Below are 125064 nucleotides of genomic sequence, written 5' to 3' on the forward strand. Positions count from 1 at the left end.
TAAAAATTAATTTTTATTTAATAATTTTTTATTACTGTAACATAATTACCTCACGTAGTTTGTGGAATACAAAATCATTTAGAAAACTTGTAGTAATCATTAATTGCATGCAAAAGCTTTCGTTTTAAACTTGGAATTGCAAACTGGAATTTAATGAGCATTTGTGTGTACGCCACTTCATGAATAATTTTTATAAATTGACTACATATAGTTATTATAATTAAAATTTAGATTTAAGTGTACATTTATTTCCTCTAATAGTCTAAAGTATAGGTAATTTTAGTTTGCAAATTTTTAATTATTCAATTTTCTTTTCTATATATGTAAAAATATTAATTTTAATTTTCTTAACTTTTTATTTATTTATTTAATTTTGATATCACATTTAAAAATGCATAATTGTAGCCTCGATATTGACTTACAATATAAATTCCAATTATTTTAATTACGCGACAATTCAATTAAATAAGTTGTTTCAACTTTTTGTTGTAATTTTTTAACATATTTATTAATTTTACTAAGTTTTATTATTTTATATTAAATTATATAACTTAAAATATTTAAAGCTAATGTCATACGTATTTAGAATAGATGGTAAGTTAACAATATAATAAAAACTTATTGATAGATTAACATGTTTTGATGGTGGATTTGAAAGAAGAGTTTGTTTGATTTTAAAATATACATACTTCGTCTAAAGTTAAATTGATTTAAAAATAAATTTTGTTTTACATTATTATGAATTTTGTTGATTACATAGATTTTGTTTTAATCTTTTATATTTGTTTCTATTCTTAACTTTTTTTTAATAATGTTATATTAGAAAACATATGATTGACGAGGGATGAAATATTAATTAACTTAGTTAAGATGTCATTTTATTATAATAGTTCTTGATTGATGTTTTGACTTAGAAAAAAGTTGTCATAAAATTGTTTATTTTCAAATGTGTAAACCAGAATTACAGCTATAATAAAGACTAAAATTATTCATTTTCAAATGTGTGAATACGGAAATTATCCTTATACTAAATTAGAGAAGCTGAAACATGCATGAACTACCAAATGTAGACCTCCAAGTATTCTTACCAAAAAAATTACCTAATGTTCATCACACATTAAATCGGACATAAAAATAAAGCTAATTAATTTACTTTTCATACAAGTTCATGATTTTAATTGGGCCATATACATAATCTCCTCAGGTTCCACCTTCTCATCTTTAAAGATTACTTCATTCCTATGTTCCCAAATACACCATAGAATTGCAATTCATTACCTTTTTCGCTCCAAATTTTGTTTTTGGTTTAAATGATTTAGATGAAACTGCAAAAAATGGGACATGATATTATTATGTTGTGTTGATTGGATGGATACCTACCCATGTCCAGCACGCATTCCACACCGAAGATGCAATGTGACATGATAGAAAGAGGTGCAACATTGTTTCCTCATATTGCGAGCATAACGGGAAGACAATAGTACTTAAAAAGAGTCCTCTTCTAACTAGGTTTGTTTTAGTTGCCACCTTCTCAAGCATTACCCTTCACACTAATGTTTGAGCATTTGGCAAAGCCATAACATCCCATAGAATCCAAAATGAGGGAATAATAGTTTTGCAAATAATTAGATGCATATTTAATTGAAAAGACTCCTTCTTTTCCACCAGGTACTTTTATCTTGGGTATCCATATACAAATTATCCTATTAATGTCATCTACCAATTCTAATTCTTATATTGTCTCTCATACAAATCTAAACATTCTCCACTCCAATATCATCCATCTGCCCTCTTAATAGCTAATTCACTTAATTGTTTTTGTTTAACAGCTTGAAATGGAATACAACCTAGGGAATCTATCCTTAAGACAAATATCTTCTAGCCATTTATCCTCCCAAAAAAGAACATTATTCCTGAATTCAATTTTCCATACAATGTTATTGTCATACCAAATTTCTTGTTCAATTGCTTTTGTCAAGTCTCACCACCACCAGAAATGTTGTTTCACTGGTGTACTTCTATTATGGTCACCCTCTATACCATATTTTGAGAGTAAAATTTCTCTCCACTTACCCTCTTATTCAATCCCTATTATCCACTTCCACTTAGCAAGAAGAGCCTTATTAAACTTACCTATGTTTTTGACACCCAACCCTCATTTGTCCTTACTCTTACGATTTTGCCCCACTTATCCAAGCTATTTTCTTACCCTCCCTCCCCAACTCCATAAGAAATTCCTTTGAACACTTGTTAATAAGTGACATACAGAAACCAACACTTTAAAGAAGGATAAATAATAAAAAGGAATCACACTAAGCACATATTTAATAAGACAAACTTTCCCAACAAACGTTAGGTATCTCCCTTTCCGCTTTGATAGTTTAGACAGTAATTTAGATATGACATGCTCCCAAAAATTGCTTCCCCCTTGGATTTCCCCCAATAGGGAGTCCTAGATACTTGAAGGGAATATCCATTTGGTTACAATTTAAGATGTTTAAGAAGTTATTCAGTTGTAACCTATTAATACCTATAGTCCACACCATTAATTTATGAAAGTTCATCCTCAAACCTGATGCAAGTTTAAAACATCTAGTATGACCTTAAACGACTTTAGCCCCAATCTTTTGTTTGTACCTTTTATAATTATTGCACAATGGTCAAATATTTCTCTAGATTGAACATCTTGGAATGTGGCCAAATATATAATCATTCCTCGTATACCAAAACACACTTTATTCTACTCTTGGTTTTACCATTCGGTTTATACCACATATACCTTATTCCCACCATAGAACCTCAAACAAGTCATTATCTTCTATCCCCCCACCCCGACTGAGTCTTTTTCTCTCACTTGTTGTCCCATCAACATTGAAGTCCTTTATAATTAATACACCATTTAAACATAGGATTTTCTTGTATAATTGTTGTTATTTCCCTCCATATTGCCATTTTTTTCATCTAAGTTACAAGACGAATATAAATTGATCATTACTACCTTCATATTAAGTTTAATGAATTCGCCAAAGACCACCACAAATCAATTCCCCATACTTTCACAATTTTTTTTTATCAGCAATGAATAAATTAAATTAAGAAGGATACTTCAGGGGTATCCTAACCCGTATACATTAACCACATGGTTACTCCTCCTTATGGTTGGAGCTACTCCTCCTTATGGTTGGAGCAGAACAACCATAAAGTGAGTTAAACTACAAAATACACACCCAAAAAGATACCCAGGACTACATTAGAACTTTAGCAACACCTACACCCAAAACGCAAAGCACATTAGGTTTGAGCAAAGAGTATAACTATAACAATTGAATGCGTTCTTATGCCACATCTAGAATTCCACCCTCTCCATTCTTAGAATCTTTATGAATTCATCCTATTTGGTTGTTGTTACCCCAAAGAGAATAATACCTAAAGCCTTTCAAGTATCTCATTTTTCCCCCTCCTCCTAGACCTCTAATGTTTAGACTTATAATTATCATTGATTAATTTTTGTATTCTCCTCCTCCCTCTTCTTCATCTCGTTATCCCTTGTATTCATATACTGTAGTTCTCTAATTACGTCATTCTCGTTCCCTATACATATTACCCTTACATGTTTTTTCATTTTCGTTCACATGTTAATCAAATTTTCTCAATAAATATTTATGTTAGCGTCATATTAAGATCAATGGACGCATATCAAATAAATTCAATATTGATTATTTAACATCAAATTTTATTTGTTAATATTAATTTTAAACTGAAAATAAACGTCAATTTATTCACTTCACTAATTGTTATTATGCAATAATTATTTCTTGGAATTCAAAAAATTATAACAATTAATCATCTAATAAAGCTTAAATTCTTAAAGTGAGTCACTTAAAACTTAGTCTCTATTAACAAGTTATTTTTTTTTTATTAAGAAGAGTTGAATAACAAACTATTAATAAACGTATTTTTATATGGAACAAAAATACGAAATTGATATTTATCAGCTGTCCCTTTCACAAATTTGGTTAAGAATGCAACCAAACAACAACAAAAAGTGATGATAAAAGTATTGGAAATATCTATGTTAAATGAATGAGTTTTGGTATAATTTTTTTATTTTAATTTTTAATAATACTTGTTAATTAATGTTAAATTATTATTATTATTTGAGGTATCAGTCAAGTTTTATAGTAATATCTAATCTAAAAGGTTTTATAAAAAAAATAAAATTGATGATATTTATTTTCTTAATATAAGGATAATGAAAGACAGTGTGAAAAAGAAGGAAGAATGGTTTCCATGTGAGGGTGCAGTGTGATAACTATTGAGGCATCTGAGTCAGCCCAATGGGAAAAAGTAGTGCATAACTCCCTAAAACACTTCAACTCTACCCTAATAAAGTGATTTCGATAAATTATAACTTTAGATTCATATGCAATTTTATTTTAAACATATTGTTAATTATGTCAAATTCTCCTTTATTTGTACTAATTAATATCTATTAGAGAACCCCACTAGTCACTTTTACTTTACAATTTCTTTTGATTACATTTTTTTCTATTTGTAAGACTTAAATATAATATTTTGTTTAAGGAACTAATTTCACTTAAACCAATAAATTAATAATTAAATATATTAAAAATGAATTACACTATTTACACCTAATATTTCATAAACCATACAAATATTCTTTATATTTTAACTATTTGCAATAATATAGATATGCAGTGTAATATTTTCAAACATTTAAAGAAATAATTCAACATATAAGGATATTATAATGTAATGTTTTTTTTTTAATAATTAAGTTAATATAAAATAGTATAAAAGATAAATTTTGTGTAATTTTATTAAACTTCATAATACCTTCTTATATTAATATTAGCTGTGTTTCAAAATTTTCTGTTAACTTTTTCAACTTTTAACATAAGAATATCTTGAGTATAAAATTTGCAGCAGTTCTTTGACAGCTGAAAACATTTTTTCTCAAGAAAAGATTTTCATTAGAATAATACATTTTAATTTTTTATTGATAATTAAAAATGAAGAATATGCTTAGAGATATTAGTTCTCAGTCTCTAAGTTGGATTAGGTTTATCTTGAGTGCAGAAAATAAAATATCATCTTTTTTTTTCACTTTCTATTAATTCAATATTTTTAATTGTTACGGAAACATCGATTTACAATAATCAAATTTTAGTCCATCTAATAATTATTTAAAATATATTTTTAGTTTCTATAAATATTACTAAATTTGATTTTTTTTAATACTAGTTTTAGACTTCATAATTTTTTAAGAAATTAAATTAATACTTGATTTACTAAGGGTATTTTTTGGAGTAAAATTTTATAAAAAATAATTTTAAATTAAGTGAATTGTGTAATGTTGATAAAAATAAACATAAGATTAATAATTAGGTTCACTTTGTTTCCTTTTTACAAAATGTTAAATCATAGGATATTTATTAGAAATTAAAAAAGTTTGTCATCTCTTTTCTTTTCCTCCAAAACGCAACTTTCAAACACATTGTGATATCTTTGAACATATGTCATATATATATCATCATAAAGTTATGATAATGATCATTTTTATTTTTATTTTAAATTTATAAGCATTAAAGTAAAGAGATATTGTTTTGGGTTAAAATATTTTTTTCCACAAAATAATCACATCGGAGAAAAAAAACATATTTTATCTTTAAAAATAAATTATTTAATTAAAACTAATCACAGTAATTTGTCACATAAAAATGATATCATATTGTTAGTGGTACTTATCCATTAGACATCTTATAAAGTGTCATTGATTAAGCAATACACTTATTTATTTATTGGACTTTTATAAAGTGTTGTCGTCATTTAATCAAGTGGTGCTTAAAACAATAATAGACATAAATTTACATAACATTTTTTTTACTTGATAAATATATTCCAAATTAATAAATATTTTTGGTAATTGTTTGTAATTGGTTAATTTTTAAAAAGTATGTATGTCCCATAAAAAATGCTTCGATACATATATATATTCTAATTGATTTCATTACTAAAATGTGTAGATTCTTTTGCTATCTCAATTAACTTTTGGTTTTATATGATTGCTAAAACTACTATATTTTTGGTTTAAACATGAAAAAAATTTAAAACTTTTAAAAATATTTACTATCATAATAAATACATTTACACTAAAAAAACCCGTAAAATAGAAACCAATTTTATAGATAAAAAATAATTAGTTGTTATAGTAACTAAATTAGAAACTAATTTAAAAACTAAAAAAAAATTAGTTTCTAAATTAGTTTCTATTATTGTTAAATAGTTTCTAAATTGATATCTAATTAGCTACCAAGGTTTTAACTACCAATTATTTATATTCTAAATTTGATAGCAAAAACCTTGGTTGCTAATTAGATACCAATTTAGAAACCATTTAACAACAATAAAAGCTAATTTAAAAACCAAAAATTATTTTAGTCACTAAAATGGTCTATAATTTAGTCACTATAGTAACTAATTATTTTTAGTCTTGGTTTCTATTTCATGATTTTCTTGTAGTCTTAAAATACTAATTTAAAAACTATTTTTAAATTTTTTATTAATAATAGAAACAACTTTATATACTAATATTTTTTTAGTTTATAAATTAATATTTAATTTATAGTATTATAATAAATAAATTATTTTTTTATTTTTAAAATTAGTTGCTACTAAATGTTTTTTTTTATACCTTTGCATTTCAATGGAAAGATAACTTGAATGGAATTGTGATTTTTCATAGTTAATCTTGCATATAATGAATAAATGTCTTATAGTGATTAGTTAATTATTGATGCAAGACTAGTAATTTGTTGGGTTCCATGGGTCCAAAGAAGAAAAAGGTCCTTTAGAGTGCATATTCCCCCTACGTATACTTCCAACTTTCCTTTAAGCAATTTCATAAATATGCCATTGGTGTTTGGTGCCCATTAACCTTTTCTTCTTCTTCTTCTTCATCTTCTCAAAAAGCCATTTTTCTTGACACAAAAAGAAAAGTTTCATTAATCAAACTCTCACTCTGTTCATTTCTACAACTTCAAAAGTTTTGGTCAAAGATTCATTACTCCACGTCTACGACATAATCTATCACAACTTAATAGCTTTTCATCCTTTGATTACATCTTTTTCCCTGCACTTTGGCTTCTAGCATTACCAACAATGTCACAAATAAATTTTCAATTATTATTCTATTTCCTTTTTAATATCCCCTTAGTAATCATCTTACTACCTTTTTATGTTAGGTTTTGAATTATGTATTATTGATGATGGGTTGGTTGATTTGTAAAGTCTGTTGAATTTTTGTACATCAGATGTTGAACAGATTAGTCTTGACATTTTTTTACACAGATTGAAACACCTCTTAAGTATCTCAAATTTTGTTTTTTACATTTTTACATTCCTAGAATTTAAATCTAATCTTAAATAACCCAATTACTCTCATAAAATTTTATGGTTCCAAATTTTTTTCAAAATTTCTTGCCCAAAAAATTTATTTTATCACAAAAACATTTTAAATTCTCTATAGAAATAATTATCCTCTTAAATTTTTTTATCCAAAGATCCTACAAATTATATTTAAAAAATATAAATATTCAAAAAAATAACTCAATATGATAACACAAATAACCAAGTTTAATTTCTGCATAATAGATTATTTAATAAAATTCAAAGAGTAGTTTTACGGATGATGAAGTTTCAAATTAAAGATTATTTTATCAGTAAAAATAATAAATAAATATGAAACATTTTAGGATTACTCAAACTCTATTTGGAGAAATTATGATGTCAACATAACCTCCCAAAAAAAGTCCAAAGCATTACATATATCCAAACATGTTTAGACATTTGCGAAACTTGCTTCTACCTCTTGACATAAGATGACAACCAATTATCAATAATTCTAACTAAGCATAAACCAAAAACCAAACTAACAACGAATTTAAAGATAAATCTTATAATTATTAGAAATAATCAAAGTTTCTGAAATATCTAAAAGTCCAAAAAAATTCAAATCACCTAGGTTACAAATATCAAAAGTTGAAATTATTATTGAATCATCTATTATACAACATGAAAATTACAAGATCAATAAAACAAAAGGGAAAATCTAAGATAGTCCTATTTTTTTTTCTTTTTTTCTTTTTCTAGTGTAGTTTAGCAAAGTGATGGAGTCAAGTCTAAGGATTCTTGTGTCTCTCTAGATTCTGAAGTGTTTGTGGTGAGTGAGCAAGGTGTAGATAATGAAGGAGATTCTATGAACACCTTTAAAGATACCTTAACGTTTTAGGTCAATACATGCATGAACAAAGTAGTAGTGATAATATATGAAAACAGTGTAAACCTAATTGTACTAAAGTGCTTTATTTATATTTATAGCTCTTTGGGTAGTAAAACTATAAAAGAAATCTTAAATAATAAGAAGTGCCCCTTTTAATGATTGTATATTTTTGAACCTAAAGTTGTGGGAGTGTGTGCCAAGTGTTGGATTTTTTTTGGATTAGGCAAACTTTTGAATGGTGTAGTGGACTTCAAAATGGCACCTTGACCAAAAAAAACACTATTGGTCAACTTGTCCTTCTAAACTTTGTTCTACATCATATATAGTATTTTTCATTCAAATAACTCTTACACTATCATCCAATCATTAACAAAATTTGTTAATATCATTGTCTCATATTAAACTTACATGTATTTTAACATTTTTTTTTCTTTAGTTTCTAAAAGTATTATGGTTAGTGCACAAAACAAATATATTTTTTTATAAAATTTATGATAAAACACTACTAAAAAATCATTAAATAGAAACCAATTGTAGAGACAAAAAATACTTAGTTACTATATTGACTAAATTAGATACTATTTTATAGATTAAAAAACTATCGATATATAAAATAGTTTCTATTATTGATAAATAGTTTCTAAATTAGTATTTAATTAGTTGTCACTATAAAATCATTAAATAGAAACTAATTTTAGAGAACAAAAATTATTAATTCTTATATTAATTAAATTAAATACTATTTTAGAAACTAAATTGTTTTTTGGTATATAAATTAATTTCTATTATTGATAAATAATTTCTAAATTAGCATCTAATTCGCTACCAAGAATTTAGGTACCAATTATTTACATTCTAAAGTTGGTAGATAAAATTTTAGTAACTAATTATGTACAAATTTAGAAACTAATTTAGATACTATTTTAGAAATTATTTAAATATGTAAATATATTTTTGTATATACAATAATTACTTTAAATTACCATATAATTAAATTGAAGTAATAGGCATTTAAAAATTAAGTATATTTTCTAAAATAGATGGGGAGTACTTTGAAAGAGATATTTTCTACCTAATTCTTGATAAGGAGTGTGAAATGCACCTCCCAAAAATTCAATTGAGAGAAGAGTGAAAACTTCATTGTTCCAATTTATAATATAAGAATAGTTCTCTTATAACTTGAGTTTTAGGCCTACAATAAATAAATATATATATATATATATATATATATATATATATATATATATATAACTATCTTATGTCTCATTAATCATGACAATTAAAGCCCTTTCTATTATTAGAGTTTTCATCACCACAATGATAAGTCCCTTTTTATTTGAGATGTGATTATCATATTGATCTAATCCCCTTTCTACAAAAGGGTTAAGTATAGGGACAGTTGAAACTTAAGTGCTATGTTTGAATATTATAAGAAAGTGAAAAGAGAATAAAGTAGAATGAATGAAAAATATTAGAAAATTTGATGACCTATTAGTTATTAAATATGAAAGAAAATATAAAGAAAGGAAGATAAAAAAAAATACTATCTCTTTCTTGATTTGATTGAGAAGAAACTGAAATAAAAAAAATGTATATTTATAAAATTAAATATATATTTCTAAATAAAATAAATATAACATAGAGAATAGAAAAATATTTTTTAATTTAATATTACTTTATTACTTGAATAAAGTAAAATAAATAAGAAATTACATTATTTTAAGAGAGAAAATAAGAGGAAATGAAGATATAGGGAAGGAGTGAAAGGTAGGGTGTGTAGGAAACAAGAGAGAGGTACAATAACTACTTTTCTTTTATTCTAAAAAAGAAAAAGGGGTGTGAAGAGCATTAAAGGGGTGAGAAAAGAAGGGCCCATTGGAAACTTGACATTTCTATTTATCTTTTGGACTCTAACGTCACAATCACTTGCCTTAAATATCTTTTAAATCTACTATTTACACTCCCCTTTTTATGCTATAAACACTCTTCCTTTTTCATATATTTTAAACCATTTCCTAACATTTAAATTAAAATTAAAAATTAAAAAGTCACTTTCAACATTTCTTAACTCTAAAATAAAATTTAATAAAAAAATTAAATACTTTAACTTTCATCTTCTTTTCTTGAATTTTTAATTAATTATGTAATTAGAAATATCAACAAACCATTCTTATTTACCTCTATTTTTTCCTTCATTTTTTTTCAAAACATTCTTATGCCTTTGCACCACCAACACTCACTAACAAAAGAAAATAAAATTCGTAATACCTTTTAATTTTCATGTTTTTGGGAATATTTTTAAGAAAAAAATGTTTTCTACGAAAAACTATCTGGAATGCAATGATTTTACATCATATAAGCACTTTTTGTCTTCTTATTATAATGTAAAGTTAAAACCAAAATTTCCACAATCTCGATATAATTTTTTTAATCAAATTTTCATTTTCTTAACATTAAAGCAAATGTTTTTAAAATTTAAATTTTTAAAAAAAGATCTGGAGTATTTTTTTTTTTTCATGTTCTGAATAAAAAAACAGTGTAAAAAAAAGTTCTATAAATTACTCCATATATCTAGTTTCTTTTTATATTCCATTGTTTTTGTACAATAAAATTAAATATTATAATCAATATAAGATAAAATTCTACAAAATAAGAAAAGAAAAACTAAATATACGATAACGATTTTCAGAATAATAAAAAGTAAATAGTTGATTTTTTTTAATCTTATATATATTCTATAAAGTGTACCTGTATGGATATTGGGGACTGAGTAATGTTGATCCACGTCGATACAAGGTGTCTTTTTCCCTCTGGGTTGTCCTATTCTTCAAGTCTTGTTTCTCTTCGCGTGCTTCGGTCGGTCGGCGGGGGTACCTGCGATTGCACTCCGACGCTCAAGTCAGCAATGGTGCTTAAGTGAGAATTCTCTGATAGTATGGAAAACGTACCTTTTCCCCCTTATCAGAAGTCCCTTTTGTAGGTTGACCTGGGCCTTGGCCATGTGGGCCAATCAGTTGATGGTTAGAGACATGCTTAGTGGTCTTTGGGTCGTGCCTGGTGGTTTCCTGAAAACCAGGGGAGTGGTCTAGAGAACGTGTTTTTACTTCGTCAATGGTTGTTATAACTGCTCTTTTCTACACGTGTAACCACGTTCTGGATTAAATTAGATTTATTCGACATAAACCATTCGTTCGTCCGGCTAGAGGTCATAGAAGGACGAAGAGTCGTATAAGACACAGGGTTTTGTGATGATTTTACCATGAGTACGCCGCGGTCGTCCGGTGCCGACCGGTACACTTGCCCCCCAGGCTCGAGGTCATCGAAGGACGAAGAGTCGTATGAGACGCAGGGGTTTTTGTGATAATTTTACCATGAGTACCCTATGGTCGTCCGGTGCACAAAATCTATTCTATAATGCCGCTGGAAGCACAAAATTTCCATTCTATTGGACGGAGAATCCCACCTCTCTTGACCATCGGCTTTGGGAATCTTTGTCTCCCATCGACCAAGAAATTTTGATGGTCGTGAATCAACTATCGTGTAGGCTCCCTACGCGGGAACTGATAGCTCTTTATGGGTCGTCTAAGCAGTAGGCGGAACTAAAAGGTGAGCACCTTCTTCTTGCGGTCGTTCGGCTAATAGCGTATCTGTTTCTTATTTTCGTGTTTATGTTGCAGAGATTGTTGTCAGCATAGATCCGGGTTTGAAGAAGTATATGATTCGGATAGCCGTAGTTATATAATCTCGACCGAATGAACGGTTAATTAATAAATAATTTCGATTTCTGACCAAGGTTGGTGAATAACGTTGAAGTTATAATTCGTTATATATTCTGGCCGAACGCACGGTTAATGAATTAATAGATAATTCGGATGCCGGACGATGCATAAATAATTCGGGTTACCTTAAAGTAATATGATAATTCTCATGTCGGACGAGGCATAAATAATTCGGATTACCTTAAAGTAATAAGATAATTCTGATGCCGGACGAGGCATAAATAATTTCGATTTCTGACCGAGGTCGGTGAATAACGTTTAAGTTATAATTCGGATAACTTTCCGACCGAATGAACGGTGAATTAATTGAATTTCTGACCAAGATTGGTGAATAATGTTTAAGTTATAATTCGGATAACTTTCGTTATGTATTCCGACCGAATGAACGGTGAATTATTTGAATTTCTGACCAAGGTTGGTGAATAACGTTTAAGTTATAATTCGGATAACTTTCGTTATGTATTCCGACCGAATGAACGGTGAATTATTTGAATTTCTGACCAAGGTTGGTGAATAACGTTTAAGTTATAATTCGGATAACTTTCGTTATGTATTCCGACCGAATGAACGGTGAATTAATTGAATTTCTGACCAAGGTTGGTGAATAACGTTTAAGTTATAATTCGGATAACTTTCGTTATGTATTCCGACCGAATGAACGGTGAATTAATTGAATTTCTGACCAAGGTTGGTGAATAACGTTTAAGTTATAATTCGGATAACTTTCGTTATGTATTCCGACCGAATGAACGGTGAATTATTTGAATTTCTGACCAAGGTTGGTGAATAACGTTTAAGTTATAATTCGGATAACTTTCGTTATGTATTCCGACCGAAAGAACGGTGAATTAATTGAATTTCTGACCAAGGTTGGTGAATAACGTTTAAGTTATAATTCGGATAACTTTCGTTATGTATTCCGACCGAATGAACGGTGAATTAATTGAATTTCTGACCAAGATTGGTGATTTAAAATGCCTCGTTAAAACCTTCTCGGTAGAAAACCCTCCTTAGGGATAAAACTACCGAGCGAGGAAAGAGTGCACTAAGTTTATTCATCAACTGTAATAGAATTTGAGATGCGTGGCATTCCAAGTTCTCGGTACAGATTTTCCTGACAAATATTCTAAGTAATAAGCTCCTCCTGTTGCTGTGTCGGAGATGCGGAACGGACCTTCCCAATTGCTTGAAAACTTTCCTCCGTCCTTCCGGGCGTCGCTGCGCATGCGCCAAACTAGATCTCCTTTCTGATAACTTCGTGGCTTCACTTTGGAGTTGTACCTTCGTGCTGCTCGTATCTTGCATGCTTCTTCCCTTATCTTGCATTTGTCCCTTAATTCATTGATGAGGTCGAGGCCGACTAGTAGACTTTCCTTTTTTAAGTCTAGGTCTAACGTCTGTCGGCGTAGTGAAGGTTCGCCGATTTCGACCGGAATCATGGCTTCTGTGCCGTACGTCAGGCTATAAGGTGTTTCTTGAGTTGTTGACTGGGGAGTACAACGATAAGCCCACAAAACCTCTAACAATTCTTCAGTCCAATTTCCCTTGGACGGGCCAAGTCTCTTCTTTAACTCATTGAGAATAACTTTGTTGGCGGCTTCCGCCTGACCGTTGGTTTGAGGGTGTTCGACCGAACTCGTTATATGTTTGATGTGAAGTTTCTCATAGAATTCAGCTAGCCCACGGTCGGTGAACTGTCGACCGTTGTCTGTGATAATGATCTGAGGTAGGCCGAACCTGCAGACAATGTTTTTCCACACAAAGCTTTGTACGTTCCGGGCGGTGATGGCTGTTAGTGGTTCAGCTTCAATCCATTTGGTAAAGTAATCTATACCCACCAGTAGGAACTTGCATTGCCCTTTTCCGGGTGTGAAAGGTCCGATAATATCCATTCCCCATTTCACGAACGGCCAAGGGGATAGGATGTAGTGCAAATGCTCTGGTTTTTGGTGCAATAGGGTGCCGAACTCTTGACATTTCACGCACTTTTTAACGTATTCAGTGCAGTCTCCCTGCAAGGTCGGCCAGTAGTATCCTGCTCTTAGAATTTTGGCGGACATAGTCCGCGCTCCTGAATGGGTTCCGCATATCCCTTTGTGTAACTCGGTCATTACATAAGTGACTTGTTCTGGACCAAGGCATTTTAGGAGGGGACGGGAATACCCTCTCCTGTAAAGATCTTCGCCAATCAGTATGTATCGGGCGGCTTGTAACTTCATCGTTTTCTCCAAATGTGGATCGCATACACCATCGGTAAGATATTGTTTTATGGGAGTCATCCAGTTAGGTTGGGTGTCAGTCGCCATGCATTCTTCGGTACCAACACTTGGTTTAGCCAGGGTCACGTGTATGGCCGACCGGTGGACGCCTTTCTTTTTTTGGGTAGCCAATCTCGATAGAGCGTCCGCCCTAGTATTATTTTCCCTCCGTACGTGTTGGAAGGAGATTTCTTTGAACCTGTTTAGAAGATTTTTTACGAAATGAAAATACTGTTAGAGTAATGTTTCTCTTACCTCATACTCCCCTGTAAGTTGTCCGACGACTAGACGGGAGTCGCTTTTACAAGTTATATTTGTTATCTCCAATTCAATCGCCAGATGCAAACCTGCGATTATAGCTTCGTATTCAGCTTGATTATTGGAAGTTTTAAATTCAAATTTCATGGCTTGTTCGACAACAATCTCCCCTGGTCCTTCAAGTACAACTCCTGCTCCGGACGAACGACTGTTAGATGACCCATCTACGTATAGTGTCCATCGGGGATTCCGTTCGGTCGGATAGGGAGTGAGTTCTGCTGTGAAGTCGGCGAGGGCTTGGGACTTGATGGCTCCCCTGGGTTGGTATTCGATGTGGAATTCTGACAGTTCGACTGCCCAACCTATCATTCGTCCGGCGAGGTCAGGTTTGGTGAGAATCTTCATAATGGGATAGTTAGTCCTAACAATGACCTTGTGATTTTGGAAATACATCCGCATCCGTCGTGCGGTAATGACCAAAGCGAAGGCAACTTTTTCGACCATTTGGTACCGGGTTTCTGCGTCATGTAAGACTCGACTTACAAAATATACCGGTCGTTCTTCCGCTTCAATTTCTTGTACCAGAGCGGAACTCACCGCTTCATTGGAGACGGCGAGGTAGACCACAATGGGTTCCCGTGCGTTCGGTTTCTGGATGACCGGTGGAGATGCCAGAAATGCTTTTAACTGTTGGAAATTTTGTTCACATTCATCTGTCCATTCAAATTTACTTGTCTTCTTCAGAAGTTTTATGATGGGTCTCGTTCGTTCGGCAAGCTTAGGTACGAATCGAGACAACGAAGTGAGACGGCCGACTAGTCTCTGGATCTCTTTGAGTCCGTTGGGACTTCGCATTTCGGTGATTGCCTTGCATTTTTCTGGATTAGCTTCTATACCCCGATGTGTGAGCATGAAGCCTAAGAACTTCCCCCCTTCTACGCCGAACGCGCACTTCTCCGGGTTTAAACGCATGCGGTATTGACGCAAGGCTTGAAAAACCTCTTTTAAGTCAGAAACATGTTGTTCGCAAGAGTCTGATTTGACGACGATGTCGTCAACGTATACTTCTACATTCCTACCGATCATGTCGTGGAATACGTGATCCATGAGTCGCTGGTATGTGGCTCCTGCATTCTTGAGGCCGAACGGCATGACTTCATAGAAGAAATTATCAGAATCTGTTCTAAACGCGGTTTTTTCTCGATCACGGTGGTACATTTGTATTTGATTGTAACCTGAATAAGCATCAAGGAAACTTAGGATTTGATGACCGGCTGCACCGTCGACCAGCCGGTCGATAGTAGGTAGAGGATACGAGTCCTTTGGGCACGCTTTGTTAAGGTCTGTGTAGTCTACGCACATTCTCCATTTTCCATTCGTCTTTTTTACCATCACTACATTGGCTAGCCATGTCGTATAGTGGGCCTTTTGAATAAAACCAGCTTGAATTAGCTTGTCGGTTTCTTCTCGTGCGGCTTTGCGCCTTTCTTCACCTAGTTTCCTTTTCTTTTGAGCGATCGGCCTGGCCTCTGTATAAACAGACAATCGATGGGTAATCACATCTGATTTTACTCCTGGCATGTCTGCAGCCGTCCAGGCGAAAAGATCAGCGTTCTTTGTTAATGTTTTACCGATCGTCTCTCGGTCGTCCGGTTTGAGGGATGTTCCCATGTATGTTTTCCGGTCTTTGTCCCGAAGGAATATGGGTTGAAGGTCTTCTCCTGCTTCCATTCGGGGATCATCCAGTCGAGGATCTAGATCGACTAAAGCGACCAAGTGTCTTCTAGATTCCCTTCCTCTGGAGCGTCTTTCTGTTGACCGACCTCTTCGCTCTGTGGTCCGTTCGGCTGACGTGGTATAAAGCCTTCGGGTCGGCTCCACCTTCAGGCTAGCTACATAACACTCTCGTGCTGTCTTCTGGTCTACATGTACGGTTGCTATGTCTCCATTGACCGAGGGGAACTTCATAGCTAAATGAGGAGTTGAGACAATGGCTTTCAATCTGTTGATAGATGGTCGACCGAGCAAAATATTGTACGATGTATTGGCATTAACGAGTAGATATCGTATGTTGATGGTCTTGCTGAGGTAATCATCCCCGAACGTGGTGTACAGATCGATAAATCCTTTCGTATCCACTCTTTCCCCTGAGAAACCAATTATCTGCTCGTTGTACGGTTGTATCTCTGCTTCTGGAATCTTCATCTTCTTAAACGTTTCCCAATATAGGATGTCGACCGAGCTACCCTGATCTACCAAAACTTTTGCAATTGCAAATTTATCTATCTCCACAGTTATTACCATGGGGTCATCTTGAGATGGATCGATTGCTGTGAAGTCTTCGTCAGTGAAAGTGATTGGTGGTATATGCGGTCGGCGTTGTGTGGGAGTCGAATGAACGGATTGAATTGCTCTTAAATGTTTTTTCCTGGCTGAATTAGAGCATCCTCCACCCGCAAAGCCACCTGCAATGTAATTAATTTCTTGAGGGGGCTGACCGAGCGACACCGGTCCAGCGATTGTATTGATGACTGTGCGAACTTTTTGTTTAGTTCGACTTCTACGTTCAGGGCTTTCGCTTTTAGGCCTCGTTCGTCTGATCGGACTTTCGCTTCTTTTTCTTCTGCTTGAACGATAGTGGTTGTCACGGGTTCGGTCGTCTCTTCGTCCCGAACGTTCGCGGGGATCATGATCACGCTGGGGTGACCTGGGTGCCGTGATGGTGGTTTTCACGAACTTGCGCAGATGGCCGGCCTGGACGAGCTCTTCAATTTTATCTTTCAGTGCTTGGCATCCTTCGGTCGTGTGGCCATAGTTACGATGGTATTGGCAACGTTTACTGGTGTCGGCATTGGGAGGGGTTTGTGATGGCCTCAACGTCGGAATCAATTCAATCTGCAGTGCTTCGTCGAGAACCTTACCCCTTGGTACAATCAAGGGAGTGTAGTTATGGAAACGGGGTCCCCTATTGGGGCGATGTCGTTCTCGGTCGGTCGGTATTGTGGGGGGACGAATTTCTTTGCTCTTGTCCGTGTTCTCAGCATAAGTTTTTCGATGATAGTCAATATGTTCTTCTATCTGCATGAACTTTGTTGCTCTTGTTCTTAATTCATCCATATTGCACGGAGGTCGTTTGATAAGGCTTTCAGTGAACCTTCCTGGTAGTATGGCCGAGACCAAATGGTGCATGGCTATTTCTGGATTAAGATTACGAATGTTCATACACACTTTGCTAAATCTGTTCATGAATGTTCTCAATGATTCTCCCCTTTCTTGTTTGACATTTAGAAGAGACATGGAGGATGTCCGATGAGGTCTACTTGTGGCGTATTGCGTGGTGAACTTCAATTCCAAAGCGTCGAAGCTTGCAATGGAATTGGGTGGAAGGTCCGAAAACCATCCAAGGGGGCCTTCCCTGAGAGAGGTGGGGAAGACTTTACACCATACCGTTCGGTCGGTTGTGTAAAGGGTAATTTGAGTTCTAAATATATTCAGATGTTCGTCTGGGTCTGTGGAACCGTCATAAAGGTTTATCGTTAGGCCCCTCCACTTGTCAGGGAGAGGAGTGGCTATGATGTCATCAGTGAACGGATGGCCTTTCGGGTTTGCTACCTCGTTTGGGGTTACTGGCTTTGCACTCTGACGGGTGTGTTGAACGAATGACGTGTGAGGTATAGCCTGGGCTATTGTTCTTGTTCCTGATTGGAACGGTGATGGAGAAGGTGCACGTGAATGCCCTTCGCGTTCAGATTGCTCAAGTCTATCCAACAATCTCTTGTTCTGTTCTTTCAATTGTGCTATCTCCTCTGCGTGTTGTTGACGCTCTTCTTCTCGTCTTTTCCTTTCTTCATCTTGGCGAAGTTGATCGATGACTCCTTTTTGGAGTAATTCCTGCATCTGAATCTGGAGGGTTTGTAGTATGGTCCTATGCTCTTCAGAGATATCATTGTTGTTGTTGTTTGCCGTTGAGCCCATCTTCAAGCGTTGGGATCTTTGGGTCTGGAAATAATGATTACTCGGCCCCACGGTGGGCGCCAATTGTACCTGTATGGATATTGGGGACTGAGTAATGTTGATCCACGTCGATACAAGGTGTCTTCTTCCCTCTGGGTTGTCCTATTCTTCAAGTCTTGTTTCTCTTCGCGTGCTTCGGTCGGTCGGCGGGGGTACCTGCGATTGCACTCCGACGCTCAAGTCAGCAATGGTGCTTAAGTGAGAATTCTCTGATAGTATGGAAAACGTACCTTTTCCCCCTTATCAGAAGTCCCTTTTGTATGTTGACCTGGGCCTTGGCCATGTGGGCCAATCAGTTGATGGTTAGAGACATGCTTAGTGGTCTTTGGGTCGTGCCTGGTGGTTTCCTGAAAACCAGGGGAGTGGTCTAGAGAACGTGTTTTTACTTCGTCAATGGTTGTTATAACTGCTCTTTTCTACACGTGTAACCACGTTCTGGATTAAATTAGATTTATTCGACATAAACCATTCGTTCGTCCGGCTAGAGGTCATAGAAGGACGAAGAGTCGTATAAGACACAGGGTTTTGTGATGATTTTACCATGAGTACGCCGCGGTCGTCCGGTGCCGACCGGTACATAAAGTATATTATTTTATTGCTATGAAAGTACGAAAAAATAAATACAAAAGTACATGTATTTGTACTAGTATACATAAAATGGTAAAAGTTGTATTTTTCTCTCTCTTCTAATATACTTGTTATTATTGAATGAAATTGGGTTTGACTTCAGCTACTCTGTTAACCAATTTGTTTAAGAATTTCCTTTTCGCACTCCACATATTGCTTCATGTACCTCTTAAATTTTAATATATTTTGTTCATAATAGGTAGGTGTAAAGAGGTGAAGAAAGTAATTCTGGGATGCACACTTCAAAATATTCTTAAAAATAAAATAAAAAATCTAAAACATGAAATTCTAAACAATGTTTTAACATTCTGGAACAGAGATTTTTCAAACACAGGTCAACCTTTTACCAATAGTTTACTACAGAATGAATTCTCCTCACTAATAAAAAATGAATGACATGAAATTGGTGTTTACTTAACCAGGATTTTTCACTCCACCAGAAAGTTCTAAATTGAGATTAATCATAATGAAATCATTTTTTGGAACAGTTTAAAACTCATTATAAAATGTTGTTTCCATAACATAGAAGAAGGAAATTGGATTATCATTGATAATGTCTTGTACTAGGTATCTACTTCTTCTTTTAATAGTGTGCTAATACCTCAAAGACCTATTAGAAAGACATCTAAGTTCGCATGGCTAAAAGATTTTATCTAAGAAGGTTATTTATGAATGTTTGGCTATTTGTAAGAATCTTACAAGATTTTTTTGTTTAAATTTTCCGTTAATTTAGGTCAGATGTTCATCAATGATCTTTATAAGATCTCTCATAAAAGGAAAAAGGCAGAAACTACCTCATGCCGAGGCTACCAACTCGTGCGTGGAGATATATGTTATGGGTGGTCCGATAACGACTCGATAGCGGGTGACCTGATAAGGTCAACAAACACTTGCTAGGATAGGCTCGAAATGACTCTAATACCATGTTAAGAAGTGGACTTTAAGCCTAACTCAACCCCATAAAACCGGCTCATAGGATTGAAGTTTGCACCCAATTATATACAATGAAATGTCTTAATCTCTAGTCGATGTGGGATCTCCAACATTGTTCTCTATAATTTTATTCTCAATCCCAACTTTCTTTTTTCTCAAACACTACACTCTAACTATCTATAATTCTCTTTGTCTTAGGGTAAAAAAGAAGGTTACCCTTTTAGTTATCACTCACACCCAAAATGATACATTTAAAACTCTCGGTATCAAGCTTACCTCATTTTGCCTTTGGTATATGTTGTCGAAACTCCAAACTCAAAGTTTGTTCTACTAAATGTTTGACTTTTCTCCAAACTTTTTGAGGAATGATACCTTCACAACAAGTGTTGGAAATTAATTCAATAAGTAGAATGTCCAATTTACAGCTTTAACTTTCAACTATAAAGGCTTGCATAACCATTTCAATAAAGAACATATTCATCCTTTATCTTTTTTATTCTTGCTTAGTGTTATTTTTTTGGTGTGGTGTATATGTTGTAATAAGTTGTTTTTTTATTTACTATTTTCATAAAATAATTTGAAATTGAGAGAGTTAAACTCTACTCCTTTATTCGCAAACACTTGACAAATGTATTCACTTTCTTTTCCACCATGTCTTGTAAGTCTTGAAACACTCAAATACTTTTATTATTCCAAAAAGAAAATATATTAATCATTATGAATATAACCATCATTAAAGCACATTTCCACTATATGATATAGACTTTATTAGTTAATAAATATATTCATGTATGAGTTCCAATAACTCAAAGAAAGAAGCTTATGACTTTGCAACTTGTTTTTCAAAGGAAGCAAAATATCTTCCAATTATTTGAAACTCTTGTGACACTATCACCACCATTATCATTCATGTCTTTATCAACCACCCAACAAACACGAATTTTATCCACACATTACACACACATGTACACATGCAAAACTATTTTATTATTGTTTCTACACACTCAAACTCCAAACTCTTTTATCAAAAGATAATTAAATCTAATTCATATTAGATTGAATTAATATAAAAGCAAGTTTTTATTGTTGTTTCTTTATTCTTGCACAAATCTTTTCTAAAAGTGTCTAAACCCACAATTTTAATATACATGTCTCTTAAAAAAATAGAACAAAATTTGTGTCATATTCAACCCCCTCTTATATAGTTCGCCTATTATTTTATACTACACCTACTAAACTTTATATAGTGTTCCGTTTGTCTAGTTTGGTTTAACAAACTTTTTACCTATTCCAATGCATTATACTCTATAACACGTGGGAGAGTTAGTATTTATTTTTATAGGTTTTAAAAAACAAAATCAATGGATTTAATATAGATAACGATAGATGATATTATATTTATTTTATTATAGTTTCTACATATTCTTGTTTATTATTTTAACCATTACATTATTTGTAATATATATTTTATTATTTTAGTATTATACTTCAAAGATATATATTACTTTTCTATTTTTATAATTTTTTATTAAATTATATATTTTAACCATTATACTATTAACATTATTTATTAAATTATTTTTAACATTATAATGGAAATATTAAGTATTCCGATAATTATAATAGCGAAAGTATGATATCTACTTAAGTGAACATTATTTTTACTTGATTGGAAATATATAATAAATATAATACATATTTTTTTTAAAAAAATTAAAATTAAAAAATACCATTAAAATAATTAATATATGAATAAAAATTATAAATGTTTAAAACTATCTAATTACTAAAATTATAAAAATTCAAAAATATAATCAATAAACTAAAATTTATATAGAATAAAAATTATATCTCTATTATTCTATAGTTATCAATTATATATTTCAATAAATACGACTAGAAAATTATTAAATAAAAACTAATTTTAAATTTAAAAATAATTAATTATTATATTAATTATATTATATATTATTTTATAAAGTAAAAAATTATTAATTCTAAAATAGTTTTTATTGTTAATAAAATTTATAAACTAATTTTTAATTTGGTATCTAATAATAATTAAAAATAACTAGTTAAATATTAATTTAGAAATTAATTTATAATTTTTTTATTAATAATACAAATTACTTTATATATTAATATTATTTTAATCTGTAAAATAATATATAATAACTAATTGTTTTTTATTTTTAAAATTAATTTTTATTTAATAATCTTTTTTAGTGAAATGGTTTTAGTAAATAATTTAATAAATTAATTGAATAGGTTTCATCTATCTTGCATCTTTTCCCAACTTTGACCTAACTTTTTTATCTTTCGATTAACTTCTAAACATCATTGCAATGTAGTGTGGGAAGAATTTGAACTACGCACTTCTATTATTGTTTAGGTTTTGTGGTGCATGGTGTTCTTCATTACTAAATTTTCTTCATTTTATGGTGATTTGTGCTATTAAATATGTTGTATCCTTTTCCTTCATTTTGTCTATTTGATGTAGGTACCAACTACCCTCTCTTTGTTTCTTTTCCATTACTCAATCGATGTTTCATACTTCTTTTTTGTAAAAAGTACATGGATTAGAGAACCCAACATATAATATTAATTAATTTGTTATTGCTCATAAAATATATAAGATTTTGGAGATTCCATTTTTTATAAATTCAAAATGATGTTTGATGATTCTTTAGATATTTTAATTTTTTTATAGTAATTTTTGTAATTTAAATATTTTTTAGTAAAGAATAAATAAATTAAAAGAAGTATTTTAGAATATTCCATGCTTATATAAGTGTCTACAACTTATTTATCTTACCTTCAAGTTCATAATAATTTAAATAATATATTTTAATATAAAGAATTATCCATATCTATCTCTTTATAGATGGAAATTATTTAGCATTATTTTCCATCTCACAATCTTTGTTCACGTGAGTCTTTTTAGTTTTCAAAATGATCAAAAGTATTGTTAATTTTTACATTTTTCTTCTTTATTAACACATTGTATGTTGATTTTACAGAGTAAATCTCTTTCTATATTTATTCATCATTCTTATTCTTATTAAAACATTATTTATGATTGGTAAACGAAATCCTTATTAAAACATGTGTTATTTATATATTATTATCAGTTAAACTTTTATTTAAAATATTATCTTTTTTTGTGAATTTTAATTTTTAATTATATTTTTTCTTTATGCTTTTGTTAGTTTTCAATAATTTTAACTAATCATAAAAATCTATTAAAAAAATATGTTACCATCACTTTTCTCAAAACACGAGTAAATAATGATTTTATACGATGAGAATGATAATATTTGCCACGTGATGTCAGCTAATTTTAACATTTTTATAGTGATTCTAAGTTTTTTTTGACAACGCAATGGTTGTTACTTTTCTCTAACATATTCATTATTTTATTTTAATAGAGGACACAATTTTATTATTTTATTTTCGCCATTAACTCATAAGCACGACTTTATGATTTTTACTTTTATTTTCAATCTTTTACTAAATAAGACATTAATAATGATAAAAAAATAAATCTATTATTATTAATCAATCGTATACTTTTATATTACTTAATTTATTTTAACTACTATATTATTTAAATATTTATTTTACAATTTCAGAATTATATTTCAATACCTTAAATTGGTAACCCTTTTAATAATTTTTCGTATTATATTTTATATCTATTTAAAAATATATAATTTTTTTATTTATTTTAAAGTTGAATAGAAATATTTATTTTATAAAATGCCTTTAGCTCAATTTATATTATTGATTTCTTCACATTTTTCAAAATACACCAAATAACCTTATTCCCAAGAGGATGAAAATAACTTTCCTCACATTATCTTTTATTACAACATCCGATAAATGTTTTGTTTTCACACAAATATATATATATATATATATATATATATATATATATATATATATATATATATAAAGTAATGTGAAATAAACCACGAAAAAAAAGGTGTAAAGTTGGTTTTGAATGTTATGCGATTACGGCGCAGCATCACTAACACGTGGATATTGTCGAAAAAGATACAATAAAAAAATAATAGTTAGAAAGTTTTGGAGTGGCATATTCAAAAATTGGAAAATTTATTTGACGAATTCCTCCTCTACATTCCACTAAATATTAATATTTTAATTATTTTTAATTTAAAAAATTATTTTAACATTTACATTTTGTTTATATTTTTATTAAAAACATTTTTTTATTTTTTTTATTATAAATATTAAGATTTTGTTATAAATGTAAAGTAGAGTAAGAAGTTAAAATATCATTAAAATAATAATATTAAAAGTTGTAAATGTATAAAAAATAATGATTTTTAATATTTGATTATAAGAAAAAGATATTTTTCATTTCCACGGTGCTTGTAAAAACATATAATTAACTGTTTTCACATGATAGATTCTTGGAAACTTCTCTTCATAATTTTCACTTGTTGAACACATGATTCATGCATCACTTTTCCTTTGTTTCTTGCTTCTTCTTTAAACGTTCAAAGCCACATTCAATGCATTATATAAGAATATCCACACCACTCACTTCTACATAACTACAATAACTCACTCTCACTCATTGCATCACCATAACCACCACCATGGTCCAACAGAAGAACCTCGTCGATGAAGTCTCGGGTTGGCTCAGACTCTACGACGACGGTTCGGTAGATCGAACATGGACCGGTCCGCCGGAGGTCAAATTCATGGCCGAACCGGTTCCTCCCCACCACGAATTCATCGACGGAGTTGCTGTTCGAGATACTGTCACGAACAACAATCTCCGTGCACGACTTTACTTGCCGGAGAAAGTCTCTAACGAGGAGAAGCTTCCCATTTTGCTTCACTTTCACGGCGGCGGGTTTTGCATCAGCGAACCGGATTGGTTCATGTACTATCAGTTTTACTCGCGACTTGCTCGGTTGGCTCGAGTCATCGTCGTGTCTTCTTTCCTCCGTCGCGCTCCAGAACATCGTCTTCCTGCTGCAATTGACGACGGCTTTTCTGCTCTTCTCTGGCTCCAGAGTGTAGCCGGAAGAGAAGCAGAAGAGGCGTGGCTTGAAAAACACGGTGATTTTGGTCGGGTTTTTCTGATCGGAGATAGCTCCGGTGCAAATACTGTGCATGAAGTGGCTGCTCGAGCTGGGAAGACTCAACTGAAGCTGGTGAATGTGGCTGGAGGAATCCCGATTCATCCGGGGTTCATGAGGTCGACACGGAGCAGGTCGGAGTTGGAGAAACCGCAATCTCCATTTTTGACATTGGACATGGTGGACAAGTTCATGAGCTTGGCATTGCCGTTGGGTTCTACGAAGGACCACCCCATTACGTGCCCCATGGGCGACGGCGCTCCGCCGCTTGGGGGGCTGAAACTGGCGCCGTTTCTGGTGTGCCTGGCGGAGATGGACTTGATGTTTGACACGCAGATGGAGTACTATGAAGCGATGCGGAAGGCGAAGAAGGATGTGGAGTTGTTTGTTAACAAAGGAGTGAGTCATAGTTTCTATCTCAACAAAATTGGTGTGGATATGGACCCAACTAGTGGTGCTCAAAGGGATGCTCTTATTGCTAGGATCAAACAGTTCATTGAGCACCACTAAATTAGTGATAACATGTTTAAGTTTGTGAGAAACATTGTGTGCAAAACAAAAGCACAAAAAGTTCATGCGAGTTATTTTTAATGAATGAAATAAGTAATAATATATAATGTGTTGTTTCTTTCAACTTTTGAGGGAAATCTCCTTTATTAAACGGTATCTTTGTGTCGGACACATGTATTAAACATCGATATTGGTATGATATTCGTAAAACACGTATTGGTGAAGTGTCGAATTAAAAAAATATTTATTGAATTTTTAATAATTTTAACACGATTCTAATATAATTTTATAAAGGAGAAATATAATATTTTTTAAAAACTCAAACATATTGTATAATTTTTTATTATGATTACAAAATAAGGATCAAATACTTTTGAATCAGTCATGAGAAACATCTTTCTGTTAAAAAAAAATTGAAACACACATAATTCTTTATTGTTAATTTATATAATTCATAATTATATAATATATAGATTTGTGTATCCGTGTCTTACATTTTAAAGATTATATGTATCTCTGTGTCCGTGTCCGTGTCATGTCAGTATTAGTATTAGTGTCTATGCTAGATAGAGTTCTATGACTTTGGTATATCTATTTTTTTTTATAATAGGAGTATAAGTTGTTGTGAAGAAAGACTTTTCTAGTGTGAGATCATGAAAAAGAAAATTAATATATTGAAAACTTACTCTAGTATACAACCTTCGATTGATGATATAAAAAAAGTATTTTCATCATTTATATAAAAACTGAAATTTTAGACAAAGAAATGAGGTGATAGCATGTTGCTAATATATCATTTGTCTAATTTAATTTAATTTATTTATTATTGATAAAAAAACCTCTTACAACTTAAACTTTTTTTATTAAAATAAGAATCTAATTTATGAAATAATTTTAAAATTATGTAATATCATTTCACAATACAATTATTACAACAATATTTTTATTTTCAATATATTTTTTTACCAATAAAAAGAAGAAATATCCACCACACAATCACCACATGCAACACTGTAACTATTCTCTAATATCTACAATAATTGGTAGTAGATATCTTATTACAATTGTAGAAACTATTTTATACAGATTTCCCTTTGCTGAGAAAAGATACATGAATTGTGACATATTGAAACTTATAAGAAAGTCATTAAACACGGAAGAACTTAAATTTGACTTATAACATGTTAAGTGGGAAAGTGAAAATGTAAAATATATTTGTTTACTCATTTTAATGTGTCTAATTCACTTATTTTGATTTGTAGTGCAATAAACAATCTGAAAATTATGAGTGTGGCTACTATGTTATGCAGTGGATGTCGACTATTGTGCGAGTTGAAATTGATAGAGGTTGGGATCAAGTGATACTTCAATACAAAAACACGTGTATAGATGAATTATTAGAATGATACATAGAAGTTTTTCATATATTTGTAGAACTTTTTGTAGAATGTTATATGCACTCTTTTATTGTATGTATACTTTCATATTTAAATTATGATACACATGCATTATTATTATGGAAATTTGATATTTTATACAAAATTAAACTATATATAATAATAAAATATTTTAAAAAAATACATTTGTTTCGCATAATAACGTAAGTTTTTACACGTGTCATTAATGTGATTTTATATCGACGATTCTAAAACCGTTGTTATAAACAACTGATTTACAACGACACCGTAGAAACAACGGTTCCCGAGTTGTTTTTATATGACATTTTTAACTGTTGTTAAAACACTTTTTTTAGAGTGATGAGTGAAACAAGATTTTAATATTAAATGTAAACAATTAAAGTACTGTATATATGACACAACTTCACCATACATACCTACTATCCATAAAACACTAACTCAATCTCATAATTTTTTTTTTTTTGCCATTTTTTGTAATTACGAAATCAAATTACATCATTTTTGCGAAAAATTTGATTATCTCAATTTTTTTGTTATGATATTCTAAAACACTTTGCAGAAAATGCCCTATAAATCAATTTATATTATTGTGTTCTTCACATTTTTCATAGTACATGAAATAACCTTATTCCCAAGAGAATGAAAATAACTTTCCTCACCTTGTTTTTTATTACAACCTCCTTAGAAGAATCCGATAGATGTTTTTTCACACAAATATATATAAAAAAGTAATGTGAAATAAATCGTGAAAAAAAGGTATAAAGTTATTTTGACTTACAATTCTGCTGCGATTGCGATGCAGCAGCACTAACAGGTGGATATAGTTGACAAAGATACAGTAAAGTTTAACATGTTTAAATTTGTGAGAAACATAGTGTGCAAAACAAAAAGATCTTCATGTTTTCGGTATATCTGTTTTTTCGTGATAAAAAAAAGTCTTACAACTTAATTTTTTTTATTAAATTATGAATCTAATTTATGAAATAATTTTAAAATTATATCATTCCATCACAAGGATAAGAATAGATTAATGCTTTTCAGATAGTACAATTATTAAAATAATATTTTTATTTTCAATATATTTTTTTACAATAAAAAGAAAAAATATCCACCACACTTGACACATGCAACAGTGTAACTATTCTCTAATATCTACAATAATTGGTAGTAGATATCTTATTATAGAAACCTAGATTCACATGTTCCAAAAGATACATGAATCGTGACATATTGAAACTTATAAGAAAGTCATGAAACACGGAACAACATAAATTTGATTTACACTATAGTTTTATCAGAATGAGTATCACATGTGAAAACTTAAATAACTTAGGGACCTACAAGGAAAGGAAATAAAGGAATGAAACCAAACAAAAATTAGTATTTGTTTTCTGTGAACGTGGCATCAATGTCACAAGAGGACTCGTGAACAAGTATAAATTCATGTTAATAGTTTGTTTCTTGGGAAAAACATTCAACTCCATATTCAAGCATACACTAAAATTGGAAATTACAAAAGCTCCATTGATTGCAAGGAGAGTGTAATTAAAAAATAAAACAATATTTTAATAAACAGATTAATTATGAATTATTTATCTATCTTAAATTATTGAAAGAGGATAGAATTTTCAAACAAGAAAAATCAGTACTATAATTGTATAGATTAATAGGACCTAGATAGTAATTTTTATTGACTGGAACAATTGTTTCTTACCCTTCGGTTGCTCCTCATTTGTCTTTCTTCTCATATTCACTCTTTGGTGCTCGACCGCTCCTCTTTCCTCTTCTTGTACTCGTTCCTTGGTACTCGATCGCTCCTCTTTCCTTTTCTCGTACTCGCTCTTTTGTGCCTGGTCGAGAGTTAACCTGTAAAAGGTTCTCCGACGATCAAGTATGTACTTTGTATAAGAGTATATGATGTATTTGATAAAAGCGTGCATTACTCCTTTGTAGAGAGTTTATTTACCTTATTTAGTCATGGACCCTCTGTTATGATAGGTCGAATCTATCAAATATCAGTGTTAACTTATTTCTAGGGAGGTTCCTTGATTTCTCGGGACGTTACTCGAATGTGGTGGGACGTGTCCCTGATTCTCAGATAGTCTCTGCAACTGCCTTAACTACTATTTATTATAATTGCTATAAATGTATTCTAACCTAGTTGATCGATCACCGAGGCCTAGTGACATGGCTTGTCCGGTACCGACCAATACAAATAAATAAGATAATTTTTTTATCAACAAGAAAAAGTTAATATAATATGGATATTTCAAGTATAATAACAATAGACGAATATATATATATATATACATATATATATACATATATATATATATACATATATATATACATATATATATATACATATATATACATATATATATTGATGTATGTTATAAGAAATTTCAAATTTATTCACGAATCCAGATCCGTAGGTAAAGTTATCATTGCATACGAATTATTATTTAAGAATTTGTATCCATCGATAAATTTAACATTATATGGCTTGTCCGGTACCGACCAATACAAATAAATAAGATAATTTTTTTATCAATCAGAAAAAGTTAATATAATATGGATATTTCAAGTATAATAACAATAGACGGATATATATATATATATATATATATATATTTTGATGTATGTTATAAGAAATTTCAAATTTATTCACGAATCCAAATCCGTAGGTAAATTTATCATTGCATACGAATTATTATTTAAGAATTTGTATCCATCGATAAATTTAACATTATATATAAATTATTACTCACATATGGTAGGTTTTTGTCCTTGAATTTATATTGCTAGAAAAATTCAGCATTACAAAAAGTACTATTACACATAAATACAAATCCATAGATAAATGCAACATTATCTACATATTATTACCCATGAATTAATAATAAATAATAATATTAACCATGATAATAACATTAATATTATTATTAATATCATAATAATAATAATTATTATTATTATCATTAATATTACTTACGAATATAGATCTATCTACGGATATAAACCCGCAAATAATTTACCTACAAATTTTTATCCATAGATAATATTAATAACAAAAGTAAAGTTAAGAATAATATTATTAATAGTATTACAAAGAGAGAAAAAATTAAAAAAGGTTTGGGTTTGAATGTACAATTCATGTGACGTTAAGGGTTTGCTCGCGTGCGGCGGTGCTTGCTCTGAGGCGTCGTGAAAAGGGACATCGTCCGCGTAGTGGGTGGAGCGCGACAGTGCGACGCTTATTTTGAGGGCATTGTGACATCTACTATGAAGACCACTAAAACCCAGGCCTGGGTTAGAATCTACCATTTGCCTTTGGAATATTGGAGACTAAGGGCGATATTTTCCATCACCATAGGCATTGATACTCCTTTGTCTTTGAATGAACATACCATGAGAAAGAATATGTTGCTAGAGTGTTGATGGATATTGATCTGTTTTCCCATCTTTCGGATCACCTTTTGATTGAATGTTCATTGTAGCAAACATGGAATATGAAGGGCTCCCTCAATTTTTCTCTCACTGTAAGATGATTGAGCATGAGCTTGATCAATGTCGTGTGATTCATGATCAGGGTCATGTTCCTGGACCTCAACATAAGCTTAATACAACTCCTGTCAAACGAAAACAGGGGAAGTTGCAGTTCCTAAACAACATAAACAGTATTGGAAGAAAAATCCTCAGCCGAAGCTCGTGGAAGACTCTATTGGTAATTTGAAAATTGATGCTCCTGGCGGGGCTAATGCAGGATCCCTCTTGGGCCACCTTGCTTCTGATATAACAGATGGAGGGGAGAATGATTTTGCAGATATGCCTCTCCTCTCGAGGATGCCTCAGATCATGATAGGTCCTCACCCAGGCAGGGGTTGTTCACTCCCACTTTTGATATAATTAAGGTTTTAGAACCAGGGATTGTAAGGAATTCACCGACTGTTATGCAAGCCAAGGGCTTAGAGTCACAAATTGTAGTAGATTCAATTACGACTCCTATTGATGGTCATCATGTGGAGGTCTCTACTCCTATGGTTCTACCATCTCCGTTGCGTCACATCTATCCTCGAAAGGCTAAATCACTTGGGGATGCTAAAGCACTAGTTACGACTCCTATTCATTGTCATCATGTGGAGGTTTATGCTATTGTGGTTGTACTATCTCCGTCGCGTCCTACATTTTCTAGGAAGGCTAAATCACTTGAGGAAGCACTACTCCCCGCTAATGATACATTGGTCCTGCAAAATCATTTTTCCTCTCTTGATGGTTTGGAAACTACAAATGTGGGAGGTGATCCTCATACTGGTGCACCAATTATTTCGAATGCCATTGTTGAATTTAATTCTAAACATAGCACTGTTGAAAATTAGGTTGTCTCCAAATTTTGGTGGATCCTAATGAGATGGAGGAACATGCTAGTGATACTAGGGAGGAAATTGTTTGCACTAAAAGAAAATAAGGGAGACCACCTAAAGGGACTAGTTAATCCAAAAAAACTGCTAAGGCACTTCTCTCTACAACGTCGCAATGAAGGTCACTTCATTTTTTTTGGAATGTTGGAGGATTGGGAAACCACAAAACAATGGAGATGTTCATTAGTTTACTTAAACTACATAAACCCCTCCTTGTTTTTTTTACTGAATCTATGATGTTGTACATTGATGCTTTGCAAGTCACTTTAAGTTGAGCTTAAAGTAGTGCCCTACAAGAGAGAAAGGTAAATAAGAAATGCAAAATATTCCATATTCATTTATAATTGGTAGATTAATCTATGTTATGGTGTATACAAGGCCAACCATTGCTCATGTTGTTGTTGTTATTCGTCTCCTTTCTAATCCTAAAAAAGAGCATTAACAAGTTGTAAAGTGAATACTTAGGTAGTTCAAAGGTACTTTTAGAGTTTGTTTATGCTTTATAAGTGGTAAGTCTATCTTGAATGGTTATACAAATGCATATATTGTGGGTGATTTGATTCTAGGAAGTCTACTTTTATATGTTGACTTTTGCGGGGAGAACAGTGTCATGACAATCCAAACTACAAAAATGTATTTCTTTATCTTTTTTTATGAGGTAGATTATATTGTTGTTACAACAACTGTTTTGTGGATGTAGAAAATCCTACAAGAGTTGCAATTATCATAAGAAAAATATGTTTTATATGTGATAGTCAAAGTGCAATCTATCTTAATAAAAACTTAAACTTTCCTTCAATACTAATGTACATTGAGCTCTGGTATTATTGGATACGTGATGGAGCAATTATTATTAGAAAAAATCCACATGAATAATGCTTTAGATATGATGGCAAAGAACTTATCTATAGGAAAATTTATTATTTACTTGGAAAAAGCGAGTTTAGTTGAATATAACCCTAATTAATTGGTGAGGGGGAGATTTATTAGGTGAATCAACTTAATTAAAAATAAGAATTGTTTTTCTTTATGAACTACAACCCATTATGCAAATTAATCATATTTTTGTGAAGAGACAGAAAGAGAAAAACAACGTGTCTTTGAAAGAAAGTCATCAGCAAAGAGAAAAGGAAAATATGAAGTTCGGACACTCCTCTTAAATGGCGTGTCGGTGTTCGATAAGAGTATCAGACACCGACACTCGTATGACACCTGGAGGACACGTATTGTGAAATGTTCAATTCAAAAAGTATTTGTTAGATTTATGACAATTGTAGTACGGTTTTAACACAATTTTAAAAAAGAAAACTACATTAATTTTCTAAAAATTCAAACTTTATTGTATAAATTGTTATTATGATTATAAAAATAAAAAACATTTTTCTGCTCAAAAAAATAATTTGAAACATATTTGTGCACATAAACTTTTATTGTCAATTTATATAATTCATAATTATATAATATATAGATTCCTCCGTGTTCTACATTTTAGAGATTTTATGTATCTTCGTATCCTTGTCCGTGTCTGTGTCGTATCAGTGTTCGTGTCAGTGTCTGTGCTACATAGAAAAATAATATGTAAATGTAGAAAAGCTAGCTTGAAGAAGAGATTTTAAACTAATTATATTCCGTATTTAGTGGATCGTACTATTTTACCTATTAATATTATTATTTTATTTTTTTTCTTGATAAAAAAATGACTATATATATAACTAATTCTTATACAAATAAACAAAATATCTAATTTAATTTTCATAACAAGTGAGTTCCAAATCGTGCTTGTAGTAATCATCTCTTTCCTTTTTTAGTTATATGTACCAATGCTTCCTATAACATCATTAGAAAATCATGCATAAACCAAGAAAACCAGACATATACACTGTGTAACTCTACAATTCTGTTTTTTTTTTTTAGGAAATGTAGTCCTCTATTTCACAATTTTCTTTTTTTAAACAAGAGTTTGTTCAACATACACTATAAAATAATTGTTTCCTTAAAACTTGAATGATTTTGGAGAATAGTGGCAAAATCTATTTATACATATTGCTGAAAAAAGTGGATTTTGAGGGTCACTTGGGACCCTCCATTTTCCCTCCCTTCATCTGGACCCCACTTTTTGTACCCATTTGTTAGAGGTGGAAAGACCCTATATAAACCTCTTTTCTCCATGCTTTCAAAATCACAGGATCTTTTATTTGTGAGCCTTTACTCTTCTTCCCCGGTGGTAAGGTCACCAACCAGGTGTTGTCGTTCCTTCTGAGGTTCCTTTCTTTCTCTTTGTTCTTCTGTTGCAATAATTTCACTTCTTTTTATGCTCTTTTTCAGAGAAAGAACAGGGTTTCTCTCTATGGGTGGTAACAATTTTGTTCAAATGTTGCAGAACAATTGGTTAAATTAATCACATACTAATTTTGTTTAGGTAACATGATTCATGTTGATTCCAAGAGTGTATTTGTTTGGTTTTAAAACTGTTATCTAAATTCTTATAATTCTTAGGATGTTTATAACTTTGTAGTTTTCGAAATGTTATTAAATTTACTGCATAATAAACATCAACATTGTGATATATTCAAGGATTTTACTAGATTTTTCCTTTAGAGATAATAGGGAAATTTGAAACCTTTTATTTGAGGCTTCATATACGAAGACTCAGCTATTTGTATTCAAATTATATTTATTTTTAGACATTAAAAATTACAAAAATCATATATTTTTTATTCTTAACATGAGATTTAAAATGCACTCTTTCTTCTAAATGTAACAATGTACTTAAAAATAATTGAGGAAATTGCATTTAATCTCTCCTAATATTATATGCTAAATAATTTTACAATAAACATCTATATTTCTTATATATATGTAAGAAAATAGCAATTAGACTTTTTTTTTAATTTTTAAAATCTTTCTTTATATTTTAATAAAATAACACTTTTAATTGGTTTCATCCTCTTCATAAAATTTAAGATTTTGAGATTAGATGTATATATACTTAATCATAAAGAGATATTTATGAGTTGCAAAATGGGTTAGCATGATCCGTTTTAGCTGGCTAAAAGTAGGATGGATCATGGATAATCCATCTGATTTATATGAGTTGAAATTAGTACTTTGTTTCGTTATAGGATGAGTTGATAGGTTGATCATTCACTTTTCATTCTTTTTTTAAAGAATTATCTTTTTTTTTATTTCTATTTTGTTTTAAATCTATTTATTTGGTTGTAGTAATTTATTTTTAGACCAATTGTGTAGGTTTATGGGTTGGTGGAAGGAATATTCATTGATTGAATGATTTTTATTTTCATTTTTAAGAAACCAATAACCTTAGTTGGTTTGGGTTTCGTGGTTCTGTATACGGTATACTGTGTGTATACTGTATACGAGTTGAGATACCCCTGAAGTATCTCCTTTATTTTATATTATTTTTTTTGCTGATAAAAAATATGTTGAAATAGAAAATTCTTCATATATATTCTGATTTCCATGGCTTATATATATATGGATATTAATTTTTTTTGGGTATTAATTATCTTTGCTTTTCCAGGTGTAAAGGAATCAAAGAAAAAGGAACTTGAATATTTATAGTCTTCTTCTTGAAGGAAGAATGGTGACTTTTGTTCTTGGGGCAGCTGAAGAGGCCACACGAAATCCTGTGAATAAAGAAGTTGTTGATGCAGAAAATGTAGTTAGTGATGATGATGCAGGGATTCCAGAAAGTAGTGCAATAAAGGGCATAGAAGAAAGAGAATATTGTCTTCCAAGTGAAGCAAGTGAGATACTGAAATCATTGGCAACTGAATGGGAGAATGTAGTTGATGTGAATGCATTGAAAGTAATCCCTCTTAAAGGAGCAATGACAAATGAAGTTTTCCAGATAAAATGGAAGACAACAGAAGGAGAATCCTCAAGAAAGGTTGTGGCAAGAATCTATGGTGTGGGCACTGGTGTTTTCTTTGATAGGGATGTTGAGGTCAAGACATTTGAATTCATGTCAAAGAGTGGACAAGGGCCTCGTTTGCTAGGAAGGTTCGATAATGGTCGCATTGAGGAGTTCATCCATGCAAGGGTATTGTCATCTTTACTTCATGCATTCATTTTCATTCCCCAACTTTTATCATAACCTAAACCAAAACCCTAAACCTAGTATCTCGTAGTGAGTTGCAAGAAACCTAAACTCTAAACCTAGTATCTCTTAGTAAGTTGCAAGAAGTAGACTTTAATTTTAGTTCAATTTTATAAAACTGATTTATAAGATAAGGTAAGGTTTGCAGTCCTTTTATACTATGAAATAACCTCATCTTTAATTGACGTGAGATCTTCAACACCTCTTTCACGTTGAGACTTTTCAACTCGTATGTGGGACAACATATTATGGGTGATTCGATAGCTGGTAGTCTGATAAACTCAACAAACTCTCGCTAGAATAGACCATAATTCCATATTAGAAAGTGAACTTTAAATTTAACTCAATCTTATAAAAATTGATATTACTTAAAACTACACTCACTTTTGATATCATACTTGAAAAGTTTAGTCATTTGTTATATTCATTTTTTTTACTATCCCATTTATGAACATGATCAAGCTGATAGATTAATGTGGTGGATTTAACAGACATTATCAGCATCTGATCTGCGAGATGCATCTACTTCTGCTCTTATAGCAGCCAAAATGAAGGAGTTTCATGATCTTGGCATGCCTGGTCCAAAGACAGTGAACCTTTGGGATAGGTTAAGGTATTTGTTCTTATGAAAAACTAGATTCTTGATCTATTCAAATTGAGATTAACATCCCAGTCAAATTTCATTCATTATGTTATCTAGAAGAACAATTTGTTTGAAACATGAATATATTAATGTTTAGATACACATGTGAATATTAGTTGAATTTGATAATTTCTAAAATAAATTTGTTTTAATGCTTCAGAGATTGGGTTAAAGAAGCCAAACGCTTGAGTTCTCCTGAAGATGTTGAAGCATTTAGTTTGAACACTTTGGACAAGGAAATATCTACCTTGGAAAATGAGTTATCAGGCACAAACCAATGCATAGGATTTTGCCACAACGATTTGCAATATGGTAACATAATGCTTGATGAAGAGTCCTGTTCTGTCACCATTATAGTAAGTTCATCTTTTTATGTTGGTTAGAGGAATCTTTTTGTTCTTGAATCTTCTGATGAGCCAAAACAACCATGTTTATTTAGTTATTATTTTTAGTTTAGACACTCAAATTAAATTCATCTCAACAAATTTCAAAAACTAAAGACATAATTAATCTTAATTCTAAAGATTTATGTAATATTTATTTAAAAAGTCATAAGTAAATGTAAAGTTTTGTATACTAACAAATACTAAATATTTATTTTTATAACAGGATTATGAATATGCAAGTTACAATCCTGTGGCGTATGATATAGCAAATCACTTCAATGAGATGGCGGCCAACTATCACACAGATACACCTCATATTCTTGACTACACTAAATATCCTGGTATGTCCACTACAAGAAAATTATGGAATAGAAAACAATTTTAGAAACAAAAAAAATAATTAGTTGCTATAGTGACTAAATCAGAGATCATTTTAAAAACTATTTTTTATTTATTTTTAAATTAGTTTCTATTATTGTTAAATAGTTTCTAAATTAGTATCTAATTAGCTATCAATGTTTTAACTACCAATTATTTAGATTCTAAATTAGGTAGCAAATTTTTTGATCGTTAATTAGATACTAATTTAAAAATTATTTAATAATAATATAAACTAATTTAGAAATCAAAAAGAATTTTAGTCTCTAATTTAGTTACTATAACAACTAATTATTTTTGGTATATAAAATTGATTTCTATTTCATGATTTTCGTGAATCATCAATTCTGGAATTTCTTCTAACTTTTGTTTTCACCAAACAATTAACACAATTTCGTTCTTTCTTTTGTTAGATTTGGAGGAGCGTCGACGATTTGTACATGCATATTTGAGTTCTTCAGGTGACATTTCAATTGTGTTAAAAGATTTTATTGCATGGTGGACTTAGTTTTATTTAAAATAACTTTTTTATTATTATAAACCATAGTTCCTAGTGATATAAATGTTAACATTTTCTCATCAATACAATTTTCTCTTACCGTTGTATTTAGTTGGTAGTGTAAGGATAGGTAGTAGGCGTATTTTTTGGGATGTTGTTTGAATATGAGGAAATGTGCATTTGTATATATTATTTTGTATGAGGGTGGGACCATCCTTTAAGTGGTTTTGTTTAATTATTTGGTCCTTGTTGATAAAAAAAATGGCGATACAGGTGAGAAACCTAGTGACAGTGAAGTAGAACAATTGCTTGAAGAAGTTGAGAAGTACGCTCTTGCAAATCATCTATCGTGGGGCATTTGGGGAGTAATTTCGGTATATATCTTCACTTTCTCACTTAATTAGCATTGATTTTCTATATTTAAGCTTATGTGCATTATTTACATAAATAAAATGTTTATAATCAAAACCATAACAAAATTCAATGTTTATATATATGAAAATTTTACTCTTACACTCATGTTGAATTTGAAAGGCGTCCTTAAAAGTTGAAGAGACTTTCTTGTACTCATTAAGCCATTGCCTTTTCTTTTTACAAGTATTACTTTTTTAGGGTGTGTTCGGAACACCTTTAAATCACGTTTGATATCAATCCATTGTAAAAGAATGATTAAAATTAACATGGAAAGTGAGATAGAAATGAAACAAAACATGCTCTTAATTTATAGATTTGTGTGAACCTTTAAATAGATCATTCAATAGTAGAATCATTTTGAATCATATTATTGTCTTTTAGTTTCTAAAATTAGTTTCTATTTCATGATTTTCTTGTAATGTAATTTTGGAATTGGATTTATTACACAAATGACCAAATTGTAGTCTGGTTATCGAAATAAATAGTCTAAAATATTGTAAATTAAATTTCTAAAAGGATAGTTCTAAGTATATATAGATTTTTCAAATGTGTGTAATGTATGGTATCTAATTATTCTTTTGAATTCCTTTTCTGCAGGAGCATGTAAATAAAATTGACTTTAACTACAGGGAATATGCAAAACAAAGATTCCAAGAATATTGGTCAAAGAAAATTTCTGCTTTGAGCTCTGATGAGCCTGATGAGCATAATGAGTCTGATGAGCATTCTCATGATAATGGTAATAGTACAAAATCAATATATTGCTTCTAATAAACACTTAATATCATATGCTATCATCATTAAATAAAACAAAATATTTCAGAAATGTTATCACCCTTATACAAGAACCCAAACCTATAGGACTAAAATGAGAAGTTAGATTGTGTAAAAAATTTAGTTAAAGTAGAAAGTACTCTTAAAAGGGTGGAAGGTGATAAATTATCTCAATTCTTAAGAAAAATGCATAACTTAAAAAAGAGTTTGTGAGTCTTTGTAAACATAAAATTTTGATTTTAGTTCTCTTAACTTTCTTTCAGCTTTAGCTCCTATAAATTTGAAAGTCTTAAACATTATCTATACATAATTTCATTTATCTTAATGAATCGTATTTATATGTGGCATTAAATATTTGCTATTCTAAATAGTTATTTGTTTGTAGGGAAACAAGCAGCCACAACCACTCACCATAGACCAGGTAGGAGCATTGGTATCCCTAGGAGATTGAAGAGATTGTTTGGTCTTGGATTTTTCAGATCGAGACACTAGAGCATGGTATGGCAAAATTCATTCCTGGATTCAACTTAATGAGTGAAATGGGAATAGTAGTAAGAAAGTATAGAAATATAATGCCCATGTACTATTTTTGTTTACTTTCTTCATTCTTTGTAACTTTATCTGGGAAAATTCTTAACCTTAATCAGGTTAAAGAAACACTATGTATGTATCAATCTCTGTGATGGTCCTTTTGAAACTATTAAAAAAATTGTGATAGTATTTTTTAAATAATTTAACTTCTCGATGACGGTAGAAGAATCGTCATTCTATCTAATTACCACGTAATTATTAGAAGAACTTTTGTTATATGTATTTCCAACCCTATTATTTTTAGTGTAAAGACTTTGTTACTTTGGTGAATAAAAAAATAACTCTTCTAATTTGTTGATAAAAAATCTTTCTAACATAATAGACAATGCCATTAAAAACTAATCAACAAACACTAACAACAATTGAGATCCATAAAAAAACATGTCAACAAGTTCCAATTATAGAAAAATACAACATGACTACAAGTTTCAATTATAGAAAGAAGTATGAGAAAACACACTGATTGTTCAAACCAACATGAGAAATCAAAACAAATATAACGAAACACACCGTAACACATTAAAGAATTTATGGAAAAAAGACAATGTATCAAAGAAGAAAAAATTTAAAACTCCAATTATGAATTTAAAACACACTAGTTGTGCATGTATTGCAGAATATTGAATCATACAAAATTATATTTCATACAAAAACCGTAAGTTTACTCTTGAACTTGTGAAAAGTAGCACTAGAAACGGGTTTGGTTAGTAAATTAGCTACTTGAAACCGTGAAGAAAGATGAATATGAAGAAGACGTTTTTGTTGGATATGATCATGCACAAAAATGGAGATCAAGTTCAAAGTGCTTGGATTTGGAGTGCATAACAAGATTAGTCGTGAGAAGAACAACACCAATGTTTTATGAGTCTAGCTTTGGTGTAGCCAATTGTAAAGTCCAGTGAACAGGGACTCAATCCAAGTAATCTCAATGAGAGTAGCAGCCACACTCCAGTATTCAACCTTTATATTACTGCGAGAAATGACCTTTTTCTTGATAGACGACTATGATATAAGATTCCGTGCAACATAAATGTAATAACCTGTAGCAGATTTCCGGTCGTCAAAGTTGGAATCCCAATTAGAATTTTTGAAACCAATTATGGAGAAGTCAGAGCATGAACGGACATGAAAACCATGAGTTGAAGTTCCAACTAAGTACTAAAGTATGCGCTTCATTGCTTTTCATTGATGAAGTTAAGGATGATGCACGTACTGACATGATTTATTAACACAAAGAAAGCTCAGGCCAAGTAACAGTGACGTACTGAAGAGCACCAACTGTAAAGCGATAAATAGTAGGATCTTCAACAACAATAGATCCATCAATAGTTAATATAGAAGACAAAAACATGGGTATGGGTTGAGGATTTGAATTGATCATCTTAGCACGTTGTAAAAGATCCTTGATATATTTTGTCTGAGAAAGATAAAGGTTGTCATCACCGAGCCAATTAACTTCAATGCCCAGAAAATAGGGTAACAAACTCAAGTCTTTCAAGGCGAACTTGTCAATCAAATATTTGATAAAAATTTGGACAAGAAACGAAGAACTACTAGTAATCAAGATATCATCAACATAGATAATAATTAAAAGAGTACCAATATTGTTGAACCGAGTAAAACGATAAGAGTCACTCTTAGAAGAATGAAAACCCATATTAAGAAGCACGTGAGTGAGTTTCAAAAACCATGAACATGGGCACTAGTACAAAAAAGCTCATTAACGACGGTTAAAAATGACATATAAAGATGGTTCCTTACCTGTCATTATTGCGGATGTTGTTATAAATCATTTGTTTATAAGAACGGTTCTAGGATCGTAATTATAAAGCCACATTAATGACAATTCTAGAACCGCCGTTATAACAATATATTTTTTGAAAAAATACACTTATAACGATTGTTTCCCACTAGAATCGTCATTAGAAATGTTTTTTAAAGACAGTTCTAATAGGGAACCGTCGTTATAAGTGTAATTTTTTAAATATCAAATTTTCAGAACAATAATACATGTAATATCATAATTTAAATATGAAAGTCTACAAAAAGTTCTATAAATATATGAAAAAGTTTTATGTAATTCTAAAGTGTTATACATGGTTACCTTAAGGTACATCCAAGTGTGTTTCTTTGCATTTGCACTTGCATTTCTCCCCCCCACACAACATGTTATATCCAGAATAAACACTAAAATAATAAGATTTCTTGTTAGAACACACATAACATTATGTAATGTAATGTATGAGTAATAAATTTGTGAATGTAATGTAATCATAATGATTTTATAAATCTCTAATTTATACTAGAAAACATCATGAAAAAATTCAGAATTTTCTGATAAGTGTAAGTGTGAGAACTAAAACCTCAAAATACCTAAATAATGCTAAAAAATAAACAAATTATAATAAATGATGAAATTTTTGAATTTTGGTGGGGCCATCGACTTCTATATCAAAAGTTATGACCGTTTGAAGTTTTGTCACGCTAATTTTTGGAAACTCCAAATCTATCATTCTTCTCTTCAATCCGAGGATTCATCCATCAAATATACACTAAATCAAGTTCCCATAAAAAAAAAATTGGATCAAAAATCAATTTCTACCTATTTGTAATGAATTTTACAATATTGTTTGCCTACCTCAATCATACAAACCAAACACATTGTTTTGTTTTTAGTGATGATACAATACCTTGTGCGTCCATCTTGTTTCTCAAGACCCATTTTTGTGCCTATTACATTACTATTAACTAATCAACACTAACATTCAAATATTTATTAAAATACTAACCTTCTATAGTGGAGGTGCTGGCGATGTGTGGGCGTGCGAAGGTGAAGGATTGACGCGCATTCTTAGCATCAATGCAAATATTATCAATTCAAAACTCTCTAAATAAAAATTGTCGATGGTTTCACTGACCGACGACAAGCGCGTGCGTGTAGTCAAAGGGGGGGGGGGGGGGGGTGTGCGACAACGACAGCGCGTTGTCACAGGATGAGCGACGACGACGATGCAAAGTGACGAGGCACGAACGGTGTGGTGGAGCAACGCCTTTACTGAGCGACCAATGCGGTGGGTGGGAGACGGCGGTGCGACAGGCTGTAATGAATGTGGAGAAGAAAATAGTAGGGTTTGAGTGGAGAGCAGAAAGTGAGTGAGACTGCATCTCACAGTAAGGGAAAATGAAGAATGAGAGGAAGATGAAGTGAGATACGCGCATGCAATGTAGCTAAAGTGCCAGGCCAGCTTATAACGACGGTTCACTAGGAATCGTCTTTGTATCTCCAACAAACACACATATGACGACCCTTCCACCGTAAATTTGAAAAAAAATACAACAATACCACCGCCTCTCTTATTACGACTGTTCTTTCACAACCGTCTTTATAGGGTGTTGTATTTAACGTATTTTGTACTAGTGGGGGCATTAACCCATAAATTGATTTATGAAGTTTGTAGGATTAGAAGAAGGAAACTCAAGAGATATTTGCATATAAACATTGTGTTCCAAATCACCGTGTAGAAAGATGTTTTGTAAATGTCAATTTGTTGGAAGGGTCGTGTGTAGATAAAGCCTTTATAAGAACAATATGTATGGTTGTTGGTTTGACAATGAGACTAAATGTATCTTTGTAATCAAAACCTTTGGATTGATAAAAATCCTTTGGAATCAGCTGGTAAGTGTCATAATTTAGTAATATTTCATATAAAAAGATAGACATTTATAGACTCTAATTGATAAAGTAGTTATAATTTAACCTATATTTTAGGAATTTTAACCTTTTTACATCTTTTTGGATTATAAGATAAATATGAACGATTTATTCTGAATTTTGTGTTATTTTCAGGAATTTAAGATGAGATGAAGCAAAATAATATATTATGAATAAATATGTCACTTAGCCTAAGCCCAATTAGATTAAATAAAAGACGTGAGACATAACCCTAAACATCATTGGGAGGAACCAAAGGAAGAAAACCCTAAAGGAAGCAACCATCAAGGAGAAACACTCTAGATCTTCTTTTCTTGTTCTCTATGCTTGTAGCCACAATGACTGGCTAATTCTTTTCTTTGTAATTAGGAGAAATTTGTTCAAACTGTTAAGTATTGATGTGATATTTATCTATAATATTCAATTATTGATTAATGATTGGTATTATCATTTTATTCTCAAAGCTGGAAACTATTCATGATTTTGATCCTTAGATTTGATTACAAAGTGCTTCTAAGCATTTGACCTATATCATAATGCTTAACTAGAAATAAATTTGAAATGTTAATTTCTTTATAACATCTGTTTGTAATGATAAGGAGTTTTTATAAATATGTGAGAAATCAATATTTAGGAGACTCTCTTAATAATTTTTTATGCGATGAATCAATATGAATGATTTTTATGTGCATCAATGTCAATCAAGATGGAATGTTACATGTTTAAAACTTACACGAGTGAGAAGGATTAACTTCATTCCCAATTTTCTTAGTTGATACTCATTTACTTTGCTTTTATTTAATTTTCATGCAAACTATTGTCAATATCAAATCAAATTATTGTACATATTCTTATACTTAGTGAATGCTACAAATAAGATTTTAAATAATTTTTCCTTGTGGGTTGGATATCCATCCTTAGGGACAAATTATTACTCCTGACTCAGTACACTTGTCGTAAAAGAGTCATCATCAGTCGAGCTTTGTAATGTTGTAAATTCCTTCAACATTTAATTTGTGGTTGAAAACCCATTTGGATCCAACTAAATTTTGCATCAGTAGATAATTGAGTTAGAGTCCAAGTGTTATTGGCAATGAGAGCTTTGTATTCAAATCACATATCTTGGAGTCATCCAGGATGCTCCTGAGCTTGTTTATATATGGTAGGTTCATAAATATCAACCGAAGTAGAGGTATATGAAAAACTTTCAATTTGAAGATACCAACTTTGGCACAAGTAAGCATAGGATGAACATTCTATCAGTTGATGTACTAGGAGCATCTGAATCATCTATATAAAAGGATGAGGAACTAGCAGAGGAATGATCATGCGATATAGTGTTATGGGCTTGGGTTGGGCTAAGTGACATATCTATTCATAATATATATGCTTCATCTTTCCTTAAATTCCTGAAAATAACACAAAATTGGGAATAAATAATTCTATTAATCTCATAACTCCCAAATATTTTATTAAATTCTAGTTTTTCAAATGAGGGTTGAGTCATAGCTTAATCAACAATTAAAATCCATAAATGTTTAACCTTTTGCATGAAATTTCACTAAATATTGACACTTATTAGATTCCTTAATTGAAGTTTAAGTTTCTTCGCACGAGTTTGGAAACATAATAAACGTGTAACTTATTTCATATTTGAAAGACATATTGAAGATCACCCATTTTGGTTAGAATATGTGTGGTCATGGAGGCTAGAAACTAAGCAACAACAAGTTTATAGTGTTTAAAACAACATCGTCTGGTGTAAGAAATTTCATAGGAGTCATATAACTATCTTGAAAATGAAGAAGTTAGAGACCACAAACATGTGCAAGAAGCTATTGTTGTCATGTAAGGTAGTTATCGACATTGGCTTTAGAGACGTCAAAGTGGATAAGGTATGAGATGAGCAAAAGAGTAAATATTGAAACAAAACAGTGGATGACGAAGAAGACATAGTGAGAAAAGAGAAAGAAGAAGAAAATAAACTCTCTTGATACAATGTAAGGGTATCAAAGGGGTGAAAGAAACTCTACAAGTATTGCTAAAAAGTGAATGATACAAAATTGTATTTCACCTATATATGTTGAGATACATAGAGACTCACGCCCTCTTCTTTTTTTATCAACAAGATGGGAATAACTCTCTTCGTGATACAATAACATTTTAAATGAAAACTTAATCATTTTATCATATTATAAAGTAAACAATAACAAATTTATGAACTAACATACTAAATTCGATATTATTTAAGAAATTTTTTAGTTCCTTGCATTCTCTTGGTGTTGAAAAATAATAGGTGTAAACATTTACACATTATATAAACTACTCTAGTTGGACCGAATATTAAGTGTTCCAATGATCTCTACATAATAGTTTTCACGATGTCTCGTCTTTTTCTTAAAACAATGACATTTCCTGCATATTAGATATATCAATTGTCATCACTAGACCACTATCTTTTAAATTTTCTATAAACACATTGCAGGAAAAATCTTTAATTTGATCATGGCTTGAGCAACTTTGTGTTATGATTTGTTGTTTTCATTATTTTTCTTGTGTCATAACATAAAAAATGTATAAAATTAATTTTTTTTTGGATTAACCTTTTATAGCTAATAAATAAGTAGGTTTCTATTCATGAAAATAAGTTAGAATATACATACAAGAAAGGAAAGAAAGGAAATGTAAGAGATTAATGAAAAAATGGTTGATAATGTAATTCTTATATTATTAAATTTGCTTATGATATATAACTTGTTAAAACAATATATTACTAACAATAAAAAAATTATACACTATAAAATTCGGACACGTCTCTTAACTAATGTATCATTAACTAATGTATCATTAACTAATGTATCATGTATTCGACACGAATAAGACACTATCATCAATAAAATGTTTAGTTTAAAACACATTTTTATGATATTTGACAATTCTAATTCTAATAGATTTTCAACATAACTTTAAACAAATATAATTATATTCGTTTTACATTATAGATCATTAAATAGAGGAGGAATTAAGAATCATACCCTGGATTTGAAAGCTTTTGTTTTGGTTTCTCTGTCCACTTGATTCATACCTAACTTTCTAGCATTCATCACTTTCTCTACCATCTTACTTCCCTTAAAATGTGCTCTTCCTTCATTAGTGCTTGCTGCTAGAGTGAATGTTTCTTTATGTGCCCTCAAGTTCCTCTGGCTTCTCTCTAACTGATTCCAGCTACCATTAGCCATGCTTGGTGATGGTGACCTTGATGCTCTAAATGTTCGTGGAGTAGGATCCCGACTTTGAAACCCTGAAACCGTAGAAGATCGAGTTGTGCTTCTTCCTCGTGTCGTGGAACTTGACCTCTGATCTGTCCTTAGATTTGCTGGTGTCTCATTGGAGAGTTCTATGATGTTATTCACAACAGCAACCCTTGATTTCACTGATGGAGAAACTCCTCTTGTTCTTAGCTTTCTTTGTGACTCATTTGTTTCTGTGCTTTTCTTGACATTCAAAGCAAGGAAATCAGCATTGTTGGTTTGCTTTTGGGGAGTGGATTTCGTGTTGTTGAATGCATCATGGTCACTTTTGGCATTGTTTCTCTTGTAGGGAATGGTTGGGGAAGTGTTTGTCTCTTGTTCATTTGTGTTCTTGGTGGTGCTTGGTCTTTGCCTAGAGTGACTTGGGGTCATTGATCTTGTTGAAAGTTTTGGTTTGGTTGAGTTGGTATGAGTTGTTTTTCCATCATTTGATTTGGGTTTTGGTGCTTCCACTTCACTCCATGCAAACTGTGTGGCAAAATTAGAATTTCAGACGAACATAAAAATTAGAATAATTGAACAAAATCGTTTACCAAGAAGAACTTATTATACTCTTTTTAAGATTTGATATATTAACATAAAAGTTGGGGTTTTTAACTGATGGGGTTATTTTTGGGGTTTTTGACTATGTTTGGTGCCATTAAATATCAAAATATCAACAAATTTGCATACATGAGACATTAAATATCAAAATATACTTTTTGGCTAGTGAAAAATCATGTTCGGTGGTAATGTCCTCGGGAGTTAATGACTCAAAATTTGAATAAGTTGATTATCCAAACATGATCCATACACGATTATCCAATTTTTTGTTCCTTAAAACTAACATTCTTAGAAATTATGTATCATATTAATTTTTAACATTACATAACTTACTACTCAATATATAAACAATAAAATTAAAAATATAAAATAAAAATATGACGCGGCAGAAATCGTGTCAAGTTGGCACGACTTCAGTATCACATGGCAGTGGCACGACTTCAGTATGACATGACAGAGTCGTGTCTAATTGGGACGATTTGTGCATATGAAGTCGTGTCGAATTGACACGACTTGTCTAAATTTGTAATTTTTTTTAAACGAATTCCATTTTGATAAAAAGGAAAAAAAATAACTCCATCATGAACAAAATCCCTAAAAGTTGAGTGACTTACTCTTGAGATGGCCTGAGAGATTGGTATCTCCTTCTGAAGGAGAAGTTGAGGACCTGGTTCCATTTCAAGGGATGGAAACAGAGGAGTAGCTGGTGGTGTTTTCAACCTTTTTTGGCACATGCAGTCACAAAGTCATTTTCTTTATTGCAGAATTAATCAAATAATCATATATGTTTATATACATTTTTCTTATTTCAAAAATCAAAATCATCATGCACAACTATATCTATTCACACACCAAACTTACCAATCATAATCATTTTTGTTTGTTTCCAGAAACTCCACTCCATACTCTTTCCTCCCCGACGGAATTCTATACAGTGAAAAATTACCTGAAATTGACAATCTTATATCAGATTATAACTAAAAAAAAATTAATTTTTTCTAAAGTTAAAATAATTTTAGAACTGTGTTCTCGTCGAAATAAAATTAGTTAGAATTCGGTAGACTCTTAGTAGTATTGTTTTAAACTCTAGTGATTCAGTCTTCAAGAAATTAGGAGGACTTCACCTGCTTCTCATTTCTTAAAGTCTGAATCACTGGAGTTTGAAACAAGACTAGTCAAAACTCATTCAGATTTCGACCGACTTCATCTCAATGAGAATAAATTATATCATACAAATCATAATTATAAACTGATATTTTTTAATTTACGGTTATGAAGTTATCATAATAATATTCAAATTACAATAATTATAATTCATGAGTACTTACCATGAGTATCATTGGTAGTGGCACATTCAAACTCTTCAGAATTGACACAATGCAAGAGGCTTGGGATGTGTTCATTCTGACGCTTTCGCAATTCCCTGAAAAGTGTTAGGTCTTCGTCTCGTTCCATGCGCGATTTCATCTTCGTCTTCCTCACACCACTAATCGCCATATTCTTCTCTAATCAATGCTTCTAATTATGATTAACAATGATGTGTTATGTTACCCTTATAACATTCTCTTCCAATTCCTTCGCATTACATTGCTCCACTATCGTGGATTCTCTTTCTTATGTTCCAACGATGCTTAGTGTTGCAAACGACAAAAGTAAATTTAATGATTTGGTGATTATGATTATGATAATGATGATGATTAATTTACCACGAAAAAAAGATATTGGTGCCACGTGGAGCTCTAGCCGGCTAACTATTTCTTTTGTTTGAATTTTTCTAGTGTTTATATGATGGAACACATTAAATTATGATAAATGATCTTATTATAAAATGTTAACCTTTTGTGGAGCATTGGACTGCAAAATGTTCTCCAAATTAATTTATTATTACAACCAATTTTTATTTTTTTTACAAGTTTTATGCATTCGAATATTAGATGTGAACAATATTTAAGTGAATGTCTTAATGTTGTGGGTGTGTAATTAAATGATAGTTAAAGTTCTTAAAAGTGACAATGAAACAATATATATATATATATATATATATATATATATATGACAAATCCACATCAAAGTTGAATATCTAAGATTAAAATTATCTAAATTATGGAATCGGATTCAGAATTGGACATTTATCTATTTTAGGTTGAGATTTCTGCGAGTTTTGATGGGAGCATTGAAAAGTTATGGCTATTGATTCTTGGAATCTTCAACTTAGATTTTTTTTTCCTTTGATCAAGGATTTTAATCCAGGAAAGGAGGAATAAATGTTAAGGTATAAACTAAATAAAGAAATGTTAAAGTATAAACTAAGTTTTTATATGAAAAGACGCAAGCTTTAAATTGAAAAGTCACTTTCAAGACACTCCTATTTCAATAATTAATAAATAATAATATTTTTTTTTATGTATGTGAGATTGGTATTAGTGAAAGTTTAGTATAACATAAAGATATTATAAGTTATAAAAACTTAGACGAAATCATTAAAATTGAGAAAAAAAAAACATTATTAGGTGTAATACCTTGAAGTCTTACAAGATGACATGTGACAAGTACAGACATATGTAAATACTTAACATTCTACGAATTATTATGTAAAAATATTTAAAAGTTCTAAGAGTGACAAAGCGGATCGGGTTGGCCTGCTTAGGCCCACCAAATGTGAGTTGGGTTGGTCCGTCCCGCATACATAATATGGGCTGATTTTCATGACCCGTCCTGCATGCGGGACGACTCGCCTAACTTCTATAAGCACAGTGCTGGTGGACGAAAACGCAATACTGGAGGAATCGCGATGGTGGAGGATGGTCGCAATCACAGAGATGGTGGTGTTTGCGTTGCAGTGGAGGACGAAATCGAGGTGCTGGAGGAATTGCGATGTTGGAGGAATTGCGGTGGTGGTTTGCGATGTTGCGGTGGTGGTTCGCAATGATGGTTCACAGTGGTGGTTCGCGGTGGTGGTTCGCAGTGGTGGCTCACAGTGGTGGTTCACAGTGGTGGAGAATAGCGGCACAAATGTTTAGGGTTCACGGTGGTGGAGCTTCTTTGTTTTTAAGGATTGAAGTTTGAAATGTTGAGAAGAGAAACGCAGGCTAACAACACAGCACAACAGAACAGAACACTGCAACCACATCACTTGCGGGCTGACGGGCCAACCCGCCCCGCCCCATCGTAAGCCCTCACAGGCCACGTGGGCTTAAGTGGGTTCAAGGGTCAAACAAGGAAACTTGCCTCGCATTTTTTCGTGCGGGGCAGCCCACCCTATTTTGCCAACCTTAGTTCTGAGTTGGTGAACAACAATTCAAATAATGATTTTGACACAATGCATGTAATATCAAAGTTTGTATGCTCAATATCATGATGTTAAAAGTGCAAAAATAAAAATAAAAATCTATACAACACTTTAAGTGTAACAATAAAAAAATATTGCATAAAGTCAAACATGATTCTAAAATGTTATTGAATTAAATGATAATGCTTAACATATTTAAATGTTATAAATAGATTTGAAATGTTAATTGTTTTATAACATTTGTTCGTAATAATAAATTTTTTTTATAAATATGCGATAAATCGTTATTTAGGAGACAATCTTAATAATTTTGTATGTGAGAAAATTATTATCGATTTTTATATGTGCATCAATGTCAATTAAGATGAAATGTTATATGTTTTTATTCATTGAAACTACATACGAGTAAAAAAGATTAATCTCACATCTTGAATTTTCTTAATTGAATTATTTTACTCATTTATTTTGTTTTCATTTAATTTTCACACAAGCTTATGTCAATATCTTTCAAATTAAATTATTGTACATATTCTTATACTTAGTGAATGCTTTGATTAGAATTTTAAATAATTGTTCCTTGTGGATTTTCGATATCCGTCCTTAGAGACAAATTATTACTTCTTACTCAATACACTTACCGTAAAATAGTCATCATTGAGTCACTGCTTTGTACTTCAACAGTGAGACTCAGGATGGGGTTGTGTCGCCGAAAAAGAGGAGGTTCGAGATGAAGAAACTATCATCAGACCAACACATACTCTCACAATGAAGTTGGGTCAGTGCTTAAAGTCTTATTCTTCATGATGCTTTCATCTTTCATATTGGTGTTAACCATTTTTTTTTAGCTCATTTCTCTTATAGTGACCACTCTTCTTTCGCAAGAAAATTTTGCAATGAACTTGGATTTATTTAGTACACTAAAAGAATATACTATTAGATGGTTTAACTTCACATTTTACTATTTAAAATTGTTATTATTTTGTAAACTATTATATTTTTTTATTAGAATTTATGAGGACAAATTGTAACTGTAGATTTGGGTTTATCCTAAATTGTTGTGTGAAAAGAAAAAAAAATATCCTAAATGGTTAATCCAGACAAATTGGACATTAATAGGTCACATACTAACAAACTCATTAAGATAAATTATAGATGCTATATGTAGAGAGGAGTTGATTCAAGTTACACGAATATCTCAATATATGTGAAAGACATTAATACTTTATAATTTAGGTTCTATTATACTCTTCAAGCTTTCTATCCACTGCATTTTTTTTATCAACAAATCTATAAATATAACAAATAGAAGGCACTTCCAGGGTAAGTTTTAAAAAAAATTCAAAAAGAAAAAAATTCAAATTTTAACTAAAAATAGCAAGCTGAAACTCATTCTGGGAGTGACAAGTGGCACTCTATATGACTTACACGTGTCCAAAATCCCATTTCTTTAAATACTATCTTTCTTTATATACCCTTTCAGCCTTTCTCTCTCCTATTACTCAACTTCTCCAATCTCTCTTGGTTTCTTCTTCTCTGCGTTTCCTTTATTCTTCATTTCTGGGTTCTTCATTTCAGCCTTCTCCTTCTCCAGGTGACTATTTCTTCATCTCATTTACGATTTCTTTGTTCCACCGCATAAACATGAAAACTTATTTTGTTTTTCTTATCAAAGTTTCGTTCTTTTCATGTTTAGGATGAACTTTTTTCTTCTTTGGGTTTCCTGCACCGATCTTCTCTGGGTTTCCTGCGGTTCTCTCCTATTTCTCCAGGTTATTATTTCTTCTTTTTGGGTTTTTCTTATCAAAGTTTCGTTCTTTTCATGTTTCTACCGTTTATTTTCCTCTTTGTTCTTCACATGCTTGATTCTGTGTTTTCTCATTTACGATTTCTTTGTTCCACAGCATAAAAATGAAATATTTTTTGGTTTTTCTTATCAAAGTTTCGTTTTTTTCATGTTTCTGATGATTTTTCTTCTTCTTTGGGTTTCCTGCGGTTCTCTCCTATTTCTCCAGGTTATTATTTCTTCTTTTTGGGTTTTTCTTATCAAAGTTTCATTATTTTCATATTTCTACCGTTTATTTGCCTCTTTGTTGTTCACATGGTTGATTCTGTGTTTTTTTGTTACTTTTGATAGCATCAAAATGATATTCATCTACATTTCAGTTTCTGCAGCAACCGGTAGTGGAAGTGGAATGGATTTTCAAGCACCAAGGTGAGATCTTTTCCTTCCTCGGTTTGTCTGTCATCATTTTTTTTTTTCATTTTTCACTTTGCTGTTGATTTAATATTTTCTGGAGTTTTTCCATCTACATTTCAGTTTCTGCACCAACCGGTAGTGGAAGTCGAATGGGATTTTCGTTCATATCAACCATGTTCAAGCACCAAGGTGGATTTTGTTAATCTCATTTACGATTTCTTTTTTCCACCGCATAAAAATTAAATCTTTTTTTGTTTTTCTGATCAAATTTCGTTCTTTTCATTTTTCGACCGTTTATTTGTTTCTTTGTTGTTCACATGGTTGATTCTGTGTTTTTTTGTTACTTTTGACAGCATCAAAATGATATTCATCTACATTTCAGTTTCTGCAGCAACCGGTAGTGGAAGTGGAATGGATTTTCAAGCACCAAGGTGAGATCTTTTCCTTCATGTGTTTGTCTGTCCTCATTTTTTTTTCATTTTTCACTTTGATGTTGATTTAATCTTTTCTGGTATTTTTCCATATACATTTCAGTTTCTTCAGCAACTGGTAGTGTAAGTGGAATGGGATTTTCGTTGATATCCATCTTTTTTTCAGCATCAAGGTGAAATCTTTTCCTTCCTTGGTTCTCATTGTTGTTTTCATTGTTTATTTTTTTTGCTGATAAAATCTTTAATGGTGTTTTTTTGTGTTTATTTCATAAATCTCATACATGTGTTTATTTTCTTTTAGGATCTTTATCCTAAGGCCAAAAAAAGCTTCTGTTAAATTTGGTTGTGGATGGAGGAAATTTTGTCAGATACATGTACTGTGTGAAGACCACAAACTGATCTTTGAAAGTGGACTAACCCCAATTCATATGATGGTGTTGTTAGTGCTTCAAAATTCAATATTGTATTCAGAATTTATTTATAGATAGATGTAATTTCCAAATTGTTGTAATGTCGAGTATAGAAAATTAATTCTTTACTTTATTTTGGTTATCAATTTTGTTTTAAATTTTTATTCGCATTAATGTACTCTTCAGACAAACTTTAACCTTAAGATTATTCGCATTATATTATTCTTCAAAATTCAAATTCAAATTCGAAATTCAAATTCAAATCTATAAATACATTTAAAAGTCCAAGATCATTAATTACCTGACTTATTTTGCTGAATCAAATCTTCTTTTTCTGACTTATTTTGCTGCTGCCGCACACTTTTTTTCGAATTCCAAGATTATTATTATTATTATTATTATTATTATTAATCTGCAAATATTTAATTTTTGATATTTTCAAATTGTTTAATTCCAAGATCATTAATTACCTTTTTGATTCATATATTCTTTTTTCTGACTTCCCACTTATTTTCAATTCTCAGATAATCTTCAAATCTATAAATACATTTAAAAGTCCAAGATCATTAATTACCTTTTTGATTCATATCTTCTTCTGAATCATATCTTCTTTTTCTGACTTATTTTGCTGCTGCCGCACACTTTTTTTCGAATTCCAAGATTATTATTATTATTATTATTAATCTATAAATATTTAATTTTTGATATTTTCAAATTTTTTAATTCCAAGATCATTAATTTTTTCTGACTTCCCACCTATTTTCCATTCCCAGATAATCTTCAAATATTTAATTATTCATATTTTTAAATTTTACAATTCCAAAGATCATTAATTACCTCTCTGATTCATATCTTCTTTTTCTGACTTCTCTGCTTCTGCACAGTTATTTCCAATTCCCAGATTATTAATTACCTTTTTATTCATATATTCTTTTTCTGACTTCTCTGCTTGTGCCCCATTTATATATTCATATTTTCAAATTTTACAATTCCAAGATCATTAATTACCTTTCTGATTCAAATATTCTTTTTCTGATTTCTCTGCTTTTGCACACTTATTTTCAATTCCCAGATTATTATTATTAATAATCTTAAAAAATTTTGATTATTCAAATTTTCAAATTTACAATTCCAAAGATCATTAATTACCTCTCTGATTCATATCTTTTTTTTCTGACTTCTCTGCATCTGCAAACTTATTTCCAATTCCCAGATTATTATTATTATTTTTCAAATATTTAATTTTTCATATTTTCAAATTATACAATTCCAAGATCATTAATTATTTTTTTATTTGTATCTTCTTTTTCTGACTTTTCTGCACACTTATAATTCCAAGATTATTATTATTACTAATAAGCTTCAAATATTTAATTTTTCAGATTTTCAAATTTTAAATTTTAAATTTAAAAATTTCAACAACATTATTAATATTAATTACCTTTTTTTTATTCATATCTTCTGCCACACAATATTTGGGATTCCAAGATTATAATTATTATTACATTTGGTTCAAAACTTTTCTAAACTTCTAAGATCTGACACTCCCATTTTCATCCTAAATCCTTAATCTAACATGTTCCCACATAAAAATTAGGGGTACATAATAATAGTCAAATATTTTCATTCCTTGAAGTCATCTTTATCATCAAGGGGAATTGGTTTGTTCCTCCAAAACACAGCAAGAATACTCTCACCGAGCTGCATGAAACCATACTTTCAGTAAACTTAGATCTGATTTTAAACCTTTACCCGCATGCGTTGCATTGATTTTTTTGTTTCTATTACCTTCTTGGCTTAAGTCATTAATGTTGTTCTGTGCTCTTTGTATCCAACCTTTTCTCTTCTTTGATTTCCTTTCCTTTTTCATGAATCTGTCAACCCCACAGCTACTTTCAGAGGTTTGTATCTTCATTTTCCTGTTTTGCTAAGTAAGTATTAAAAAGTTTTCATTTTTTCAAATATCATTTTGCAGAGATCTGATTTGGTTCTTTTGTTTTTATTACCTGATTATGTTAAGCCATTATCTCACTTTTTCTCCTCTTTCAGTTGTTTAGGGTTTCAGTAATCTGTCAACGCCACCGCTACTTTTATAGGTTTGTTTCTTGATTTTCATGTTTTCAAATTGATTCCCCAGTATATCAAGCACCAAGGAAAGATTTTTTCCTTCTTTCGTCCGCATGCAAAAGCAAGAGTCTATGGTTATATGAAATTGGTAAGATTTCTCTGTTAGGGTTTCCACTTTCTGTCTATCTGTGTATTATTTCAGAAATTTCAAAGTAGGGGTTTTTTTTTGTGCTAAACAAGAATCATCTTTTTCAAATCTCCTTTCAAAACGTACCTAAAATTCCATTTCTTTGCAAAGTAGGGTTTTCCGATCATGCTGGCAATTTCAAAAATTGTGTACTTTCAACCTTACTTTTCAAATTCAAACCACAATTTCATTAATCGCAATCCTTGAAGTTTAAATGTTTGCCCTTTTTACATTTTCGATTTTTTATAGGCTTAATCTCTTCTGTATGAAACCTGACATGCTTAACTTTCTTTTTTTCATTCATTGAAATTGTAAATTTGTTTTTTTGATATTTTTGATAATTTCAAAGTAAGGTTTTTTTTGTGCTAAACAAGAATCCTCTTTTTCAAATCTCCTTTGAAAACGTACCTAAAATTCCATTTCTTTGCAAAGTAGGGTTTTCCTATCATGCTGGCAATTTCAAAAATTGTGTACTTTCAACCTTACTTTTAAAATTCAAACCACAATTTCATTAATCGCAATCCTTGAAGTTTAAATGTTTGCCCTTTTTACAGTTTCGATTTTTTATAGGCTTAATCTCTTCTGTATGAAACCTGACATGCTTAACTTTCTTTTTGTCATTCATTGAAATTGTAAATTTGTTTTTTTGATATTTTTGAAAATAATTCCTTACCACCTCCTCAGTATATATATGGGTATGTTTTGTGTTTCACATTGACCATTGCATACTAGATTTTCCTTTTACTCAAAGGTCACCCTTACAATGTCTGTGTCAAGACAAAATACAAATTGTGTGAAAGATGTTAATCCACAAAGTGAAAATTGGATCCTGATAGCAAGGGTTATACGTTTGTGGTTTGTTTCTGATTTCAAGAAAACAAAGTTTCCATTCTCCATGGAAATGGTCATACAAGACAAAGATGTAAAATACTTTATCATTTTCTTCCATATTTTTTTTTTATTACAGTTTAATGTCATTTTTATTAATCATGCTTAATGTTTGTTGTTATCTTTCAGGGTGATAGAATTCATGTTTCCGTTAGAAGAACTCTAATTTATAAATTTCAAAATGATATTTTTGAGGATAAAGTTTATTCCTTCAATTTCTTTAGTGTGTCTACTAATTCAGGATCTTATCGCACTACCTGTCACCAATACAAAATCAATTTTCAGTTTGGAACCAAAGTAAGCTCTATTGGTAATGATCTGGTCTCATGTCCGAAACCTCATTACACACCAATTTCTGTGTTAAAGGCGCCTGGATTTGATACGGACTACTTAGTCGGTTAGTAATATTCTTTTACTTCAACAGATTTGTTTGAACATGTTTTTAAATGAATATGTTTTTACAGATGTTATTGGAATATTAACTGGTGTGGGAACTGAAAGAGAGCTGAATAGATCAGGGTCAACAACTAAGTTAAATGCAATTTCTATTGAAGCTGATGGGTAAGCTAATATTTTGTACCATAACTAATCCAAAATATTTGTTCTTACAATTGTAATTTTAATTTACAACAGCTACCGCATTGAGTGTACTTTATTTGGTAACTATGTTGATGAGCTCAATGCATTTCTGTCATCTGGAGAGCTGGAAAATATTGTCATCAGTGTGCATTTTGCTAAAGTCAAAATTTTCCAGGGTATGTCAAGTGTTGAATTTCTAATTTATTTATATTTTTTATTTTATTATTTTATTTACATTATATTTTAATTTTAATGTAGACAAGGTTTTTATACAAAATTGCTTGGAATGTACGAAAATAATATATAATGATAAGTCCAAAGATGCAACCGAACTCAAGAAAAGGTTAGTTTAATATATTATTTTTCGATAATTAAAATGTATGAACCTTTCTAACTACAACTTTTACATCTGTAGGATGATTGAAAGTTCGGATTCTCCTACACAGGGACTCAGTCAATTGTGTGACTCTGGAAAACAGAATGTTGAGGATGAATTCATCACCTTCATTCATAGAAATACTATTCAAGGCCTGAAAGATTGCAAAGAGGTATTACTAATGTTTTTTAACAGTGTATTGAAATCGATTATTAATATTTGAAGATAATTTTTTTTTCTTTTTACAGGAAAGCACTTTTGTTATCTTAGCTACAATAAAACATATTGTGTCTGATGACGATTGGTGGTACACAGCTTGCTTATGCGGTAAAGCTGTTTACCCTGATTCCAAAATGTTTTTTTGTGAGAAATGTAACAAACATGTTATCAAAGTCCAACAGAGGTAGTGTTTGTACTTGCATGAATTTATTTTTAATAATTTGTTAATGATTAACTATTAATTATTTTCGTTAAATTATAGATATTATAGATATAATTTGTAAACCTTTCTGTATTTTATATTTCAGGTATAAGCTGAAGCTGCGAGTGATTGATGAAACGGATTCTACGACTTTCGTTCTATTTGGCAGGGATGCCACTACACTGATCAATAAATCTTGCGCCGAATTATTTGAAAGTCATGATAAGGTAAATTATCGAACCATGCATTTGTTTATTTATGCATTTAAGAAAAGGTTATTATATTAATTGATATTTTTTTTAATATTTAGAACGGTGATTCTGGTGTACTACCAAAAGACTTTGATCTTTTGATTGACAAAGCTGTTTTGTTTAAAGTTGGTTGTGTTAAAGATCAATCTCTTAGGTTTGATCAATCATTTCGTGTCAAAAAAGTTTGTATTGATGATAGTACTATACAAAGGTTTTGTGAAGGTTGTGTTGAAAATGTGGTATGTTTCCTAATTTGAGTGTATTCTTACTTACATTTTACCCTTAAATTCGTTATTTATACTGTTTTTGTTTAATTTAATTTACTTATCATTTTGTGAAGGAACTTCATTCTCAGAAGAAACGACTGTGTACTATTAAAGATGTCCAACAGGATGAGTCTTCTGTACCACTTTCTCAGGTAATTATCATTTAAAGTATTAAGTTAAAAAAGTGAATAATTTACTCTTACTAATATGTTTTGCTATCATCGCAGGATTTATTTAATAAATTCTCCACTGAAGCTGCTGAATTGCAATCTAAAACTATTGATTTAGGCAGTGATAGTGTGTTAGGTACTGTTACTGAATTTGTTGCTCCACGGGTTACAAGAGATTTTGCTTCACCTGCTCACACACCTGATGATGATATCCCGCTTAGGGTATTAAGGAAAAATATCAAGATCGAAAAGGGAGTACTATAATTTCATACTATTTCTCTAACGTTTTGTAACTTGAATGATCTATTTTCATGTATTGTGGGCTTTCTTTAATTTCTATGTAGAACATGTTATGATGTATCAGTACAATTCTATTTTTAAAACTGTTTATGTAATATTGTTAGTTTCATATGTTGACATTATCTTTGAGGTACGTACTTATTTTATAGTTCATTTTGAAGTTGTTATATTTTTGTTTTTTTTTCAATTTTATGTCTACATTTTAATTTATTTAATGAGTTTGTTTTTGTGTAATTCATATTATTCCATACTTTTTGTAACTCTATTTTGTAACAATGGTTCTTTCATTAAATATCAGAATCATAATGGTAAGTGCCTCAACTTTTACTTTTTCTTTAATTCATAAATTTATATAGAATTATATAATATTTTAATAATTATAATTTGTGTTTTTTTTTGTGAAGGTTATTGAAATATTCTTTTCCTTTCCCAGGGAATTTTTTCCTTTATTACAGGTATTGTTTTCCTTTATTAGAGTTATTCTTTTTTTCGTCAATTCATTTTTTATACATAATATCTTAGTATGTGATAAAAAATAATTCTTTGTGTAATGATATGTTTGTCCTTACGAGAAAGAATTTTTTTAAACAAAAATTCACCTTACACTCAACCTCTAAGAATTCAAACGGATTTAGAGGATAACATTAACTACGTGTCAGAGCAATTAATGCATCAGTTCATTTTTTATTTTTTATTTTTGCATCAACTGTCTCTTCTATATCTTTTACACTTTTTTCAAAGTATTCATTTCATCTTCCAAGACTAATTTATTAAAAATTATGGATAGAAGTAATAATTACAGAAGTTAAAAATATTATATTTTAAATTCAATATGAAATTATATTTTCAATTTTAAATTTTAATTACATGTATGTTATTTAATGTTAGACGTTAGGGTTTAAGTATTTAATTTAATTATATGTATATATATAATATGATATATTAATAATATTTAATATGTTTAATATATTTTATATTATATTTATTTTATACTTATGTATATATTTATTTATGTATATATTTATTTATTTATTATTTATTTATTTATATATAATACAGTTTTATGTTAACTATTTTAATTTATTATTATATAATGCTAATTAATTATTAATTATACGTATCATTAATATTCATTTTATTTATCTATTGAAATAGTTGTATTTTTATTAATTTTTTATTTTGTTAATAACTTATTTAAACTGAAAAAACACTGTTGTATAAGGCAATGTAAAATGGAAACGTCAAAGAATAATTACAGCTAACACCTAACACCTAACCTACTATGCTTTTTAAAGTTTTGTCTTTTCATATTCATTTTTTTTTACTTTAATATTATTTCATTATTAATTATGAATATTTTTTCTTAATTTATTTTACTATCATTATTTGATTTTAATTATTTTTTTAATTATTTAATTTAGTAACTGAAAAGAAATGTTGCTTCAGAGGAAATTTAGCGCAGATTTGGGATTGAAAAGGTATGATTGCTATATATAAGTAACGTAGGGCTTTCTATTACTCAGAAACCTATTGCTATTAGTCTTTTATACTTCTTCCCTACTTCTATTATCTTGATCTTTCTTTTTCTCATTGTCATGGCTGTCATTCCCGAAGAGATCGTAAAACTTAGTGGGAAAGGTTTATTTACAACAGTTAACATTCGTGGGGAGGTATGTTTTTGGTTCTTAAATTCCTTACTTTTCATAGTTTTTTCAGTTCTTTAAGTATTTTTATGGTTTTAAAATGGATAGAATGGACATGTGGATCGTGCATTCGCCATCGAGTTTGAAAATGAACTGGAGGAGGAATGGACCCTCAGCGACAGTCAAGGCAATATTCATATAGTATATTATAACAAAGATATACTTTGTCCCCAAATTGTGTATGGATGGTCCCGTCTGAGTGATTTTTATGGGTTTAAAGGTGACCACAATATATTGTTCCGTTACGTGGGTAATAACTCCTTCCATATAACTGTTTTTATGGGGGAGTTATGTGAAATGATTTTGACAAAATTTCTGAAGGAAGTTGAAGGGAGGTTGCCGCTTAACAGTGGCCCCTTTATACATTTTGGCTTAAAGTTGAGATCGAAACAGGTCTTTGGAGGATATGTGGTAAGTTTACCATCCTTTCTTTTTAAATGGATATTAATATATTCTATTTCTTTTATTAACTAATTATTAACTAATATTTTCGTTATTGTTTAAGGATCTGCCTTCTCCTTTTTCTGAATATATTCGTAGAGGGAAGTTCAAGAAGGTTAATCTACATGGATGGCTAGAAGCTGTTCAATGCACCATTTTCAAGTCCAAGTTTCCTTCCAGAAGCGTTACACTCTGTAACGGGTGGAAACAATTTTGTCGTCTTCATTCTATTCGTGAAGATGACAAAATTATATTTGAATGTAACAAGAAGCCCTCTTCTGATATCAGGGTTCTACTACTGAAGACGTGTCACTACAAAAGACTTAGTGCTTAGGATAATCAGTTATTGTTTTGAACTATATTAGTTTGTTTAAGTTAATTTATTTTTGCAAGTATTGCTTCTTTTTGTTGGGAAGTATCCAGTTTCCACTTTGAGGAAACAAGAACAGTTTATTTTGTTTACTCTTTATTTTTATTTCATTGTGGTTCTGTTTAATTAGCTCATCTTATTTCTTTGTATTTATTGTTTAGTGTTTCTTTCGTTTCAATATGTATATATATATGATTTTAATTTTTCATTTCTTATCTGGCATATTAATAATGCGTTGGCATTTCTAAATATGCTCAATGCTATAAGAATTGCCAGTATATTAAAAAAATCATAAGCTTGTTTTATATTTTTGAATGCATGCATATTAATTGGATTTTCTATACAATGTTTATGTTTATATTTTTTATTATTAATTATTAATTATTATGTTATTAGTTATTGTTGTATTAACTATTTTTTTATCTCGAAACCTTTTGATGTACATTTGTTTGTTTTTCAGTATTATTTTTCTAATTTTAAAATTTTTTATGAATATTATTTCATTTTCAAAATATTTCTTATTTATTTCTGCAGGTGACTTCATAGTTCAATATGAATTTGCCTACAATTCGTTTCTATTGGAAGAAACACACATTTTTTTATTTACAAGGACTTCATTTGATATAATGTAATGAATTATACTTTTACTTGCAATAATTATTTTGCAGTATTTTTTTTGCAGGTTCAACTTAACGAAGGAAGTTGGTCTTTAATACTTTATTTTTTATGTATATATATCTTATGGGAACATAGTATAAGAAATCGTTTTATTTAATTTAAATTAGTTTAAATTGTAATGTATTGTAATTTACAAGTCATTGTAAAATTATGTAATTTTAATGTTAATTTTTTTGTGTATTATATTTAATTAAATTAAATTAAATTAAAACTTCTGAATTTCACTATTTCTATATTTCTATATTTCTATATTTATATATTCCTCACTTTCAGAATTTTTATATTTAACCAGACTTATTATAATGTTAAAGTTCAATAAAAAAAACAGTTAAAAGTTATATAGCATAAAAATATTATTAAGAAAAATTAAAAAATCCGAAGAAAGGAAATATATCTTATTTTAAAATAATAAAAAGTTGTATAAAGTATTATTTAAGAATTCCAGAACTTTCAAGTAATCATTAGTTCCACTGACTACAAATTTCGAAGTTAAATTAAAAAATAAATAAAAAACAAATTAAAATAAATATAATATTAGTTCAGATTCAAAATAAGTTAAGAACAGAATTTTGAGTGTAAATCATTAACAAAATGAATGAAGAAGTTTCTGGGGAAGCACATAAAGTTGGTTCTATTAGTTCAAACTCATTTGTCCCTTATCATCTTCATCTTCTTCGACATTCATAAGCCAACTGATATCTATATTTTACATTTTAGAAACAATCTTTGTCTCAACATCTTCTTTTTGTTCATTATATTAGATATCAGATACTAGATCTGCTCTCCATGGTGTACTATGTTTCTGCTTGGTTCTGGGAGGTACAACTCAAACGCTTTAGAACGGAAAAGGTAATTAAAGCTTTGATTTTTTTCATTCCGACCATAAATATTAATTAAAGGTGCATGCATTTAAGACAAAAAAACTCTTTCTCTTCTTCTTTGATTTCCCAGTATAGAACTTGGTAAAAATAGGCACTGCAGAGGTATCCATGGAATGGAAAAGGTAATTAAAGTTTGGATCTTTTTTCATCCTAACCCTAAATATTGATTAAAGTTTCCATTTTTAAATGTTTTAAGTTCACAGATTTAAGGTATAATAATTATTTTAAGTTCTGTTTTAGTGAAATTAGTAAATACAAAATGAGAATATCTGTTTTAGTCACTTTTTTTTGGCGGTATACATATACTACATGTTTTTGCATGTTGTGTATTATTTCAGATATATCCAATGGAAGAATTCCTTTTTTTTGTTAAACAGAAAAGCTGTTCTAGAATGGTGCAAAAGAAAGTTAGCCAAAGTTCCTTTTTTTTGCTTAATAGGGTTGTGGGATCAGGGTATATTGATGTACTTTATGTTTCTGTTTTTGGAGGTTGCTTCGTTCATCTGTGTTTTAAGAGATGATTGTTCCTAGATAAATGTCCGTCCACATATATTACTATATTTATTATTTACTATATATATTATTATATATACAATCTGATAAATTTATTCCCTGCAGGTTTCCTCTTTCAAAAGTCAACCAACAATTCATTAATGAGAATGCTTAAAGTAGAACGTTGTTCTTTTGCACTGGAATAGGAATTTGTTTTCATATCTTAAAAGTTAAGTTCCCCTTTTTTCACAACAACTTCTACACATGCATTTCTTCATCGAACATTGATACTACCTAAATTTTTAAATTTTTTATTCTTCTTACATTTCGAAGTTTGATTGTTTATTATGCAAAATATAGAAAAATTGTGCAAGTGTTATCCCTTTTGGAAGGTAAATTTTTGGTTTAACATTTTTAAGTATTAAATATAATTATTATATAATTATATAAATAGATATGATTATTATATAAAAATATTACACATTTTTTTTCAATATTTTAATAGTTAATTAATAAATTTATTATGTCAAAGTAATAACATAAAAGGGAGTCCCGTGCGTGACCATATACCGTCAAAATTGGCGCCAAAACAAAGCTACTCTGAACAATATATTTTACATACTTACTGCTGAAAACAGTACATACTTTTATGGCTGAAAATATTTGTTCTTACTACAATACTCCCTGAAGTTCAGTCATTCAACTTTCAATAGTTATGGAGAAACTGAAGGAAAATATTAATAGAAGAAATAGCATTCTTAGCCTTTCTCAAACAAATTCTAATGCATCAGGTATACCAACTACAATGTATATTTATATTTTTAAGTGTCATATATACATACATATAGATATAGATATATATTTCAAAATTATTTTTAGAAAACAATTTCATAGTCTATTATGATCTATATATAATCAACTGTCACGCCAATTTATGGTAAAAATATATAAAAAATAAATGGTATGTTATAGTTCTTAATAGATTTATTGTTTGTTTATGATTTGACCTATTTTTTTAAATGATTTTTATTTTCCAGAGAATCAAAATCCAAACACAACATGCATATCTGAATCCCACAATGGTAAGCATAAGTTTAAGCATATCTGAATCCCGCATTTTTATTTATCATTTTCACTGTAATTTTTTTTTTTTTATTGCTAGCAGCTGATAATGGAAAAGATGCCAGAAGAAAAAGAAAAAATATATTGTATGAATTGCGAAGAGAGAATGTCAAAACAACAGGTAGTCAACATAATTACCTTTTTTTTATCATTAATAATACTAAATGTCAAAATTTATCCATGTATTTTTATTTTTAAACAAGTTAATCCAAATGCAATACACTTAACTCATAATTCTATGAACTTAACTTTACTGTTATCTAATTTTTTTATTATATATTTAAAAATTAGGTTCATAAAAGAAGTTAATAATCACTTATGATGTAAGAGTGAATCAACTCTCAACACAATTTATGGTAAAAATATATAAAAAATAGATTGCATGTTATAGTTTTTAACAGCTTATTATTTTACATGGGTTTTATTCTCCAGAGAATCAAAATCCAAACACAACATGCATATCTGATTCAAACAATGGTAAGTATAACTTTAACAATATTCTTTACTTTCAAAGTACTTTATCCTATTTATATATGATTTTCGTTCTAATTTTTTTTTATTTTAGTTCTCGATGCTGATAATGGAAAATATAACAGAAGAAAAAGAAGAAATATATTATATGAACTGCGCAGCAAAAAAGTTAAAACAACAGGTACTGAAACCTAAATATAATTATTTGTCATCCCTTTACCTTATTTATTAATTATTTTTATATATATTTAGATTTAAATTTAGATTTAAAATATAATTAGCATTATTTGTCATCCCTTTACCTTATTTATCACCAATTATGACTTATTGTTGTAGGTGGAAGTACTCCTAACTCATGTGAAGATCTTGGTTCTCCAACATCAAGAATTATGATAACAAATATCCCAGTTTATGAGAAGTTTACTCCCAACAATCAATTAATGCATTCAGCAACCAAAGTATTGTCATCAATGAGTACTGTTAGTAATATAGAATTGCTTCAAGGTTAGTGAAAACGTATTATAAGTTTTATTCATAACAATTTAAACTAATACTACATCAATAAACATTTCAATTTTTATATATACTGTTTTTGTGGAATCATTTTTTTTTTATTAATCAGATGTTGCCAAATCTGCAAAGGTAGAAGAGGGAAACTTCATTTATGGTCAGCGAGAAAAGGTTAATCCAACAAGAGGTAATAACAGTGACATTTTATTTCATAAACATTTTATATTACTAAAGTCAAATCTTATGCCTAATTTATTTTTTTGTAGGTCAAACTATTGTGAACTCAAGTAAGAAATTTTTGTGTCAAAGTTCTCAAAATACAAGCATAAATGATTCTATCTGTGCAAAACTGACTCCTGACAATGAATTCAACACCATGCATTCAATTCCAAAAGTATTATCATTAATGAGTACAGTTAGTAATGAAGAATTTGGTCTTACGGTGCAACTTCATGGTTAGTTTTAATGGATAATTCAACTGTTTTCATTACAATTATAGTACTAATTTATGTTTTACTATATTTTTTTCTAAATAAACTGAAATCATTAAGTAGTAATAATTATCATATATATATGGTTCAAACACACTCAAATGCTAAAGTTCTTCAAATCATTTTTCTAAGATTAAGTTTAATGTAAAATAATTTATAAGTTCTTATATACTGATGTTAATTGATTTATCTTATTCGATCACTCATTGAAAGTTTTTGTTTTAGGTCAAAGTACTCTTAAATCAATTCAGGATTTTGATTCTCAGACATCTGGAATTACAGGCTCAAATTTCCTTTCTTCTCATCAGCTTACTCCTAAAAATCAGTTAAACATGATGAATTCTACTACCAAAGCAATGTCATCAATGCAAACAATTACTCATGGAGACATTACCCTCACTCAACTTCCTCATGGTTAGTTTACGACCAGTGATTCGTTATATTTGATTAAACTATCTAGCAATGGCACATTATAATTTTATTTCTTTATTTTTTGAAAAAAAAAAATCTTTGATTTTGTGCACATTTGGGTAAAGCTGCAAAATGGTGATCAAGCTAGAGGTAGTAGAAATATAGAATGAATGAAAATTCATTTAATGAAAAACATTTTTTTAACAAAAATCATTTTGTTTTGCAATTAGTGACCCCTAAGAGTCATGTGAACGTGATGGATGCAACTTCTCAATCATTGTCATGTTTACAAACAATTTGTACTACCCCTAAATTTCAAGGTTAGTTCAGGAAACCAATGTAAATGATTTTTCGTTTATCTTTTTTGTCAATTAAATTTCAAAATCATACTCATGTTTTAGTACTAATTATTTGTTGCTTTGGAACATATTTTCTCCAGGTAATTCAGTTGCAGGGAGTTTAGGGTATGTATTTAGTAACACACTAAACTTACATAACAAGTCCGGTACACACAGTGTTGAAATCATTGAATCAGTGACTCAGAGATTGAATTTTGACGAAGATATCCAAAATGAAGAAAATAATGGTACTAAAAATTGTTAATTTATAATTCTTTTTTTTTTTAATTTTGTAACAACCACTTTCTTTTATTATTTTTTGTTTCAGATGACACCAGACAAGTTTTTAGTTCTGAATTATATTCAAAAGCTGAAAATGAAGGTGCATATCTTTAACTATAACTTCTTCATCAAACTAAATCAATTTATATCAGAAAAGTAATAGATCACCTTTCTTAATTTTCTGAAAATAGCTACTGTTGAATTTGGACAACCTACTATTCAATGTGAATACTGCTTGGGCGAGGTTTGGTATGAAGAAAGATCTCAGAAATCTAAGATTTATGTTAAGGTTGATTTTTCTATTTGTTGTCAAAAGGGAAAAGTACAACTCCCTTTCTTACAAAAACCTCCTAAATTGCTGTTAGATTTATTAAATGGGAAAGATAGTCGAAGTCAACACTATCTACAAAATATTAGAAGTTACAATAGTATGTTTTCATTTACTTCAATTGGAGGAATATTCACTCTTCGATAAATGATGGATCTGGCCCTCCTCAATTTATTCTGCATGGACAAAACTATCATAGGATTGGAAGCTTGCTCCCCAATAGTGGATCATCTCCTAAGTTTGCACAACTTTACATATATGACACTCAAAATGAAGTGTCAAATAGATTATCTCACTTTGGGTATGTGTTATTTTTAGTTACTTTACTGACTTACTTTCTATTTACTGGATTAATTCAAAGATTATTTTTAATGATATATTTTTAAAAATTGCATGTAGGTCAAAAGTGAAAAATGTGACGTTTGACAAATCCTTAATTGAAGATCTTACCAAGATGATTGATGACAACAATGTTTTGGCCAAAACTTTTAGAAGAGTAAGAGAATTTCTACATGATGATGTAAATTCAGATTTTGCATTGAGGTTATTTAGATACCGATGCAAAGATCCAAGAGTGTACAATACCCCTACAACAGATGAGATAGCTGCATTAATTGTGGGTGATATGAGCAACATGGAAGTAGGGCGAGATATCATAGTGAAAAAATATTCAGGACAAATGTATAGACTCCATGAAACACATACAGCCTTTATTCCATTACAATATCCATTAATATTCCCCTTTGGAGAGGATGGGTATCAAGAACATATTCCAATACGGAATTCTGGAAGTAATAGCAGAGAACGTAAGAGAAGTCGTATTTCATTAAGGGAATTTATTGCATTTAGAATTCAAGAAAGAAATGTGGAGTTTGGGAATATAGTCCATTCACGTCGATTGTTTCAACAATTTTTGGTTGATGCATATACAATGGTTGAAGCTCAAAGATTGTCTTTTATAAGGCTAAACCAAAAAACAATCCGTTGTGATATTTTGCAAGGCGTACAAGAAGCAATGAATCGAGGAGAAACAAATTCTTCTGCAATTGGAAAGCGGATAGTTTTACCTTCATCTTTTACAGGAGGAATGAGATATATGTTCAACAATTGCCAAGATGCTATGGCCATTTGCAAAACATTTGGATATCCGGATCTATTTATCACTATTACCTGCAACGTAAATTGGTCAGAAATACGTGACTTTGTTACCTCAAAAGGATTAACTGCTGCTGATAGGCCAGACATTGTTTGTAGAGTTTTCAAGATGAAATTAGATCAAATGATGATTGACTTCAAAAAAAATGACTATTTTGGCAAAGTTAATGCAGGTAATCCACATTAACCCATATTTAACAGTTTGTTTGATTTATAATTATGTATTACATTTTGAAGAATTTTTTTCATATTCTTTCAGGTATGTACACTGTGGAATTTCAAAAAAGGGGTTTACCTCATGCCCACATACTACTATGGTTGGATGGAGAGAATAAGTTAAGAAATCCAACAGATATTGATGGAGTCATTTCTGCTGAATTACCCGATGCATTTTTATATCCTAAATTGTCAAAGGCAGTGACAACCTACATGATACATGGCCCTTGCGGGGTAAGTCGAATAAGTTCACCTTGCATGATTAATGGTAGATGTTCAAAATTTTACCCAAAGAAATTTAAACTGTTGACTACTATTGATGAGGATGGATATGCATGTTATAAACGTCAAGATAATGGAACATTCATTCTTAAAAATGGAATTAAGTTGGACAATAGAAATGTTGTGCCATATAGCCCTTTGCTACTACTGAGGTATCAAGCCCATGTTAACACAGAATATTGCAACAAATCAAATTCAATCAAGTATTTGTTTAAATATGTGAACAAGGGTCCAGATAGAGCCAATTTGAAAATTACTACTGCTGATAAAGACTCTACAGAGACCCCAGTTATTGATGAAATTAAACAGTATTATGATTGTAGATACATATCTCCATGTGAAGCTGTGTGGAGAATATTTGCCTTTGATATCCATCATAGATGGCCTCCAGTTCAACGATTAACTTTTCATCTATTGTATGAGCAACCAATTGTTTTTAAAGACAATGAAGACATTGATGAAATATTGAACTTCAATCAACATAAAACAACAATGTTTTTAGCTTGGTTTGAAGCTAATAAAATTTATCCACTGGGAAAAAATTTGACTTACTGTGAATACCCTAGATTTTTTGTTTGGATGGCAGACAGAAGAGAGTGGAAGCCAAGAAAAAATGGTCTTAGTATTGGAAGGTTAACATATATTCCTGCAGGGTCAGGGGAATTATATTATCTGAGGTTATTGTTGAATTATCAAAAGGGTTGTTGTAGCTATGATAATATCAAAACTGTTAATGGTTTCATTCACAAAACATATAAAGAGGCATGCTATGCAATGGGGCTATTGGCAGATGATAAAGAGTTTATTGATGCAATTATAGAGTGCAGTGTCCTTGCTTCAGGAAATCAGTTGAGAAGGCTCTTTGTTACCCTTTTAATGATGAATACTATGTGTAGACCAGATGAAGTGTGGAACAAAACATGGAAGTTGTTATCAGATGATATTTTATACCAAAAAAGAAAGGAGTTTGTCCTACCAGGTATAATTTTATTATTTTATTTGAAATTTATAATTTATAATTTTATAATTGCTATATGACATATAATTTCTTTCCTAGGTCTTAGAATTGAAGATGCTCAAATTCAAAACCTTTGTCTTCTACAAGTAGAAGAGTTATTAATTTCAAATGGTAAGTGTTTGAAAGATTTTCCAAGTCTGCCAGAACCTATTCATTCTGATTCCTTTATTTATCAAAATAGATTCATTATTGATGAATTGAATTATGACAAAATACAAATGTCTGAAATGCATTGTTCTCTTTTTCAAACTCTTACTCCTGAGCAAGTGGAAGTTTATGAGAATATAATGACAGCAGTCCTGTCAGACCTTGGTGGATTTTTTTTCTTATATGGTTATGGGGGAACTGGAAAAACTTTCATGTGGAAAACTTTGTCCACTGGTCTTAGATCAAAAGGGTTTATTGTTTTAAATGTAGCTTCTAGCGGTATAGCTTCTTTGTTACTTCTAGGGGGAAAAACAGCTCATTCTACCTTTTGCATTCCTTTTGTAATAAATGAAGAGTCAACATGCAATATTCCTCAAGGAAGTCTTAGGGCCAAATTGTTGATCAAAACGAAATTAATTATATGGGATGAAGCCCCAATGATTAATAGGTTATGTTTTGAAGCCCTGGATAGAACTTTAAGGGATGTCATGAGAGCTGTAAGTGAAGAAAATGCTCTTAAACCTTTTGGTGGTAAAGTAATTGTATTGGGAGGAGACTTTCGTCAGATATTACCTGTTGTCAAAAATGGATCAAAGTATGACATTGTGAAGGCAACAGTAAATTACTCTGACTTATGGAAACATTGCAAAATCTTAAAACTTACAGAGAATATGAGATTAAAGAGTGATACATCAATTCAAAGTAAAACAAAAATAAAAGAGTTTGCTGATTGGATACTTCACATTGGAGATGGAGATATGGAGTTAAATGAGTTGGGACAAGGAATGATTGAAATACCGGAAGAGAATTTAATTTTAGATGTTGAACAACCTTTACTGCAGTTGGTTGAGTTTGTTTATCCCTCCTACATAAACAATGTGACATCTGATGATTCTTTTGATGATGGTGCAATATTATGTCCAACAAAAGAATGTGTGGATCAAGTGAATGAATTCATTTTATCATTAATACCAGGATCTAAAGTTTGTTATTTAAGTTCAGACAGTCCTTGCGAATGTGAAGAACAAGAAAATGCTCAAGCTGAGTGGTTTACAACTGAATTTTTAAATGAGATCAAATGCTCTGGAATTCCCAATCACTGTGTTAAATTAAAAGTTGGAGTTCCAATAATGCTTCTAAGAAATATTGATCAAGCCAATGGACTTTGCAATGGAACAAGATTACATGTAACTCACTTGGGGAAAAATGTTATTGGTGCCAAAGTTATTACTGGGAAAAATATAGGTGATCAAATATTTATTCCCAGAATGAACTTGACTCCTTCGGAAACAGGTTTGCCATTTATGTTTCAAAGAAGGCAATTTCCAATATCTTTGTGTTTTGCCATGACAATAAATAAAAGTCAAGGTCAAACTCTGAATAAAGTTGGTCTATATCTATCCCGTCCAGTCTTTACACACGGACAATTATATGTTGCTCTTTCAAGAGTAAAATCTAAGAAAGGGTTGAAGATATTGATTTTGGATGATAATGGTATTCCCACAAATTTCACTACTAACGTGGTTTACAAAGAAATATTCGAAAATGTTTGAAGTATTAACTTACAGCGTTACAAATGAGGTATGAAATTTCTTTATTTATTTGAAATATATTTTTATTTATCATATTTTTTTGTAATATATGAACAACAATTTAAGAACTGATATACACTATCTCTTATAGGTTTTGATCAATGCTTTTGTTTGACACAATTATTCATGGTCATCTTGAAAGTATGGTACGTATCTTTTATTTTGACATATCTTTGTCAAGTTTGCTTAATTTAATTAATGTTTTACAGGAATTACTTATAAGAAGTAACAGTTTTGTAAAATTAAAGTTCAGAAATGATGAATCTGTAAAGCACTTGGTGACGTATGTTTACTTAAATTATTAATTACATAATTTATTATTACTATTACAAATTTCGTGTACCTATTTGTGTACTTAATCTTTTATTCAGGCTCTTGAAAGGCAATGTGAAATTCTTGATTTATGGAGTCAAATTCTATTGAGGGTTGCGTACTGGATGATCATATCTCATTCAAGATATTAAGGACAAATATCAACATTGATTCAAAAGGAAGTAATTTTAATGAAGAAATTTGATGTAGTATTAGCACTGCTTGGACAGTTTTGCAGTATATTCGTTACTCTCTGCTTATTATTTAATTTATATTCACACTATATTTTGATGATTTGTAGAATTACTATTGCACATTTCTTTGTATAATGTTTTGGTCTCACCACAGGACACAATGTTTCAGGTACTGTTAATATTAGAGTTAAAACAATTTCTTAAATTTCAATACGTTTATATATTATATATATAAATTTTTATTATTATCTTATTTTAATCAGTATTTTTTTTTATAACTGATATAATTTTTTTTTTATCTAGAATATTTCAGGTGAGTTATTTGTTTCAAGAACCTTTACAGGTATTGTCATCATTTTTGTGTACATTTTAATAGTTTGTTTTATTAGTAATAACTATGTGTTTTATTAATTTTTAGCGTTTTTACTATTTGGACACTTTTAATTTCTTTGTGTAATGTGTTACTGTGCTCAAATTATATCTTAAATCATAACTTATACCTTAAATGATTATATAAGTTACTGTGCTCATATTATATCAACATTATGGTCCACAAGATAAAAGGTAGATCATTTCTTATTTTCAAGCTTTTTGTTTATTGATAAATGGTTGCATTAAATAGGTATCAGACTAATTAAGTCAATAATTTATTTTATTCTTTTTGAGATAGAGTGTGCCCTTTTTATTTTCCTGATACACTTTTTTCGAAATTTATTTGCTTTTTCCTATGCAAAACTTTTTTCGAAATTTAATTGTTTTTTCCTATGCAGAGTTTGTGAAGCAGGTAATCATTTCATCCCAATTTCCAAATTTAAGGATTTCAAAATTTATTTTTTTAAACAATCATTTATTTTATAAATTATTTAAATTTTAACCGTTGGATTTACATGCTTATTATTATTATTATTTATGTCAAATCATTATATGTTGTGAGAATTGATTTTTTTTCTGGGACGAATTCTTTTTATGTTATATTTCTCATCATCAAACTTCTTAAAAATGAACAAATTCATTATTCAAAAATATTTATTAAATCAAACAATTTTTTAAAATCAAAAAAGATATTTAAAGGCTTTATTTATTGATAAATGTGTGCTTTCCATGTATCTGATAACAATCAACTCACAATTTTTCAGATTGTACTTTTTTTAATTTAGTCTGACTTGCTTGATTTTGTATTTTTACAGATACACGTGGCTAATGTAATCTCTCTTACACATTTCTCAAAATATTGATTCCTCTTCCCTATCAGATTTGGTAGATATAGATAATTATTTCAACATTAAACATTAAATATTTCGCTTCCCAACAACCGTACTCATTTCTACCAAATCTTCTATAACATATCCTTAACCCTACTTTTTTTCTGGTGCTCTACTACTTTGTTTCTGGTGGTTTCTCTATTACTCTTTTTCTCTTCTACTGAGTTCTTGGTGTTTTCTCCACTACTCATTTAATGGCGCCCAGTGCTGAAGAAATCATTAGACTTCCAACAAGAGGAGTCTTTTGGTGCATGAACAGCCGTGGTGAAGTATGTATATTTATTTTTTTTCCAAAATTTCTTCTTTTCAACATTGTCTTCATTTCCTGACCTTTTTTTTTTCTTTATTTCATAAAAAATAGCTTGGTTATGTAGATTGGGCTTTCGCCATCGAGTTTCAAAAAGAACTGGGAAAGGAGTGGACACTGGCTGATTCAGAAGGAAACGTCCATATAGTGGAATATAACGAAAATTTATTGTCGCCGGAAATATTGAGTGGATGGTTTAATTTATTTGATTTTTATGGTTTCATAGATGATAACTACATTTTATTCCGTTATGTGGGTCACAACGCCTTCCATATAACTGTTTATATGGATGACGTCCCTCAGAGTAGAGTAGATCGTTATTTGGAAGAAATTGAAGGTAAGGAACCCTTAAGCATTGGTCCCTTTGATCATTTTTCAATAAAGTTGTCTCGATCAAGTATCCAACTCAGTTATTTGGTTAGTATAAAATTGATTTATTTCAAAATGCTCTTTATTTTATTCTACTTTATTTCTATTTTCTTATTATTTCGATATTGTTGTAGGATCTTCCTGCTAAATTTTCACAATATATTTGACAAGGGAGATTCAACAAGGTTACTCTGCATGGTCTACTAATGAATGTGGAATGCAAGATCTTGAAAGGGAAGCCTCCTTTTAGACGGATTAAACTTGGAAAAGGGTGGAAGAATTTTTGTAGTCTTCATTCTTATCGTGAAGGAGACAAGATAATCTTCGAATGTGATACGAGAAATCTTTCTTCTCATATCAGGGTTTTGTTACTTACTTCTATTCACAGTTTAAGTTATCCTGCATAATTTCGGTTATTATTCTCATAGCATAATAGTTACCAAGGACTAAGAAAGCTCATACATATTTATGTTTCTGCTTGGACTTTTTTGGAAAACTGAACAGTTAGGTACTCTTTATGTTTATATTATATTCACTATATGTTTCTGTTTAGTATTGTTCATATTCTATTTGTTCATCTGTTTATTTATAAATTTGTTTCATTATCTGGTATATTTATAATAGGTTGGCATTATTACATATGCTTAACACTATAACAATTGCCAGTATATTAAAGTCAGAAAAATCTTTTATCATATTTTTTATTATATATATTTTGTGTTAATATTAGAGAATGCTTATATTCGTTTTATTCTTTGTATATTGTCTATTATTAATTAGTCATTCAAGTATTAATTGTTGTTTTTTTTTTTATATAGAAACATGATGATGTATATATGTTTATTATTGTTGTATGGTTTTTAAGATCTTTAGTTATTTATATAATAGTATTTCATTATGTTTTAGTTGTATTATATTACATTACATTTTAATTTAATTTAGATCATAAAAGGTGAATTCATAATTTAATATGATTTTGCCTACAATCTGTTTCTTGAAGAAACACACATTTACTGAGAGTTTTTTTGTAATAATTGTACTTGGTATAATCTCCTGAATTCTATTTTTTAATTGTAAACATTTTTTGGAGAGTTTATTCTATTTTTTAATTGCAAAGATTTTTTGGAGAGTTTTTTTGCAGATTAAATTACAGGTTGAAGATAGCATGAGGTTGGTGAAGAGGACTTCAAAATGAGAGGACTTCAAAATGGATACATAGTATTAGATAATTGTTTATATAATAATCTATTTGTTCAAAATATTTTATTGTATTGATATTGTAATGTATTTATTATGGCCAAAATATATTCATGAATTTTTAATTATGTTACATTATTTAAATTCATTAATATACTAAAATTATATAAATTTATACTATTGCAATATATTTAATTTCATTTCATCAGATTAATAATTTATATATATCAAAATAAATTTATTATTTTTAATATTAATATTTAAATATAAAAATTTCGAAAAAGTCACGTGCGTTGCACGGGTCAACCTACTAGTAATAAATAAATAAAAGGAAAAACTTTCAAAGGTGCCAAACCTTATACAATAGTCCAAAATAGTAAAAGAAAACAAGTAAGCTTCTACTAGTACTGATATTTTTAATTATGCAGCAGCAGCTGCATTCAGAATTATGCAGCAACAAGTGCATTCACAAATATGCAGCAAACTGCATTCACATTATGCAGCAAAATACATACACTTTATGCAGCAAACTGCAGGCTACATTGGACTACTGCCAACAGCTCTGTGATACTCTGTGCAGCCAAGAACAGCACTGCAGATTTTCCTTTTTCCTTCCTATTAAACTGCTCACCAACAGGATTAGTCATCTTTTGCCTTGCCCGTGAATTCCAGCTGTGACATACTTCAACACTGCACCAAGTTTCTCCCTGAAATTTCACTTTAAACCTTCACTCCAGCTTTTCAGTATTAGCCAACAGTATTAGTTTCTAACCCTTTTAGATCCAATCAACCAAGGAATCCTTCACCAATTGTGTCACCTTCCAGCCACACATTCACCACGGTAATAACCATATAACTTCTACCTGATATGAGTCTAGGACCCACAAATGAATTATTCATTTCCAACTAGTCTTTATTTCACATACGCAAACTAATTTTCTAGACTCAATTGTTAATCAAGATTAACTTTCACAATTTTTTATCGGTTATTTTTTACATTTTCTGTTATGAATAGAGTTCATTATTAAATAGAAGTTCCTTATGTAATTACTAAAAAAATTATTAAATAGAAATTAATTTTAGAAATAAAAAATAATTAGTTATTATATTGACTAAATTAGATAATATTTTAGAGACTAAAAAAATTATTGATAGCTAAATTATTTTCTATTATTGATAAATAATTGATAAATTGGTATCTAATTAACCACCAATATTTTAGGTGTGTGGAAACAAAAAATATTATTTATGTGTAAATCTTGATTCAATAAAATCTTATTTAAAGGTTCTTAAACTGTTTAAATGTATTAGATCGTCCAATGTTGATATGTAGTTTTTTTTTTTTTTATATTGTAGATAGTCCCAATAAACCATGTAGTCTCTTAGTGTCTACTAAAACTTAAATCATCGAGTAAAATTGTCTAAGTGACTTTCCAATTCAAGAAAGAGAAAATTGTTCACTTGTCTTTTTGTTAGTCTAGCAATATTTTTGTTATGAGAGAAACTAAGTTGTTATATAAGATTATAGTGAATTCTTTAGTGGAAATTATAAATTGAACACTTTAATTGAACCACTTTATTTCTGTATGTGTGATTCTTGTTCTTCCTTTACTGTTTACCTTCTACCCGTTACATCTATTTGTTTCTCTATTATCATTCTCTATTTAATATTAAGGCATTTGGTGCTGGAGATGACCTTGAAGTAAGGGGTATATCATCCACTAGTGATAATAGAGGAGGTAAAAGCAGTTCAGTTTGAGGATGAACATGAATGGATATACATCGTCTATTATATGTTACCATTGTAAGAAGGAATGCCACACCAAAGGGTGCCTCCAAATAGGCAGAAGAAGGGTAACAACTTTGACAGATCATCTAGATTTGGTAAACAGTCTAGTGTTAATAATCGTCTACGTGTATGAAACAACTCCAGTGGAAGATGGAACTGAGAGAGTGCTTGAGGAAGTTAGGTTTGTACTTAACTTACTTGAAGTGCAACCTTATATCCCTTGGTGAGCTTGGGAAGAAGAAATATGCGTTTAAAGGAAAAAAATGGGAATGTTGAAGGTGTTGAGGGGATCCATGGTAGTGATGAAGGGTGTAAGGAAGAATGAGATGTATCCCTCAGAATGTGCTATAATGTTTGGCTCAATATCTACTATTGAGCAAACGATCTTATTTAATATTGAGAAATGACATAGAAGGCTAAGTCATGTACTTGAAAATGCTTAGTTGAGTTGAAGAATCAACAATTGTTTGATGATGACAGAATTGAGCAGTTGAAATTTTGTGAACATTGTGTTCGAGGAAAAATTTGAAAAATTCATTTTAATGTTGGACGACATAGAACGAAGGGAACCGTTGATTGTGTTCATGTTGACCTCTGGGGACCATTAATTATGTTCATGATATCGATCTTGAATTCTTCTCACATTTGTTCAACACCTTCTACAAGGAGAAGGGCACAAGGCATTGGATGTTAGTAGAGACTCCTCAACCGAATAACCTAATTGAGAGGTTCAATAGGATTATTCTAGAAAGTGTGAAATGCAAGTTGTTGAGTGCTAGAGTTTCAAAGGTGTTTTGGATTGAAACTGTTGTTACTACTCCCGATGTAATCAATAAATGTCCCTTAACAACACTAGAGATGAAGACTCTTGAGAAAATCTCGCAAGGACATTTCCCTAACCTTGAAAAGCTAAGAATCTTTGGTTGCGATACATATGCTCACTTTAGGCAAGGAAAATTAGATGCACATGTTGTTAGTTACATGGTTTTGGCTTATCCAGAAGCTGTAAAAGGATATTGTCTATGGTGTTTTGAGCCAGGATTCAAGAAATGTATGATAAGCCAGGACGTCATCTTCAATGAAATTGAAATGGCTTATAAGCTAATATCTTTAAAATGTGAGCATGGGAGTAGCCATAATGGTGAGAATGCTAACAAAAGAAGAAGAGGAAGACAATCAATAGAGTTAAAAAGATACTCAATGACAAAAAAAAATAAAAATGCAAAAACTACTTTTTCCAAGTCTATATAAAGACATACTTTAAAAAACAAGAAGAATAATCATATTTTGCAAGTGTTGAAACTTTGTCAAATTTATCCGAGCTTAAAACTTTGTAAAAACATTGTTTGTGTTCATCATAGAAAACTAGTAAAGAGAACCTAACCATTGTATATGAGAAAAAGACACTACCCTTTTTAGTGAGAAAACCTATGATATGTTTATCACTCAAACATTGTATTTGTCTTAAGCAAAGAGTGTGTAATCTCTCCCGCTTCTCTTTGTGTTTATTTGCATGTTATCTATCTATAACTAACTTAAGAAGAAGGATAAAAACTTTTTTTTTGTGAAAATATTTCATCAGATCATCTTATCTGGATCACACTTATCATTTGATAATACAATATCAGGCGAAATTTGCGAAAAATAGCGAGAAGATTTTTTAAAAACACAATTCAACCATCCCTTCTTGTGTTCATCCTGTTTTTCACAATACCTTGTTGCATACTCCTTAATAGCTGCTAATGAGGTGTTAGAGGATGTCATGAATGAGGAGATGAAGTTACTTCATTAGAATAATACTTGAACTCTTGTTTGTAGACATATGAGTTCTTGATTGGTCAACTGTAAATGGATTCTCATTCATAAAGATGGTAATCTAGAAAAATGGTCAACGAAAATTCAAAGAGAGATTGATGGTTGGAGGCTTTAATCAAAGAGTTATAATGATATGTTCTCTTTTGTAATAAAACACATATTTATTCGAATGTTGTTATCCAGAGTTCTTGAAGATTGAGTAAAATCGTTTCTAAAGATTCTTAATTCGTCTAAAATTACTAGACCATCTAGTGTTTATATGCAACTTCTTTGTATGTGTTAAGGAGTCTCATAAAATTATCTAGTCTCTTAGCGTCTAAAAATACTTGGACCATGTAACAAAAGTATCTAAATGGCTTTCCAACACAATAAATGGGAAGTATTGTTCATGTCTCTCCCTTGTTAGTATAATTGTGTTTCACTTGTGTTAATTATAATCGCATTGTTGTATATATTAGGACCTTTGTATCATCAGATGATGTCAACCTTTGAATAATACTTGAGTGAGAGTTTGCTGTGAGAGAAACTAAGACTTGTAATATCATAATTTAGTCAATTTTTTTGTTGATATAGATTTAGGTTTGTTAACATTTCAATGAAACCACCTTATTTGTGTGTCATTCTTTCTTGTTATTTCTTTACTCATTACCTTCTACCTTAAACATTTGAGAAGTTTCTGTTTTATCATTCTCTATTTGTGTGGTAGGTGCATCTGGAGTAAAATTGTCTCAGCTAATTCCTTACCGTATGAAAATAAAGAATTTTTTCTTTCTTTATTTTTAAATTCTTCATTTTTTTTCATCTTGTATACATATTTGAAAATTACGAAGTCTTTGTTCCTCATTAGTAACGAATGAGGATTTTTCCATTTTTCTTTTTATGCTCTTTTAGGATATTTGAGACCCGACTCTTTTACTGTACCTCTTCTTCTTGTTGCTTCATAAATATGAAGTTATTGGAGTTTTATATATAGTGGTTGAGATTTGTAAAGAAAATCTTATTGTACTAATACGTCCCATTAATTTGAACAATATAAATATGTTTTTCTTTCCATTTCTTTACTACTTTCTCGTTCGTCATGGCTTCATAAACTACAAAGGAAGCAAACTAAGAAGAGGAAAATGAACATGTCAAGCAAGTTATAAAGATTTATTAGCAGAGAAAATTGAAAATTTTTATGCATTGATCCAACTTAAAAAGTGTAGAATATAGTGTAACAATTTACATTAATTAAGTTCTTGTCCCTATATTTATACCCTTCCATCGTACAAAGTTAAACAATCAATTCTCATTCTTACTTACACTAGGGAGTGTCTTCTGCCTTCAAACATTCAACATTATTTTTTTCCCCAGGCAAAAAACTCCTTCCTCATGTACAAACCCTGGCTCTTGGTTTTGTCTTCAATTCCTCTGCCAGCAGCACAAGAATCAAGGATTTTGTCTCAGGATATGAAAGTGGACTGCTAAATCAATCTTTGAATCAACTTATATATGCTTATTTTATTCCTTGTTTTTGTCACTTTTGTATTTTCCTCAATCCCATTGCTCTTTTCATCTTCTCCCTCTTGGATCTCCCAAATATCTTTATTCCACCCAAACCCAGTTGACAAACCCTTGCTGAATCATATTTTTTTTTTATTCTAGATATTTGTTTCCTTTTTCCCTCTCAAGACATACTAAAATAACCAAAATTTGAAAAGAATAAGGATATAACTTATTATAAAATTTAATCAAGAGATAATTTATGGGCATGTTGAAAGGGAAGCAATTTCTATTAATTGAGGTGGTTTGATATTGAATTTCAAAGGAGAAAATAAATGTAGTAAAATAACTAGAGAAGGGAGGGAAAGAGTGTGTAGCTTAAAATAATGGAGAGTACCAAAAAGATGCCTAAAATAATGGATTTGGCCATCTAACACACACATTAATTGATCACTTCTCTTTTCTTGATAACATTTATTACTATTATCATTATTTTACAATATAGTGATAACAAACATGGTGAATGCGTCACAGAAATTAATGGTGGTGTGAGAGAGAAAGAAAAAAAAAAAGAGATAGCAGCTATCTATAGCTACTAGGAAGAGGATTCTTCAACAAAGTGAGTGAATCCACCATGGCCTCTTCAAATTCACCATGTGCAGCATGCAAGTTCTTGCGTCGCAAGTGCCAACCTGAGTGTGCTTTTGCACCATATTTTCCTCCTGACCAACCTCAGAAGTTTGCAAATGTTCATAGAATCTTTGGGGCCAGCAATGTCACCAAGCTTCTCAACGATTTGCACCCTCATCAACGTGAAGATGCTGTGAATTCCCTTGCTTATGAAGCTGAGATGAGACTCCGTGACCCTGTGTATGGCTGTGTTGGAGTGATATCCCTTTTGCAGCACCAACTTCGCCAGCTTCAAATGGATCTCTACTGTGCCAAATCTGAGCTCTCTAGGTACCAAAACCTAAGCATCACCACCAACCACACCCTCATGGCCTCTGAATCCGCCGCAGCCTTCCACCACCACCACCAGAATAACACTGCTAATACCTTTGCCCGAGACCATCACTATCACTTCCACCACCACCAGTTCTTCCCCAGAGACCAACACCAACAAGTAGCAAGAACCTTTGATGGAGGCAACAACTACGATGCAAGCCTCTTGGCCATGAACATATCCGCCAGCTTAGGGCAACTCAACCAGCTTCAGCATCAGAGTGCTGCTGGCGGCGGCGACGACCGCCACACTGCCAACCGCTCCTAGGGTTTCACCAGGTTATATATTTTTAACAGTAATGATATATTGACAACTTGTTCCAGTATACAACTTCTGATTTTATGGTATAAAAAAGAATATTTTTGTCATGAAAACAACTGAAATTTTAGACGAATAAATAGGATTGTACACTGGTGCAAATTGTCAATCTATCCCTTCTTTATTTTTAGTCATAGGTGATTAATTTAGTTTAAACTTTTCATTTAATATTTCATCTATAATATGGTTCATTTGATTGTGGTTTCGTGATTACCATCTTCAATCATCTCCACCTGCATATTTTATCACTCACAATGTATAAATTTGGACTCATAACGCTGTCATATTCTTCAGATTCTATACATATAATGTAAGCAATTCCTCATGTTGGAAATACTATTACTCTAAGTTTGGAAATTTTCATGCTCTCTGTTAATTGTCATTTTCATTGATCTGCTGCATAATTTCAGCACAGAACTGTTCTATAATATTCACATATAGAGAGAAAGAAATCATATTGGTGAGAGATAATGTGTGAGAAAAAGCTCATAACAGATAAAATGTATGATGAAGATGATTAAATTAATATCATAATTTGAATGCATGAGTGTATGATTACAATTACTTTTTATTATTATTGTTATATATTAAGAGTTTTGACAACACTAGATATAGAAAAAAGAATCTTACCACAATCTTCACAATTTTGAGGGGCACTTCTCAAGAACATGATACCTCAGAGCTCAAGTTGCATTTTAATATTTTCTTTACATCTTTGCAGAACTTCTAGGTAGAAACTTAAATATGACGTCAACATAAGTAGCTGACCCTATTTAATTATTATTATTATTTTACTGTTTTTACCAAGGATAAAAATATTTTAACCTCCAGTACATATTTCAATATCTAATTTATCAAAATTAAAAAAACACAGTATATATATATATATATATATATATATATATATATATATATATATATATATATATACACAGAGAGAGAGAGATGTGTTAAAACAAACATTCATTCAATATTCAATAAAAAAACAACTTTTTATTGAGTTTTCCTTCATTGAATAATATATAAACAATAAAATAACATATTATAATTAAGATAATTAACTATTTTTGTACTGTTTCATTTGGGTGATTGTGTATAAGCACTCAGATGCAAATTAAGTAAAGAAAGAACAGTGTCTGAAAGATAATGATTATGATTATTAATTACATAAAAGTTTGTTCTAGTAATGACAATACACTGTAGTGAAATCCACCAAAATTTATGGTAAAAAAACTTGACCTGGTACAACACTTGATAACCACATTGTCCATAACAATGCTTGAATCAATTGCATCTGCATCAATCTTTTGTGTTTCTCACTTTTGTTCTGTCATATTTTGGTTTGGCCACACAAGTTACACGTTACACAGTTAAAGTTGGTATTAGATAGGAGAAAAAGATGATTAGACCTTGCTGTAAAAGAAGAGCATTTATAGCAGTTGCTTGTTCTGAGTAAAACTACTCAACACAATAATGAGTCACACTACTACGTTTAATTGTGAATGTCATTGGCATTTATTAGACAGTGCCAACACTATGGACCTGTGTCTTGCATCTGAACGCCTTTGTTAATTCCATTGGGTATGAAATGAATTCAATGAGGGGTGACTTGACCAATTCTTTTACCTTTTCTCTTCTGCATTATCACACTGCTATGCCCTTGACTATTCCTTGTTCCTTGTTTCTATCAACACAACTTTTTCTTGAAGTTTGGCACTGCACGCTTTTCCACATATGTGCTCACCCTTCCAATGTTCAAACTGTGGAAGAAAAGAATAAAAGAATATGTAATGTGCTCTAGAACCACCTACTACTGCATTTCTTTCATCTTTCTTCTTTATGACTTCCTTAATTACATGCTCTTTGTCCCCTCCAATCCTCTTTCTCTGTCATCTCATCATGGAGAAAACAAAATTAACATCAGATGTGACAAAACGTCAACGTAATCAAGTTGTTTTGCAAATGCATGGACACCATCAATCTTAGGTCTATGATTTTCTCTTGGGTGATTTTTAGTTTAGGGTTTTCAAATCTTTAGAATATAAAACCAGTTTTTAATTTTTAATTTTTGAATTTTGATTCTATTTTTATTTCCAGTTGTCTTCTTTAATGTAGGGTTATGTACCCTAGTTGTTGATAACTTCTATGTCCTTGTCAAATGACTTATAGAAAGTAAAATTTATTTATTTTTTCAAATATTTTACTTATAGAGAATAAAATTCATTAAGTTTCATTTTTTTATTTAACTATAAATGGCAACGCACATATATCTTAGAAACTCAATTTAACATTCACTATTTCTTTTTAAAAAGTAAAAAAACAACCTTTTTTTACATCAATTTTGGCAAACCATAATTAAATAATTGAACTTATTTTCGTTAAGAATTTGTACCAACACCAATTTAATAAAATAAACCTATTATAGAAAAATAATAATGTCAATCTAAATTTTTTCTCTAGACTAAAAACTCAGAAGTTAGACATCTTGCATTTTCAAAGGTTACTTAGAATAATAAACCTTTTTGTTTTGCAAAGAAAGGGAAAATGCTTTCCAAAATCCCTTTAAAATAAAGTTTAACCTAATTTTTACCAAATACATTTTTTGTTTGGAATATAAAATTTTAAAAAATAAACAACTTGCAACACCACAGCTTTGAATTTTACATTTCCTATTGATTTTTTTTTTCTTAACAGTTATATATCCAATCTCTTATTGGAGATACTTCTGATTTACTATTGTTCAGTTAATTATATATATGTAATATTAATCCATATTTAGTTTTTTAAAAATAATTATATATATTATAAGAGAATTATTAAATAACAACTAATTTTAAACACAAAAAATAATGAGTTAATACTAAATTAAATACTATTTTATAAATTAAAAAATTATTAATATTTAAAATAATTTTTATTTTTGTTCAATTAAAATATCAAATTCTTTTGTATTTTTTAATTAAATTTATGTTTTTTTTTCAATTAAATAACATAATCATTTGATTTTACAATTTTGAATACATAAACTTAGACAATATTAAAAATAAACTCTGAATCCCTTATTATCTTTATAAAAAATTAAAATATTTTATTTTTTAAAATTAAATACTAAAACAAAATTTAATCAACCATGTGGACCACGAAATAATATCATTTTTAAAGTAAAAATAATTACGGTACCAAAATTTCGTGTTTAATGTTATTAATGTTGTACTTGAGAATACAAAATCAAAGTATGGGTTCAGCTGCAATCAGTAAGAGCAAGTGAGGGAGCTTTAGTTGCATATAATTTTGCTTTTGCTCTTATGATTATATTCAGTGGTATGTTAGATTTTTTGATATTTTTTTTATTGTGTAAGGATTGGATATCTCTTAAATATTTCTATTATAATCATTTTTTTCTGATAAAAAAAATCAAAGAATTAAGACATCCGAGATGACAGAAAAATCAAATAATAAAAACTCAATATAATGAATTCTTTTATTAAGTACTGAACTAAAAGTACTCTTATGAAAGCAAACAATCACTTCACCTAATAAGTACTGACTTAATTAAAAAATGTGAAATTTTATGGTACTTTGTTAATTATTTCTAATAATAGTTTGAATTCAAAATATAGTACTCAAGTTTTATAAAAAAAATTATGTTTTGAATTCGAATTATAAATTCATCGTTTGGTTAAGTTTGATAAGGTTTCATCTGGGTGGTAACTTGACCGTTTGGTTCAAGTTTCATAAAGTTTTTCGATGTTCGTTTGAACTTGGATTGTGATTTGACCATTTGGTTCAAGTTTAATGAAGTTTTTCGATGTTTGTTTGAATTCGAATAATAGCCTACAATAAGTATCATTATAAACCATGATGTGTAAAAAGGAACTTTATTTCAAAAGAATAAGCCTCATTGAAACCTTACCTGAAAAAAACCCTTCTTAAAGATAAAAAACTGAGGTAAGAAAAAAGAGCACTTTATCACATTCAAAGGGAACCATAAAGTTTGCACATTGTGTCAATCAAAAAGGCGTTTCTCCTGTGGATGTTCGGGAGTGTCCTCCAAAATCGGGTTACGCCTGTTGTACGAAGTGTCCAAGAGCACCTGATCGGATAAGTTCTTCGATTAGATCTTTTACCTTGAAACATTCTTCCGTAGTGTGGCCCATGTTGTGATGATAATTGCATTTCTTGGTCAAGTCAGCTGATGGATGACTAGTTGTTGGAGGCAAAAGTTACACCAACCCGAGGTTGCACTCTTCGTGCAAGATCACAACCCAACTTGTATTAAAGGGAGTATAATATTCAAATGTATCGGTTCGCATTTTTTAGGGATATTGTTCTGAAGTGAAAAGTTTTGAAGTTTTCATTATTTTTCTTCTTCCATCAACATTCTCCTCAATATTGATGTATCAGACAACTTGAGTGTGAAGTTCATCAATGTTGGCGGGAGGATCCGCATTAAGGGTGTCTAAGAACTTCCCCTGAACAAAGTCCTATTAGTAGGGTGTGCATGGCTACAACCGGATGGTCCTCGGGGTTTGAAGTCCTGTTGTATTTTTCCAAGCTCAACCATTTTCATTTTCGGGGTAGTTGAACTCTCATGACCTCGAAGGTAAAGGGATGGAAACCTTCTTGATTGACTTTCATCGTTTCAATGAGAGGAGGATTAGGTAGTACCTTGAATGGTATTTGCTCATGTCCCCAAGTTTCCATCCACGATGATCATCGAGTTGGAGCATAACGAGTCTCCCTCCAGGATGATCTTGGAGTATACGTGTAAGGAGAGGTACGTTCTTGTCGAATAGGTGGTTCATGCGATAATTGTTGGGACTCTGTCGTATACTGGGTATGATTCCTATTAGTCTGAGTTTGGTCGTCATTTCTTGCCACCAATTAATCTTGTAAAGCTTGTATCTCAGCTCGGTTCTGTTCAGCTTGCACCCCGTGTTGCTCTTTCAGAGATGTTATATCCCTTTCAATCTTTGCATTTGTCTGAGAACTTTCTCCATTGCCTTTTGCATGCTTTCTTCGTTCCTTTGGAGGATAGCCTCGAGCTGGGTGGTCATGTTGTTTTGTGAAGAACTCATGTTGATAAGCTACATCTAGTAGTTATGGTGGTCCCAGGGAAAAGTTTTACTAGGGTCCCACGGTGGGCGTCAAATGATCCTACCAAAAATGAGCTCGAAGGGTGACCAGGACTAAATATTCCTCAGGGAATGGGCTTTCTTTTCATGCTTAAGTTAGTAGGAGCACAAAGATAATGATAAGTGCTTAACAATATGAGTGTTAAGAGTACAAAATAAAGTTTAGTGTCCCCTTAGACTCATCACCTATTTATAGATCTTGTTGGACTCAAACCATTACGAAAAACATTAAATATTTATCATGAGATATAAATAGAGATTTTATAATAATAACTTATAACCGCTACTAACTTATAAACGAGTTATGATCTGATTTATGTACTTTAAATATTATATTAAATGAACGGTTATTGGTCTGAATGTATCCGATTATATTGGAAGTATCTAATTTATGTATTTTAAATATTATAATAAATAAACAATTATTGATCAAAATGTATTTGGTTGCAATGGAGGGTATGCAAACCTATAATAGATTCAAGGGACAAGAATATTTTATTTAGAAAGCCAAAAGTGAAAAAGAATATTTTCTAAGAGTTATGCATTTATGAATTTAAATTATAATATTTTTGGAAAAACATAACAAAAATATGGATTCAATTAATTTTTATAAAAATATATCGCCTTACAATTATTTTATACAAAAATTAACTTTGTAGTCCAGATGTTGTTTTTGATTAAAAAAAAAATTATATCATACTTTTACGAGTTTATATACTACCTACATATATACATTTGCTCATATATTATTGTTTTTTTTACCGATGTGATTTTTTATTTAAATACAACATTTCTTATCTTTTTTCTTTCTACCTGAAGAAAAATATTATGTATACTGATAAGTTTCTTCAAGTTATACTCTTGTTATAATAATAAACATTAATTTTAGCAAAATATCCATATTTTGGATTTTAGCAAAATATCCATATTTTGGATTTTAGCAATATACGCACACATAGAATTCTATATATTTGGATGGTTAAAAACATATTCGTTTGCCTAAAAAATATATAACATTTGGAAAATAATCACTTATATTTTTGTATGATTTATTAGAAGAACCTTAAAATTTTTTTTTTTTCCTAAACTGATATATGGACTTTCCCAAAATTGATAATAAAGTTGTTAATGCCAAAAACATTTAGATTATTAATTTAAGATCAAGGTTAGCAGACAAATAGTTTTTATTCTGAATTATCAATCTGATTATTATGTATATAAAATGTATTAAATTAATCTATATGTCTAATTGTGGCTTGTTGAATATATGTTAAACATTAATGTTTTTATATATGCAGTCCATTTTTTAGTTGGTCTCTAATTTTGATTCTTAGTATTCTTAATTTGTTTTCTTTGATTATAGGAATAAAATTAAGAAACGTATACATCTATAAAAACTAAATTAATAAGATAACTAACTAATAAAGATAAAGATGAAAGCATGGAAAGCTGTTGCTTTCTGCACCTGACTTTCTCTTGTAAAGGCTATGTGCCCAGAAGCTGGTTGGACCTTAGAAAATGGGGTATTTCTTCCTGCACCCCAATGTTTATCTTTCTGCACCCCTACATTTTGCTTTCTGCACCCGTAGATTCTTTGCAATACCAGAATTATTATTGATAATTTTGGATGGACTCTTTCTTCCTACACCTCCATACCTTCTTGTGCCACCCCATACTAAATATGAAAATACTATTTTATTTTTTTTCCCACCCCCTTGGATTTGAAATAATAAGCCTATGGATTATGTATTCCGGATTCTGGATTACATAATCCAGAATTCAATTTCATATTAGGAAAAGACTTCCAGATTATCTAATCTGGAAGCTAATAACACATATGAAAAAAAGACTTCCGGATTACATAATCTGGAAGCTAATCTTATGTATAGAAAAGACTTTCGGATTATGTAATCCGGAAGCTAATCACAAAAGACTTCTGGATTACATAATCCAGAAGCTAATTCTGAATCTAGAAAAAGACTTCCAGATTATGTAATCTGGAATATTGAAAAGGGTATTTTTGGAATACGAAAAATTTATAAGGGTGGCACAAGAAGGTATGGAGGTGCAGGAAGAAGCAGCCTTTTGGATGATTGTGGAACAAGGGTTTCATAAGCAAAAGGTGTTTCCGAAACAGGGGTTTCGTATGCTAAGTGTGTTTCTAGAATAGGAAATCTGGAAGGCAAAAAATTATTCAAGAACATCTTTTCTAGAACACATTTTTTTAATTTCCAGAATGGTAAATCCAGAATTCATAAAATGTAGGGATGACAAAGCGGGGCGGGCCGTGCGGGCCGGCCCGCGGCCCGCTGGTAAAAAACGCGGGACGGACTAACCTTTTCAACCCGCTAACCCGCATTAGCCCGTCCCGCAGTAGCCCGCAGCCTGCGCGGGCCAGCAGCGGAGCGGGGCGGGCTGACCCGCTAACACACAAGAAAAAAAAATTGGCACTTAGTAGCAGTTGGGCAACGCAATTAGGTTTTCACAAAATTTCAAAGAAAGAAACACAATACAATCGCGACAATAATGTTTATGTTTAATATTTTTGAATTAATGTTTATGTTTAATGTTTTGGAATTAGGTATTTTTAATGTTTTAGAAGTGGGAGAATAATGATATTTGATATTTATCTTAATGTTTTGATATTTCACTATGTTTGAAAAGGAAGAAAAAACATTTAGGTTTGATAGTAACAAATATATAGGTTTAATTTGACAATTTTTTAAGAACAAAATGTAAATATATATATATATATATATATAATTTTTAAAAAAAGAAAAAAGAACGCGGGCTGGCCCGCAAACCTGCGGGCCAGCTCTTATGCGGGGCGGGTCAAAAATTCTAACCCGCAATAACTTTGCAGGGCGGGCCAACCCGCCTCGCATTTTTGCGGGCCAAGCGCGGGGCGGGCCAATGTGGGGTGGGCTGGCCCGCTTTGCCACGCCTAATAAAATGTATTCCGAAAAGTATGTTATGGAAATATTCCGAAAAGAATAATCTGGAAGTCATTTTTAGAAGGGGTAAAATGATATTTTCAAAGAATGATGGGGTGCAGGAGGTAATTTGTTGGGGTGCAGGTAGAGACACCCTAGAAAATGATGCCAATGAAGAAGAGATAAAAAAAGTCTTTTGTGTCTTGGACCCAGGCTACAGCAGAGGAAGAAATGGAACCTGGTGTGCACACTAAGAAAACAAATTCAATGATGATATGGTTAATTTGTTATTATAAAGATTGCATTGTAATAAAGGGGTATGGATGAACAATTTTTCGATTATTAACATATTTCTGATGAAGAAGGATTAGCAATTGATGTGATCCATTAAGATAGAGAGGTTGTTCCATGGTTTCATATGAAATGCAACTGTATAGGCAAGGCATTATGTTTTCCTTGTGATGACAAGTTTTCTCCTCTCACAAACATCCCAATAAACAATACTTGTTAATGCAGCTAGAAGAGAATGAGGAATCTATTGAACCACACACTGACCCTCTTGATGAACCTGAAAAATTTTGTTTCCCTTTTTCTGTCTGAACCAAATCTATCTTACAATGCCTTAAAAGGGAGCTTCTGGTTTAAGGTTGTGTGAATGGTATGCCAAACACAGGTCCTATTGGATAGTGGTAGCTCTAATAATCTTTTTCAGCCAAGATTAGCTCATTACTTGAAAATTACCAACAGACACCCTTTTCCTAACTTTAAGGTATTGGAAGGAAATGGAAATACTTTGGTTGTTGAATGGAGATAAAAATCAAGGGACATTCCTTGTTGTTGCCTGTTTACTACTACCAGTAACAGATGTTTATTTTGGACTTGGTGCAACATGGTTGTCTACATTATGGCCTCACATTTTAGATTACAATAATTTTACCTTGGAAGTTTTATCTAAGAAATCAATTGATTAATCTATATGAGGAGCAATAAAATCGTCATGGTCAGGTTCAATTTCATCATTTAAGAAGAATGCACTACCCTCACAAGCCATTGCAAAATTGTACTTCTTGCATTTTGAAAATCATGCTTGCTCTAAACTGGCTGTGTTGTTAACACTTATGGACAAGTTTTTGCCGTTCCCTCTAGCACCTGGTTATGAACTTGTTAATCCTTACAAATACCATCACAAACAGAAATAGCAAATTGAGAGGATGGATCAAGATATGCTAGATGAAGGACTTGGTGTTCCTAGCACAAGTCCCATCTCTTATCTTCTCTTCTCTTCTATACTCTTCTTTCCTTTTCTCCCTTTTTATTGGTTAAGAAGGATGAAACTTGGAGGTTTCCTATTATAACTATTTTTTTTATCTACGAAGAATTAAATCAATAAAATGGACTATTAAAGATGCTCCAACCCTTGTAAAAAGGAACTTTAAACAGTTAAGTAACCCTGCAACCTAACATTCTTCCAGCTGCACCATTACTCTAAAAACTAGACTACAAGTGAAACTATAAAAACCTATTGCACAACGCAAAGAGGCCTCCTTAGAAGACCAAAACAGAAACAGACAGATAGAAACAGAGCTTCCAAGGAGGATGAGGATGATGATAGGTATAAAACTGCTTACAGAACTCACCAAGGCATTATGAGTGGTTTGCTATTTCTTTTGGCTTACTAGTGCCCTGCCACTTTTTTCAATATTTGATGCATGATGTGCTAAGAAATTTGTTGAGAAAATGTCTTGTTTTTTTATGATATTTTGGTATATAGTCCAATATAGTTATCTCATTTGCAACATTTGGAATCAGTTTTACAATTATTGCAACAATGAGTTGTAAGCAATACTATCCAAATGCACCTTTGGGTTACAACAGATGGAATACTTAGGTCATACAATTTTTGAACAAGGTGCAAGCTGTGTTAGATTGGCCTACACCACTCAATATCAAACAATTGAGGTATTATCGCAGGTAATTAAAGGCTATGCTTCTAAAGCTTTTCCTTTAACAAATTTAGTTTCTGCTGGCATGATGTTTCTGCCTCAACATTTGCAAATCTGAAAGCTGCCATCACTAAGGCCCTTGTACTATCCCTTCCAGAATTTTCTAAGCCTTCTGTCTTAGAAACCGATGCACGGAGCATTGAAATAGGTGCAGTTTTGAGCCAAAATATGCATCATATTGCGTTTTTCTCTAGGAAGCTCACTTCTAGAATGCAGCAACAATCCACTTATTCTAGGGAATTTTATGCCATTGCATAAGTGATTGCCAAGCTTCAGACATTATTTATTGGGGTCACTAATTTGTCATTACAACATATCAACCAAGATATTTTGCAGTGACTGTCACACCTTCAGACATTATTTATTGGGGTCACTAATTTGCCACTCAATTTCAACCAGTTGGGTAATCCTCAAAATTTTATCGTGATTGTATAGGTTATTGCAATTGTTAGTCTTTAATAAGGAATTCCTAGTAAACACAAGTCATATTGTTAAGAAAGATTCTACTACTGTATTAATAATTGAGTTAGATTAACTCATTCACACATAATCGTCTTATAAACATAATTGGCTTATAAGATAAGGATGGTCTATACTTATATATTCTGCAAATTGACCGTATCTTGGAGTGAGATCTATAAGACCAACATATTCCTCAGTTGATTTCATTGTTAAAGTACAATAGTTCATTCATATCACACCAGCAGTGGTATTACTCCTTTAAGGTAGTATATGCTAGAGACCAAGTTGCTCGGTAAATTATAAGAAAACTATTACTTTGACAATTGCATGCTTAAAAACACCACTTTATAACTTTTCAAAAAAATTTCATTTCAGAATCCACATTTGAGTAAAAGATTATTTTTTTTGTCTACTTTTAACGATTATAATCTGGAGCAATTAACTGTTTGATTGTCAACATATCAAGACGGAATTGAAAACTAATTTTTCATGGAGACCATTTGAAACCTTGTATTCCTTTGCCTATAATTATCCCAGACTCAAATTCAGTAATTTAGCTAGCTGACATACTGCTATCTCGTGTAATATTAAGAGGTAACAATAATATTCAGCAAACACTTAGTAAAATGGTTTGGATGATTCAGTTGTAACAAATGCAATGTAGATAAGGAGTAGGAAAAAGAGTCTTTCGTCAAGAATGTGGATCCAATGTACGTTGCAGGTATGTTATATTATATTTTACAGCAAAATCAATTTTTCTCTGTCCAATACTATATGGTTGTTTTCAAATATTAATGTTAGATTATTTGGATTTAATTATTTGTTAGTTTGTGGCTGAAATCGACAATTATTATTGGCTTAGGCCATCAAAAACAAATTATGCTGAGCAACCTTAAAATAAAGCAATCATTCATAAAATAGCTCATTACCACACATTTCCTCAGAACTTGCCACTATGTGCACTTCAGAACCATCTTTAAGCAACCATGCATAAAATTCCTCATTATTATAATATACTGCTACCTGCCTCATGCTTTAATCTACTACTATATAGCTGCATCACACTTTGTTATAATCTAATTATTCATGTAATGAATTGCAGTTATATTATATTTTACTGCAACGTCAATTTCTTTTTGTCCTTTACAATGTTATTTTCAAATATATACATGCAATGTTAGATGATTTGGGTTTATTTATTGATTAGTTAGCCACCGTAATTGACCATTCTTATTGGCTCACTAGCCTTCAAATACATCATTAAAACAATAGGTTGTTACTGTTATTTACTATCACAACACCGATTCAAAGGCATAAGCTTCACTTCAAATTAGTCAGTTCCATTGATCAACTCCCTTTCCTATTCTTACCATGACAGCAGAAATGGTTACCGGTGCTCTTGTTTCTATTCTCGTCGAGAGAACTATCGACACTTTGGCTTCCCGTTTTGTCCACATATTCGGTGCAAGAAAACACAAAAAGAAGCAACTCAGCCACCTGAAGATGAATCTCCTAGCCATTGATGTTGTGGCTTTTGATGCAGAGCAAAAACAGTTCACAGATCCACGTGTGAGAGATTGGCTTCTCAGGGCCAAAGATGTTGTGTTTGATGCAGAAGATCTCTTGGATGAAATAGATTATGAACTCTCCAAAAGCCAAGTGGAAGCTGAGTCTCAGAGTGCTACTAACAAGGTGTGGAATTCCCTCAAATCTCCTTTTGTCACTTTCTTTGAAAATGAAATTGAATCCAGGATGGAACAAGTCACTGAAGACCTAGAAGATCTTGCAACCCAAAGCAATGTTCTAGGTTTGAAAAAGGCTAGTGTTGTTGGGGTTGCACCAGGATCGAGTAGTAGATTAACATATACATCTTTGCCAAATGAAAGTGTTATTTATGGCAGAGATGAAGACAGAGAATTTGTCTTTAACTGGCTCACATCTGACACTCACAACAAACTTTCTATACTTTCAATTGTTGGCATGGGTGGGTTGGGTAAGACCTCACTCGCCCAACATGTATTCAATGACCCAAGGATTGATGGTAAATTTGATATTAAAGCTTGGGTTAGTATTCCACAGGAATTTGATGTTCTCAATGTATCAAGAGCAATTCTTGACACAATTACTGATTCAAATGATCATAGTATACAACAAGAAGTGGTTCAGAGAGGACTGAAAGAAAAATTGACGGGGAAGAAATTTCTTCTCATTTTGGATGACGTTTGGAACGAAAGACAGTCTAAATGGGAAGATGTGCAGAAACCCCTAATTTTCGGAGGCCAAGGCAGTAGGATTCTTGTCACTACACGTAGTGAGAAGGTTGCTGGTACCATGCGATCAGAAAAGTACCTCCTGCAGGTATTAAGGAAAGATGATTGCTGGGAATTGTTCGCAAAACATGCATTCCAAAGTGCTAATCCTCAACCACATCGAGACTTCATGGAGATTGGTAAGAAGATAGTTGAAAAATGTAATGGGCTTCCTTTAGCCTTGAAAACAATGGGAAGTCTATTACACAATAAATCATCCTTTTGGGAATGGGAAAGCATTATGAGAAGTGAGATATGGGATTTTTCAGAAAATGAAAGTGATATACTCCCTGCTTTAAGACTGAGTTATCTCTACCTTCCTTCTTATCTGAAGAAATGCTTTGCTTTTTGTGCCTTGTTTCCCAAAGGTTATGTGTTTGACAAGGAGTATTTAATTCAACTATGGTTGGCTGAAAATTTTCTAGAAAGCCCTCTACACAAAAGGAGTCCTAAAGAAGTTGGAGAACATTATTTCAATGATCTGTTATCTTGGTCCTTCTTTCAAGAATCTGGAAAAGAAGAGCCAAAGCATTTTATGATGCATGACCTTCTAAATGATTTGGCAAAATTCGTTTGTGAGGACATCTGCATCAGGTTAGGAGTTGATGAACCAAAAGGTATACCCAAGACAAGCCGTCATTTTTCATTTCCAACCATTGGTATTGTCCATTTTGATGGGTTTGGAAGTTTGGTTGATACTCAAAAGTTGCATACATTTATGCGAACTGACATGAGAATGTATAATCCTTTTTGTTTCCCTTGGTATTGTAAGATGTCGATAGATGACTTGTTCTCCAAATTTAAGTTCATACGCTTCTTGTCTCTGTCTCATTGTCGTAACCTTAGAGAGGTGCCTAAATGTGTAGGAAATCTTAAGCATCTCCGTTCATTGGATATCTCTTTTACTAAAATAGAAAAATTACCTGACTCCTTAAGTTTACTCTACAAGTCGCAAATACTGAAGCTGAACTATTGTCCAAGATTGAAGGAGCTTCCCTCATATTTGCATCAACTGGACAATTTGCGATACCTTGAATTTATAAATACTAAAGTCAAAATTGTGCCAGCACATTTGGGAAAGCTCAAGAATCTCCAAGTATTGATGAGTTCGTTTTATGTTGAGAAAAATAAGGAATTCAGTATTCAGAAATTAGGACAACTCAATCTTCATGGAAGTCTAGCAATTCATGAGCTGCAGAATATTGAGAATCCCTCTTATGCATCAGAAGCAGATTTGAAGAACAAACCAGACCTTGTGGAGCTACAGTTAGAATGGAATATTATGGACAGCTCCTCTGTTGATTCAACCAAAGCTGGGGATGTAATTGAGAATCTACAACCTTCAAAATACTTGAAGAAGTTATCAGTAAGGAACTTTGTTGGTAAACAACTTCCAAATTGGGTACTCGATAATTCGTTACTGAATCTGGTGTCCTTATCCTTGATGAATTGTACATGTTGCCAACATTTTCCTCCGCTTGGTCTTTTGCCATTTCTGAAGAAGCTGGAGATTTCAGGGTTTGATGAGATAGTGAGTATTGATGCTGATTTTCATGGGAACAACTCTTGTTCATTTAAATCCCTTGAAACATTAGAGTTCTCCAATATGAGTCAATGGGAAAAGTGGGAATGCCAAGCTCTGACACGTGCTTTTCCATGTCTACGACAACTTTTCATAAGAAAATGCCCGAAGCCGAAAGGAGAGCTGCCAGAGCAAGTTGTTCCTTTGGAAAGACTACAAATTGAAGACTGTCAAGAACTTGAGGCTTCCGCTCCCAGGACTCTATATTTACACCTAAGTGACTGTGGAAAGTTGCAGTTGGACTGTGCTTCACTGAGAAGTCTTACAATGGGTGGGCACAACATGCAAACATCATTGCTGGAAATTGTTGGGAAGTCCAACACTCTTGATCTGTTAGTGATATATTCACTTTTGGAGTCAGTAAGTAATGACTGTGTCTCTTTATGTACCTTTTCACTGGATTTCTTCCAAACACTCACGACCCTTCAACTCAGTGGCTTTGGTAATTTACAAATGATTTCACTGGGTCTCATCCATAATCAGCTGGAGCATCTTTGTATCAGTAGGTGCCATAAATTAGAATCATTGCCTGCAAACATGCATATGCTGCTTCCATCTCTCTGGTATCTATCCATAGAAGACTGTCCAAGACTTGAGTTGTTCCCCAACAGAAGTTTGCCATCAAATCTAAAAGAGCTGAGAATCCGTAAGTGCTCTAGACTTGTGGGCTCACTAAAAGGAGCTTTCGGTGACATTTTTTCTTTGAAAAGGTTGAAGTTTGAAGAAGTGGATGCAGAATGTTTTCCTGATGAAGGTTTGCTTCCACTCTCTCTTACTGATCTATCCATCTATCATTGTCCGAATCTAGAGAAACTGGAGTACAAGGGTGTCTATCAACTCTCATCCCTTCAAACACTGACACTTTTTGACTGCCCTAACCTCCAACGCTTACCACAGGAGGGTCTTCCCAAATCAATTTTAAATCTTATAATAAACCAGTGTCCTTTGCTGAAACAGCGTTGCCAGAAAGAAGGAGGCGAAGACTGGGAAAAAATTGCTCACATTCGACACCTATATATACAGAAGTAAATAATGTGGTTTTGGTGGGCTACAATTTATTATTGTTTTGAATGTGTATCAACTATTATAATGAAATATGCACAGAAATTTATATTTATACACATATATATATATTTTTTTTTCTTTTTTATATAATGATGTATATGCTACAAATATAAATAATAGAAGGACTTAATGCATATCATTCTTCAATTTTGTACATGCATGTCTCAAAAGTTAGTATAATAGCAAGCTAGATCCATCTTACGTTGATATACTACAATAGAGCTGCTGCATCAGTTTGCAATAATCTAATTACATACATGGAATGAGATGCAAAAACAAAGCAATGAAAAGAACAATATGAAATAAACACAATATTATATCATTTGGGTTTATTTATTAACTAGTTTGAAAAAGATGATTATGTTGATTCAGCAGCATTAAAGAAGATCAAATGACTCAGAATATTAACCCTGCACTGAGCCATTGCCACTAGCTGCAATTTTCATTCATCTACTCTGCTCCCTTTCCGAATTCCTACCATGGCTGCAGAGTTGCTTGGTGCTGCTCTTCTCTCTTCTTTCCTTCAGGTTGCATTTCACAGGCTTGTCTGTGTCTAACTGTTCTAACCTTACAAAGGTCCCTGACTCAGTAGGCAATCTTAAGCATCTCCGCTCATTTGAAAGACTGCCCGAGTCAACATGTTCACTCTACAACTTGCAAATACTGAAGCTCAACAATTGTGCACTGTTCAAGGAACTGCTCTCAAATTTACACAAACTCACCAATTTGTGTCGCCTTGAATTTATGGATACTGAAGTGATAGAGGTGCCAGAACATTTGGAAAAATTGAAGAATCTTCAAGTGTTGATGATTTCGTTTGATGTTGGAAGAAGTAAGGAATTCAGCATTCAACAACTAGGACAACTCGATATGCATGGAAAGCTATCAATTGGGGAGCTGCAGAATATTGAGAACCCCTCGGATGCAAAAGCAGTGGATTTGAAAAATAAAACACACCTTGTGGAGCTAAAGTTAGTCCAACTTGGTTTGGTGATCATTCATTATTGAATGTGACTTTTACATGAGTAGTTCTTGTTCGCTTCCATCCTTGGAGACATTAAAATTCTCCCGCATGAAAGGATGGGAGAAATGGGAATGTGAAACTATGAGATGTGCTTTTCCACATCTTCAACATCTTGCTATTCATTATTGTCCCAAGCTGAAAGAGCACCTGCCAGTACAAATTCTTTATTTTGAGACACTAAATATTCGACACTGCAAACAACTTTTGGGGCACCATGGAATGGTGAAAATGAATGGGAAATAGGTCTTTTCCTGATGAAGGTTTTCTTCCAATTTCTCTTACTTCTCTACGGACCTATGATTTTGTAAATAATCATTTGTGGAAGTCTCAAAGGGTTTTCATGTGCTACACTCATCTGGAAATTTACTGTGGACACAATATCTCACTGTTTAATTTTGTTTCCAAAATTGCATGAGAATTGATTTTCAAGAAAAGAAAATGTTCTTTTTATGCTACAAACAGAGCTTAAATATAGCCAAAGTGGTTTTACCTTGTACATTTTTACTTCCGATTGAAGTATGCATATAAGTTTGAGTAATATGAAATTAATTTTATTGCATTGTAGGAGACTATCGTTGAGAAGAATATTGCATCATTTATTCCAAGAATAGGAGACAAAAAATTCTTAAAACTAGTTTGACTCCAAAGTTTGAAGTAGTTTCCATTCTTGATTTTCGCTTGAGTCTGGAACTGTAGTTGACCAAAATCTTGTGTGAATTTAATTATGTAACTCTTTATTTTCAAGATATTAGAGTTATATAAAATGAATAAATATAAAATGCTGGTTCATCAGCCAAAGAAAGGCCACTGACTTTATTTGAAGGTCTTAAGTAATCCATAAGTGCAACTAATAGTTCTATGAAACCCAAAGCTTTGCCAAAAGTTTCAAGTACATTTAATTTGGAGAATCAATTTATTCAAATATATATTATTAAATGAAACTTTCCTGACCATGAAGTATGCTAGGCAACAACAAATATAACAGCAACCACTTTAAAATTAAAAACCTTTTCCCCGTTAACAGCTAACTCCTTCTAAATCAATCTTTTAAAGGACGACCAATTTAGCTCTAAGCAATGTTCTTTATCGTCAAGCGTTGCTCTCCCGTGGATCATTAGAGTTGGTTTTGCCAAGATTTTTGCTAGAACTAGTTGAACCACTCCATGATGATTGGTTTGAGTTGTCTCCACAATCATGTCCAACTGTTTCAGGGGGATAATAAACAGGCTTAGGAGGCATTTCAAGACTTTCAACTTTTTCTTCAAGCATCTCCACAACTCTCTTCATTGAAGGACGGTTATTTGGTTTCAATTGTATACACCAAAGGGCAACTACATACATTTTTTTCACCAAAATCTTATCCTCTTCTGAGGCATCTTCTATGTGAGTCTCTTTTTCATCTTTAATTTGATCATATATCCAAAAGGGGAAGTACTGTTGGCTTGAATGTTCTGCATGAGGATGTGAGTTCCTTCTCCTACTTCCCATTTCCATCAAAAGCATTCCAAAACTATACACATCGGCCTTATTGGATACTCCACCAACATTATTGTAGAATAATTCTGGAGCCATGTAACCTAAAGTTCCTCTAGCCATAGTCAAAGCAACAGACTTATCTTCGACAGGATATAGCTTTGCAAGTCCAAAATCTGAAACCTTTGGAATGAAATCATCATCTAGAAGAATATTATGAGGCTTAATATCAAAATGTAGAATTTGCACATCACAGCCTTGATGAAGATAAGCAATTCCACGAGCTATGCCAAGAGATATTTCATATGTTTTCTCATAACTTAAAGGGATACTTTCCTCTTTGGAGAAGATGTATTTATCCAATGAACCATTTGGCATGTACTCATAAACTAGAGCACGCTTTTGTCGTTCAGCACAATATCCAATGAGACGTACCACATTCACATGATGTATTCGTCCAATGCTAGCCACTTCATTCATAAAATCTTGTCCATCAGCTTTCGATTTTTTCAACATCTTTATTGCTACTTCTGACCCACTTCGAAGTTTTCCTTTGTATACAGATCCGTAACCTCCTTCCCCCAATTTAACTTTGTAACCTCTGCTCATTTTCTTAATTTCTCTGTATCCGTACCTAATAGGATTTAGATTGTTGTGTAGCAAAAAAGTTTCAATGTTTTCATACATTGAGTAATGCCTACGTCGCCACCTATGGATAAATAGTGCAAGCAAAAGTGGCACTCCAAATAGAAATCTTGAAGCCACAAATATTAGAATAGGGGCTAATGAAATGATATTTCCTTCCCATCCCCAATACTTAGGTGAACGTGTTATTGTGTACATTAGTCCTGTGAAGATAAATTTCATTGAATGTGTAAGGAAAATAAACCAAGTTTGGTCTAATAAGTAAGTTTATTCAAATATGAAATCAGTTGACAAGCCATTACCCATTATGAAGTATTGAGCATAGCCTGCAAAATAGCAATATAATAGCATCAAAAGAAAAGAACACTCAATATTCAAAGGATATATACTTTGGATACAGTATAGAAAAACATAAGTGTTTCTTTTTCCACCAAACGTCTATTTCTAAGTATTCTATGTATTTCTAGCGTCATGCAATGCATCCAAATAACTTTTTTGTTTCGGATTTGTCTAGTGTTTGGGGGATGGAGTTCATGGTCCTTTCACAAAGTCCTTTTCAAACAAATATATAATGTTGAAATGAATTTGGAAATATCCTGAATGTAAAATGGCAATATAGTGTGCCTTATGGCTGGGGAATTATTAGCTTTGTTTTTAGGATTGTAAGTTTTTTGTGGGAGCTGGGGAATAGGATCTGTATAAACCATTTCATGCAGAATTGTTGGAGTTTTGAAGAATTTTTCTGAGTTGGATCATAGCCTTGCTGGTTTTGTTTGTTTGGGAGGTTTCTTGTCTCTTTTGTATAAAAGGGTTTGAGAATCCCTCAAATGCTCCCTTTTATTTAATTAAATTTTTGCTGAAAAAAAAATGGATGCATTATGGCAATATAGGAATTCACTGAAAACTCCCATTGAATTCAGTATAGAAAGGTTTGGGTTTCAAAATTTATTAACTTTGATGCACAACTTTCAGGTTATTAAAACAAATAGTACAGAAGATGTATAGCCTACTAATTAATCAAAATGAAAATGATGAACTTTAAGTAGTGAATACAGTAGTAATTGAAAGAACAAATGGGAGAGAGCTCTTACTTGCTATATAGTATAGAATTGCAACTATATATAAGAGAATTTGATCATGATTTCCTTGAAACAGAAAAAGAAAACATGAGCTTATATTGTACTTGACAAAAGAGACAGAAAAATTGCAGGTAGAAGAATGTTTTCTCACCGCAATGGATCTTTTCAAAGTCTTGGCCTAAAACTTGGCAATAGTAATCTTGTTGACATTCAATTTGATTAGTTGTTTGATTGACGAAGCATCCTACACCCTTTCCACATTGGTCTGTGCAAAGAACTGGTACCCAATACAACGAAAACCCATTATGCAGGCACTCATGGATATCAGCATAGGAAACTTTGTTGCAATGGCTATTGTTTGTAAAGGTAGCAGCCTTTAAATGGCACCCAACCTTGATGTCCATCACTGTGAGTTCACCAGAACCAAGAACAGCATAGACATGGCCTCCAGAATCACAAAGCCTGCCATTCACTTCCACGTATCGAGGATCATCACTCACTCGATCACTACAGTTTAGAAACGCTGCATACTGAGGCCAATAAGAAGGCTCATACGGAGGCCAGAAAGTTAGTGGAGCAATGTCAGTGAAGTTCGATGTAGAGATGAAATAGCGAGGAATGGAGCAAGCAATGTCCTCCTCAAGACCTGCATCAGTCAATTGGATGCTGTATGTTTGGTAGTTGATATGCTGAACATGGTATTTCCCTGAAAACAAAGTGAAGACTGTCACATTCTTTACACAATCTAATTCGTACCCTGGGAGGCCGCAACCAGGAGGGTCGCCTTTGAGTCGGAAAGGATAACTTATGTTGCCAATTTTGCCACACGAAGAAGGAGCACACGATGGACGATCCTTGGCAGCGTGAATTTGCCGGAATAGTACAATAATGATAGCAACACGGGCAAGCAGTGATTGTGCAGAGCAGCAGAAAGAAGATAAGAGCACCATTGTTTACCTCTGGTCGTATAAGTGGACAAAATCATAGTTATATAATTCACCAAAATCAACTTACAACGCAGGACCACTTGTTTAAATTTTGATTCAAGACAATTAATGTTGGTTCATGTTCAACTACTAAATACTAACCAACCAAGTATCATAAACTTTCAAAGTCGTTCAACGTGTGCAGACTTTTACACTATGCACCAGTGGTGCAGCACCACACATGATGTGACAACTATCACTCCCACATGGCACAATAACTTCAATCAAGGCAAAAAGGGTGACATCAACAATAACATATTCCTTATTTTCACTACTTCGGGATTAGTTACACAAACTAAACAATGTTGTTGTAATTTTCTAAAAATATACCAAATATGTTGCTAGATTTACCTTGTTATGGGGTTACTGAGGGTGAAACTTCCATGGATTAAAATTTAACTTAGAAGATAATACAACTATTTTCTCTATTGTATCTTTTCTATCTTTTCTTAGCTTTCGTTTTTATTATTATCTCAGTATTCTCTGTAATTATGAATCGGTCTCGTTTTATTATCTTGTTCTTCCATGGACCCCATTCAATCCAAGAGGATAAGGATGCAAGTGATTCATTTGTACTCTTGTACGTAATAACTCACAAGTCTTGGAAAATATAAGAAAGGTTATGAGCTTGACTATTTCATAACCACTCATTCATTCATGCCAATTCATTATTGATAGAGCTGTGGAAAGAGTCAACACCTATTGGTTGTTGACGAGCCTTCAAGGAATAAATGTTCACCAACCTTAACTCAATCCCATCATTCAAAACTTAGCTTATTACTATTATTTCCATTGCACTCCATTATCAGTTTCTTTCATCCACTCCATTTCCTATTCTTATCATGGCAGTATAAAAGCAATCAATTTGGTCAAAGCTAACACACACACTCTATTTTTTGAAAAAAAATATTCTTCTTCAATTTCTCTTTTGTATATCTTTTCATTTTGCAACTTACAATTGAGAGAGCAGTTTATTTATAGGATTAGAAAGCTCTTCTAAAACAGAAAATAATAAAACCTTATTATGGTCTTAAAACCCCACTAACAACATAATAAAATCTTATTATGGCCATAAAACCCCACTAATATAGTTGACCTTTCATCTATCGAAACTCTCATTCTTTTATTTTCCACTAACTTCTAAATTTAAATCCACAAAATAGTATTTAAAGTTTATTCAACAAAACTCCCCCATAAACTTAAATGTTTCTACCATCCATCATTCAAATCATCTTTTTGTATTTGTCAAAAAAGTACTTTCAGTAGCACACTACAACAATTATTACATTAGGCAAAAACATAAGACCGTGGTTTAAAGCATTAAAACCGTGGCCTAAAGTTTAGGCAACAATTTTTTAGCCATGGTCTAGGTGAGTGTGGTCGTTTGTAATAGGTCACAGTTTTTATAAAGACAACAATTTTAAAACTGTTGCCTAAAACCTTGATAACAACCACAATTTTAAAAGCGTTGCTTAAAGTATTGAAAAAAACAACAATACATTTCTTTAATTTTAGAAGAATTACTCATACAAAAGTTCAAGATAGAAAGAATATATATTGAAGGATAATGTGTATTGAAATAGAAGTGACTCAACAAGAAATCTCACATATGTCAATAGATGTGTTCAAACTACATAATCAAAAAATTTGTCTTAAAGTATAATGATAACGATTAAGTCTTCAAAATTAAAACTATAAACTTAGTGAGAAAACATAATGTATTGTTTCTTTACTACATATCAATAAGTTCATTCTTCTTGAAGATTGTCTTCGTAGTCTTCATTGCCTTCAAGTTGCAAAAAATACATAAATATATGCTAATTATATCTAATTCAAACAAAATAAATATAGTAACTACCAAAATATAATTGTATAAATAATCAATAACATCTCTTAATAAATAAAAATATTTAAGGATACTTAAATCCTTATTTATTAAAAAGCTACATGAAGTATTTCACAAAATTCCTATATAAAACTCCAATAAAAATCAATATAATTGAAAGAAACAAATACTCAAAACTAGATACACCAGATTCATAAGTTTGTACAAGACATAAAAATCATTGTAATTTGGTGAAACAATATGTATAGTTGACCTATTCCCCACTACCAAACACTGTGCATGCAAAGCCATCATCATGACCATACATTATCAGTAAAGAATAAATTAAATTGAAGGGAACACTTTAGGAGTGTGACAACCCTTATAAAATAAACAGACCCAACAAAACTATTGGTGGTGTACCTAGCTAAAATACCAATTGTTGTCTTACATTCAAAAACCAGCACAAACAATCAACATAACAAAAAATAAAGCTAAAAAAAACAGTATAGGCTTACTTGCTTCTTTTACAATTAAAACAAAGCATAGAATATCCCAGCTTTGGTTACCACTCGTGAATTCTCAAAATTGTTGCAATAAATTAGCAATAAATTTTTTCTTGATCATTGTCAGGGTTAAAAGAAAGGTTCGTTTGTGTGTGAAACTGTTAGATTTTTTTCGTGGGTGAATACTCATCCGTTTGACCTGAAATTTGTTGTGTTTTGTCTGGAAGTCAGTGGAGATTCTTATGTGAAATTTCAAGAAAAAAAATTTCAGAATATTTCGTGCAAACCAAGGCTATCATCTACCAAAAGTTGGGAAATTTCGCCCTACTTTCTGTAATTTTTATTGTGCGTCCGTATTGCGCTGAAAAAATTCACACAAGTACTTTCATATGTTGTTTGCACCCATGTAAGGAGGCACGTCCATACTCAAATCATAAAAAGAAGGTACGGGGAAGAAGAGCCAATACATTTTGTTTTCGGAAAACCAGTTCTGTTCACTCTCGGTCTGGGACTTACTACGCCTTACTCCTTTAATGTTTTGGTTTGAATTTTTTACCAACCGTTTGTCACTATGTCTATTGAGTTTTTGGCTGAGATTTGAGCGCCAGATTCGTCCCACAATATTGGCAATAAATTTTTTCTTGATCACTGCCAGAGCAGAAAGCAAGGTTCGTTTGTGTGTGAAACTGCTAGATTATTTTCATGGGTCAATACTCATCCGTTTGACCTAAAATTTATCATGTTTTGTCCCGAAATCAGTGGAGATTCTTACGTACAGTTTCAGGAAAAAACTATTTCGGACGAATTTTTCAGAAATTTTCGTGCAAACCAAGGCTATATCCTCTACTAAAACTTGTGAAATTTCGCACTACTTTCTGCAATTTTTATTCGGTGTCCGTATTGTGCTGAAAAAATTCACACAAGTACTTTCATATGTTATTTGCCCATAGGTAAGGAGACATGTCCATAAAAAAATGACAAAAAGGAGATTCAGGGAAGAAAATCCAAGACGTTTTATTTTCGGAAAACTTGTTTTGTTCACTCTCGGTCTGGGACTTACTACGCTTTATTCCTTGGGTGTTTTGGTTTGAAATTTTTACCAACCGTTTGTCACTGTGTCTATTGAGTTTTTCCTGACATTTGAGCCCCAGATTCATCCCACAAGATTGGCAATAATTTTTTCTTGATCACTGTCAGGGTTGAAAGGAAGATTCGTTTGTATGTGAAACTGTTTGATTTTTTTCGTCGGTGAATACTCATCCGTTTGACCTGAAATTTCTTGCATTTTTTCCCGAATTCAATGGAGATTCTTTTGTGGAGTCTCAGGAAAAAACTATTTCGAGAGAACTTTTCATGAATTTTTGCGAAAACCAAGGCTATCCTCTACTAAAAATTGTGAAATTTCAGCCTACTTTCAGGAATTTTTATTCTGCGTCCGTATTGCGCTGAAAAAAAATTCACACAAGTACTTTCATATGTTATTTGCACCTAGGTAAGGAGGCACGTCCATAAATGAATCAAAAAAAGGAGATACGGGGAAGAAAAGCCAGGACGTTTTGTTTTAGGAAAACCAGTTTTGTTCACTCTCGGTTTAGAACTTACTACGCCTTACTCCTTGGGTGTTTTGGTCTGAAACTTTTACCAGACGTTCGTCACTGTGTCTATTAAGTTTTTCTTGAGATTTCCATATTCGTCCCACAAGATTAGCAATAAATATTTTCTTAATCACTGCCAGAGCTGAAAGGAAGGTTCGTTTGTGTGTGAAACTGTTAGATTTTTTTCGTGGGTCAATACTCATCCGTTTGTCCTGAAATTTGTCGCGTTTTGTTTCGAATTCAGTAAAGATTCTTATGTGGAGTCTCAGGAAAAAACTATTTCGAGAGAACTTTTCAGAAATTTTTGCGAAAAGCAAGGCTATCCTCTACTAAAAATTGTGAAATTTCAGCTTACGTTCTGGAATTTTTATTCTGGGTCTGTATTGTGCTGAAAAAATTCACACAAGTACTTTCATATGCTATTTGCACCCAAGTAAGAGGCACGTCCGTAAACGAATCACAAAAAGGAGATAGGGGGATGAAAAGCCAGGACGTTTTGTTTTCAGAAAACCAGTTTTATTCACTCTCGGTCTGGAACTTACTACGCCTTACTCCTTGAGTGTTTTGGTCTGAAATTTTTTGCCAACCGTTCGTCACTGTGTCTATTGAGTTTTGGTTGAGATTTCAGCCCCAGATTCATCCCACAACTATTTCGGGAGAACTTTTCAAAAAATTTCGCGCAAACCAAGCTATCCTCTACCAAAACTTGTGAAATTTCGCCCTACTTTCGGCAATTTTTATTCTGCGTCCGTATTGCGCTGAAAAAAATTCACACACATACTTTCATATGTTGTTTGCACCCAAGTAAGGAGGCACGTCTATAAACGAATTACAAAAAGAAGATACGGGGAAGAAAAGCCAGGACGTTTTGTTTTCGCAAAAGCAGTTTTGTTCACTCTCGTTCTAGGACTTACTACGCCTTACTCCTTGGGTGTTTTGCTATGAATATTTTATTAAACGTTCGTCACTGTGTCTATTGAGATTTGGCTGAGATTTCAGCCCCAGATTCGTCCCACAAGATTGGCAATTAATTTTTTCTTGATCATTGTCAGGGCTAAAAGGAAGGTTCGTTTGTATGTGAAACTGTTAGATATTTTTTTAGGGTGAATACTCATCTGTTTGACCTGAAATTTGTCATGTTTTGTCTCGAAGTCAGTGGAGATTCTTACTTGGAATTTCAGGAAAAAACAATTTTGGGAGAATTTTGTAGAAGTTTTCGCGCAATCCAAGGCTATCCTCTACCAAAACTAGTGAAATTTCGGCCTACTTTATGCAATTTTTATTTTGCATCCATATTGTGCTGAAAAAATTCACACAACTATTTTCATAGGTTGTTTGCACTGAGGTAAGGAGACACGTTTATAAATGAATGAAAAAAGGAGATACGGGGAAGAAAAGCCAGGACATTTTATTTTCGGAAAACCAGTTTTCACTACAAAAAATCGTGTATAAAGTGGCGGTTTTAATATGACAGTTATTAAAAACCGTCACAATTAGCTGTATAATACGACAACTTCGTAGGTGACATAATGTTCCTTCGAAATGTGGCATTTAGAACCGTCATAACCTTCAAAATAAATTTTATCCCACTTCTCGTTCCCTCCGTAACCTTCTTTCCCAAAGTTTTTGTTTTCGTTTTCCCCTCTTTCAGTCTTCGAAAATAAACCAGTTTTACTCTTGGAAATGTACCTCTCAATCTTCACGTTACTCATTCAATGATCCTGTAAACCCTCACTCTGACCCTTCTCAGCCCTATTTCGTAAACCCTCTATCTCAACCTCATCGCAATCGTTCCTCTTCCAGCCCCATTTCGTAAACCCTCACCCTCATTCTCACCACAACCGTTCCCTTCACAGTTTTATTTCGTAAAACCTCACTCACCGTCCCACTTCGTATTCCTCTTCTCTCACCGCAATCATTCCCTTCTCTCTAGATTTAGGGTTTTCAATCGCACCGCAATCGTTCTTCTCGCAATCATTCTCACCGAAAAATTGTTCTCGTAACCCGGTACGTCGTCGGCACATGTTTGATGATATTTTGCTTCTCTATAATTATTTATATTTCTTGTTTCATTATAAAATTAAAATCACTGTGAATTGGGAATTTCGTTTTGTTGTTAACGGGAGCGAGAAATGGAGTAAACAATTAGTTCAAAGTTTTCATGTTTTTGTTGTTCAATTTGAAAATATCTTAACTGTGGTATCATGTTCATCCATCATCACCGACAATAATTGATTTTGGCTGTAAAGTAATCAGTTTAGCGTGGTTCCGTCAATGCTATTGATCTTTATCATGAACCAAACTAATGGTTTCTCACTTTTTCTTAATTTTTTTTATTACTGCATTTATGATTCTATTTGATGGACTTATTTTTAATTTAGTTGGAGTTATCCATTTCAACGAGCACTTATAAAGCATGTTGTTCCTGTCTGGATGAGTTCTTTATAGAATTTTTTAATTGAAATAAGTTATTTGGGGACTTACTTCAAATGCTAGAAATTCATGTTAATGATTAAGGCTTTAGAAAGATTATAAGAAGTGTTAGTTGTTTTCATAATTATTGATGATTAAGTGAATTGCCAAAACTCCATTCTTGCTTACTTTGAATTCTATCAAGTTTCATTATTTTTGGGTCTCCCTATTTCTTCAAACTTTTACATTACAACTAATAATTTTTAATATCTATTATTTTTTTATAACTAAAAACCCCCCGTTACAAACTTTAGAAAGGATGGAAACCACCTTTCTTTCAAGGTTTGTACTCTATAGTTATGCCACTTTCATTTTTCTTATGAATTCGCCCACTACTGTCAAATTAATGATAATTCTTTTTTTTATCAAAAGCTTACTTGCTCTTATTAAATTTGTGGTCCTGGGTGTCTTTTTTGTTATTTTGTTTCTAGTTTTTTTTTCATTTTTTATTTGAGACATAAAAATGATTATATATAGTACTTTCATTTTCTATTTTTGCTTAAGCCTTTTTATCGGGATCGAGTCCTCTATGAAAATTGGGAGCAAAATTGATTGGGATGGAATATTGATAAAATAAATATTCCTCAAGGTGTTCATCCAAATGCTTTGAAGTATTTTGTAGTCTGCAAGTCTGGAAATAAAACTTACTTACATTTTCTACTTGAATTAGCAGTTATTTATACATGGACATAATGAATCTATTTCCCATCCCAAAACACTTATCTCATGAGTCTATTAATATTCTTCTCACCTGGCCAAACAACTTATGCATTTATTTTTCTGTAAAATGAATTGCAGGGCTATAGTTGATCGTAATGAAGGCAAAGACGTCACTTCTACTGTTAAGAACATTCAGGTATATAGTTATTGTATGTATTGCTTCAGTTGTTATCTATCTTGTTATTAAACTGCTACTTAAATGCTCTTGGTTGTATGCCTATACTATATTCTGGGTGATGCTTGAGTGACAAGCTTAAAAATGTTAAAATTTAACTCTATAATCCATTCGTATTGTTTGTGTATGAATATTTGTAATGTTGGACGCATATTTATGCTCCATTTGAAATCCCAAATAAGGTAAAGGTTGCTTGATTTTGCTATGTAAGCATAAACAAATATTTGATTTATTCATTAAAGTATTGTTTAATCTTTTGGGAATATTAATTGAATAGATGAGTTCTTAGCGTGATAGATTGATGAATTAGGATGAGTCAATACTATAAATGCAGGTTGGCCATATGTGTAATGTTGCTTTTAAGTACTATTTTATATGTATTAATGCACTAGCTACCTTGATCTAACCTTTGCACATTGTGTACCACAGGCTTCTCAAGTTCTTCGCATAATAACATTTTATTGTACACAACTTCCAGGTCCAAACTACCACTGCCTTACATCTCTTAACTTGTGTGAATAGCATATATGTGCAACATCTTTTATACATTTATTTTTCATTGATTCTTATAATTTTAGTCTATTTGATTATCATGCAAGGGTCTAATCTTGCCACATTACCTCATCCATATAGTGTATTTGATTATAATATTGTTTTCATTTATATTTTAAAAATTGTCAATTAACTCTAAACATATTTTAACTTATTCCAGGCACAGGATGTTGGAAGTGGTGTTTTATCACCAAACCAGAATATAAGATCAAGTCGAGGCAGTAAGAGAAATTAGGATTGGGAGTTTAGTTGTATTATGTTTAGAACGTGAAACAATTTATATTTTGACAATTTAATTTACTTATTGTTTGGATTAGTTTGACATTATCAACTTTGTTCTCTCAAAGTAATATTTTGATTATTATATTTATCAATTTTAATTATATTATGAAGTACAATATTATTATGAAATTAGTTTATGTTATAATTTAATTATATTATGAAACATAACTGTGTACTGAAGTTTAATTATAATATGAAATTAATCAATATTATGAAATCAAATTATAAAATAGAATTAAATAAATTATTATAAATATTACAAATAAAATTACAACATTTATAACTGACGTCAATTACACGTTTAAAACCGTCACTTTATAAATGCATAATATGGCGTCTGCTACAACGGTTCTCAATTGACCGTCACATTAAACTTTGTGGCGGCAAGAATTCTGGCGGTACGCGGTACCGCCACAGACGTATAATACGGCGGTTAAAAACGTCAGTTTTTGCAAAAATAACCGCCGCATTATACACGTTTTTTGTAGTGTTTGTTCACTCTTTGTCTGGGATTTACTACGCCTTACTCCTTGGTGTTTTGTTATGAAAATTTTACCAGACATTCTCGGCTGTGTCTATTGTGTTTTGGCTGAGATTTGAGCCCCAGATTCGTTCCACAAGATTGGCAATAAATTTTTTATTGATCACTGCCAGGGCTGAAAGGAAGGTTTGTTTGTGTGTCAAACTGTTTGATTTTTTGCGTGGGTCAATACTCATCCGTTTGAACTGAAATTTGTCGCTTTTTTGTCCCGAATTCAGTGGATATTCTTACGTGGAATTTCAGGAAAAAATCATTTCACTAGAATTTTTCAGAAATTTTCGTGTAAACCAAAGCTATACTATACCAAAACTTGTGAAATTTCGCCCTACTTTCTGCAATTTTTATTCTGTGTCCGTATTGCGCTGAAAAAATTAACAAAAGTACTTTAATATGTTGTTTGCACCTATGTAAGGAGGCACGTCCATAAACGAATCATAAAAAGAAGATACGGGGAAGAAAAGCTAAGACGTTTTGTTTTCGGAAAAATAGTTTTGTTCACTCTCGGTCCGGGATTTACTACGCCTTACCCCTTGGGTGTTTTGCTATGAAATTTTTACGATACGTTCTTGACTGTGTCTATTATGTTTTGGCTAAGATTTGAGCCCCAGATTCGTCCAACAAGATTGCCAATAAATTTTTTATTGATCACTGTCCGGGCTGAAAGGAAGGTTCGTTTGTGTGTGAAACTGTTTGATTTTTTTCGTGGGTGAATACTCATTCGTTTGACCTGAAATTTATCGCATTTAGTCCCAAAATCAGTGGAGATTCTTGCGTGGAATATCAGGAGAAAACTATTTCGTGGGTATTTTTTAGAAATTTTGGCGCAAACCAAAGCTATCATCTACCAAAACTTGTGAAATTTCGCCTTACTTTTTGCATTTTTATTCTGTGTCCGTAATGCGCTGAAAAAATTCACAGAAATACTTTCATACGTTGTTTGCACCTAGGTTAGAAGGCACGTCCAGATTCGAATCACAAAAAGGAGATACGGGGAAGAAAAGCCAGGACGTTTTGTTTTCGAAAAACAAGTTTTATTCACTCTTTGTATGGGACTTACTAAGCCTTAATCCTTGGGTGTTTTGCTATGAATATTTTACCAGACGTTCGACACTATGTCTATTGAGTTTTGGCTGAGAGTTGAGCCTTAGATTTGTTCCACAAGATTTGCAATAATTTTTTTATTCATCACTGTCAGGGCTTGAAGGAAAGTTCGTTTGTGTGTGTAACTGTTTGATTTTTTCGTGGGTGAATAGTCATCCGTTTGAACTGAAATTTATCGCGTTTTGTCCCAAATTCGGTGGAGATTCTTACGTCGAATTTTAGGAAAAAACTATTTCGGGAGAATTTTTTAGAAATTTTCGTGCAAACCAAGTCTATCCTCTAACAAAACTTGTGAAATTTCGGTATACTTTCTAAAAAATTTATTCTGCATCCGTATTGAGGTGAAAAAATTCACACAAGTAATTTCATATGTTGTTTGCACTGAGGTGAGGAGGCACGTTCATAAAGGAATGACAAACAGGAGATACGGGGAGGAAAAGCCAGGACGTTTTGTTTTTTGAAAACCAATTTTGTTCACTCTCGATCTCGGACTTGCTATGTCTTACTCCTTGGGTATTTTGGTCTAAAATTTTACATGATGTTCTTCACTGTGTCTATTGTGTTTTGGATGAGATTTGAGCACCAGATTCATCCCACAAGATTGACAATAAATTTTTTATTGATCAGTGCCAAGGTTGAAAGGAATGTTCGTTTGTGTGTCAAATTGTTTGTTTTTTTTCGTGGGTGAATACTCATCCGTTTGACTTGATATTTATCGCTTTTTGTCTCGAATTGAGCTGAGATTCTTACGAGGAATTTTTAGACAAAACTATTTCGGGGATATTTTTAGAAATTTTTGTGTAAACCAAGGCTATCCTCTACCAAAATTTCTGAAATTTCTACCTACTTTCTGAAATTTTTATTCTGTGTCCGTATTGTGTTGAAAAATTTCGCACAATTATTTTCATATGTTGTTTGCACGGAGGTAATGAGGCACGCTCATAAACGAATCACAAAAAGGGGGATACGGGGAAGAAAAGCCAGGACGTTTTGTTTTTGGAAAACGAAGTTTGTTCACTCTCGGTCTGGGACTTACTACTCCTTACTCCTTCGGTGTTTTGGCCTGAAATTTTTACCAGACGTTCTTGACTGTGTCTATTCTGTTTTTCTTGAGATTTGAGCCCCAGATTCGTCCTAAAAGATTGGAAATAAATTTTTTATTGATCACTGCCAGGGATGAAAGGAAGGTTCGTTTGTGTGTGAAACTATTTGATTTTTTTTGTTGGTGAATACTCATCCGTTTGACCTGAAATTTTTCGCGTTTTGCCCCGAATTTAGTGGTGATTACGTGGAATTTCAGGAAAAAAATATTTTGGGAAAATTTTGTAGAAATTTTCGCGCAAAACTTTGTTCTTGACTGTGTCTATTCTACCAAAACTTTGAAATTTTTATTCTAAGTCCGTATTGGACTGAAAAAATGCACACAAGTAGTTTCATATGTTGTTTGCAAGGAGGTAAGGAGGCACGTCCTTAAACGAATCACAAAAAGGAGATACGGGGAAGAAAAGCCAGGACGTTTTGTTTTTGGAAAACTAGTTTTGTTCACTCTCGATCTGGGACTTACTACGCCTTACTGCTTGAGTGTTTTGGTCTGAAATTTTTACTAGACGTTCTTGACTGTGTCTATTGTGTTTTGCCTGAGATTTGAGCCCCAGATTCGTCCTACAAGATTGGCAATAAATTTCTTATTGATCACTGCAAGGGCTGAAAGGAAGGTTCGTTTGTGTGTGAAACTGTTTGATTTTTTTCGTGGGTGAATACTCATCCGTTTGACCAGAAATTTGTCGGGTTTTATTCCGAATTCAGTGGAGAATTTTACGTGGAATTTCAGGAAAAAAATATTTCACGAGAATTTTTCAGAAATTTTCTTGTAAACCAAGGCTATCCTCTACCAAAACTTGTGAAATTTCTCCCTTCATTCTTAAAGTTTTATTCTGCATCCGTATTGCACTGAAAAAAATTCACACAAGTAATTGCATATGTTGTTTGGAACGAGGTAAGGAGGCACGTTCATAAACGAATCACAAAAAGGAGATACGAGGAAGAAATTCCTGAATGTTTTTGTTTTGGAAAACAAGTTTTGTTCACTCTCGATCTGGGACTTACTACGCCTTACGAGTTGGGTGTTTTGGTATGAAATTTTTACCAGACGTTCTTCACTGTGTTTATTGTGTTTTGGCTGAGATTTGAACCCCAGATTCGGCCCAAAAGATTGGCAAAAAACTTTTTATTGATTACTGCCAGGGCTGAAAGGAAGATTCGTTTGTATGTGAAACTGTTTGATTTTTTTCATGGGTGAATACACATCCGTTAGACCTGAAATTTGTCGGGTTTCTCCTGAATTCAGGGAAAAATCTTACGTGGAATTTCAGGAAAAAACTATTTTGGGAGAATTTGTTAGAAATTTTCGCAAAAACCAAGGCTATACTCTACCAAAACTAGTGAAATTTCGCCCTACTTTCGCAATTTTTATTTTGCATCCGTATTGTGCTGAAAAAATTCACACAAGTATTTTCATATGTTGTTTGCACCGAGGTAAGGAGGCACGTCCATAAATGAATCACAAAAAGGAGATACGGGGAAGAAAAGCCAGGATTTTTTGTGTTTGGAAAACCAGTTTTGTTAACTCTCGGTCTGGGACATACTATGCCTTACTCCTTGGGTGTTTAGGTCTGAAAGTTTTACCACAAATTCTTTACTGTGTCTATTGTGTTTTGGATGAGATTTGAGCCTTAGATTCGTCCCACAAGATTGTTTTGTTCACTCTCGGTCTGGGACTTGCTACGCCCTACTCCTTGGGTGTTTTGGTTTGAAATTTTTACCAGACGTTTCTGACTGTGTCTATTGTGTTTTGGCTTAGATTTGAGCCCCATATTCCTTCCACAATATTGGAAATAATTTTTTTATTGATCACTGCCAGGGCTGAAAGGAAGGTTCGTTTATGTGTAAAACTGTTTAATTATTTTCATAGGTTGTTTGAACCGAGGTAAGGAGACACGTTTATAAAGGAATGAAAAAAGGAGATACGGCGAAGAAAAGCCAGGACATTCTGTTTTCGAAAAACCAATTTTGTTCAATCGGGGTCAGGGACTTACTACGCCTTACTCCTTGGGTGTTTTGGTCTGAAATTTTACCATACGTTCTTCCCCGTGTCTATTGTGTTTTGGCTGAGATTTGAGCCTTAGATTCGTCCCAAAAGATTGACAATAAATTTTTTATTGATCACTGCCAGGGGTGAAAGGAAGGTTCGTTTGTGTGTGAAACTGTTCGATTTTTTTTGGTTGGTGAATACTCATTCGTTTCACCTGAAATTTGTCGTGTTTTGTCTCGAATTCAGTGGATATTCTTATGCGGAATTTTAGGAAAAAACTATTTCGTGAGAGTTTGTTAGAAATTTTCGCGCAAACCAAGGCTATTCCTCTACAAAAACTAGTGAAATTTCGCCATACGTTCTGAAATTTTTATTTTGCATCCGTATTGTGCTGAAAAAATTCACACAAGTATTTTCATATGTTGTTTGCACCGAGGTAAGGAGGCACGCCTATAAATGAATCACAAAAAGCAGATACGTGGAAGAAAAGCCAGGATTTTTTGTGTTTGGAAAACCAGTTTTGTTAACTCTCGGTCTGGGACATACTATGCCTTACTCCTTGAGTGTTTTGGTTTGAAATTTTTACCAGACGTTCTTGACTGTGTCTATTGTGTTTTTGAGCCCCAGATTCCTCCCACAATATTGGAAATAAATTTTTTATTGATCACTGTCAGAGCTGAAAGGAAGGTTCGTTTGTGTGTGAAACTGTTTAATTATTTTCATTGGTGAATGCTCATCTGTTCCATCTGAAATTTGTCGCATTTTGTCCCGAATTCAGTGGAGATTCTTACGTGGAATTTCAGTAAAAACTATTTCAGGAGAATTTGTTAGAAATTTTCGTGCAAACCAAGGCTATCTCTACAAAATCTAGTGAAATTTCGCCCTACTTTCTGAAATATTTATTTTGTATCCGTATTGTGCTGAAAATATTCACACAATAATTTTAATATGTTGTTTGCACCGAGGTAAGGAGGCACTTCCATAAACGAATCACAAAAAGGAGATACGGGGAAGAAAAGCCAGGACGTTTTGTTTTTGGAAAACCAATTTTGTTAACTCTCGGTCTGGGACTTACTACTCCTTACTCCTTGAGTGTTTTGGTCTGAAATTCTTACCAGACGTTCTTCACTCTTTCTATTATTTTTTGGCTGTGATTTGAAACCCAGATTCGTCCTACAAGATTGGCAATATATTTTTTATTGATCACTGTCGGAGTTGATAGGAAGGTTCGTTTGTGTGTGAAACTGTTTGATTTTTTTCGTTGGTGAATACTCATCCGTTTGACCTGAAATTTCTTGTGTTTTGTCCCGAATTTAGAGGAGATTGTTACATGGAATTTGAGGAAAAAACAACTTTGGGATAATTTTTTAGAAATCTTCGCGCAAACCAAGGCTATTCTCTACCAAAACAAGTGAAATTTCGCCCTACTTTCTAAAATTTTTATTTTGTGTTCATATTGTGCTGAAATAATTCAGACAAGTATTTTCATATTTTCTTTGAACCGAGGTAAGGAGGCATGTTCATAAACGAATCACAAAAATGAGATACGAGGAAGAAAAGCCACGAGGTTTTGGTTTTGGAAAACAAGTTTTGTTCACTTTTAATCTGGGGCATACTACGCCTTACTCCTTGGGTGTTTTGGTTTGAAATTTTTACCAGACGTTCTTCACTGTGTCTATTGTGTTTTGGATGAGATTTGAGCCCCATATTCGTGTTACAAGATTGGCAAGAAATTTTTTATTGATGAATGCCAGGTCTGAAAGGAAGGTTTGTTTGTGTATGAAACTGTTTAATTTTTTTCGTGGGTGAATACTCATCTGTTTGACCTGAAATTTGTCGAGTTTGTCCTGAATTCAGTGGACATTCTTACGAGGAATTTGAGGAAAAATTATTTCGGGAGCATATTTAAGAAATTTTCGCACAAACCAAGGCTATTCTCTACCAAAAGTAGTGAAATTTCGCCTAGTATCTGCAATTTTTATTTTGTTAACTCTCGGTCTGGGACTTAGTACGCCTTACTCCTTGGGTGTTTTTGTCTAAACTTTTTACCAGACGTTCTTCACTGTGTCTATTGTGTTTTTTATGAGATTTGAGCCCTAGATTTGTCCCACAAGTTTGACAATAAATTTATTATTGATCACTGCCAAGGCTGAAAGGAAGGTTTGTTTGTGTTTGAAACTGTTTGATTTTTTTTGTGGGTGAATACTCATCCGTTTGACCTGAGATTTATCGCGTTTTGTCCCGAATTCAGTGGAAATTCTTACGTGGATTTTTAGGAAAAAACTACTTTAGGAGAATTTTTTAGGAGATTTTGCGCAAACCAAGGCCATCCTCTACAAAAACACTGAAATTTTGCCTTACTTTATGAAATTTTTATTCTGCGTCTGTATTACGCTGAAAAAATTCACACAAGTATTTTCATATGTTGTTTGCAAGGAGGTAAGGAGGCACGTCCTTAAACGAATCACAAAAAGGAGATACGGGGAAGAAAAGCCAGGACGTTTTGTTTTCGAAAAACCAGTTTTGTTCACTCTCGGTCTGGGACTGGCTACGACTTACTCCTTGGGTGATTTTGTCTGAAATTTTTACCAGACGTTCTTGACTGTGTCTATTGTGTTTTGGCTGAGATTTGAGACCCAGATTCGTTTGACAAGATTAGAAATATATTTTTTATTGGTCACTGCCAGGGCTGAAAGAAAGGATCGTTTATGTGTGAAACTGTTTCATTTTTTCGTGGGTGAATACTCATCCGTTTGACCTGAAATTTATCGCGTTTTGTCCCAAACTCAGTGGGGATTCTTACGTTGACTTTCAGGAAAAAACTATTTTGGGAGGATTTTGTAGAAATTTTCGTGCAAACCAAGGTTATCCTTTACCAAAATTTGTGAAATTTCGCCATACTTTCTGCAAATTTAATTCTGCGTCCGTATTGCATTGAGAAAAATCACAAAAGTACGTTCATATGTTGTTTGCACCCAGGTAAGTAGGCACGTCCATAAACGAATCACAAAAAGGAGATACGGGGAAGAAAATCCAGGTCGTTTTGTCTTTGGAAAACCAGTTTTGTTCACTCTCGGTCTGGGACTTACTACGCCTTACTCCTTGGGTGTGTTGGTCTGAAATTTTTACCAGACGTTCTTCACTGTGTCTATTGTGTTTTGGCTGAGATTTGAGCCCCATATTCATCCCACAAGATTGGCAATATATTCTTTATTGATCACTGCCGGGGCTGAAAGGAAGGTTCGTTTGTGTGTGTAATTGTTTAATTTTTTTCGTTAGTGAATAGTCACCCGTTTGACCTGAAATTTGTCGCGTTTTGTCCCGAACTCAATGGGGATTCTTACATGGAATTTGAGGAAAAAATATTTTGGGAGGATTTTGTAGAAATTTTCGCGCAAACCAAGGTTATCCTCTACCAAAACTTGTGAAACTTCGCCCTACTTTCTGCAATTTTTATTCTGCGCCCGTATTGCACTGAAAAAATTCACACAAGTATTTTCATATGTTGTTTGCACCGAGATAAGGAGGCTCGTCCATAAACGAATCACAAAAATGAGAGACGGGGAAGAAAACCCAGGACGTATTGTTTTTGGAAAACCAGTTTTGTTCACTCTCGGTCTGAGACTTACTATGCCTTATTCCTTGAGTGTTTTGGTCTGAAATTTTTACGAAACGTTCTTGAATATGTTTATTGTGTTTTGGCTAGGATTTAAGCCCTAGATTCGTCCCAAAAGATTGGCAATAAATTTTTTATTGATCACTGCCAGGGTTGAAAGGAAGGTTCTTTTGTGTGTGAAGCTGTTTGATTTTTTCGTGGTTGAATACTCACCCTGAAATTTGTCGCGTATTGTCCCGAATTTAGTGAAAATTCTTACGTGGAATTTCAAGAAAAAACTATTTTGGAGAATTTTTTAGAAGTTTTTGCGCAAACCAAGGCTATCCTCTACCAAAACTTGTGAAATTTCACCCTACTTTCTGCAATTTTTATTCTGCGTCCGTATTGCACTGAAAAAATTCACACAAGTAGTTTCATATGTTGTTTGCACCCAAGTAAGGAGACACGTACACAAACGAATCACAAAAAGGAGATACGGGAAGAAAAGGCAAGACGTTTTGTTTTTGGAAAACCAGTTTTGTTCACTCTTGGTTTGGGACTTACTACGCCTTACTCCATGGGTGTTTTGGTATGATATTTTTATCTCAAGTTTGTTACTGTGGCTATTGAGTTTTGGCTGAGATTTCAGTCCCAGATTCGTCCCATAAGATTAACCATAAATGTTTTTTTGATCACTCCCAAGGCTGAAAGGAAGGTTCGTTTGTGTGTGAAACTGTTTGATTTTTTTCGTGGGTGAATACTCATCTATTTGACCTGAAATTTGTCGCGTTGTGTCTTGAATTCAGTGGATATTCTTACGTGGAATGTCAAGAAAAAACTATTTTGGGAGAATTTTTAAAACAAAATTCACTTTACTTTCTGCATTTTTATTCTTCGTCCGTATTACGCTAAAAAAATTCACAAAAGTACTTTCATATGTTGTTTGCACCCAGGTGAGGGGGCACGTCCATATAGGAATCACAAAAAAAAGATATGGACAAGGAAAGCCATGACGTTTTGCTTTCGGAAAACCAGTTTTGTTCACGCTCGGTGTGAGATTTACTACACCTTACTCCTTGTGTATTTTGGTCTCAAATTTTTACTATACGTTCATCACTGTTTCTATTGAGTTTTGGCTATGATTTGAGCCCCAGATTTGTTCCACAAGATTGAGAATAAATTTTTTATTGACCACTACCAAGGCTGATAGGAAGGTTCGTTTGTGTGTCAAACTGTTTTGATTTTTTTCGTGGGTGAATACTCATCCTTTTTTACCTGAATTTTTGTGTTTTTTCCCGAATTCAATGGAGATTCTTACCTGGAATTTCATGAAAAAACTAATTTGGGAGAATTTTTCATAAATTTTTGTGCAAACCAAGGCTATCATCTACCAAAACTTGTGAAATTTCGCCCTAGTTTGCGCTGAAAAACCCTAAACCCTGAACCCTAAACCTTAAACCCTCCACCAAAACTTGTGAAATTTCGCCCTACTTTCTGCAATTTTTATTTTGCGTCCGTATTGTGCTGAAAAAATTCACACAAGTACTTCATATGCTTTTTGCACCGAGGTAAGGAGGCACGTCCATAAATGAATCACAAAAAAGAGATACGGGGAAGGAAAGCTAGGACGTTTTGTTTTTGGAAAACCAATTTTGTTCACTATCGGTCTTGGACTTACTACGCCTTACTCCATGGGTGTTTAGTATGAAATTTTTACCAGATGGTCATCACTGTGTCTATTCAAATTTGACTGAGATTTCAGCCCCAGATTTGTCCCACAAGATTGACAATAAATTTTTATTTGATTACTGCCAGGACTGAAAGAAAAGTTCGTTTCTATGTCAAACTGTTTGATTTTTTTCGTGGGTGAATACTCATCCGTTTAACTTGAATTTTGTCAAGTTTTGTCCCGAATTAAGTGGAGATTCTTACTTGGAATCTCAAGGAAAAACTGTTTGGGGAAAATTTTTCATAAATTTTAGCGCAAACCAAGGCTATCCTCTACCAAAACTTGTGAAATTTCGCCGTACTTTCTGCAAGTTTTATTCTGCATCGGGATTGCGATGAAAAAAATCACACAAGTACTTTCATATGTTGTTTGCACCTAGGTAAGGAGGCATGTCCATTAACGAATCACAAAAAGGAGATACGGGAAAGAAAAGGCAGGACGTTTTGTTTTCGGAAAACCAGTTTTGTTCACTATCGGTTTGGGACTTTCTAGACCTTACTCCTTGGGTGTTTTGATCTGAAATTTTTACCTCACATTTGTTACTGTGGCTATTGAATTTTGGCGGAGATTTCAGTCCCAGATTCGTCCCACAAGATTGGCCATAAATGTTTTATTGATCACTCCCAGAGCTTAAAGGAAGGTTCGTTTGTGTGTGAAACTGTTTGAATTTTTTCATCGGTTTATACTCATTCGTTTGACCTGAAATTTGTCACGTTTTGTCCCAAATTCAGTCGATATTCTTACGTGGAGTTTCAAGAAAAAACTATTTGCGGAGAATTTTTCAAACCAAGGTTATCCTCTACCAAAATTTGTGAAATTCCGCCATACTTTATGCAAACAAAATTTAGCCCGTATTGCGCTGAAAAAATTCACACAGGTACTTTAATATGTTGTTTGCACCCACGTAAAGAGGCACGTCCATAAACGAATCAGAAAAAGAACATACAGGGTAGAAAATCCAGGACTTTTTGTTTTCGAAAAACCAGTTTTGTTCACTCTCGATCTGGGACTTACTACACCTTACTCCTTGGGTATTTTGGTCTGAAATTTTTACCAGACATTCATCATTGTGTCTATTGAGTTTTGGCTGACATTTGAACCCCAAATTCGTCCCACAAAATTGGCAATAAATATTTTATTCATCAATGTCATGTCTGTAAGGAAGGTTTGTTTGTGTGTGAAACTGTTTGATTTTTTTCGTAGCCGAATACTCATTCGTTTGACCTGAAATATGTCGCGTTATGTCCCATATTTAGTCAAGATTCTTACATGGAATTTCAGGAAAAAACTATTTCCAGAGAATTTTTCCGAAATTTTGTGCAAACCAAAGGCTATTTCTCTACGAAAACTTGGGAAATTCGACGTTACTTTCTGCAAAAAAATAAAAAATCATGGGTTCGTATTGCATTGAAAAAATTCACACAAGTACTTTCATTCATTTTTAGCACCCAGGAAAGGAGGCACATCCACAAAGAAACCACAAAAAGTAGATACGGGCTAGAAAAACCAGAACGTTTTGATTTCGTAAAACCAGTTTTGTTCACTCTCGATCTGTGACTTACTACGCCTTACTCCTTGGGTATTTTGGTCTGAAATTTTATCCAGACATTCGTCATTTTGTGTATTAATTTTGGCTGGGATTTGAGCCCTAGATTTGTCTCATTAGATTGGCAATAAATTTTTTAATCATCACTGCGAGGGTTGAATGGATGGTTCGTTTGTGTGTGAAACTGTTTGATTTCTTTCCTACGTGAATACTCATCTGTTTGGCCTGAAATTTGTCGCTTTGTCCCAAATTCAATCAAGATTCTTACTTGGAATTTCAGAAAAAAAATCTATTTCGGGAGAATTTTTCAGAAATTTTGTGCAAACCAAGGCTTGTGAAATTTAGCCCTAGTTTCAACAATTTTTTTCTAGGTCCATATTGCGCTGAAAAATTTACACAAGTACTTTCATATGTTATTTGCATCCAGGTAAGGAGGCACATCTATAAAAAAATCACAAAAGGAAGATACGAGATAAAAGCCAGGACGTTTTGTTTTCGAAAAACCAGTTTTGTTCACTCTCGGTCTGGGACTTACTACGCCTTACTCCTTGGGTATTTTGGTATGAATTTTTTACCAGACATTTTTCATTTTGTCTATTGAGTTTTGGCTGAGATTTGAGCCCCAGATTCGTCCCACAAGATTGAAAATAAATTTTTTATTCATCACTGACAAGGTTGAAAGGATGGTTTTTTGTGTGTTTGAAACTGTTTGATTTTTTCCTACGTGAATACTCATCCGTTTGACCTAAAATTTGTCGCGTTTTGTCCCAAATTCAATTGAGATTCTAACGTGTAATTTTAGGAAAAAACTATTTCTGGAGAATTTTTCAGAAATTTTGTACAAAGTAAGGGTATCCTTTAATAAAACTTCTGAAATTCTACCCTACATTTTGCAATTTTTTTATTGGTTCGTATTTCCCTAAAAAATTGCAGACAAGTACTTTCATATGTTGTTTGCACCCAGGTAAGGAGACACATCCATAAAAAAATCACAAAAAGAAGATACGGGGTAGAAAAGCCAAGACATTTTGTTTTCGGAAAACCAGTTTTGTTCACTCTAGGTCTGGGACTTACTACGCCTTACTCGTTGGGTATTGTTGTCTCAAATTTCTACCAGACATTGGTCATTGTGTCTATTGAGTTTTGGCTGAGATTTGAGCCCCATATTCATCTCACAAGATTGGCAATAAAATTTTTATTCATCACTGCCAGTGCTAAAAGGAAGGTTCGTTTTTGTGTGAAACTTTTGATTTTTTCCTAGGTGAATACTCATTCGTTTTACCTGAAATTTGTTGCGTTTTCTCCCAATTTCAGTCGAGATTCTTACGTGGAATTTCAAGAAAAAACTATTTCGGGAGAATTTTTCTGAAATTTTGTGGAAACCAAGGCCATCTATCTTCTACCCAAAGTTGTGAAATTCTGCCCTACTTTTTGCAATTTTTTTCTGGGTCTGTATTGCTCTGAAAAAATGCACAAAAGTACTTTCATATGTTGTTTGCACCCAGGTAAGGAGGCACATCCATAAAAAAATCACAAAAAGAAGATACGGGGTAGAAAAGCCAGGACATTTTGTTTTTCGAAAACCAGTTTTGTTCACTCTAGGTCTGGGACTTACTACGCCTTACTCGTTGGGTATTGTTGTCTCAAATTTCTACCAGACATTGGTCATTGTGTCTATTGAGTTTTGGCTAAGATTTGAGCCCCAGATTCATCTCACAAGATTGACAATAAATTTTTTATTCATCACTGCCAGTGTTAAAAGGAAGGTTCATTTTTGTGTGAAACTGTTTGAATTTTTCTTAGGTGAATACTCATTCGTTTTACCTGAAATTTGTCGCGTTTTCTCCCAATTTCAGTCGAGATTCTTACGTGAAATTTCAGGAAAAAACTATTTCGGGAGAATTTTTCTGAAATTTTGTGGAAACCAAGGCCATCTATCTTCTACCCAAAGTTGTGAAATTCCGCCCTACTTTTTGGAATTTTTTTCTGGGTCCGTATTGCTCTGAAAAAATGCACACAAGTACTTTCATATGTTGTTTGCACCCAGGTAAGGAGGCACGTCCATAAAAAAATCACAAAAAGAAGATACGTGGTAGAAATGCCAAGACGTTTTGTTTTCGGAAAACCAGTTTTGTTCACTCTAAGTCTGGGACTTACTACGCCTTACTCCTTGGGTATTTTGAGCTGAAATTTTTACCAGACATTCGTCATTGTGTCTATTGATTTTTACCTGATATTTGAGCCCAAATTCGTCCCACAAGATTGGCAATAAATTTTTTATTCATCACTGTTAGAGCTGAAAAGAATGTTCGTTTGTGTGGTAAACTGTTTGATTTTATTCCTAGTTGAATACTCATCCGTTTGACTTGAAATTTGTCACGTTTTGTCCCAAATTCAGTCGAGATTCTTATGTGAAATTTCAAGGAAAAAACTATTTTGGGAGAATTTTTTCAGAAATTTTGTGCAAACCAAGGTTATCCTTTATCAAAACTAGTTTTGTTCACTCTGGGTCTGGGACTTACAATGCCTTACTCCTTGGGTATTTTGGTCTAAAATTTTTACCAGACATTTGTCATTGTATCTATTGAGTTTTTGCCGGAATTTGAGCCTCATATTCATCTAACATGATTGACAATAAATTGTAGAATCATGAAAAAAAAAAATTAATTACCGACGTGTCTCATACCTCTAAATAATCATTTGAAAATTAAATATAAAAATTCAAACCATGTTTTCTGTTTTATCTAAAGTGTCTCTCAATCTTTATATTTCACATCTCTTCATTCCCTTGCATAATTACTAACAGGAAGATGTTAGAATTTTAA

General features: G+C 32.0%; 9 protein-coding genes and 2 long non-coding RNA genes across 15 annotated transcripts; 8 read left to right on the top strand and 3 right to left on the bottom strand.

Moving 5' to 3' along the window:
* Window positions 1–14573: 14573 nt before the first annotated feature.
* LOC137809606 (uncharacterized) lies at window positions 14574–18572 on the bottom strand. The gene has a single exon (XM_068610722.2). The coding sequence runs from the start codon at window positions 18570–18572 to the stop codon at window positions 14574–14576; it is 3999 nt and encodes a 1332-aa protein (XP_068466823.2).
* A 6049-nt stretch (window positions 18573–24621) lies between these two features.
* LOC137830109 (strigolactones hydrolase CXE15) lies at window positions 24622–25981 on the top strand. Its single transcript, XM_068637257.2, has one exon. The coding sequence runs from the start codon at window positions 24797–24799 to the stop codon at window positions 25793–25795; it is 999 nt and encodes a 332-aa protein (XP_068493358.1). The 5' UTR covers window positions 24622–24796; the 3' UTR covers window positions 25796–25981.
* A 7830-nt stretch (window positions 25982–33811) lies between these two features.
* Window positions 33812–39577, top strand: LOC137825179 (putative choline kinase 2). The gene is made up of 9 exons (XM_090297328.1): window positions 33812–33895; window positions 35176–35697; window positions 36246–36367; window positions 36558–36753; window positions 37007–37124; window positions 37575–37622; window positions 37934–38034; window positions 38672–38813; window positions 39234–39577. Exons 2-9 carry the CDS (start codon window positions 35236–35238, stop codon window positions 39338–39340), a joined length of 1296 nt encoding a protein of 431 aa, XP_090153454.1. The 5' UTR covers window positions 33812–33895; window positions 35176–35235; the 3' UTR covers window positions 39341–39577.
* A 6502-nt stretch (window positions 39578–46079) lies between these two features.
* LOC137833351 (uncharacterized) lies at window positions 46080–48638 on the bottom strand. The gene is made up of 4 exons (XM_068641706.2): window positions 48334–48638; window positions 47867–47951; window positions 47620–47725; window positions 46080–46930 (listed from the first exon to the last, which is right to left on the bottom strand). The coding sequence occupies exons 1-4, from the start codon at window positions 48500–48502 to the stop codon at window positions 46181–46183; spliced, it is 1110 nt and encodes a 369-aa protein (XP_068497807.1). The 5' UTR covers window positions 48503–48638; the 3' UTR covers window positions 46080–46180.
* A 3179-nt stretch (window positions 48639–51817) lies between these two features.
* On the top strand, window positions 51818–52930 carry LOC150023376 (uncharacterized). Of its 4 annotated transcripts, XR_016517659.1 has the most exons (5): window positions 51818–51885; window positions 51988–52063; window positions 52429–52506; window positions 52612–52680; window positions 52845–52930. It is a non-coding gene; the product is annotated as an uncharacterized LOC150023376 (long non-coding RNA). The 4 variants fall into 4 exon arrangements; XR_016517658.1 differs by having other exon boundaries at window positions 51821–52063; XR_016517660.1 differs by lacking the exons at window positions 51818–51885; window positions 51988–52063 and adding an exon at window positions 52085–52306.
* Window positions 52931–53036: 106 nt separating this feature from the next.
* Window positions 53037–53465, top strand: LOC150023377 (uncharacterized). Its single transcript, XR_016517128.1, has 2 exons — window positions 53037–53095; window positions 53224–53465. It is a non-coding gene; the product is annotated as an uncharacterized LOC150023377 (long non-coding RNA).
* A 2884-nt stretch (window positions 53466–56349) lies between these two features.
* LOC137809618 (uncharacterized) lies at window positions 56350–71726 on the top strand. Its single transcript, XM_090297823.1, is given in 32 exon segments — window positions 56350–56508; window positions 56604–56784; window positions 56939–57035; window positions 57108–57229; window positions 57312–57396; window positions 57469–57601; window positions 57678–57832; window positions 57957–58077; window positions 58161–58340; window positions 58442–58519; window positions 58595–58759; window positions 60361–60507; window positions 60589–60951; window positions 61046–61149; window positions 62791–62878; window positions 63249–63399; window positions 64440–64484; window positions 64568–64645; window positions 64957–65001; window positions 65090–65176; window positions 65332–65499; window positions 65618–65692; window positions 65772–65960; window positions 66222–66410; window positions 66638–66727; window positions 66847–66993; window positions 67074–67127; window positions 67219–67482; window positions 67485–67656; window positions 67755–68683; window positions 68770–69987; window positions 70066–71726. Coding segments are annotated over 32 exon segments (7740 nt in total).
* Window positions 71727–81024: 9298 nt separating this feature from the next.
* AS2 (Lateral organ boundaries (LOB) domain family protein) lies at window positions 81025–82018 on the top strand. The gene has a single exon (XM_068637270.2). It carries the CDS (start codon window positions 81127–81129, stop codon window positions 81760–81762), a length of 636 nt encoding a protein of 211 aa, XP_068493371.1. The 5' UTR covers window positions 81025–81126; the 3' UTR covers window positions 81763–82018.
* An 11606-nt stretch (window positions 82019–93624) lies between these two features.
* LOC137833117 (putative disease resistance RPP13-like protein 1) lies at window positions 93625–97350 on the top strand. Its single transcript, XM_068641493.2, has one exon. It carries the CDS (start codon window positions 93718–93720, stop codon window positions 97264–97266), a length of 3549 nt encoding a protein of 1182 aa, XP_068497594.2. The 5' UTR covers window positions 93625–93717; the 3' UTR covers window positions 97267–97350.
* A 431-nt stretch (window positions 97351–97781) lies between these two features.
* LOC137809636 (uncharacterized) lies at window positions 97782–98310 on the top strand. Its single transcript, XM_090297824.1, has 2 exons — window positions 97782–97829; window positions 97879–98310. Exons 1-2 carry the CDS (start codon window positions 97782–97784, stop codon window positions 98308–98310), a joined length of 480 nt encoding a protein of 159 aa, XP_090153950.1.
* A 915-nt stretch (window positions 98311–99225) lies between these two features.
* LOC137832903 (LEAF RUST 10 DISEASE-RESISTANCE LOCUS RECEPTOR-LIKE PROTEIN KINASE-like 2.1) lies at window positions 99226–102590 on the bottom strand. Of its 2 annotated transcripts, XM_068641335.2 has the most exons (4): window positions 101675–102589; window positions 101536–101589; window positions 100747–100770; window positions 99226–100647 (listed from the first exon to the last, which is right to left on the bottom strand). In XM_068641335.2, exons 1-4 carry the CDS (start codon window positions 102471–102473, stop codon window positions 99416–99418), a joined length of 2109 nt encoding a protein of 702 aa, XP_068497436.2. In that variant the 5' UTR covers window positions 102474–102589; the 3' UTR covers window positions 99226–99415. The 2 variants fall into 2 exon arrangements, with proteins under 2 accessions (XP_068497436.2, XP_090153243.1); XM_090297117.1 differs by lacking the exons at window positions 100747–100770; window positions 101536–101589 and having other exon boundaries at window positions 99226–100698; window positions 101642–102590.
* Window positions 102591–125064: the final 22474 nt, after the last annotated feature.

The sequence above is a fragment of the Phaseolus vulgaris genome, chromosome 11, assembly GCF_051622355.1.
Source record: "Phaseolus vulgaris cultivar YP4 chromosome 11, ASM5162235v1, whole genome shotgun sequence".
NCBI classification, from domain to species: domain Eukaryota; kingdom Viridiplantae; phylum Streptophyta; class Magnoliopsida; order Fabales; family Fabaceae; genus Phaseolus; species Phaseolus vulgaris.

What these genes read in the sequence shown, in the direction of transcription:
- LOC137832903 (XM_090297117.1), bottom strand. Translation starts at nt 102,473, where the DNA reads ATGGTGCTCTTATCTTCTTTCTGCTGCTCTGCACAATCACTGCTTGCC. An exon ending in CTTCTACCTGCAATTTTTCT is followed by an intron (nt 100,699 to 101,641) that starts GTCTCTTTTGTC and finishes CTTACTTATTAG; the next exon opens with ACCAAACTTGGTTTATTTTC.
- LOC137830109 (XM_068637257.2), top strand. Translation starts at nt 24,797, where the DNA reads ATGGTCCAACAGAAGAACCTCGTCGATGAAGTCTCGGGTTGGCTCAGA.
- LOC137825179 (XM_090297328.1), top strand. Translation starts at nt 35,236, where the DNA reads ATGGTGACTTTTGTTCTTGGGGCAGCTGAAGAGGCCACACGAAATCCT. An exon ending in AGGAGTTCATCCATGCAAGG is followed by an intron (nt 35,698 to 36,245) that starts GTATTGTCATCT and finishes TGGATTTAACAG; the next exon opens with ACATTATCAGCATCTGATCT. An exon ending in CCTGTTCTGTCACCATTATA is followed by an intron (nt 36,754 to 37,006) that starts GTAAGTTCATCT and finishes TTTTTATAACAG; the next exon opens with GATTATGAATATGCAAGTTA.
- LOC137833117 (XM_068641493.2), top strand. Translation starts at nt 93,718, where the DNA reads ATGACAGCAGAAATGGTTACCGGTGCTCTTGTTTCTATTCTCGTCGAG.
- AS2 (XM_068637270.2), top strand. Translation starts at nt 81,127, where the DNA reads ATGGCCTCTTCAAATTCACCATGTGCAGCATGCAAGTTCTTGCGTCGC.
- LOC137809606 (XM_068610722.2), bottom strand. Translation starts at nt 18,572, where the DNA reads ATGGGCTCAACGGCAAACAACAACAACAATGATATCTCTGAAGAGCAT.
- LOC137833351 (XM_068641706.2), bottom strand. Translation starts at nt 48,502, where the DNA reads ATGGCGATTAGTGGTGTGAGGAAGACGAAGATGAAATCGCGCATGGAA. An exon ending in AACAAAAATGATTATGATTG is followed by an intron (nt 47,726 to 47,866) that starts GTAAGTTTGGTG and finishes GTGCCAAAAAAG; the next exon opens with GTTGAAAACACCACCAGCTA. An exon ending in TCTCTCAGGCCATCTCAAGA is followed by an intron (nt 46,931 to 47,619) that starts GTAAGTCACTCA and finishes TTTGCCACACAG; the next exon opens with TTTGCATGGAGTGAAGTGGA.
- LOC137809636 (XM_090297824.1), top strand. Translation starts at nt 97,782, where the DNA reads ATGGCTGCAGAGTTGCTTGGTGCTGCTCTTCTCTCTTCTTTCCTTCAG. An exon ending in TTCTCTCTTCTTTCCTTCAG is followed by an intron (nt 97,830 to 97,878) that starts GTTGCATTTCAC and finishes AACCTTACAAAG; the next exon opens with GTCCCTGACTCAGTAGGCAA.